General features: G+C 37.2%; 1 protein-coding gene across 6 annotated transcripts; it reads left to right on the top strand.

The window, feature by feature from the left end:
* The first annotated feature begins 68,267 nt into the window (after positions 1 to 68,267).
* On the top strand, positions 68,268 to 128,945 carry FGF10 (fibroblast growth factor 10). 6 transcript variants are annotated; one of them, XM_064404244.1, is made up of 5 exons: positions 68,268 to 68,466; positions 68,966 to 69,040; positions 69,171 to 69,734; positions 121,528 to 121,631; positions 125,351 to 128,945. In XM_064404244.1, the coding sequence occupies exons 3-5, from the start codon at positions 69,398 to 69,400 to the stop codon at positions 125,546 to 125,548; spliced, it is 639 nt and encodes a 212-aa protein (XP_064260314.1). In that variant the 5' UTR covers positions 68,268 to 68,466; positions 68,966 to 69,040; positions 69,171 to 69,397; the 3' UTR covers positions 125,549 to 128,945. The 6 variants fall into 6 exon arrangements, 5 of the variants coding, with proteins under 5 accessions (XP_064260314.1, XP_064260316.1, XP_064260315.1 ...); XM_064404246.1 differs by lacking the exon at positions 68,268 to 68,466 and adding an exon at positions 68,518 to 68,542; XM_064404245.1 differs by lacking the exon at positions 68,268 to 68,466 and adding an exon at positions 68,566 to 68,795.
* Positions 128,946 to 141,773: the final 12,828 nt, after the last annotated feature.

Genomic DNA, 141,773 nt, shown 5'->3' with positions numbered 1-141,773 from the left:
AAGGATCCCAGGAGATCCCTAATTTAATCATTACATCGTATTCACAAATAATGGATCTCAGTGATTTTATTCCTGAACAAATTTAAGAAATCCTGGCACTAATGTGACTTCTCTTTTATCACAGTTCCTATAGATTTTTATTCATATGGCTGGTGTATATTCATATGTGTTTGTGTTGAGGTTAAGGGACTCCAAATAAATCAAGTTAACAGAAAGAAAACAAGATAATACACAGGCTTCACAGGCTTACTCTGCATTAAAGAGCCAGCCCCTGCTGAACAAGAATAATCATAAACATGATAGTCATTACTGTGATTGTCAACAAAGACAGTAAATAGTAGAAATTTTACTAAATAAGACATAATTTGAAATCTTTGCTTAGGGTTGGGTGGTGGTTTTTTTTGTTGGTGTTTTTTTTTTGTTTTGGTTTGGTTTGGTTTGGTTTGGTTTGGTTTGGTTTGGTTTGGTTTTTTTTTGCTTGTTTGTTTTTGGGGTTTCTTTCCGGAATTATCTTCCTCTTACCTCTACCTTGATTTGGGTGAATATGTAGTGGGCCAAAAATATATGGGTCATATTTCAAAAGAAACAGGATTAATGTTGACCTCTATTATGCAGATACAGATATGTGCTATTGTTTTGATTTTGACCTATGCTTCCCCTATCATCCTCAAGCTCACAATCATCTATAAATTTCATATTGAAGACCAGTAATATGAAAGTAAGAATTCACTCCACTTTTCACTACATTCCACTTAAGCCAGTATCCATCTTCCCATTCGTAGTGGTACCATAAAGGGTAATAAAAGGGATTTATGAGAGACCAAACAGTTACAAATTCACATGTGAGAATCCACAAATGAATCACAAATATGATTTGAAATTAATTGGGGTTTGAGACTGGTTATAAATGCAGCAGTTTCGCCTTGGTTCTTTATTCATAACAAATATATGTGATCACTAAATGGAAAATATTTCTTTTAGAAAATAAACAACATCTTTGTGAAAGGGAAATAATAACAAAATATGTAAGTCTGGAACTCATGAGCTTGTTCTTAAGTTACTTCTGTTCTTTCTAATATGCCATTTGTCTTCTGATTTTCAGTAGTTTTTTCCCTTTTCTGCCAGCTGAAATTTTATGCCACATGCCTGTTCTCCCCCTAGTCAGCCATTATGGAATCATAGAATCATTAAGGTTGCAAAAGACCTCTAATATAATCAAGCCCAATGATTAACTTAACACTGTCAACTCCATCACTAAATCATGACCCTTAAGTGCCACATCTACCCCTACTTCTAAGGACAGGTATGCCCCACATCGAGTCCTGGGTGCAGCTTGAGATGTGACACCAACACAGAATATAGTGGGACGATCACTTCCCTCCAGGTACAAGGGCTTGACCCAGGTAGTGTGGATGTTGATGTATTTCAAGTTCTCCTACAGCAGCTCTTTGTTTTTGTTGCCCCAGGGGACAGTGGTTAGTCACTGCTTTCTTCCCTTTGTGCCTCCTTGGTCTCTGTTATCTTCCCACTGTTTCTCCCTCTTGGCCAGAGCCCCTGCTTTGGTGTCCAGTGCTGCCAGGACCACCCCTGCTGCCAGTTCTGCCCACTGCCTGCTGAGTGCATGGGTGTCCAGCTGGCTTGCAGTGGGGCTGGAGGCAGCAGGGGAGTGTGGGGCAGCTGCCTCTCTCTGCCCTTGTGCTGTGGATGTTGCTGCCATTGCCACATCTGTGCTTTAAGCCATGTCCCACTGTTCTGTGGGCAGCAGGTTGTGTCCAACGAACAAAAACAGAGCCCAGGTCAGGGTCTTTCCCACACTGTAGTGGGTTCTTGTGTGTAGGGCTGGGCCCTGGACTGTGGTTGTGCACAGTTGAAGGTCCCAGCATTCTGCCCATGTCTCACATATGAGGAACATAGGGAGCATCTCTTCTCTAGTACTCCAGCTTTTGTCTCTGGCATGTTACCTTTGAATCAGGTCATGGAAGCTACAGACTTGCTAGTCTTCCCGCTCCTTGGACAAGGCCCTCTTCTCGGTCTCTGGTGCTGCCAGGACTGCTGCCCCTCTTATCCACTGCCTGCTGAGGGTATGGACATCCAGCCAGCCTGACGAGGGGTTGGGGCGCAGCAGAGGCAGTGCAGGGCAGCTGCCTCACTCTGTCTCTGCTGCTGTTTCCTGCTCACAGAAGGCAGGAGAAGCTGCTTGTCTTTGTTGTCTGCTGCCTTTTTTTGTCTCTTGTGCCTTGGCAGTGAGAGGCACAAGGTTCTCCTCTTCCTGTGGCACAGCTGCCTGTGGTCTACTTGCAGGCAAGAGGAGGAGGAGGGAGGAGAAAATGTTGGCAGCATGGGATGGAGAAAACTGCCATGGCACACAGCAGTCTGCTTTGTCCTGGCAAGCCCAGCTGTGTCTTTTGGTAAAAAAATCAAATGTTAATCACTCTGCTTATCTTGGAGGAAAAAGGCACACCAAATATCATTCATGTCAAGTCTATTGTTTGATGCATGCTTCCTTTCCTTTACATCTTTGCATATTCATATCATTTAGGTTTTATCTACATGAACATGACATCCATGTATTGAACTCACAGTCAGTTTTCCAAAACTTCTAATTTGCTTCCCGAACATGTAGCTAATTATCCTCTAATCCTATTCATACGGTAAATAGTTACAATGCTTTCCATATCTTCAGGTCATGTGTTTAGTCAATGTTGTCTCCATAACCAACAGGAAAAAAAGTCATCCATAAATGAAGCATTCCATAGCTTTCAGAAATGTTATTTCTGAAGATTTGTTGTTTAGATTTTCTTTCAACAATTTGGATGCTCCTTGTTCCTGCACAGTACATTAATCTATTTTTAAAATGTAATCTCAGGGACTCAGGTGCCTCAGCAGGGACATATCTGTGCTTTGTTTGGTGTCTAGTGGTCACAGGCTAGTGTAATAAGATTTTGCTTGCCATAAAATATAAAAGTATTTGGAGAGGTTTTTAAATTAAATATAAACTTAGCCTCCTGAAGGTTCTTCTTTGCCGAGAAAGACGAACGGAAAATAATTGTTACGAGATGTAAAGTTAATAAAAAAACATACCAAAAGGTGTCAGCATTTTCTTAGAGAGTGAAGTTGGGAGTTCAGGTTCTTTTAATAGTTTGTGAGGAAGGCAAAGCAAAAATGCTTGCATTATAAGTTTGTTTATATAAATTTGGCTAACAGGAGTAATTTTCATGCAACTATTTATTGAGACTTTCATGCTTAGAACTTGAACTCAGATTGACTTTTATACCTCCCAGAGTATAGGAATGATGCAGGGCTGAAGAGAGACACAGTACATAGTCCATATACATAGGTATCTATTTCACAGAAGTAGGAGTATGCCATTGAAGAAAAGAGGTATATTAAAGCAATCAAAAAATTGTCCTGTAAGCCAAGTTCTATTTTTTCTTTACATACACTGAAAAGAAAATGACACTTCCTTTTTTGTCTTTTTTTCTCTGTGTTCTGTCTCCTAGTACTCATTCGGAAACTGGGACTTGGAACACAAGATAGAAATTGTTACTTTCACTCCTGTGAATGAGTCCACCTATGACTGGATTTTGTGAATGTGAATGAACAAAGCCCAAAACTTCCTTGTCTTCTCTTTCCAGCAATGAGTGTTAGCAGTACTGCCTCTTACCTTACTTCCTTGACTCTTAGATCACTGCACACTCAACTGCAGAGTACTTTGTGGTGAATATAGTCTCATTCCAACAGCATATGCAGGTTACACTGGAGGCAGGGAGTATCAGGAAAAAAAGCCTCCTCAGATCCAGACCTCTGAGACACAGTCAGGAGACAGCCCTGTGTGGTTCAGCTTATTGAGGTAATCATTCATTATTATAGCAAACACTTGTACAGCTGAATCAAATTTACATTTGCTTTCTCAAGAAGCTACTCAGGTTTAGTTTATGGGCTTATCCAAATATTGTTGTAGGAAATGTTCTTCACTTAAAAATCCTCTCCATGACCAGAAGGGTGCATTGTCTGCACAGGATGAATTACTGCCAGATTTGAGACTGTGAAGACACATACCATGTACCATGGGTGGAGCCTGCCTAAGTATTTCAGTGTTGAAATAATGGCATAAGAAAGGCATCTTTTGACTGTCTATTGTAACAGTGCATATCCTCATGTGGAAAGCATTTTTACACCCTATTCATCAAACAGAAAAGCCTCCACTGACACTGTAAACAGAAAGATTTTAAGAATCTCACACAAGAAATCTGACTGTAAAAGTTTATGGTACTGCTCAAACTCCTGTTGATATCATGTTGGCAACTGTGGAAGTCATGTTGACTTCCTCAGCATCTGGTGCTACCACACTTGATCAGGTCAGTGGTGTCTGAATACACTAAGAAAGGGAAGGCACTTCTATCTTGCTCTAGAGATGAAAGTTAAGAAGCTTTAGAGCAATGGGTCTTAGAACAAGCGGTGCAGAATTGAAAAAAAATCAACAAAACAAACCAAACTGACTGCAGGCAATGTTCAGCTGTTAACTCTGCTCTGGAAATTAAGAAAATAGGAACATTTCATGTAGAAAGCTTGTAACTGCAAAGATAAGACAGGAGAAGTTTTATGACACAGAGTCTGAAGATCAATATCCCTGTGAATGTAGAAGGAACTCATTATTATTTGTTTTTATGTTGTTGGAGACATACATGGAGTTCATATTCTGTAACTATACCAACTAAAAGTTTTGTGGAAATCAAATAAACAACAGATAGATTGCTTCAAAGACAAACCAAACTGTGGTCCAATGCAATTTTCAGTCCAACTATTATTTTTATTTAACTCATATGTTACACCCAACTGATATGCCCTGCAAGATCACTATCAATGTTCCATCAAAAATTCTTTCCCAGTATTTTAGCACAGCTGTTCAAACTATAATTTCTTCTCAGAGAACAAATATAAAGAGGAAATTAATCTAGAAATACTGAAACTTTACCATATGCTATGGTTATTTTGACATAACTTCGTTTGCCACCGCAGAGATCTATTTTTCAAAGATTCATGAACACGTCATGAATATCTACAGGTCAGAAAACAGCCAGCTATTATTGTGGGAAATTACATGGTTTGTTGATTGTTCCAATAATATTCAGCTGAACTATTGGTTAAAATGGTTTCCAGAAGTACAGTTATATTTGAGTCTTTTTTGCAGGCAGAAAATATAGTCCTACAAAAATAAAACCGTTCTTCGTCATAAGGCTAAAGAAGGTATTTTGTCTTGTGGTCATACAACTTGCTTTTATAATACTTGACCAGCTGTTTATAAGATAGCTTCTTCCCTGCAAGCTGGCATAAATCTGTGCTCTGTCTACTCGGTAGCAAGAATTATATACAGAGCCATATCTGAGGTACTAAAACATGGGAAAAATCATTTATGTATATGAGAATGCATATCAGTGGTAGTTAGCAGTGCTTTTATGATTTAAATTTTTATTAAATTTGCTGTTATGATATTGCTGTAGAATGAAGGATGAATTAATGTTTTGCTGATTTGGCACAAAACGCTAATGTCTGGACAGTATTAGGAAAAGTACTAGGAAGGCCAGCTGAGGAGAGGATTCATCATTCAGACCTGAATGTGTTTGGTGCCTAAACGTGTCTGTATTTCATAGAGTTCTTGGCAAAACATGTGTCCTGGCTCTGCCAAGGCTTATTTGCTGTTTCTGAATCATAGTTGCAAGATAGTTAAGTGTAGAATATTAGCCTGATGGGTCATCAGGTGGCTGTGGAAGATAGGTTGGTGTAGTTTGATTCCTCACGCATTAGTGCCACCCTACACAGGATGTCATTCTGGCCCCTCCTTGCTTGCATATACCTAACCCAGATGCATTCAAAAGGCAATTTTCATAAATTAGAAACATTGCACATCCCCATGAAAGCTAAGATTTGAAACACGAGATAATGTGGCTGTTGTTTGCGGTAAATCCAGTATGAAAAAGTAGTTAATGCATTTCTGCTTATGCATCTCTTTCTTAAGCCTTCTAAAAGAAAGAAACTTCTGTTCCATCAGAAGTCCAGCAAACATGTATGAAATTACCTTTGTCATCTCTATGCAGCAGATAATTTTTATGGATGCTGCATCAGCCCTTTAACATGTGAAAGAGTAAAAGATATTCAGATTTTAAACATTTGAGTGTAACTTAGGTTAAATTAAGCAGCAGATCAGATATCCCACAAAAGCAATCTAGAATTTCTAATTATTTTCCAATTACATTTATCATTACCTTCTGGAATGTGAAATGGAATTAATTGGAGTAGATCAGTCAAACTACTAGTTCTTGCAAAAAACCATATCTTTCTCATCTAACCCAAGCATTAAAGAGGGTCATTGAGTGCACTTTTGAAAAATATTTCAATACCCTTCAATTTAAATTTATTTTACTATTAATCACTTCGTTTATGAAACTGAGTTTCATAAATGAACGTTGTTTCCCACTTAGAACCTTGTTTTCCACTTATGTCTCTCATGTAAGTCTCCATATGTTTCCAGAGTAACGCATATGTCTGGTATAAACCGATGTAGCTATAGCTTCCTGCAAACAAGACTGCAGAGTACAGCTTGTTACAGAAAGCCAGCTTTTGCAGATTTTTCAATTAAGCACAAAACACTCCAGAGACAATACCTAAATTATTACTGTAATACTTGCATTATTCATTATTAAATTTATACACAAGATCTTTGTTCATATCACTTCTGCGTGTTGTGCTACACAAAAATAAAATAATCCAGTGTCAAGGAATTTAGATTTTCATTAAATTTTCTGTATTGCCAAAGATGCAATGTTATTATGTTGCTAAAAAAAGAAAAGAAAAGAAAAAAAAAAAAGACGTGAATAATTTTTTCTTTTAGTTTAATCCAGACTGATCTGGAGCAAAACAAAAGAAAGCCAAACCAGACCAAACCAGAAATACAAACAAACAAACAAACAACCCCCACTGCAATAAGACATTCTTAAGCCAAGCCATTCACAGAGTTAATATTTATATAGATTTCAGAGTAGAGAGGAAATTCTGAGGCAATCAGCACAAGTTTTCACAGAACATAATCTCTAAGAAACTCTGATTTATTTTGGTTAGAGCACAAGGTACATAATTGCTCATTGTTTAGATTATAGGGAGGAGGTAACTTCTTGTGTTGCAAACTTTGAGTAAGGAGACAATTAAGCAAGTGTTGAAACCTACTCAAATAAAGGCAAGAGTTCAGAGAATACAACTCCTCTCATGTTCTCTGTTACTTTTAATTTCACCATAAGTGATCTAGTGTCATCAGTATTTTAAATAAAAAGTTAAAGGCAATTCTCATTCATATAGCCTAAATAAAAGTGATCAACAAATATTTAGCAAACAGACTCTGTGCAACTTCTAACATATGTTTTACGTGTGTATGTGTGTGTACACATACACCTGTACCCACATTTATACAGCTTTAAGGGAAATTATTAATTTCTGTGTCTAATAGAATCCTGATACATTATCACAAAAGTATTTTAGATCTGACATGGACTTAGCCATCTAAATTTACTAGATTTGAGATATTAGAATCTGGTCAAGTTTTAAGAGGCTTTTATTGCTTGCCATGACTACTGCATAAACTTGAATAAGTTCAGAATCTCCAAAATAGGAACAGAAGAGAACACTGCCAGCAGCCTTGCTAGCTGAGGCCTTTAGGCAAGTTTGTTTGGGAACATGAACGCTGTTAACTGAGCAATACCTGTTCGATACTAATAAAATACATTGTCAGCTTGCTATGACTCAGGCTGGGTATAAGACAGTGGCCAGAAGAATCTTAGATTATAAAATATTCATTTATTTCCTCATTTTCCTACACAGTTTTACAAGCTGGCACAAAGAATCAAGACATCATATTCCAGTGATTCCTATGCAACACTAATTATAGGTTAGTTAATAATTCAGAAGTCATGCTAATTTGAGAATTATTTGGATTAGTAATATGTGCACTAAGCATCACAAAGATTTCGTCTAGAGAAACATTCTTAATAAATATAGGGCAAATCAATTAAAGTTAATAATTTAATGTACAGGTGCATTCAGATTTTTTTCCATTTGACTCACATTCAGGAGCACAGTGGTTTTATTTCAGTTTAAGCTAATCCTATACAAAATAAATAAAAGCATCTTTATTTATGTAAGACTTCACAAATAATGGACAAATCCATTAATATTTTGTGCATTAGCTGTGGGTAATTCCTCCTAACTTTTTCTTTCCTGTTTTGACTAGACTGATCATAATTTTTTGCCACGTAATCCAGTACATGATTTAGGTACTTGATCACTGCATTGATTTCCAGGTGTGCCTGTAAGGTATGTAAATTAGAAAAGTCTCAGAAAAAAAAAAATCTAGCAAAGCATACAATGGAGCTCTCCTCCAAAAGATCTTTTTTTCTATTTCTGCAGCACTGGTATAAAATGTAACTCTGTGAGCAGTGAGTACAAGTCCTAGGCCTGCTTGAAATAACAGCAGAAGAGGTCATTTTCAGCAATATGTTTTGCATTACATTGAACATATGTAATTTTAATATCATTTAGCAATTATCCTAGAGAGAAAAATGACAGTTAGATGCAAAAGAGAGACACCAAGGGGCAGAAACAAGGTGAGCCAGGGAATAAAAAAAAGATAATAGATACAGACAATGGACAATCTCTTGGTTTTTCCCCAAGCAAAGAAAAAAAAGCAAGGAGAGGGATGAGGAAAGAAACAGTCATGGAGAGGCAGAACAACTAATGTAGTTAACTCTGTATGTTGGAACTGTACCCATAATCCAAGAATGTCAACCTGGGTTACCAAGACTGAAGCATAAACAGACGTACTACCAAAACTCAACCTAATTTAGAAGAACAAATATTTTTTTCAGGGATATTTTTTCTTGCAGTTGCTATCCCACTTATTTTAGGGTTTTCTGTTTCCACTCACATTATATAAGTGCTTGAAAAGAGGAACACAGTACAACAGCAAAATCGGAGATGTTCTCTGATAAATTATATGGTTTGAAGTTACAACAGGAATTAATAAATTAAATTACTTGATATCTAAAGCACACATTTCATTTGCAGTTTGGTCACACAAAAGTCAACTCCAGTAAAGGACACTGAAGATACTGTTCTGTTCTACCACTCTCCAGTATATACCTCATATCTATATTTGAATTACTGCTAGTGATTCTGTTAGTAACTGGAAATTAGCATTTTCCTACACATTGTTATTTTCTTTCTGACACGTAACTTTTCACCCTTTTTATAAGTTTAACATGCAGCTAAAGTTAAACTGTCCTGTTCTTATCTAAGGCTGTAGCTTGATGTTACAACTAAATTTATCTAACCATAAACTGCTGTCAGAAAAAGCAATCTTGCTTCCTCTTTTCTCCCACCAGCTTTTTATTTCCACCCTCCACCTCACTTTGCACTAGCAAGGCTTTCTCTCTCTTTTTATTTTCTCTCTTTTTTTTCCTTTCTCCTTTTTTTTTTGTAATTTTATTTCCTTCCTTTCTTTATTTTTTCTTTCTCCCTTCTTCTGTCCTTCCCTGACTCTCCTTCTCTTGCCCTTCCTTCCTTCCTTCCTTCCTTCCTTCCTTCCTTCCTTCCTTCCTTCCTTCCTTCCTTCCTTCCTTCCTTCCTTCCTTCCTTCCTTCCTTCCTTCCTTCCTTCCTTCCTTCCTTCCTTCCTTCCTTCCTTCCTTCCTTCCTTCCTTCCTTCCTTCCTTCCTTCCTTCCTTCCTTCCGCCACTTCCTTCCTTCCTTCCTTCCTTCCTTCCTTCCTTCCTTCCTTCCTTCCTTCCTTCCTTCCTTCCTTCCTTCCTTCCTTCCTTCCTTCCTTCCTTCCTTCCTTCCTTCCTTCCTTCCTTCCTTCCTTCCTTCCTTCCTTCCTTCCTTCCTTCCTTCCTTCCTTCCTTCCTTCCTTCCTTCCTTCCTTCCGCCACTTCCTTCCTTCCTTCCTTCCTTCCTTCCTTCCTTCCTTCCTTCCTTCCTTCCTTCCTTCCTTCCTTCCTTCCTTCCTTCCTTCCTTCCTTCCTTCCGCCACTTCCTTCCGCCACTTCCTTCCGCCACTTCCTTCCTTCCTTCCGCCACTTCCTTCCTTCCTTCCGCCACTTCCTTCCGCCACTTCCTTCCTTCCTTCCTTCCTTCCTTCCTTCCTTCCTTCCTTCCTTCCTTCCTTCCTTCCTTCCTTCCTTCCTTCCTTCCTTCCTTCCTTCCTTCCTTCCTTCCTTCCTTCCTTCCTTCCTTCCTTCCTTCCTTCCTTCCTTCCTTCCTTCCGCCACTTCCTTCCGCCACTTCCTTCCGCCACTTCCTTCCTTCCGCCACTTCCTTCCTTCCGCCACTTCCTTCCGCCACTTCCTTCCGCCACTTCCTTCCGCCACTTCCTTCCGCCACTTCCTTCCGCCACTTCCGCCACTTCCTTCCGCCACTTCCTTCCGCCACTTCCCTCCTTCCTTCCTTCCTTCCTTCCTTCCTTCCTTCCTTCCTTCCTTCCTTCCTTCCTTCCTTCCTTCCTTCCTTCCTTCCTTCCTTCCTTCCTTCCTTCCTTCCTTCCTTCCTTCCTTCCTTCCTTCCTTCCTTCCTTCCTTCCTTCCTTCCTTCCTTCCGCCACTTCCTTCCGCCACTTCCTTCCTTCCGCCACTTCCTTCCTTCCTTCCTTCCGCCACTTCCTTCCTTCCTTCCTTCCGCCACTTCCTTCCGCCACTTCCTTCCGCCACTTCCTTCCGCCACTTCCTTCCGCCACTTCCTTCCTTCCTTCCTTCCTTCCTTCCTTCCTTCCTTCCTTCCTTCCGCCACTTCCTTCCGCCACTTCCTTCCGCCACTTCCTTCCGCCACTTCCGCCACTTCCGCCACTTCCGCCACTTCCTTCCGCCACTTCCTTCCTTCCGCCACTTCCTTCCTTCCTTCCGCCACTTCCTTCCTTCCTTCCGCCACTTCCTTCCTTCCGCCACTTCCTTCCTTCCTTCCACCACTTCCTTCCGCCACTTCCGCCACTTCCTTCCTTCTGCCACTTCACCATTTCTGCCACTTCCTTCCTTCCACCACTTCCTTCCCTTCATCTTTCTCTCTCTTTCCCTCTTTTCTTTCCGAATGATGGCAGCAGAGCTGAGGTGCAGGCCAGGCCTGGAGTCCACAGAGAGGTGTAGGCGGGTGGGATGCAGGAGGGGTGCCCGTGCCGCCAGTTTCCCCCCCGGAGCAGCAGGAGGAGCCGGTCCTGGATGCCGGCAGAGGGAGCGGCCAGCTCTCCTTCTCCAGGGCCACGCCCTGGTGCTGCCCAGTGCACTTTGGGGACTGAAAAATACATGCAGAACAGGTTTGCACAGAAAAGTCCTGTCCCATCTATTACAACATCAAAATGGAGATTTAAGACAGCCAGTTGTTTAAACTGAATAATTGCTTTCCCCTTGCCCTCATAGTAGATTTCATACTAGCCAAATAGAATAATCACTGTTTGTTTAACCATTTGGTCAGAATTCACATCTGGGATGTGCCGTAAACAGACATGAAATCATTTCTAAAGAGCAAAGAGGTAACAGACTAACAGCTTTGAGGGAGCCAAAAGTGGCCATGCAACTCTTACAATTTCCATAAAGCAAGTAAATTTATGTAAGAAAATACATGTGACCTAACACAAATAAAGCAACATTCACGCAAAGTCAGGAAAGCCAAATGCTAAGCTTTCACTTCCTTAGTTTTAACTCTTCACGTTGTATATCCTGTAGTTTTTATGGTAGACCATAAATAACAAAATGATACATTAAGGTTTCCATTTAATAAGGAAACCAGGAATAGAAAATAACACATGTACAACTTGGCCAAGTAAACACTGTGGAAGCAGTCTTAAATTTTAGTGTTTCCTGAGTCTGGATTGAGGATGTTTTAGACCCACATCTGGATCAAATGATGTGACTTGAGCTCTTCTCAGACTGTGGCATAAAACTCTGAAACTGTGGCATAAGAATCATTCTTACACTAGTATAACTCCACTGCACTGGTTTGGCTTGATTTTTTTTTTTTTTAATTTGGGGAAATTTACTGTCTTTAGATTGAAAAGAAAGAACTGTAAATTTTACCTGCAGAATAAGTAATTTTTAAATATTGTATCACACTGGAGAAACAGGTGAGAAGGTTAAGGTAAGAAAAAAAATCACATCCTCAATAAAATTAATGTTTTTGAGATCACCATGTTTAAAGAATGTGCAGTTGATTGCAACTGATAATGATCTGTCTTGCATGAAATTATACCAGGACTCCTTGTAAGTTGTATGTGAATTGTTCCATATTTACACAAGAGCAAGTGTGATTCAATACCTTTGCTCACATTTAAAATATATTATTGCATTTTCCAGATCCTACTTTTTTGATAAAAACATCTGTTTTGCCTTTTTGGTACTCACAGCAGAAAACTTCAGTTTGCTTATTATTTGTATGAAATACCATTATCTTTTTGAGAGTCTCTGGAATATGCACCTCTCACTTGGCCTAGAACTCTGAGCTTTGAAAATATCTACAGTCACATATAAAGAGAGGAAATATAGGTGCACACAAGCATTCTGTGTAGATTAAAAATTGGAGCTTATATTTGAGACCCATGGTTACAAAAGAAAAACCAAGCTGCATCTGTTGTACTGCGAGTACATTCTAAGGCATCCTGTGCAGGTAACAGTCTTCAACAGCTGCAGAGCGCCTGAAAAAGAGTCAGAATCAGTTTTAAAATATGCAGTATTCAGAGTAGGCCTAGTTATGGTGATGCCTCAGACATGTTATCACACCCACCCTGGCACATCAGACTTTCCTCAGAGAGACAGACTGAAGTGGATTAGATGAAAACTTATCTTTTATCTTCCTAGTCCTTTCCCACCTGGACTCCAGATGCACTGCAGGGGGGAGGGTTATTTGTTCTGAAGACTCTGAAGGTTTATCCCTTGGGCCTTGTAGGTGATGTCCAAAAGATGGGTCTGGTAGGAGGGGCTGAGACTGCACCAGGAACCCTAAGAGGTGTTTCCATAGCTGCACATGGGACAGCCACCTGAAATACCTAGATTTCACCACAGCTTCCACAGCCCATTAAAAAAAAAAAAAGAAAAAAAAAAATTAACTGCCAGCTTCACTATGAACCATTTCAAACCAATTTAGGTGACTGGTCAATATTCAAGTAACTTCCGAGTTCCATTGCAGGGTTTACTTGCTGCCACTAAATAATAGTTCTAGCTGCAGTTAAAAATCAATGAGTAGGCTAATGTATAGTAACATAAGAGTTACTTAAAGTGTGATTGAGAAGGAAAATGCAGTTTCTGGTAGCCAAAACAAGCAACAGAGTAAAACTATACAACATAATTTCAGGTTATGTGCTGGTAAGCTCATTATCAGAGTGCAGACACTAACAGAATGAGTTTCCTGGAGACTCCAGACCAGACTGCAAGAGCAGATGTGACAGACTCCTCTAGGAAGGACACACATCCAACCTGGAGTGGGGAGCCAATACTTTCTGCTTCTGCCAGCACAGTTTTCTCTGGCAGGAAGAGAGCTTCTATGAAGGGCCCTCACCACCTATTGCTACATGATCTTGACAGGTTATCAACTGTGTTACAAATTCTATTTTCATAGTATTTTTCCCTTTTAGTGTATTTTTGATATATACTTCAAATAGTCTCTGCAGTACTATGAGAGCAGAGATCACTAAAACAGGGATCCCCAACTTTACCAATTCAACTAGTAAGCTATGATATGAGTCATTGCCTAGCTTCCCAGCACAGCCTGATATAAGTTGCTTGTGTCAAGTCTATCCAGAACAGATAAAATGGAAGAAGCTGTACTTTATTACCCTTTGAAAACTGATTTGGAGCCATAATCACTTATTTATGGCTTTCTGATGAGGTTGCAGCTAATGAAGTTACATTCTTTGTAATGCTTTCTGAAAAGTCTCGAAAAATTGAAACAGACTTGTTCAGCAAAAGAGCAAGTGGAAGACAGAAGGAAAAGGAGTATTTTAAATACATAATTGTTTCAGGACTTCATACTGCCAGTGTTTTGGAAACATATTCTGCATTAGTCTCTTTCTCCAAAGAAGAAATTGGTAGGAGTGCAAAACTACAAACTTTTATTTTGAAAAATATGCCTTTGTTAGACCACTTTATATAAAAAGTTTAAACAGTTATTAATAAAGAAGTGTCTCCTTTTTTTCCCCTCACAGGCACAGAGGATTCAGTAGCCTCAGCTTCACACTCAGTATTCCATCAGTGGATTTTTGCATCTGCCATAAAAAACATGCCCATAGTAAAAGAAAAATATTACAAGAATGGGGTCTTGCAGAGAAACTGTTAATTGTAATGACCAATTTTTAGTGATCTCCAGATAGGAAACAAATAACATACATAGCATAAGTATAATATCAACCATGAAATTCAGGACAGCGGAAAATTATGAAATTAATATTATGCTTCCTGTAATAAAAAGATCTGTGCTGCCAAAAGAGATTTTTGGTGGTTTGGAGTTGGTTCATATGTGAGGTTTAGCACTAAGAAGTGTTAAAACGTTTCAGACACAGTGTTAGACCAAGGGTCTGAATTTCAGGTGCCAAGAAAAAGTGCAGGGTCTCGAAGATCATGAAGTACTTTCTCTGGAGGCAGTCTGACAGATCATCACTGGAACTGTCATAGACATCGTTCACAATTAGAAAAAGATGGGTTATTAAGGGCCCATTTCTGTGGCTAGTAAGAACACTGTTTTTCGTTATCAGGTTTTTTACCTTTCTTGGATGCCCATGACATCCAGAGAGGATTTCTCAACTTTGTTTCAGTCGCTATTACAGTAGCAGAAAATTCAGACATCAGATGGTGTCAGACAGGGTGTGACAAAGCACAAATTTTTCACTCCAGTAATCACAAAGGAACTGGGATCAAATACTCAAGCAGGTTTATAATTTTTAGGAATTTCATATCTTATTTTATATAGTAAAGGGTTGGTAACTTCACTAAAAGTAAAATTTATTAATGGGAGGATTTTGGGGAAAAAGAAGTTTTAAAACTCCTTTAGGTTTCCGTTGGCTGAGATGCTAACATGGGACATTTCAACACATTTAACCAATCAACATGTGAGAACTAAGGATTAGGACAGTTCTCAGTTTGCATTCCAACAGGAATACAGCTTTTATCACTAACCAAAATGTATATTATAAAATAATTCAATTGGATATCCTAGATGTACAGTGAATATTTGTAATATAACTGCCTCTTCGATAAGTCCTTCTCAAATTATTGTTTTTCCAAAAACCCCATAATTTTTCTTTGCTTTAAAGCTCCTGCTATACCAAGTTTTCTTAGAATCATACCACAATCCATTTTTACAACAGAAATCCCTAGGGAAAGCAAGAGGAAATTTCAAAAGCTCTTTATTTCAACAGAGTTGGCTCATCATAAGCAATTGTCTGAAGTGCAATTATTTGAGTTATCTTAAGGCCAGAACCTTAGTAAACAGGAAAAAGGCATATAACTAAGTTTATATTAAAGTATCTTGTTTGCAGAATTAGGTCCTGTTGCCAAACCTGGCATATCTTGTAACTGCTGGATGATTACCCAAGAGAACTCAGTCATTAAACTGAATTTTCCTCTGCACAATTTTTCATTTATTTGTGCCAAAACCCTTAATCTGAATCTACCTAAACACATAGGAATGCCTGTCGAGGAACAGATTAATGCTTTTTAATTCCCCCTTAATATATTGTCCAAACCTGTTTTGACCGTGAAGGCAAATACAGCTGCCCAAATCAATATCAGATTCACCACCAGGTTCATCACTCCTGGCTGGTGACCCAGAGTGGCTTTCAGCAAAAGAATCCCTCATTTGTTGAAACTTTTAAAAATTTGGAGCCTTAAATCCATATCCTAACCTGTTTAAATGACAAAGACACACGTTGCTGTGTTGACTGGCCTTGGTAGTTGAGCAACATGAAGTTAGATCAGGAGTCCCTAAGGAGTGGAAGTAGGACCAAGAACAAATAGAAAGCTATAATTTAGGTTTTTTCAGAGTAGATTTTAGCAAATTAATTTTAAATGTTGTTGCAGGAACATGCATTCATTTCTGGAAGGGCTGTTTCCTGTAATTTGTGAGCTCCTCGGCGGTTGAATGCAGCCCGTGGTGGATGGGCTGTACTTGCAGCATCAGCTGTCCCTGAGAGAAGACCTCAGCATGCCTCTACCCACTCAGGAAGCGGGGAGAAGGACATCAACTCCACCTCCTCAACTTCCTTTCTGAGCTACAGATCATTGCCAGTCATCAACTTCAGTGGTCACCCTGCTAAAGTGTCACCCTACCTGTTTCTCCCACGAGCAGGCACGAGGTGAGCAATTGCAGCCCTTCATTTCTACTCTGCCTTGCTAAATCTGAAATGCCCCAGCCTGGTGTGATCACTGCAGTGGCTGACACTATCTGCCCAGTCTCAAGGACCCCAAAGACCATCTACTAAAACTCTAGTAGGTGCAGGTGAGAGCATAGTGATTTTCTTAAAAAGGCGGCCCTTATTTGCTGACTGATAGGAGAGGGAGGGTCTACCAGCCATAGATCATCCATAAGAAAGTTTTGAAATTTTTTTTAAACATATATTTTATATATTTTTATATAAAATATATATATTTTTATATATAATGGTGTTGGCAAACTTTTTGCATCTGGTCAGTTGTTTATGGTTTGTATCTTTTCTGTTTGTGTCTAACAGGATTAAAGGAAATTAGCATAATTTAATGTCAGAGTTTCATAATCTTATATTAGAAAATAATATTTTTAGAAAATACAATCATGTTCATAAATACCTCACTGATTTGTGTTGTAAATAAATTATTTTATGCATTTAAAAATTCTATGATAAATTATATAATACATGCTAAAAATAACATTACAAGAATTATATATATATAACATAAAAATTTTCTTTTGACAATTATTTATTTAGTAGGGGAACAAATGTGTGCTGTTTCATAGGTAGGTATTTATGGGATTTTCTTCCAGCTTCTCTGGGACTTTCTAGTTATACTCTGATCCTTGCTAAAAGTTTGCACTAGTTATAACAATAATTTTAGTCTTTGCCACCCTTATATAATATCATTAAAAACATAGATGTTATTAATATACTATAATTAGCGCTGCTAAAATTCAATTATACTAAAACATGAATTAATTATTTTCATTGTTATGAAGGGCAGAACTGCTTTTCCGTCTCTTCTAATCAAAAACCTATTCAACATTTTAAAACCCAATTGAAAATATTTTGTGGATTGTTTTGCACCACACATAACCAAAGAATGAATAGTATTTAGATAAATATCATTATAACATTGTGGTTATATCAGTAAAATGACTATTTAAATAATTGATATGAATTTAGCTATGAAACTGCAACTGGAAAACCCGTGGCCTTTAAATTTATTAGAGACGTATTGCCAATAGTCAGAATTTCACAATCACTTTGCTAACTACTAATTTCTTGCACAGACAGATAATGCCAATTCAGGATATAGCTTTTGCCTTTGGGCACTGTACCAAGAGTTTAGAGCCAGACTTTCATACAAGCAACCAAATTATGATTAACTCCTTCCTGTGCTGAGAACTCTGCTAACGTTCAGATATATTCCTTTTCCTATGGACCTAGAAATCTATTCAGAAATCATTTTTCAGAAATCATTAGAATAAATAAAGTCTAGTTGTATTCTAATGTATAGCATAGATGAACTGAGCAAGCTGTATTTACACCTGCTGCAGGTGATTGTCTCTGAAATTTAATGGCAAAGGGAGAGATGTTTCAGGAAGGGGAAATTATTTCAGGCCTTATCAAAATTAAAGCCTTCAATTAACGCATGTTGAATAGTCCTTCTTTCCCAAGATGTGGGTCAAAGTGATAGATCTGAAGTACTCCCAAATAAAATACAGATTAAAGACTTCCAAAGAAGAGGAACATTTCTGAATACAATTTGTATTAGGGCTATTTTGGAATTTTCTTTCAGGTGTTTTTTTGTTTTTGTTTTTGGTTTGTTTGTTTTGTTGTTGTTGTTGTTTTTGTTGTTGTTTTAAAGAAGCAGTTTATATTTTGATTTTAGAAAATTGATGTTCTTAAGAGGCAAACGGTAATTTCCAGCTTTGCAAATTGTTCTGGGGAGGATATGGAAAGAGGCAGGAAAGAAAGGCTTCCAGCAATTGAGAGTCTGGAAAGTCTTGGAGGCTGGCAGCCTCCAAACAAGGCAAAGCCCTTGCTCAAGGCCCCATTTTCAGCCCCCTTTTGGCTGAGCTTCCTGGACTTGCCTGCTATCAGTGAGTGGACTTCAGATTCAGCCTTCCAGATTCTGCTGTAGGGCAGGAAGACAGCAAGTATAGAGCAGTTCTTGTATTTAAGTTTGCAAAAAACAAAAAAAAAAAAAAAAAATTAACAATTTAAAAGATAAGAATTTTGTGGGGGTTTTATGACTTGGAATAAAAACTTCACTGCTTCTCAATCCAGGTTTAATTTTAATTGAACCCAAACTGAAAAATCCTGTCTTTCAATAAATAGGTTGAGTAACACTTGAATTTTATTCCTACTGCAATTTTCATAAGCCTGTCTATACTCCTAGAATGTTATTCAATTTTGTGCTATGCTTGCTGAACAAAAAGTAGCTTATAGTCTGATGACATTTACAGAAAGGAACAAAGACCTATTTGTGTTAAAATTTAACTAGAAACCAAGTCTGCATATGACAAATGTGTATGGGAAACCTGCTCTCCAGAAATTTTAGTCATGTTTAATAAAACACACCTGAAACCTTTATTGTATGAACGCAAGGAACCTGGAAGAAAAAATAGGTGAAGAGCTGCTAGTCCAGGATATGAAACCAGAGATGGTAGAAGTTACAAACTACTGTAACTGAAGCATAGGTGTAGGATTTAGGGGAACAGAGAAACATGAGAATGAAGGTTACAAACTGAACACTGGTGATGACACTGTGAAAAAAAAAACCCTAATATAAGTAAAAGCAAATTGAACTGAGTCAAAAAATCAGTCTCTGATAAAGAATGATGGTGCATTCTGGATTAATGTTGTAAATCTCTGTGAAATCTTTGGATTAGATATGTATATAAACAAAAATCTTGGTATTTTAGTAGAGACAAAAACTACTGCAAATTTACATCATTATGGGAGACTATAGCATTGGATATCCAACAGGTGAAAAACAAGGCTGTGCTAGTCAGCCCTGGGTGGGATGGCTCTGAGCTTACAATCAGCTGAACTCATGGGAGGTGAGGGTGTGTTGGACTTTGTTTACAAAAGTAGTAAAAGTTTTCAGTAGTAAAATCTGAAACACTTGGCCATGAACAAAAGAAGATATGGACCCAGAATCATAGAACAATTTACACTGGAGAAGCACTCCAAAATCATTGTGTCCAACCTCTAACCCAGAGCTACTGTGTCACCACTAAAACATATCACCAAATGCCATATTCCTAACATCTAGAACATATCCAGGGATGGTGATTCTATCACTTCCTGGGCAGCCTGTTCCAATGCCTCGCTACATTTTCACTGATGAAATTTTTCCTAGTACTGAGTGTAAACCTTTCCTGTCACCACTCAAGGCCACATCCTCCTCTCCTGTCACCTGTTACCTAGGAGAAGAGTTGCTTTACTTTAATAGAGGGACAAACAAAAGCTGACCTGCAGTGCAGGGTATCAGTTTCAGATGGGCAAACTCAGAAATCCACTGAGTTATGTAGTATTTTGGCTTGCTGATAAAGAATACTCACACTCCCTGATTTCCTTCTTTTTAGTTACTAAGTAGCTTTGGTATGAATTTAGTTTCCATTTTGGGGACACTTAGTGGAATTTGTTGAGTGACAAATATTTTTAACAATAAGTGTTGTTAAGTGCTAAGAAAGCCTCATTCTGAAATGCTTTCCGCTGTCACTTGAGAACATCTTTGCATTTGTGATCATATTTTGATGTTTATATTGTATTTACAAACTTGGGATACATGATGTAATCTTTTGTGAATATTTTAGACTAGAAAAGGTATACTTAAAAAGTTCACAGGTAAATCTACAAATATATAATCTTTACATGGTAATGCGCATTACAAAACACAGTTTTGACTGCTGTTGAATGATGCAATGCAATTCAATATTGAAGGCTTCTAGCTCTAGTTCAAAGATCATGCAGCCATTAGTCACTAAGTGTTCTTGCATTAATTTTATAATGGTATTTCAGGCTCATTCCAAAAACATTGCTCAACTAAACTGTTAACTTGTTTGGATTTATGCCAAATTATTTGTCTTTTCAGAATCAGCATGCATTTTGGCTTTGTGCTTTGGCTGATCTGTGCCTGATCACTACCCTATATATATTTCTCAGAACTGGACTGTAAAATCTATAGTATAGCAGACAGACACATACACAACAATCAAAAGATACAATGCAAGACAGGAGAAATAATAGTAATAATAGTAGTAGTAGTCGTAATAATAATAATAATAATAATAATAATAATAATAATAATAATAATAATAATAGTAGTAGTAGAAGAAAACCAAATTAAACCAAAAACAAAACAACAAAAAACCCCAAACAAAACAAAGAACTTGGGAAAATTTTTATATCTATGACTGTCAAATCTAAGATAGTACAGTCAAGTCATTTTTTCTAATTCAAAAACCCTTTCTCTCTATTAAGCCTACAGAAGTATCCCAGAAATTGTTTTGATTCTCTTTAGCTCTTTGCAGCTCTTCTTCTTCTAAGAAACACAAGAAGGGGCCAGAAGCATACATCACAGAATATACAGAAAAATTAGTGACATTGGATAATAAAGTTGGCATAGTTATTAGTTTTGAGTATTTCATCTGCAATTTAACTGGAAAAACAGGTCAGTGTTGTCCTTCCCTGGAAGGGTGACAGGCAATTAAACCAGAAAATTGTATAAATCAGTAATTTTTGGAAAACAAGTGAAATCGGAATTGACATAATGAAATCTGTTTTGGTATTTCAATTTAAAGTCAACGTTTATTTTTGTCAGATTTAAAAATATATCTGGCTCTTCAAGTAGATCAAATAACACTCATTGTAGAAAATAAAATGCCTTTCTACCTCAATTAAAAAAAATTGTTTAGTTTTTATATTTCAGTTTGTGCTATGTCTGGAACTCAGAGAGATTAATCAATAGTATCAAATCTTCTTTCTGTTGAAACCCAGATGGAGCATACTGTACCAAGCATTATCAGGAACCAGTTACAGAAGAAGAGAAAGTGCCCAGTTTGTCAATATTCACTGCAGCAGAATTGTTCAGCAGCATAATTAGAACTTAGCAGGATTTATCAAGGCATGCTCCAGCAAGAGTTGCTTATGAGAGTACAAGTTGTTAATTTTAGTATTCTTCATCCAAGTTAGTATTAACATCCATCTGATTATTTGATTTGGGGAAGCCCTCTTACCATCAGATAAGATGACTTCCCAAATATCTCAGTGGCAATATCTCGGTGGCAAAAAAATATAAATATGTATACACTTTTAGGCCCTAAGATCATCCTCATTCTCTCCATCAAAAAGTAAAATGGTTTTAATCCTAGAGCTTTTTCTATTAGTTGGACTCCTGACCCCCTGAACTAGGTAGGAACTTCTGCTTTACATCAGAGAATAAGCCAAGATTTGAATTCTCTTCTGAAAGTAGTCCATCGATGATAAAGCAGGTGCAAGGAGACTAAAGGAAAGTATCTGCTGTAACAAGTCTGTAAAGTCACATCACTTGAAGTAGAGATCTCCTCAGCAGAAGCCAGCAAATCCCCACCTCTTGTCTACCAATCAAATGCTGTGGTGCTTGGTATGAGAAATTTTCTTAGGAAGACAGTTCAGAAGTAAGATTAGATTTGTTGCTGCTCCTTAAGGTATTTAAAATGGGAACTGGAAATCTTGAGCTGTAAAAAGTTGAAATGGCTACTGCTTAGAGACTGTTTGTTCTGTTCTGCTTATTATCCATGATGGCAGCAAACAAATTCCTCTCTGCATTAATTCTGATGATGACTTCTCCTATGATTATGAAATCCAAGGAATGTTTTCACCACACAATTGCCAGACTTAATTTAGTGTGGCTGACTCTTTAAAAAGCTCTCTTTTCTTCAACTCTCTGGACATTAGTTGTTGAAATTAGTACATTTCAAATGTACTTACACCCCTGTAAATCATCTCCTGCCATTTGCTGTTGTTGTTAGGAATATCATGAGCTCATAAATCAGTGGACTTTTCACATTTTTAGGATTATCTCTAGAAAATCTTAATAACCCTTAAGCTGACTCCAGCAAGAGTGTTTACCACATTCAAATGTCTTATGGGATAGTCTGCCTCCAAACATTTAGATCACATGGCCAACCACTTCAAATGTACATTAGAAAAATCCCTGATGCATTTGCTCTTAGTAAGACTTCAGTGTCTGGTACCTCCTGCCATCAGACAATTTCCATGGTCTTTGAGGCAACTTAAGAAGTGAGAGTTTCTTAATGTGGCTGTGTGACAGCACACTGGAGATGTTACAACACTGTCTTGCAGGACTTAAGTTTTGTTCTCAGTTTGATGCCTTGTCTCTTCACAGTCTCATCCAAAGTCTTCTAAAACTCCCAAAGCCTTTGATAATCTGTGGTTTATTTCATCACGTGGGTGTGCATCTTATAAATGGTGCTTCCTAGTGAATGGCTTCCAGTGCAGACAGCAAATGCCTAGTAAGGCTGTTAGCTAGCATTAACAGGACCTGGTTGATAAGTGATTTTTATCCTTTTTATTAAACAAAGAGTAGAAAAAAAAATTATCACAAATCCTGTGGTCCTTACTACTAGCCATAATACTTTTTTTTTCAAGAGCAAGTTAAGATCACCTGATCTATTATTATATGTAACCAATGGATCAGCAAATTAGGAACCTAAAACTAATCTCATGACAGAGCATTGTCAGTAAAACAAGAAAGGTCTTCAGAGAGACAGAAGGATTTTATTAAGAATCCTGGGCTGAAAATCTTGCTGGAAAATCTTGCTGGAAAAGCTGGCTGGAAATGAAGCCTAGGTGAAGAAAAAGTGCATTTATTTCCCCTTTTTGGAGAAGCATTAGGATAAATGACAGGCAATTCGTAGCATAAGAAAGGTAAGACAAATATTAAATCAAAATGAAAAATTGTCCTCCTTAAATATTTATGACTTCAATTGATGAGATTCTTATTCCTGATGGACAGCTTGCAGACTAATGAGTTTTTAATTGTTGTTATGCAATTAAGGGTGATGGTCTTTTGCTAAGTCTTGAATTTCAGCCATAGTTTATGTAAGTCGTTCACATTACTCAACCTATAATGATGTACTTGGCTTCATTGTTTGTGGTCTGGTTCTCATTTGTCTGGCATTACATTCTAAGATTGCAATGACTCAGATTTCCTTTAGTTTTACAGCAAAAAGCAATAGTATGTATTGCATGAGGCATCTCAAATTTATTCACTTGTTTGTGGTCATTTTAGTGCAGGTTTCTCAAGCAGGTGTACACAGACACATATCTCTGCATTCAGAAGACAAATAGGAACTCCTCAGTGTAGTGTTACTGTAGTGATGTCTTCACCATATAATGAATGACTTACATTGAAAATTGGGTGGTTTTTTTTGTTATTTGAAATTTTTCAGTTGAGGAGAAAGAAGCTGAGCATCATCTATTTGGCAGTACTTCCAGCGAAACTTGCTTAACCTTTATTAAGAGAAAGCACTGATAAAAGTGGTTAGTCTTTTAACTGGAGCAGGAAGGCAGAAGTTGTCCACTATGGTGTTATAGTATCTTTTTCCTTGAAAAAAAAAGAACTGCTATACATTTTAATGAGCTTTAAGTCAATTAGATTTTTTTTGTGTAAGCAAAAAAAGGGTTATCCAAAAGTTCATACTGATAAAGTGAAATGGATTCCAGAATTTTAATAGACGTTGGGATTTAGCTTGTATGTCTATTCACACAGCAGAAATAATGGTGTAAAGTTCAGCATATGCTAACCAAAGCATGCATTTAGATTCCCTTGGCTGTATATGCTTCAACTCTTTCTGCATGTATGTGACTTCATTCTCACTAGATCCAGCTAGGATTATTAAAATTAAAGCTACTATAGCTGAACCACAGTCAGGTGTATGCTATTGTCTTACCTCTGCTTTGTCATCCCTGTACACAATCAGAATAAAACGTGACCTAGAAGAAAAAAAATACCTTAAAGAAAAAAAGATTGAGATAGATTTTTAAAAACAGATTTTGGAAAAATAGCTTTATTAGTTGTTCTGGTGGGCCTGTAAGTAAGACAGAGTTCTATTATATCTTCAATTTAATTTTTAGACTAAAGATTCCTATTTCTTTGTGCCTATCACTCCAAAATGGTAGGTGGTAGGGAAAGTGGTGGAAGAGGACTTTGGAAAGACAGAGACATAAGATTTTTGTAGTCTGACTTCACAGACACTGTATATATAATGATTACACCAAGCTCTGGAAATTATTGATGCTGTAAGAAGCAACAGAGTGAAGCCTGAGAAGCCACATTTTTACAACAGATCAAACATAATTAAGACTGAGTATTCAATAATCTATATTATGTGCAACTATAGCCTCTACTTTAAAAGAAGTAAGAAAAATCAACTACAAAAACCCCTCTAAGAGATGATCTCAAAATCTGAAACTACAGATTGTAGCAACTGGATATGGAGAGCCTTGGTTTCGTGATCAGGAGCTGTAACACTCACCCTGCAGATAAATAGAGGGACAAACCTGCACAAAATACTCAGCATGAGATTTTCAATGAAGTTTGTGTTGAAGTAACTTTATCTTAGTTTTGACAGATTTATCATTAACAACAGGATTTTTTTTAAACTGTATTACAGTCTGATGATAATTTTGTCAATCAATTGCATCCATTTTGAGTTCTCTGACTATTGCAATAGTTTTAATATAGTTTGTGCACTTCTTCAAATATCAAAACATGTTCTCTCTTCTGGCCAAAAAATCATAAAAGGAACTCATGAGTCCTCCTGACCATGGAGAAATCTTGTGTGTATGCCTGCAATCTATTGTTGGCTTACTCTGCTCTTTTTCATTTTCTTTTTCTGTAGTAGCTTCATCACTGACTCCTAAAAAACAGGAAAAAAGCCCATTCTTTTTTCTTTTCTATAAAAAGGCCAATAAAAATGGCAAATATAGAAGACTGAATGGCCATTGTAGTGATTAATTTTGGCAGCTCACAACTAACTTATGTAAAGTTCAGTTGGTTCCTGGAATTTGACTCTCTGCCATTATTGATGCACTTCCTGGGGTACTAACTCAAATTCACTCAATCAACTCCCTAAGCAACTCCAAGGATTCCAGATCTTCTTTCTCCAGGACAGACTGTTCCAAAATCAGAATGTGTTTCAGAAATTACTTTAGTGACATACTACAAGAAACTTTACATTCCCAGATGTGACCTGAGATTTCAACAAACATTTTGAACTGATGTTGATGAAAGCAATCAGCTTTAAACTGTTCAGGTATAGAACAATAGATCTGTAGCCGGTGGAAAGCCTTCCCCTTCCATATCCAAAGTCACTTCAGTTGGCTCCAGGTTAGGTATCATGATTATTGTCTTCCCATGAGCACAATAAGGAAGCTCTTCATTCCTCATTCTATTATGCAATTCACCTTGACATGCTTTTTAAATTTGAGGCTGTCCCAAAAAATGTAAAATATGATAGCCTTGTTACATAGATGTTTTATTTGCAGAATAGCAATAACAAGAACTTTAGAGTTTCAGGAAGAGCAATAAAAGTAAAAACACACATTACATAATATAGTTTAAAGAATCTGCAAATAATTAGTTGGAACTGTAAATACACTCAGATGGGCTGTAATAATTTTGAATCAGAAGATCACTCCTAAGACTCAAATTCCATATGGGCAAAAAGTCTACTTTCCTAAATCAAATGAGTAGCCCCACAGGAGCCAGTGAACCAGGAGAGGAATAACTTTATTTATGCAGGGCTTAGAATTAAGAAAAACATCTCCTACCTGTATATGCCATGCTCTTTCTTAGTGCAGACAAGAAAGTTATCCTTTCAACATCAATTATTTAGAACCTCATCTTAACCTGCTTCCTTCTTTAATTGAGTGATTTGCAGGAGCAGGGCCAAGAATGGTAAAATTGACTGGGTAGGACCATCAGTCATGCCAAGCGAGGATTTGGAAGTTCAAGTAAAGTGTAGGATTTGGAAAACAAGGCAGCTTGATCCTGGTGGATACAGGACCTTCAGAGCAGAGGAGTGTGTGCACAGACCAGTCCCAATGGCAATGTCATAAAATCCTTTTGGTTCTCTGCAACTCTGTACAGTAAAGTCAAGACTCAAATACAAACAGTACCTTCCAGGGTCACACATACCATTTTACAGTCAGGAGAGGATCGGGGTTCCAAAGGATCTTGCTGTGTCTAAACTTCACTAAATGGGATGTGCCTAGTGTGGCCCACTGTAGAAGAAGACATTTTAAGATTCAGATGTGAACACTATGGGATTTGAAAAAAAAAACCAAAAAGAAAACAAATTTAGTAACTAGGAACACTTTATGTTCCACTCCCGCAACTTTAAGGAGCTTACCTATTATACAAAATTTTAAATTGTAGAAGCTTGTGGATTTTTTTTCAAATTGCACCATTATTCAAACTTTCTTTTCATCTATAACCAGATAAAATCATGCCATCTTAAATACATAATATAAATCTATGGTGTTTTTTTAAGCTAGGTCCACACTGAACAATTTGTAAGATTAAAAAATACTATAAAGTCTGAGTCTACCAAGATGACTTAAAAGAAATTATCCTGTTTACCTTATGCTTTATTAAATGATCAGTGTTTATTGAAATTAAATCCTCAGTAAAATTTATCATTTTAATTATGCAAGGCACAATAAAAACCAAAATTATAGAATGCCTCTAAAGCAAAATAAAACACTTAATGCCAAAACTTCTTTACAGAATAACAAAGATTAGAAGAACTATCAAAATACCTCTGCTGTTATATTCATTAATATAACCAGCCAGCTCTTCACAGAGAAGGAAGCACTGGGGTACTCTGAGAGGGTACATTTGCATGTGCTTCTTTTCATGGTGAGATATCAAAATTGACCTCTCACATCTCAAAGACTTTGAAGCATTAGTGGAAGGATGAAAACCTCCCTTTTAACCCCTGCTCTCTGGCTGCAGGTCTTGACCACTATCCACAGCACACTCATTCTTGAAAGCCCCCCTTTTAACAAGAGCATGCTACACTGGGGAAGTATGAGATTATATTATCAATTTGTCTAGTCCAGGATGCTGGCAAAAATGGCATACTTTGTCCCCTTTGGGTGAAACTTCAGCACATATAAAAAACTTCAGGAGAGTCTAGGCAAAAAAGAACAAAAAGATAAAGAACACTGATATGAAGAAAAGTCTCATCACGTATCACAGGTTCTCCACACATAAAACCATGAGAGTCAACAATAAAGATGAAAAAAGATAATCTTTGGAAGCAACATTCCCGTGTCAGAAAGGCAATACAGAAGTAGAAAAAAAACAAGCTTTCCTAAAGAAATATAAATCAAAAGTAAATAAAAATCTTTCTAACAATGTCAAGTTTACAGCAGAAATGCTAATACCAAAATATTCTAAGGCTTATAATCTTTCAGAATGCATGCCGGTCTTCTATTTCCCCTATATTTTTCTCAAAAGACGAGATTCTTACCAATATGAAGTGGTGCATCATGAAAAACAACACTAAATATTGGGCTGCCAATATAAAGTAGCAACATGAAGCTGAGCGATCATACCCATGAATACTAATAAAGCAGGTCAACCTTTCCAGGGCTAAGAGAGGAAAGCCTTACTTTAAATAAATATTTTTTATAAGTAGCATCAAAAGCAGACTTGATTAAATTTGTTCACAAAGTTCTTGGAATGATTCTAGCTGGAACACAAATCTCTATTAATTTTGGTCCAGAAGAGAGAACACTAGTAAACACATCCCAGCTTTTGCAGCATTTTACTTGTAACGTCTGATCAGAGTTTAGCTTGTAGGATCCAAACACAATTGAGCAACATTTGATTATGATTATTTTATTTGATTTTCTGAAGTATTTGCACAATTTTCTTGTTACTTTGAAGATAGCTCACTTCAAGCTGTTCAGCTTTTATTCAACAAAGCCAAACACAATTTCTTTTTATGAAACACTGTAAATATAGAAAGCTGTAAATTAAGTTGCTCTGGAACAGAGAAAGAAATTTTAAGAAATGTTAAGTGATATATCTAGCTTTGAAATCGCTCTCCATGGGAAGGAACAGGACTTTCCTTATTTTCTTGCCAAAAATGGGAAGCAAAAAGGCTTAATTCAATTTCAGGCCAGAAAAAAAGAAAATAAGTATGTTTATATATTATCACACATACCAGTAGGTAGAAGAGACACTTAAGAAAAGGAGAACTGTTATTATAACAACAAAATATAAGTGTTAGTGAAAGTATTAGAAATATACTCCCAATTTAAAAAGTTATGAAGCAATTACTGTAGTACCTGTTAGAATATATGCTTTAGCTACTCCTTTACCTAAAATAATCACTTACAGGCTTGTACTATTATTTTCACATCACAGTGGTTTTGGGACTATCATAATAAAATTAAATAAATAATTATTAAGGAAGGCATGTAAACTACACTACTGATGTGAATGGATCTATTAATTATAAAAACTGTTCTTGCTTCTAATATTTCTTTTATACACTGAACCGTCCATCCAGAAACTGAATTGAAAGGTATTCTTCTGTATGGGCTGGAGATGACTGAAGCCTTACCACAGGAAAAGGTTCGGGAGCAGATGTTTCAAAACTGGTTTGCTGAGCTTAAGGAGTTTCCTAAATAATGAGTTACCTGAGTTGGAGCACTCCTACACCAGCAGTTCCAGCTGATCCCTGCCACGTCACTGCTGTGTGCCTCAGAGGTCACCCCTTGGCAGCCTGTATATTTGCAGCCTTTGCTGCAAGAATACAACCAGTGCTGGAACCTGCTCTTCAGGTTCAGCACATGGGATCAGGGCCAAGGAAAGGCAGCTGGCTTGGAGGAGGGAGGGAGTCCAGAGGCTTTATATAGGCTTAAGAGCATAATAGCATTGGCCAGGCAGCTGTGTCTGAATGGAAGTGCACAAAAAGAAGGCAGGGCCTTTGTGGCAGTGTTCTGGCTTTAGGGACTGTCAGGAGAAAGGTGACAAGAACAGGAGAGATATGTTAGGCTGCCATTTCACACAGCCTGCATAAAACTGAAACAATCAGATTTAAAAATAAAAGCCACCTGTAAAAGGAAAAATGCATGGCCAATATAGTGTTAGGTGAAAGGTTATTTGTTCACAACAAATCATAAACCAGTCCCATATTGAGCTGGTCAAGCAGGTAAGTGAAAGGAAAGAGTCCTAGAATCTGCTAATCTTATTTCCACGGAAGAAATTTTTATTCTAAATTTGTCATTACAGGCTATGTAAGTGCAAGGAAATTTTATAGCTAATTGAGTGTCTAAAAAATTCAGGAAGAAATTTTACCCAGAAGTTGAGAGTGATTTCTGAAAATGCAGTCCTGTGTGCCCTAATGTGTATGATTCCATCATCCACTTAATGTAAAATTTTCAGTGTGTTTACACTGCCTTCCAATTATCACTTAGGACTTGATCACTGTGATTTCAATTCTTTTAGATGCATTTTTTGGGGGAGCAATATAAAACAGCCAGTCATGATTTTTAAATTAACAGTCTATCTGAAAAGCATATGGATAGAGCTCTAGTGAAGCAGTGCTCAGAACAGTGTTGGTGTTCAATTTAAACAGCTGTTGAGTGCAAATCAATGATGACAGCACTAGCACGTTGTACTGCTCTAGCAGAACCTAAGAAGTTGCCTCTTGCTACATTTATGAGTCCTGATAATCAATACATTTACAAAAAAAAAAAAAAAAAAGAAAAAGACCCTAGGATTAGCTTAGTTGTTTAGAGCATGGTGCTAATAACACCAAGATCAAGTGTTTGAGTATCCCATATGGGCCAATCACTTAAATGTTGGACTTGATGATCTCTGTGAGTCCCGTCCAACTCAGAATATTCTAACTGTGAAAATCACACCTGAAACCTCCATCTCCCTTACACCTCCATAATACAGTTTACAATTACATATTACAATTGCTTATTGAAATTAAATTATTCATTAAGACGCTGGAAGTAAAGAATCCAAGTAGCACAAGCAGATTTTTTTTTCTTCTCAATTTGAAAAGAAAAAATACATAAGAAAGACAGTGGTGTAGGAACTGGTAGATTTCATTACCCAGACTTCTGATTACAGCCCATTCTCTACCGCCATCCCCTTTAATTTAAAGAAAACTATCAACAGAAGTTTTATCTTTTTCCAAACTCCTAAAATCCGAATAGCATGTCTCCTTACTAGGTTTTGTTCATCTTCTGCTAAATTTCTGCCAGAGAGCATTGTTTTTTCTTTGTTTGAAATTATCAGCAACTTTAACCAAGATCTATCAGCTGCAAGGAAATCACTCAAGTTCTGAGCAATTTCTCCTCCACAAGCCATCTTCTATTAGGCAAAAAAGTTACTGGGAAAATTCCAAATTCCCTCTTCATCCCTCTGGGATGTTTCTTAAATTTCTGCACCAGGTCCTCAACAAAGAAGTTAGCTCTTTCTTTTGGAATCAACAAGAAGAAAGTGTTTAGTTTCTTAATTACCGGGCTAGGCTCTCTCCAAAAGTGTCTAAGTTTGGAATTCTTTTTCTGGCTACTTTTTCTAATCAAGAGCCAAGCATTTTCTGCTCCCTGGTTGGGAATATAATTATTTTCATTTCTTTTGGGTTTCTACTGTCTTTACTTGCAGCTCAGAACTGTCTTATAGTCAGGAATACAGAACTGCAGACAGATATGTAACAACACTGCCACAACAGCTACCTAGAGAGGACTCCAATAATTCCCAATGCTTTTTACATTAGGAAAAAAAAAAAAAAGCAGAAGTACAAAAAATAAGTTCTGTGAAAGCAATGGATAATAGAACACTAGAAAAGTAAAAAAAAAATTGTTATTTTTATGTTCTAGCATTTATAGTCTTCACCAAGACTTTAAGCATTTAATTTGCAGCCTCCAAACTCCACACCAATCAAGCTCAATTTATTCAAGTGCAAATCCCACAGCAACTTTCAGCATTGCATAAAAGTAATTTCCCATACAGAAGCCGCAAGTGACTAGGATCAACTTGGAAATTTAAATACAATCTAGTTCATAAAAATCCTTTCTTCACCAATTCAAATCCTTTTTGCTGTTCCTCTGTCAAAAGTCACTCAATTACTTGGTACTACAATGGCATTGCCCAGGCATGCAGACTGTACAAAAGTCTTTTCTCTCAAAATGGTGAATTTCCTCCCCTCTTGAAGAAATTTCTGGGTCCTTTTTAACAGTCAGTTCTGGGATTGGAGATCCAGTAGCACAGATGACATTACTTTAAACTTGCTTCAACTTCCTGTGTGTTAAAGGGTGAACTCTAAATTGAAAGCACTCATTTGGATACCTTTACAATGTTTCCAGTTCCTACCAAATAACTATAGTCTATTCCATATAAAGAGTTGAAATAATTTAAGTACTTGAGAACATCTTCTATTCCCAAAGACTTAGGATATATGACTTACTGCTCTCTGGAGAATCCAGAGCATTCCACAGTGGGTTTTTCCTCACTTTAATTATGGTCAGAACAATTTATTTTATATATTTTGTTCCCAATGTGTTACATTGTCTGCTACAGGAGAAAGCTATGAGCAGTCTTGAGTTATCCGTGGGATCAGAATTAACACGTACCCCAGTTTTGGTCATACTTTTAAAAAATTATTCCTGTAAAGGATATCTAATCAGCATATTATTTAGTTTCTTGTATCTTTAGGTGATACACCATAAAATCCTACAGGCTGACTTTCTGTCCATAACATGCTGTAGCTTGTCCTAATGCTGCACCAGATCAAATCTCTCAAGTTTTCAATTAGTTACAATTGCTGCTTCCTGCCCTTTTAGCTTGCAAAACATCCCCTAGATCTTTGACTCACATGAGTTTCACAGCTCTTGTTCTGTGATTTCCTCTGGAGGATGAGCTACAATGAACCCAGGATCCTTTCTCTGTGTTCTGACTGGCTACATCTTGGTCAGCCTCTGTATTCTCAATCGTACATTGCTCAGGAGTACAGCTCTCCATACAGAGTGCAGATTTTCCTTTCACTGCCTCAATTAAACTCTCTTTCTGTGCACTTGTAATTTTATTTCATTTAACTTGCTTTTAGAAAGCTCATGTAGAGATGGCCTTTTTTCATATGTAGTCCCACTGACTTTGAGGATAGTTTTTTCCATAATTAATCAGTATTCTGTATGTGTAAATGCTGCAGAATTCACCTCTGACATGTTCACCATGTCCTTCCTACCTCAGTCCAGATTTTCCTTTATGCCTCACACAGCCTTTAAGGAACTGATTTTCCAGACATGACGAAGAAAGGCTCAGCACAAATATTTCACATATACTTAGAGCTAATGAAAGGCTTCAAGATCATGAAACAGTACCCCAAATCATAAGAATGATGAATTTAGAAATAGGCAGGACAGACTAATTATGTCTACATAAAAGCAACCAGTAGACAAATACACAACTAAGCACCTTAGCTAGGCAATTTCACATCATTGCTTTTATTTCATTTAATGAGATCTGAAACAATATCAGCCAATAGTGGAAGGACAGTATGAAATTTAGATTCTTTTCTCCAAAGCAAAATTTTCTGCTAATTTCCCTTCTAGAAAGCTTTTATGCTTTCAGTAACCAGATTATCCTTCTAAGACTTCATCAGTGTACTGTTTTTATAAAGATCTTAAAGGAAGACATGTCAAGCACTTGGTTTAGGTGAATTAAAGCCAATAAGAGTGTCGTCTTTCAAAGGAAGACATTCTGAGCATCAAAAACAAAAACATTTTTGGAATTTTCATTTGGGATTTTTAGGAAATTTGTTATTGAAAAATGAAATGCATTTGAAAAACTCTATTTTGTATGAAAGACAAATATGACCAAAACTACTTGATCACTTTTGGCTCAACAGATGGTGAAAAGTAATGAATCTGTTCCCAAAGACTTCTGACTTGATGTGCTGCTGCCTTGATCATCAAAACTGCAGATATCCAGTAACTAATAAATCTAGGCAAAATTTTAAAGTACATTAATTTTATACAGTAATTTAAGTTCTAGTGTGCTTGGTGCTGAACACACTTTAACAAAAATAAGTTGCCTTCAGAGTCCTACAGCCTCATAATTTGGATAAGAGCCTAAGAATACAATTCCCATTTAATTCAATGGTAAGCACATAACTAAAACCCTGTGCAAGGCATTGAACATTTAGCACAGTATTCACTAAGTAGATCCAGATGATGGGCCAAATCCAGCTCTGATGTAGGTGGGCAAAATGCCATTTAAATCATTTGAGTTGCAACACTGGAGCCGAATTTGACCTTATATTTTTTGAACATGATGCCAAATGACTGCAAAAACAATGTAGTTTTTACTCAAGTGCAAATGAATGCGGTGGTTTCATCCTAGACGCTGGAGGACATGTATTCAGAGCACAAAAGCATCACAGAGTTTGGCACAGCTTGTGACTGCTTTTCCACAAAGATCCAGGACTCGAGTGTTTAGGGCGTTGCAGGTCATGAGCAGAAGAGGCAAAGCAGCATAGCTGCATGGACATGGCTGCACACTGTTTGCCTCTTGCTAACCTCTGGCCAGCACTTCCTTCCTCATTTTCATCATTCACTTTAATGTTTCAAGAACAACAACATCAATTTGACTAATTCTGAAAGTCTCAGAGGATGTGCGTTGCCTACTGAAAGACAACTCCATAACGTTGTATTTTTGCTAATAAAACTACAAGCTGAATTTGTCTTAGTGTGGTTATTAACACCTGGTCAGGGTAATGTTTTACTTCTGAAGATGTGAAGGGTCTTTCCAAAGAAAAAATTATAGAAGACAGTGATAAATGGGACTAGAATTTATCATACGTGTACTTGCTAGCTATTCATATTTTCATATTTAAATTTTAGCTTCCAGAATTAGCAAGAATAAAAGAAGGTCCTTTAGAACTATATGCATCTTGATTTTGAAAAAATAATTACACAATTGATTACCAAAAAAAAAAAAATCTAGATGGCCCACAAAAAGGCTACCTGAATCATGAGATTCAGCAACTCATCTCACTACTTTTTGAGGCTATTGAGTCCACTTAGCATCAAACATGCCCTTACTACTCATTTTGTTACTTACCTTTTCTGTCTTAGAGTAACAAGAAAAAAGATAAATCCTTCCATAGGAAAAGGGGGAAAAGGTACAAAAACATAGTCTGGTAAAAAATTCTTCATTTTGAATGTCTGTACATGTAAGAAACTGGTGTCCAACAAGCTGAATATATAACAGAGAAAAAAGCAAGTCTTCTAATTTTTCTGGTATTTCACAAGAACAACTTTTGTTCTGCTCTTTGTTCATCTCATTTGTACTCTTTCAACAAAGACACTTTCCTGAAAGAAATCAGAAGGATAATACCCTAGGACCACAGAATAGCCAAAGAAATAATGTGCAGTAGTACTTGTTCTCTTCTCACATAGAAAATGAGAAGGATAATTTGTTTCTGGCAGCCTTCTCCTTCACTTTCTTAGCAATTTTTATCACCAGTTTAATTCTTCCTTCCAACATTCTCTGATCTGCTCAAATCAGAGTCCATAGAAGTGTTTGTTTTGCAGCTATGTGGATCCCATACCCCCCAACTCTGCAGACCAAAGCCAGCAAACAGAGGCAAACCAAAAGCAGGCCCTGCCACTGTAAGCTGAGCAGAAGAAACACTTGGGACACGTATCCAGACTGTAAAGTGATTATGGCAATCTCAATGGAGACTGTGAATTTATCAGAAACTTTCTTAAAAACAACATAAAAGTCTAAATTCATTAACCTGGTTTTGTCAATTTTGAATTACTGTTATTCAGGCTTTTGATTTGGGATTTTTAAATCTAATTAGGAGTAGATGTCATTCAGTGTTTTCCATACTCTAGATAACAAGGGTTCGAATCTCACAATTCATTTATACATCTTTCAAAGATTCCACTCAATCAACAGCATGTAACGTTGTCATATTTACAAAAACTTGTTTCATCTGGTTACAGTGATGTCAGACTTAAATTCTTTAGAAAAAATTTTAAACTGATGCTGAGAAAATATTTTAAATTTATGTAGGTGGCAGATATAGTTTTTCTTGCCCCTTCCCTCCAACCAGTAGAAGGAATATTTCCTACAACTCAAAACCAAGACTTTTCAAATAAAATGATGGGCAACATAGTTCTTTTAAAAGCTTGGTTTACAACCTTGGGTTTTTTCCTCTCTCACTTTTTTTTCAGATGTGATGTCTGGAAAACTGTAGTAAACTGACTTGCAATTCCAGTAAGCCCCCCTAGGAAAGCAGCTTTCAGTTCCAGGAGAAAATTTTTTTGCTTAGTGGCTAAAAGACTTCCAAGTTCATGATCCAGAACAGGCCAAGAGCACTTGTAAGTCAAAAACATCATAAATTAACTGAGTAAAACTAAAATACTGGAATATCTGAAGTTGATTTCAGGGATATCAAACCAGAATTTAGCTCAGACTTCCAAATCTTGTTTAATTTTCATAGAGAATTTCTTCCTCAAAAACCCAATCTTTACCAAAATACTACATCCCACAAAGCCCACCACTGAAACCTTGAACAAGCTTTTGCATTACAAGACTTATTTTTTCCCCTTGACCACCCTTTTGCTCAATCAGACTTTAAATAGAGAGGTTTTCTGGGAGAAATTAAAAGACACTCACAAACTACCCCCATCTTAGATTGACTTTGACATTTTACAAGGATGTTAGAGCTAAGTCTAGCCAAATTTGGGTGGAAGGCTTCCAACCCAGGATTCTGTGGCGAGCAGGGCTGGTGAATAGGTCACATTCTTTCTTTCAGCCATAAAAATTGATGTCCTAATATGGTGCTAGGTGGCAGTATTCTGTGAACAGATTCTTTTCCTAATAAAACAACTCTTCATCACCAAATACCACTGTACTGTTTGACAAAATTGTGGCATTAACCCATTCTTTAGCAAATACAGGACGTGAGCTACCTTAGTGCCAAAGTAGTTTTAACCACTCTGATTCAGTTCATACATCAAGCTTCTTGTAGTGGTGCTGTTGGAGAGGATATAGGTCTTCATGTATATGAAGATTCTTTTTCTTTCAACTTAGGATCACATTAAAGTTAATGCAAACTTTGAAAACATTCAATAGAGGATTCATTTAGAAAAGCCCCATTGGTTCTTTAGAAGAAAGGCTCCAGATCAATATGAAGAATTGTTTAATGAGACAAAATTTAAAATCTTTACTCTTTCGTCAGTCTGTCATCAAACTCATGCTGCCCTACTCCCTAATATGCTGATTGCTTCAAAATATATGGATGATTCTTTCTTTGCAGGGTACCCTTACCTTCTCCCCCGTTCTTTCCAGGCATCACAGCTTTGCTAGCATCCAAGAACAGGAATTCACTGAGACAGGATGCCTCTTTCCTTACAGGGCTGAAAGCCAGAAACTTGGACTATGGTCATACACTTTTACATTTTTTTATCTGTGTACCTCAGTTTCATCTAAAAGAAATTACATATCTTGACATAATTAAACTCTGGAATCCAACTGTCTCTTACTAACAGTTTCACAAATAAACAGAGTTTTTATAGGCAAGTATCTACTTTCCAAAATATGTAAAGCAGCAATGGGAGGGAGAAAGATTCTACCCCTTTTCATGGGAAATTTCTTTTAGCATCTTAGTGTTGCTCTTGCTTAATGTAGAGTAACTTTCAAATGACACTTCCATCTGTAGTAACATGTAACTCCCTCATCAGCACAGAATACACTGGGGTTGCTAATCTCTTGTATTTATTTATTGTACTTTGTACTTGTTAACTATAGTCCAATTTTTTTTTTTTTAAATAGCAGCACTCAGGACCTCTAATAAAAGAGAGTCTGTTTTACATTTATTTCTTGCCATCCATTCTTACCAGCAATTTGATGACATTCTGAAAAAAAATTGGTATTAGGCATGGGATGTGATTATTCTTATTAACCATGACGTTCATAACTACTGCATGTTATTGAAAAAAATCTCGTAGTAACAGACAGGCAGCTTTCATGACACAAAGGCCATGGAAATCTGTTGATATTAAAGCTGTATTTTCCCAAGCTTTTCACATTCAGCTTATTATAATAGGATATCTGTTTAAGCTGCGTTCACAGGTTTACATTGTCTTCATAGGAAGTATAAGACACTAGAAAAGGGAACTGACAGATCTATCATTAATGCATTTCATAAAAATGAGCTCCCTCTTTATTAAACACCAAATGAAACAAAGAAACAAAATCAGGAAAGCAGGAGGAAGGGGTGAGGTCAGATGATTTTGTTTTGTCCTTTTTCCACAACCTCCTGATTTCTAGGCTGGCTGTTTACTTATATATTCTGCTGCTGAATAAAGGCGTTTTGCATTCCTCTTCCCTGGTCCCCAGTTTGACCATCTCACATGAAAGAATGGGACAGGTAGCAAAGGCAGAACTTGCCCTGGCTTAGACAGCAGAAAAACTATCCATGCCTTCCCTCCATAGGAGTGCAGCCTGAGCAACTTTGCCTCCCTTCTGGAGGGGAAGATTACAGGCAGGAGGAGGGGTAGCCCCCAAGAGATTCACACTCACACTGCAGTCAGTTTGCAGACATCAAATAGCTCCATGGGGCTGTTGTACCAACAAATATCCTGTTTGCTGTTGTCTTAGGCTCTGTAGAAAACTTCTGAGTAGTGCTGAGTTTGCTTAGCTGCAGAAGGTTTGGTGAACTTGAATTCATTCTGAGGCCTGTTAACCTGGAAGGAAAAGTCCAGCCTAGAGTTCCAGAGGATTCACTGCTTGATGACACACTAATAAGATCCAGATCCAAGAGGTCATATGCTCTGCCCTGCAGGGTGAGTATGCTAAATAAAGCATTTCATCCTCATAATGTTCCCCCTGCCCACTCAAACACCCAGGGTAAGGGTAAGGGGAAAACTGGAGAAATTAGTGCCTTATTTTTGCATTAATAAGAATTTTTAAGCCTCTGCCAAGCAGATAAGGCTTAGACAGAAAAAAGATATAAAGATGCTCCAGACTCAACAACTTTTCAAATAGATATGCTCATTATGACCAGAAGATTAGAAGCTATTTACAAGTAATACAACCTAGAGAAGAAAAACATATGCATAAGGAGGCTGACATAGGAAGGGTTCCTTTGAAAAAGTCAAGATAAAGGAAGTGCAAAACACAGAAAATAAATAAATAAATAAATAAATAAATAAATAAATAAATAAATAAATAAATAAAAAGCTGAATATCAAACTCCAAACATGATTCATGAAAACATGGGGGTTTGTATTAAAATAAAAACAGGTATTTCATGAACTAATGCAGATATTACCACAATTTTTAATAAAATGTCTTGGTATTTGTACAAAATACCAGTATCACAACTGAAAGATATAACAAAAGTACCTGATGATGAAAAAGAAATTGCTTCTTTAGCTTTTTTACCTTTATCTTTACATAAAATCCTTCCATTTCTAATATGAGTAATTACATTAAGGGCAGAAGTTTGCTTATTGTAAAATGTCATTCACACATGATAGGAGTTATATAGGAAGTAACTGCATGCCAGAAGCTTAATAATTTACATTCACTATTCAAAAAGCAGAGATGTTTATATTATGAAAATCATGGCTTGTGGGTAAGCACCTTTCACTGATGGCATTTTTTTGAGCAGGATCAAGTCCTATTCTGTGCACCTGACATCACACCATTAACAAAACTCTGCAGATGTTTATCTTAAAACCTAACTGTGACACAAACTCCATCAAAGAAAACACAAAACCCTTTTGAACTGTATTTATTGTTATCAGGAAATACATACCTTTCATCTCATGTAATGGGATATTTTGGTTTATTAAATCTAATTTGAAACTGTACAGAAATAGTTCTGTTAATAGCTTATCTTTTAAATTCAGATGGCATTGCTATAGTTAAAGGGAATATCAGTAGACGGCACAAAAGATAAAATGAACAGAAGTCATAAGAGACTGAAAGACATATTTGTTACTGCATAAAACCTGTGGCTTCCAGGAAAATATTTATTTGCTTATTAGCAGATAAAAAATTATTATCACTAGTACCCTTTTATCACGGGTTGCTTTACTATCCTTTTAGAAAAGATTAATTATCAAGTTTCAAAATATAATGGAGATTTTTGTGTATTACAGAGATTTATCTGTATAAAACATCAGTTGAGGAACCATTATCTCTAAATCAGTATATTGTCTATGTGATTTTTTTGACTCCCTTCTACAGTTTTCTCATTTTCAAATTCTGCATGGTCTACAGGAAGTTTCAGCAATTGTCTGCTCCAGAGCTGCTATCCATGCTTGGCCTTGACTTTAGTCTCAGTTGTATCATGCCATAGAGGAGGGATCTTATTTAGTTGCTGCGTTGTCAGCACTGGTAAAAAAAACCCCAAATTTCCTTCAGAATTAAAGAATAAAAAAAATATTTTAACATGCAGAAAGTTCAAATATTGCAGATGGTTCCTATCAAATGACTGTTATCTGCATATAGCTTTATTGGAAAGCCAAATATTTATAAAATAATTTGGGCTTGAATTTAAAGGTCATCTAATTAAGCAAATAAGTAACATTAAATTAATCACAAATGTTCTTAAAATATGGGGTTTGCCATTTACAATTAGCCAGTAGAAAGTTGACTCATACTTCTCACATCTGACAAAGTGTTACTTTTGATTTTTAAAATAATAAGAGGTTTTAAGCTGTATCAGGGTACTAATATTTAAATACAAATAAAAAATTGGCTTTGAGTCATATTTGGCATGATCTCCTACTTTTATTCCAATGGCAAAAATTATTACTGAATTTCTCAGTATTTCTCAGTGTTTGGACAGATCTGGAGAAATTTGACAATTTATACTCTGGAATCCCAAGCACAGTAGAGATGCAAATTATGGCCCAGAAGCTATCTGCCAAAAGGTGACATGCTGTGATGTGTCTGCTTGCCATCAGGATGCTGCTGTGGTAAATTACAGAAATAACTATAATAATGCAGTTATCCCAAACACCTTTTCAAATCCACTGCTCCTCCTTTGAACATTTAGGTGGTATTTACTTCAGAGAAACATTAATCTGAATGTATGGAAGGTTTTCGATCCCTGTAATTGAGTACTTTTGTAGTAGAGCATGTGTGAAGGAACAGATAAATATGTGGTTTCAGAGGAAGGTTTTTAATGAGACAAGGAGAACCTTTTTTTTTTTTTTTTTTAATATAATGGACCCAGTTGTATCTCATCACTGTACTATCCACTATCCTTCTGTTGTTGACAGTGGCTGTTTCAGCTTTATTTAATATCTGTTTGATTTCTGTCTACAGGAAGAGTGGTTACATATAGTCCTGCACTAAAATGGTTACCCATTTGCCAAATGATGGGAAATTAATTAACAAATATGTATTAACAAAAGCGTTTCCCTAACTCTAACAATCCAATAAACAAACAGAAATTCTTAGGGTGATACAGCAGCATTTTAGAAAGCCCTAGTACCATGGTCCTAGAAGGACTACACATACCTTTTTCAATTGCTGTAGAATTATTTTCCCTTCAAAATAGCTTATATTTAGACTACTTTCAGCTTTAGTTTGCAATGCTCAAATCCATGATCTACAAGAAATTTTGTTTTGATCAAAACTTCCTTCAGTTTGAAGATTTTTTTTTTAGCACAATAGAGAATTAATGAATTCTTAATTTTACATGATTCATCTTCTCCATTTTGGGCATAGCTCTGCTCCTGAAAAAAACTAGATCACAAGGTTGTGCAACCTATGCCCAAGTCTTATTCTGTAGCATATGCCAAGCAGTGATGCATGGGTTCAAGCTCCTGCTCCAGTGATAGTCTGCAGCATAATTCTCCTGGGTAGAAAACCACATTGTGTTGTGTCCTCTTGACACAATGTATAACAATATCCAGCAAGCTTAATACTCTTGAATATATTTCAGCAGCAGAGCCACAATTATTTTTAGACATCTAATTCTTTAAGCCTTTCTGTGTTATTGTAGGGAATTTTGGCCATCCTCTGCACCGCCAAAGCAAGCTTGAATAATTTCTGTCAAGAGTTCAGAACTCACAACAGAGCAGGCTGGGAGATTGCCATTAGCCCCCAAGAGTCTACAGAATTCTGCCCACTACTGACACAGTAAAAGAGGCTGAGGTTTTCAATTTCATGCAAACTTAATAGCCTTAAAATATTTGCAAAGGCTGTAATTCACCTTTTAATAGAAATTTAAATTCATGTGAGAGAGCAAAATATGCCTTCCTTTTAAGGCTGTGTCTTTTTTTCAGGGATTTCAGTCCTTCACTAATTAAAGGAAATTGCAAAACTCCTGCCCATTTCCCTAGGAGCAGAATCAGATCCTTTCATATCTTTACTGGGAACTACACCCTGCGATGTGTGTTTTAACATGAGAATCATCCATATCCAAATGTATTTTTGTAATGGAATGAACACAAAAATGAGGCCTGTATCACAGACTCCAGAGCAGAGTCAGTACTGCTTGCTCAACCCCTAGCATTTGGCCGTCTTATTAAGTCCCAACAGGCTAGTTATAATCCATCTCACAGGCCTCAGGGTGTAGGAGAGATCCAACAGCAACAAGAGCTAGCTGAATAAATAACAAATGTGCAAGTGCAGCAGGGCATCCCACTTGTTTCATTAAAAGCCTTAAGCATACATGTGCTTGACTGTCATGCATGATCACACCCCAGGACATCGCAGTACACAAAGCAGCTCTCACTGCAGTCGCTTCATCTCTTTTCAGACTGTGCTGTCTCTTCTAACCAGCAAAAATAGTCAAACCCTCTGCTTGGATACACTTTACAAACACTAAAATCTTGGTATACAACCTTGTCTAACACTTCCATTATTAGGTTGAGCTGTGTCTTGGAGGGTGTTGAGGAAGAAGCAGGAGGAAAGAAAAAGCTGTGTGTTAAATATTGTTAAGACTTCCGCTGTTTTATATGTAAGATCAGAAAGAGAGAACTTCTGCATAAGGTCGTTCTCATGGTTTTCATTATCACATATAGTTAATTAAAAACACTTCAACCCCAGGCAACCAACACACTGCAAAGAGAATATTAAGAGGGTATAAAAGCATCCTACTCACTTGGAAACTAATTAACTTGGTTAAAAATGAAACAGTTTTTTAAAAAGTACTGTAGTGTCAGGAAGGGCTTGTTGATACCTCAGATTTACTATGTGTGGACAGAAATGAAAGCCAGTTTTGCTTCTCTTGAATGTAATGGCAAAAGTCCAGGGCAGGCAGATCAGGCCTTTAGCATTAGACTTAAATCTTGAAATCAATAGAACATCTATATGGTGTTCAAAATAGGCTTTAGGTGCCTGATGCTAGTTTGAGAACAATTTAGTAATTTAATTCCAAAATAATAGCCCTGAAAAATCTCTCTTCATTTCATTCCTAAATTTTACAGCACCTCTACTCTTACGAAAATCTATCAAAAATAGACAGATAATTTACTAAATAACCTATGTATTAAATATAACTAATTGCTTCTTAATAAAGACTAAATAGCTTCTTTCTTAAATGTTATATATTGAGCCTTACTTAACTTACCCCTTTCCTGTGGCCAGATAGAGACTGGAGCCAAGATCCTTCCACTGAGCTGTGGGGGTGTACAATACAGATGCCCCATTCTGGCATTGCCATCAGAAATATTTCTATGGTCAAAGGAGATCATATCACTATAGGTAAAAGAGTTCAGGCGAAGCTGAACTCCTCGCAAAGTTTGCTCAGAACTATGGAACAGATTGTACCCACCTTTTTGTCAACAAGACATTTACCTCAGACATTGATACTTAGAGATAGGTAAAAGAACTCTAGATTTGGGGTCATGCTTCCTATCTCTGTTAGCAAGCATTAATTCTCTGAGCATGTCTACTGAACACCAGTGCAAGTAGGACCTTCATAAAATGCAGTAGAACTCCTTTCATTTGAAAGATGTGTGGTATAACTTCTTTCCCTTTTACAATAATAGATCAGAGCACACATGCAGAGTATGAAAAAATAGCTTTTGTTCTGTGCCAAAATCCTCCAGGTATTGGCTAGTATGATGATCATGTCAGATAAGGAATTGACAGTTTAAGACCCTCTTAATGAAGCTTCTCCACTGAGCAAACAAAACAAAACTGGAATTTTATTAAGCTGAATGAAGACAGCAAGAAGCAACAAGGCAACTTGGTGTGCAAATCCCGTTTCCTGAGCAGATACCAGAAGCAAACAAGTGCATCCTTTGTTTTCTGCAGAAAATTCACCTCTCAACATAAGCCCACATCCCCACCTCTCATGAGGTCGCCATGCTTGAGTGTCCCACCCCCCTGACATTCCACAAGCTTTTTAAATTGAGATCTCTTTCTGAAATCCTGACTGAAATGCATAAAACATCCAAGCCCAATGGAGGGACCCATCCATGGAACCAATACTAATTCTGGATTATTTTCCAGGCACTCATTTGACAAGAAGAATGCAGTTTCCATAATATGTGATTAGCCTTTGCCAGTTTTAGACCTAACCTTGCACTGACAGTCTGCTGCTTATATCCCGTAGCTATATGGTAAGCCCATGAAATTCTCAGCAAGTGTTTTGCTATGTTATAGGAGTTTCTGAAGAATGGAGGCCAGAATTTGAAATTCTCCCTTGCTGACACAGATTAAAATAAGAACAGCCAGCTGAATAAATATTTATTTTTTTTAAGAATGTATCAAATATTACATTACAGGATTATTATAAGTAGCATCACAATTATTTAAACAAGGATCACTAACAGTACCTAATAAGTCACAAGTCTAAAATTGTTACTGATGCTTATTGCACACTAAGATATTTTACATGTTATTCTGTTGCACTGATTAATAATAGATAGAGCACATTACAGTGGTTTTCTTTACTCAGCTTTCTCTCACATGAAACTAATCCACACATACATTATTGATAAATAATGCACACCTCTCCTGTTCACAGTATCTAAATTATGCAGAATTAGGAACAGCTGACAAACTAATACACATAATTGTTTATCCTAATAGACATCACTGTATTTGTAGCCAGCATACCTGGTGAACTTCACTTTTTTGTAAAACACAAAGTTTAGTATATAAATGGAGTTTTTCCATAAATGTCAGAACATTTGGCTTTCAGATTGATACCTGTCTCCTTACTCTTTTTTTTCAGATAAATATATTAGAGTTAACTTAAATATATATTCAAAACAATCACTTGAAATAATGCAGTCTGATAAAAATAAAGTTTTTTGCAGTATTTTAGAGTAACTTGCAAATATATCAGTACTATTTTGCACTATAGCTGTCCCACCAACAATAAATCTACCAGTCTTCATTTTGCCTTCCTTTCACAAAGCAGTGTTTATTTTCATCTAGGAACTAAATGCATCATTATCAAGCAGCATCTCTCAACAGTCATGAAATATTTAGCACCTGAGAGCATCACCTAGTACAGATTTTCAAAGCAATAATCTAAGGTTACATTTGCATTGGGTTTCCAAGAGGAAATATGAGTTTTCCTAAGCAGATACACAGGGCTAAATTCACCTCATCAGTTCATTTAATTTACGACTGGACTATTTTCAATCCACCTGAAAACGCTGACATAGGCATTGGGGTTTCTAACCCCAAAAATGTAGCAGGATCATTAGCCCAACAGAAATGCAAATACACAAGCGCACATTGCATGGAAAAGAAGCAGGTCCTATTGTGCAGAAGGAAAAAATATTAGACAGTTGCAATAATGAAAAGTGACGGGAAGAATTGCACAACTGGGGTACTCTATTAGAGGGCAGTCATTCAAATGTGTTGAGTTACACTTGCATCTCCAGCTTTTTCTAGTTCAAAATAATTGCCTGAGAAAAGCCTCACAGAATATTCATTATTTAATAATACAGTTTTACAGAGAAATAAGCAAAATTTGGCATAAAGTTCATTATTTGCTATATGTTCTGCCAGTTCTGACTGGACAGCTCAGGTGAACAATTCATAGGGCTGATGACGTACGTTGTGGGGTCTGAGGTTTTTTTGATCACTGGGGCAATACAAGTACAAGACAAAAGCATAAAACCCTAAAAGCGGGCCATTCTTCAAATACTGAAATCTAAATCCCATTTTATTATGCTGTCAATGAACTGCCGAGATTCTCTTTTGCTTGTTAACATGATAGCAGACAGATGAGAAGAAATAAAAAGTACTGGCGTGTGAAAGGCAAATCAAAAGGGGAGATTGAAGGGATTTCTCGAGTTACTCAGGTGAGTCTTTAAGCCCCAGCCAGTGACCCAGCCAGTGGTCAGAACGGTGCAGGTTCCGTTTGGTTGCTTCAAACACTTAGACACGGTATCCAACTGTCTGCCCAAAAGGCTGAGAATTTGCAGTTTCTTTGTAAGCTTACTGCACAATTAACAAAAGAAGGGAATTTGATACTAACTAAACAGAGAATGAATAGTCAATAACATTGTATAAACTTTTTCAAGTCGCAAATCTTTATGCAGCAGGAGCAACTTTGCATGTTACTGGAGTCTTTTACTGCAAAGATTGGGGGCGTTTTTGTTCTCTACACTCATGTTTTAGTTGTAAAATGTAATTTTCTAAAATGGAACCCTCACCTGTTGGCCGATAATGACAACAAATTCCTAACATAAAGAGAAAGATAAATCACAGACTAAACAGAAGTTACAGTAAATTAATAAAATGAAGAACACTATGGTTAGAAAGATCCTTAAATATGCAGAACTGAAAAATAATTATTTTATGACTTTCAACATGAGTAGCATAATATTTATAAAATAAATTATTCCAGTAAAAATAATTTTTTTTTCACTGCTGGATTTCTAACTCTTAAATTTAAAAAAAGCATTCAAAGTCCCACAGCCAACATTTTGAATAAAAAAATAAAACATGAATCAAGTTCCATGCTATCATAACTCAACAACTACAAAATGAGGTGGCATGTGAAGAAGAAACACAGCAGAAAAAATGCAAACACAAGTATATTTGTAAAGCAAGTTTTAATGCAGTTAACTATAGTTTATAGACGTCAACCTGAATACCCTTACAGTGGAAACATTATTGTTTGCATGATGGTGTATATTTCTCAGAATGCGCTAGCTGTCAAGCTTAAGTAATACTTTACATACCCTTTTCATAACTGCACAATTAGCTTTATGAAACCCAGCTGTTCAAAATAAAGACTGGACTAGCAGTGCCATCTAGCATCTTTTAAAAAAAAAACCCAACAACAGCAAAATCTCTGTGCAATTGGTAGATTAGCATTTATTAAGACTATCAATCTTTGTAATAGATCTATGCATCAAGTCATAATGCTCAAGTGAGTAACAAGACATGTTTTGATAATCAGTGTATTACCAAATATAATATCTGTACAGGTCACAAACTATCTGGACAATAAAAGTGTCAGACAAAATTTTTTAGCCTTTGAAAGAGCTCAACTGAGACTGGGAGAAGGGAACTGCATTTACTCATTCAGTGTTGGGTTATAATACATGGATGCGTAACATAGTGTGAAAGTGTGATAATATGGTAAGAAAGAACAGTAAGGTTTTCTCTTGGGAACAGAGGCTAAATACAGAAACTGTACCCATTTCTTAGAGAAGACTACTGACTGGTTGGGGCCCAGGTTAACGATGTGAAATAAATCTTCCCACTCTGGTACTGCTCTCTGAGTACTATCCATTTTTCTGGCTGAAAGCAATGAAGTGGCAACAAGAAATCTGAGGCCAATCAGAAGAGATTTCAGGGCCGTGGAATGACTGATTGAGGGATCAGAAGCAAGTGGTTTCTCCTCTATCCTTGCATTTTCAGGGACTGATAAGAGAAGGGTCAGAGACATAGCAGATTAATACCAGGGTACAAGCGTGATGTAATCAGCAGAATTTTTGGGGTTTTGATCCCAGGTCTGTCCATGTGGCACCATGATCGCAACAGGAGGGGCACCTGTCTCAAAGGGAAAAAGGATCTTTGTGCAGGAGTTAGTAGGGTCACTAAAGAGCTTTAAAGTAGATTTGAACAGCAAAAGGGATAAAATCAGACTCCCTAGAGTGGCCTGAGGGTGGCATGCTAATGTCAGAGGACAGTGTGGTAGCAAAGTCCTGTGGTCTTGCTGTTTCAGGGGAGAGAGGGAGGAATGGAAATCCATGCAACAGCAAAGATGCAAGGGTTATTGATCTGTTAAAAACCATGGAACCACCTGAAAATGGTGACATAGGAATTAGGGCTTTTAAACCCAAAAAGGTGTTGGGATCAACAGCCCAACAGAGGTGCAGCTACACCAGTGCCCATAGCACAGGCAACAACAGGGGCCATAGAGCAGCAGGAAAACTATCACACAGCTGACACCTTGAAAAGGTGGTGTGAAGACTTGCTCAGCTGGGGTGCTGTAAGAGAAATCTAAATTCGATAGGCAATGATGGAGGGACAGTGGGGTAACCCTATATGTTAGGGAGCATTTTGATTGCCTAGAGCTTAATGATGGTGACAATAGGGTTGAGTGTTTATGGGTAAGGGTCAGAGGAAGGCCAACAAGGCAGATATCCTGGTGGGAATCTGTTATGGAGCACCCTGCCAGGACAGAGAAAAAGATGAAGTATTCTAAAAACTGCTCAGAGGAGTCTTAACGATCACTAGCCCTTGCTCTCATGAGAGACTTCAACTTATCAGGTTCTGCTAGAAATATAATACAAAGGAGAGGTAACAGTCTAGAAGGTTCCTGAAGCATGTGGAAGAGAAATTCCTGTCATGGTTTAACCCAGTCAGGTGATTTAGATTGGGATATATAACTTTATCAATGATTTGAATAAAGAGAGCAAGTGTACCCTTAGTACATTTTTCAATGACATCCAAGCTGACTGGGAGTATTGTTCTGCTGGAGGGCAGCAAGTCCCTGCGGAGTATCTGGACAGGCTGGATTAACGGGCTGAGGCCAGTGGGGTGAGGTTCAGCAGTGCCAGGTCCTGCCCTTGGGTCACAACAACCCCAGGCAGTGGCACAGGCTGGGACAGAGTGGCTGGAAAGCTGTCCAGTAGAAAAAGACCTTGGGCGCTGGTCAATAGTAGTGAACATGAGCCAGAGTGTGCCGAGGTGGCCATAAAGGCCAACAGCACCGTGGCTTGGGTAAGTAATACTGTGGCCAGCAGAACAGGACAGTGAATCCAGTATTCAGTTTTAGAAGAAAGACACTGAGGTGCTGGAGTGAGTTCAGAGTAGGGCAAATGACTAGATGTGACACTCAGAGACACAGTTTAGTGGTGGGCTCAGCAGTGTTGGGCTTACGGTCAGACTAAATGACACTAAAGTTCTTTTCTAATCTAAATAATTTTATTACTCTATGTTCTACCACTTCTTAAGCAACATAAATTACATAGAATGCTTCAGATGACCCAAAAAATATTTGCTCATGCCAGTTAAGAGAAACATGTGCTTTTCATGGTTTAATTAATTCCTCATTCTGAAATCTGATAGGTTTCTTCTTTGCACAGGTACATACTGACATGTAACAGTACATGTGAAGCATATTAATTTTCTCCTTTCTATATGGAGTTAAAAGACTTCAGATTTGCAAAAGTGTAAGAGTAAGCAAAATTTCACCCACTTTCATTGTTTGTTGAACAGAATGAATTGCTTGGCATTGCATAAGACAAAACATGAAAACAAATACTGCCTCTCAGAGCCTACAGTGTAGAAGACAGGCTCTGAAATGACAGGATGTACTGGGAAGCCTTGAAACACATTCATTAATTATTGTCATTGTTAGTAGCAAGCCTTTAGAAAGAACTTGAGTGCAAACAAGGATGGGAACACTGTAGCATATGAAGCTTAGGGAAAGAGAAGTGACATATTTGCAAGTTCAACCACATTAGGTCATTGGTACTATGGTATATAGATAGATATAGACACAGATAGATATAGATATAGATATAGATATAGATATAGATATAGATATAGATATAGATATAGATAGATATAGATATAGATATAGATATAGATATAGATATAGATATAGATATAGATATAGATAGATGATATAGATATAGATATAGATATAGATATAGATATAGATATAGATATAGATATAGATATAGATAGATATAGATATAGATATAGATATAGATATAGATATAGATATAGATAGATATAGATATAGATATAGATATAGATATAGATATAGATAGATATAGATATAGATATATAACCACACATTTTATCCCAATAGCTAAGGATAATTTCTAAATTGCATAAAACAGATTAACTGCATTACAGAAATGGTAGTGAGATTATGGATCTTTCAATTAAAACCTTTGAAGAATCATTACATGGTGAAAAAGAATGCCTTGGTGATTTTTAAATAGATTTCACCTGCCACTGTGTTCCCCTATTCTTGTACATTTTTTTGGTGATGCTCCCTGAGAAGGGTTTTGTTGATATAGAACTGTAAATTTAAGATGAAACTTAAATACCATCCTGCTCATGAAGGAAAATTCTCTCCCCACCCCAAAAAATTTTGTTGGGATACAAATAAAAAATACAATGCAAAGATTTAAACAAATATCTTTGGAACAAAAATAACCCCATCAAGTATAGAAGCCCAGTAACTGAATTCAGACAACCAGTGAGACCAGTCTATGAGACACCACCAGCAAAGTTTCTTTCTGAAGAAAAGCATACAAAAAAAAACCCAACCAAGACAGCTTAATATACATTCTGACTCACATTTCAGGAATAAAATTGTGTCATTGTAACAGTTCAGCAGTCATTCCCCTCCAAATATCTCAAAAGTTCTTTTAGAAGGACTAGTAGAATAATTCTGTGGCTACACACATATATTAAGATATATTAAGTTTATTTCTTTTCAAAGAAAAAGTACCTTTTTCAGCCACATGTTACTATTATCTACTTATTACAGCTGATATTATGTAAGGTTTTGTGAGCTTCAGCTACAGGTCAGCATTCTGCTGAGTAAAGACTCAAACACTAAATACATATATGTGATATTCTCATTTTCTGTGTTAGCACTGGGACTGTTTTTTTGATTTCCAAAAACCTTTTTTTCATTCCTAAAGGGCAATCTTCCCTGTAAGAAGAGTTATGTTTAAAATGTAATGTATTTTCAAAAAGACCAGCATGCCATGTGTAGAGAAGTGAAGCAACTGACTGTCAATATTATAATCTGAAAGGATGTTTTTACCTCTCTAAAGAAAAAAAATTACAAATGGTGGCAGCATGTTACGTGTTTTCCAGTATACTCACCCTAACCTTGGACCATTTTGGCCATTTTCTAAAAAACTTTATTTTCTCTTCTTTTTTTTCTGTTACGGCATACTGATGTGATTGGGAATTCATACCTACAGTGTAAGTCCCTGTTTCCAGACCTAGGGAGGCAAGGTCCCTAGAGTAGCTGTTTATGCAGCTCACATCAGTTCATTCACATCATACGCCTGCAGAGCTCAGGGCTTGATATACGTGTGCTCCCATTTGTCAAGCATCATCCCTTTAATGATTAAATAGTAAGAATGTTTACAAAGGAGAGATTAAAAGAGGTGGGGGGGAGGGCGCCATGATACATTCAAACTAGACTCTCACACACACCACTCACCCACTGGCGCAAAACTGATTAGCTGCCTAAGGCCACTGAGAGCGCAGGCACAGGATGTTTTCCTAAAGGGAGGAGGGGCGAGCTTGACCTTTTAATTTATAAAGGGAAACCACACACCCAGGTGTTGCAGCTCTGCTCACAAAGAACAATTAGGACATAATCTCGCCTGTTTATTTTGTTGGGTTCAGAGGTCCATGCTGAAAGATCAAAAAGGTCTTATAGTCATTCAGTAATCTCCATGCATGTGATGTTTTTCAACAGCCTTTTTTGTTGGTACTATTTAGTTATTTGTTTGTTTGGAAAGAAAAAACAGTCTCTTTAAGTAGGAAATCCCACTTGAGCTACAACAAGGCAAATTGCCCCACTCATGTTAAAGCTGGATTTTAAAGGAAAAGAACAGCTTCCTCAGAAGGGGAAGTGGAGGGGCAGCCACTGATCTCTCTGATTATCAGTGATGGGACCCAAGAGAATGGTGTGAATTGTGTATCAGGTGAGGTTTAAGTTGGATATCAGGAAAAGGATCCTCACTCAGAGAGTGGTTGGGCACTGGAACAGACTCCCCAGGGAAGTGGCCACAGAACCAGCTTAACAAAGTTCAAGAATTTTTTGGACTACACTCTCACACGCATGGTGGGATTCTGTGCAGAAACAGAATTTGGACTCAGTGATCCCAATGGGTCCCTTCCAACTCATCATATTCTAAGAGTTTCTATGAAAGTCTACAATAAAAGAAAACATATAAGCACCAATTACAGCAGGTATTTTAAGGAGCTCTTCTAGGCAGCAATGACACCAATGTCACAGACAAAGTTACACAATTACCTCTGCAAATTTCTCATAAGGAAAGCTTGTATGACTCTTCTGACCCAAACTGTGCCAGCAAGGCAAAGAAATTTGGGCAGTGTTTGAAAAAAAATAAAAATAAATTTTAAAAAATCAGGCTCTCAGCACAAAACAAATAGTAGAGAAATAGAAAATACTGTGGCATACCCAACCTCGGCTATGTTAAATCTCTCCAAAGATTTATAGGTGCTGTCCTAAAATGACAGCCTATCAGCGGGCTCTGCGGTTTCTTTAAAACAGCCCTGCATCAAAGATGTGCACAGTAAATTCTTCAGCCACAGTATTGGTTCAGGGGTAAATCTGACTGCTACAGATTGTGTTACCAGTTTGGTTTTTTATAAATGGATGTGTAATAGGGTACTTTAAAGATAATTTCTTCTGTCAACCACCCAGGAAATCAAAGTCCTTCAGCAGAGCAAAACCTGTCATTTATTATAGCTGTATATGTTGTTGTATATGCCATTTATTATAGTTGCATATATATAGTTGTATCTATATACACAACTATATGTATAGTTGTGTATCTATATACACAACTTTTAACATAATGTAATGTGGTGGACAATCTTCTAGAATGAAAGTGATTATTTCCCTCTACTGAAGTGCTGGGTAATTGATCTGTCATCCACTACCCACAAGAGAGTAGGAGGGTAAAAATAGACATTCTTCACAACAAATTCCCTTCCAAATCTTTCTGATTGCCTGGCACTGCCTCGTCTGTGGATGCTGTTCTTGCAGCTACAGGGGACTTTGGCCAACTGGATGGCAGGGAAGCCATACACTGGAAACTCTGAAATCTTGTGACAGGCACAGAAGATGTCAAAACTTACCATCAGAGTTACTTGACTGCCACAAATAGCAGGTTGGGATACCAAAACCTGGTCACTATTCTTGCAAAGGCTTGTACAGAACCTCAAGTTAACACAGTTAGCCTGATTCAGAAAACACAGATAATAATGGAGACCTTTTTCTGGCTGATGTAACAGGTTCAGGAATTGAAAATAATCTTTTGTGTGGGTACCATCCCTTTCAGGGAGATTGTAAGTTAAACTGAGTAAGTGTGAACTTAATTCAAGAAGTTTATGATGACAGCACTTTCCTGGGACATGTTGGCATACATCATCCACAAGCATTAGGAAGGAAGTAATACAAGGTGTATTTTTTTCTTGAAATATTTGGTTTCTTTCTAATGTTTGCTGACATTTAAATTTACAAGAATCTTTAAAAAAAGACAAACTGCCTGTTTGGTCTTGTCTTCCCTATTTAGAAACTTTCTATGTAGAGGTTTCATAGGAGGAAAATAAAACCCAACTCTAACATCTCAAGCTTCCAGAGCAACAAATAAGCCTGGAAATGTCTATTTTCTTTCTTTCTTTCTTTCTTTCTTTCTTTCTTTCTTTCTTTCTTTCTTTCTTTCTTTCTTTCTTTCTTTCTTTCTTTCTTTCTTTCTTTCTTTCTTTCTTTCTTTCTTTCTTTCTTTCTTTCTTTCTTTCTTTCTTTCTTTCTTTCTTTCTTTCTTTCTTTCTTTCTTTCTTTCTTTCTTTCTTTCTTTCTTTCTTTCTTTCTTTCTTTCTTTCTTTCTTTCTTTCTTTCTTTCTTTCTTTCTTTCTTTCTTTCTTTCTTTCTTTCTTTCTTTCTTTCTTTCTTTCTTTCTTTCTTTCTTTCTTTCTTTCTTTCTTTCCTCTAAATTGGAGCAAGTAAGTTTTCCCGAAGAAAATGGCATATAAAAAAATTCATCATTTTAAGATATGATCCTCTGCAACAAATATGAAAAACAGTGATGTAGAGATGTGAGACCTCTCTTTATCTGACATTAATATTTTCCACAGATTTGATACTCTAAGAAAAAAATTACAATGGAATTAGTTCTGATATCTTTACCTTCACTGAAGAAAATCTACAGCATTCTGTACGATTAAAACTAATCTTTCTTTCATCAGAGATAAAAAGCCATTTTCCAGGGTACAAAGAGCAAAGAAAGATAAAATCTGTTTCTGAATGCATCAGTTGATTATGAACACAAGTTCAACTATGTTTTTGTTCTTTGTAACTGCTGGAGAAGATTAAAATGTCAAAAATACAGTAGAAAATAAAATTTAAAAGTTTCTACATTTCATAAAAAAAAAAATCTGAATTTAGATACCAATTTCTTCAATTTTAAGTAACTGGAACATATTTTCTGTGTATAAATGTTCATTTTTTTTTGGGGGGGGAGTATGGCTATTCCACAGATATATAAATTTCTAGTCCAGAATATAGTGGATGTCACATTCAAAGCATGTTCCTCCTTATGGTGTTGATTCTACTGTTGGAAGCTATTGCAATGCTCCTTTTATCCACAAGTTATTAGGTGCAGGGCTTATGTGGAAAGAGGAACTTTCTGCAATTTTAAGTTTTAACTTATGTTAAAACACAAGATTGACCCGATAGACATAATAGTTACTCTTGGCTTAGAATTTATGGAAAAAAAAAAATGAAGGTTTATCAATAATGGATGTAAATTTGTTACCATGTTTTAAAGAACGCCTAGCATGCACAAACCTGCAGAACTACAAATCTGGTAGTAATTTAAAAAGAAAGACATATTTGAGGAAGAGGGAAACAAAATCAATGTTTAATTTCTTAAAATTTTAAACTACATCAGTTAAACAAAAGAGCAAATTAATAAATAAACAGATGAGCAAGATTTTATTTAGTCAGATATTTTACAATTCCAAGTGGACACTATATGAGAAGAAAGAATGTGCTATACAGATGAAATAGCAGACTTAGAATCAGGAGGTTTTGCTCCTGTTTCTGTTACTGGTCTTCTGAGTTTCCTCAGCAAGCACAGCTTGTAGCTCAATTTCATAAATTTAATAGATTTCCTCTGAGAAGCATCACATTTAGTGATATCTTGCAAATCTGTCATAAATTGTATGTTTTATATCTTTTAATGTGATCTCACCCTTTGTAAAGACAAAATATAATTAGGGCAAGTAAGAGACAATTTATCCCCACCATGCTACACTTGGCAAATAATGTTAAACCGGGGTTATTTGCAGAATTCAAAATGGGATTTAAGGCAGACTTAGGCATCAATTGAAAGCCTTTGCTCAAAAACTGTTTCTTGTTCCTAGGAACATCAGGCTTCAACAAAGCTGCATTGGCACCAACAGATCAACTTCTACTGTGTTAAAATGCACCTGAGAACCTAAAACTGGACAGGACCAAGAACTCGGCATACTAGTACATACATGTCATACATACATATACATCATGGTGTCAGCATATGTCCTGCTGGAGTTCTGAAACTAAATCTCTTTATTTCCTTGAGGGATTCAATCCATTGAGTGTTACCAATCAAACAAATTGATTGAAAATTAAGACAGACCTGATTATCAATGCCTGTTTGAACTGCCGTTTATTCATTTTTCATTAGGCAGTCATAAAATGCCTAAACATATCATAAGCAATAACTAGAATCCAGATCTTCTAGAATAGAGGTTTAGGCTTAGGCCACAGCTGGAGTTTTTCTGGACACAGGCACATAAAGTAGGATAATTACATTAGAACTGATTAAGAAGATAAAGAGAGAATCCACCTAGCCCTTTTCTCACTGTAGATAAGACCAAAATCTGCTTCAGGAAGGATTCAAAACAAGAGGTCTTATCACATTAGGAAGAGCTGCTTCTGCTTTCAGATCTGTTTCAAATTATTGGTTCCTACTTCATTTGAGAAAAAATCTACCTGAAATGCCTATAAATTCAAATGAGAAGAAAGGATCTTGCTCCTGTACAGAAATAGCACCTCTGCTGGTATTTAGGTAGCTAGGTAGAAGTCATTCTCTTAGCTATAAAGACTACAAATTTAGAGGAACCAAGCATCATACTTAGGGACTGTGATGACGAACATTACAAGTGCTGAAATCCTTTACTGGGAACAGATTCTCGTAGTACCTGCGTTGCACAGAAACAGAGCTCTCTCTTGACATGAAGATACTCAGTAATTTTTGGCAGTTCTTGCAGTGTTTCAGCTCAGGTTCCACCTTAGTAGTTCATACATTTTCTCTTAAAATGAATGTTTAGGTATCTTACATGTACCAGTAAGAAATGACATTCTGAGAGTCAAGTTACAATCCACAACAAATCTGAGTCAAACCCTGTATGTGTCAGGCTCAGGTCCTTAGTATCTTAACCTGCTGTCACATTTATTACAGCTAATTCCTAGAAAGTTGCAAAAATAATCTGGTAGGAGGGGTCAGGAAATGAGGGTGTGTGTATGCATGAACACTTCTGAAGAGTTTGACTTGGTATAAATTACAGCTTCCTGAGTTTTTATTATTGCATTATTTGTTTAAATGCTGGATATCTGATGATCCGATTCTTGGTACAATTCCCTGTTTCTCATATCCATTACCTTTATAGAAAGTAGCACAAAATCTGTCTCAATACCATAAGCACAGTTAAGTTTTTGACACAATTCAAAACAGCAGAGGTTCTGTGAGTAAACAGGCTTCAGAACTGGTCTTGGACAGGACAGGACAGGACCCGGATTGGTAACATAGCCTTAAGTAAGAGTGGCAAATAAACAGCATCATGACAGAAGAAGCCCGCTCTGAGTAAGATACCATCTTATGACTAACTATCCCCTTTCTGTGAAGGCTGATAATATCACCAGCAAAAGATTCCTGCTCTAGCTCAGTACTAGAGGAGTAAAAGGAACTCAGATTGCCTGTTTTTATCTGCTATCACCATCCCCAGCTAAAAACCTTGGTCCATCACACACAGTTCCTACCTATGCTGTCATAGCAGACCCATGCCCAAGACAGCAGAACAAGGGTCTGATGAAGTCCTCTTTTTCTCAGCTCTAAGGATGCATTCTTCCTACTAATTGGTTACAAATGTTCACTTAACAAGCAAAGTTATTCACATGATGCCGTAATGCAATAGTGAGTCTTGAAGACTTCAAATGTTGTTGACTTGTCTTTCTAAATCAAAATCAGACAGAAATTATTATGGAAAAAAAATCAGTACTTAAAGAAAATGTCATTTTTAATCTAGGGAAAATTTATATCCCAGAATTTAATGGATTGTTATCATTCTTTTTTTTTTTTTTTTTACCAAAAAACAAACCCTTACTTAGCTAGGAAAAAAACCCAAGGATTAGAAATTAAAGTAGAAGCCTTTTCTTGTTACAGTATTGATCTTTTTCAATAAAATGTGATCAAACACTCATGCTGTCTTACAGGTATTCAGTGTACTGTGTAGAACAAAATGCTAAATCAAATTCTTAGTGGATGTGGACACGTGACAATTACAAACACTGGCAAAAATTTAAGTCCAATGAAAAAGAAATCATCATACATTGAATGAGCAATAATTACTGTCTTCCTTAGTTAACGCTGGGAATTTCCAGGGAATTTCTAGAATTGCCACACACTGGTGCATCTTCTGCAGCTTGGTCAGTGCAGGAAAACCACACAGAATCTGTTGAAGTCATCCACCCAGAATCAACTGAAATTTGAGTCCTGTTTATTCTCCAAGTTTAGCAGAATTAGAGTTTTAGAGAGGATCCTTATAAAAAGAAATGGAAAATAAATTACTGTGAAAGGATGAGAAAACTTGTTCTGTTCTTGCTTGTGCTGTAGTTCTGCAGAAGCTGTCACTTAGTAATGTAAGTATTTTGTTAAGCTTTTAGTTCAAATCTATTTGTTTTCTTCAAAATAAGAAAACCTATAGATAAAGAATCAAGCAACCATTTAAACAGGTCCTTGCATCAGATCAGGTCAACCTGGAACAAGCCAACAAATTCCTTTCTAACTGCCTTTTGAAACCTCCTATGAAAATGATCAAACAACCTACTGGTTCTTTGCAATGCTCAGCAAAAGAATTGAGCACTCAGCCCATAGTAAAGAATTTCTCCTGAGAGGACAGGAAACATAATGGCTACTTTGGCTCCATTCTTTCTAGTTATGAAAATGTTTATGTCTTTCAGAGTTGAAAAAGTGTCTTTTAAAAATAATTTTCTGAGTCTTACATTTTGGATATTTTTTATCTCATTCCTGATACTATTCTATAAAAAGAATTCAACATCTGATAAAGTTTTTACAGGCCAGCTGAAAGTATGACTAGGAAATGGTGAATTAATCTGCCCTAAGAGAACTTAACTGCACCTGCAGCTTTGAACATAGGTGCTGTCATGTTGAAATTTATTGGAATATGCAGCTGCTTAAGCACAGGTGTAAGAACCACAAAGAATCACAAAACGAGTAAGGTTGGAAGTGACTACAGTGGATCACCTGGTCCAACCTCCCTCCTGCACCTAGAACAAATTACTCATAATTTTGTCCAGAGGGTCTTGAATACCTCCACTGAGGGAGACTCCAGAACTTCTCCAGGCAACCTGTTCCAGTGTGCGGTCACCTGCACAGTAAAGAATTTCTTCCTCATGTTCAGGTGGAGCTTCCTATACATCAGTTCCTGACTGTTGTCCCTTGTACTCTCTGAGTTGGCCAAGCAGAGCCTGGTCCCTCTTCTGACCCCTCCCTGCAGACACTGGCAGACATCGATGAGGTCCCTTCCCAGTCACCTCAAGGCTGAACAGGACCAGCTCCCTCAGCCATGTAAGAGAGACGTTCCAGACTCTTAATAGTCTTTGCAGGTCTCCCCTGGACTCACTCCCAGAGTTCCATGTCCTCCAAGTCCCGAGGAGTCCAGAGCTGGACACAACAGCCCTGGCATGGCCTCACAAGGGCAGAACAGAGGACCAAGATCACCTTTATTGAACTGCTGGCACTGTTCCTCCTAATGCAGCTCAGGATACCACTGGCCTGCTTGGCCACAAGGGCACCCTCAGACACTGCTTGTTGTCCACCAGGACCCCCAAGCCCGTCTCTGCAGACCTTTCCAGCAGGACCCCATAGTCTGTACTGAGGCATGGGGTGCAAGACTCTGTATTTGCTGCTGTTGAACTTCAGAAAGCTCTCTGTCCCTGTTTCCAACTTGTTAAGGTCCCTCTGAAGGGCTTCACAGCTCTCCAGGGCATCAGCCACTCCTCCCCATTCTGTATTGTCTAAGAATTTTTCTAGAAGGCTGGCAAAGGGCTCAGAGTTCTGCAGGGCCATGCCCAGTTTTGTCTGAAGGTTTCTAACAGATTAGAGGAACTTATTTATGGATAGTGTTTTCTATGTCATTATTTCATTAATTGACTTGTATTTACTTCTCTGACATCAGTGTCAGTAGCAACCTCTTCATAGATACAACTTGTATATTTACTTCTCTTGTAGAGGATAATACATTTTATACATTAGTTGATGTTGATTGGTTTGCTTTCATCAGAAGTCCAGTCTGGATGTAGTCATTTTTGGTGGCAGGCCACTCCCTCCTCCCAATTCCATTCAGTTCAGAAATGACATCTCTATTTGTCACTGATCAATCAAAATGCTGGGAGCCAACATCCTAGCCTCCATTTCTCTGCCAATGTTTAATGTCAGGAATAGGATAGGCTGTTTTAAGGGTCCGCAGTAGTTTCTGAACAGATTTTCAAGGACAAGTTTATATTTTGGAGGATGTATGGCTACTCCCTAGCTCCCATCTGATGATACTAAACAATTACAAGACATTTTTTCTGAAGGCCACCTGGGAATAACTTGTCCACTGCAACTGTGCACAAGCTACCTGTCTTAGACTTCTGGAGGAGCACAATTTCTGCAAACCATAGAGAAACTAAGAGCTTTACTGCCCTCTTCTCCCTTTCCTCAGAAACCTGACTTATGGTGGTTTATCTGATGACATAATTTCCTGACAAATATATATGCATGACCATAGAAAGATTGTTTAGTAATCAAATTGTATGGTTTGAATCAATACATTGTCTGTAAATGCTATCATAAATTCTTTTAATTGCCATTCAGTAATGATGAATCTAGCTAGCTCTCTCTTATGCCCAGAGTTTTTGTAGGAAACATTAACCTGCTACTTTACTAGGTAACTAACTAACTAACTAAGTAAATAATAGAATTGCTAATTAGTTGAAGTGTTTTCTGCCTTTTGATGCATATCTGAAAAAAGCACCAACAAGCAAAGCCGACCTGTGGAAGCCTGAAGCAATGGTCACCAATGTTAAACTGTTTGTCCAACAGACTCACAGAAGTTCAGAAGACATTAAACACACTGGTCTTAGATGCCTCAGAATCTAAGTAAATATTCTTACCCATATTTAATCTGTAGATTTTATAGGTTAGCCTACCTATTCAGCCCTTCCATATATTCTCCCGGCTTAGACAGCATTTTGAATGTAAGTAGCGCTTTTTGCTGTCAACAGACAACACTTGCCACAACTAAATAACTTGCCCTTTCCTGTTTATATTTATTAGATAGACATAAATGGCTCCAAGATTACATTCTCTGCACAGTAATCACATGAATAGAAGAACTTGATGATTCAGAGCTGGAAGGAATATCAGAAGCAAGGCAGCATCACAAGCAGGGTCAATGAGAAAGAAAGGATATAAACCCTCCTACTTTGGCCTCTGGGTGCATTAAGTTCTTGCACAGTTTTGAAAGCTACTCAGAATGATCTTTTACCATATACACAAACTTCTATTTCTTGTTATGATCATTAATGTCTCCTAGTATCACAAATCCCAGTCTGCTTTAGGGAGCACATATGTCTGAGCTGCACCAAAAACAAACAAACAAACAAAAAGAAACCCCCAAAAATAAAAAAAAAAAGAAAAAAAAAGAAAAAAAAAAGGAAAAAAAAACCCAAACCCCACCCAAACCCCAAAAACTAAACCAAATTAAACCACCAAAACCAAACCAACTAAAAAAACAAACATCAACAGACAAAATAACCCCAACAAAAAACCCCAAAAATTAACCAGAGATATTAACCAGAAAACAAGACCTGCAGCAATATTGTTCATATTTAGAAATATTCAGGGAAGGTATTTTAGCAATTATTGGCATGTAAAAGAAAAAAAAAAAGTGTCATTTTCAAAGTTCCCTGCTTTGAACTGTATGTAGGATACATGAAAGGTGACGTAAATTTTAGCAAATCTGGCATTTTAGGAGCTAATCATTATCATCAGTAACTGGCAACATGGTAAGGTCTGCAATGATTTGGATCTGTGTGGCCAGTTGTTAGCCATATGCCATAAAGAAAAATAATCTCCTTAAGCCTTGCAGAATGGATGACTGCTCTTCAGAGGGTTGCTTAAATCTTTAACATGCTGCAAACATTTAAATAATGCTGGAAAGAAGATACCGTATTGTTGTCCTTTTTCTCTGTGTTTGATCTTAATAAAAAGTTAAACAATCTGCTAATAAATATAGAACTAATGAAGCTGCATTTTCAAAACCATAATCCACCGCTGGAGAGTACCGTACAACAGACGAAAATCATCCTTTAGAAGATCACAACTCAGCAATAAGATGACATTGGGGGACTCACTCTTTGATACAGAGACTAGAAAACAGCAGAGTTTGGCTATTTTTTGAAACCCAGCCCTAAATAATAAGAGTGTATCTAGCTGCGCAATTATATCTTACATATAGTATTAATTGTACTAATGAGCTGCAAAGCATTTAGGGAAAAAATCCCCTGTATTCAAACTGACTCTGCTTTTGGTTCTTGCCTTCATGGTACCTTTGGTGAGACGCGTTTGGCATATATAAGTGAAAAGGTACAGTCTTCAGAAGGGTGGTGTCCAACCCTGCGCAGCAGCTACGTGGAAACGCAGGTGGAATGTCCCCGTGACAGACACTCCGCTGCACATCTCCTGGGTGATGCCACACTGGAGAAGGCTGACACCTGCTCAGCCTGGCTTAGCAGCAGCTCCAGTCCTGCCTGCACAGCACGGGGCACCGGGAGCTCTCCCTTCCTTCTCGGCCATGCCTCAGGCTTCTCTGCCAGCCAAGGGCTCACTCCCATGGCCCTTCCTCACGCTGAGAGGTGCTTACTCACAGAAGTTATCCCAGTGACTGCTACAAATTAACTGACAAAGAAGAGGCAATGTGTGAGCTCCCCCTGCAATGTGTGAGCTATTAACCAACTCAGAGGGAGCCCAGCTGGCTACCCTGGTCGCCTGTGGTGAGGCAAGCGTGTTCAGCTGTTGGGCTGATGTTCCTAGCTGTCAGCTCTGTTTCAAATAGTTCCACGAGCAAAGCCTGGAAGTGACTTATTCACTCCCTTTCAGTAGCACTCAAGAAGAATGGAGCTGTGGAGTTTTAGTATGGCTTTGTTGCCTTTCCGAAAGGGATTGTGATTGGATCCAGGTAGAGTACTGGATAGTTAGTACCTTTTAGGGTACACACTTATGTGTGTGAAAAAGCACATATAACTTTATTATCTGTTATATCCATCCCCTCACCCCCAAAAAAACAAACAAACAAAAAAAACCTACTAATTTTTTCTAGAAACAGAAACCATTCAGAGACCCAAAGATGACATTTGGGTACCATATTATCTGTTTCTGGAAAGTTTCTTCCAGGGAATGGAAGCTTCAGTGTCACCAACGAGATGACACCTTGTTCCAGCTGAAGCTGGAACCATCTGTTTGGATCCTGGACAAGTGAATATATCTACAGTGTATCTTGAGAAAAAGTTAAAAAGTTGTATAAATAGATAAAACAGTAGTGGGGAAGAGAAGGAGGGGAATAATTACTGTTTGCCATTACACATTACATAGAATACTCACAGGTATATAGGTTCACATGGAATGTTTGTCAGAATGCACAAAATATTTCCTCAAAGCTTTAGTAGGATTCTCTATGGAAAATGTAGGCTTAGATGACACTGGGTGGGAGGAGACAATAATTTGCAAAGGTCTAATGGACATTTGCCTCTTCTTGGCTTTTTCTGGCTGGTTTGTTCTCAATTGCTCATATTTATAGGAGAATCTAAGTGGTCCTCATTCATGATAGTATGAAAAAAGAAAAACAAATCCTCTAAGATTAAAGTACCTCCTTGAAAATTCTGCATTTTTGATTATATTTATGCCACAGAGTAAGCAAAACTGGCTGCCAGCAGACCATTACTAAACATGGTCATTGTCCAACCCACACACGTAGCTACTTATGGCACTACAGCTCAGTGTCTGTGGGTATGTAATTTCCTCTCGCTGACCTTCACAGAATGCATTTTTTACTTACTTCTTAGTCTTAATAGCTGTATTTACCAAACAAAAGTCACACAGATATTTTCAAATGTCATACATCTCTTTGTAATTTTTTTTGTCAGTCACAATGTAACCATGAATGTATTTCAAGTGAACAAGTACAATTAGCATTTTAGAAAGAATAAACCACTTTCTTAATTGTTTGCTTGAAGCGCAGCAATCAGATAGTTTTGCCAATGCATCCATGAGAGAGACACACATATTATTAATCTAAGTAATGCAGCAAAATCCTCCTGGTCCCACAATTTATATGTTTATTCACAAGATGATGAACTGTGCAGTTCTAAGGGCTTTTAACTTTTCTTTGTGTTTCTCAAAAGAAAAACAAGAGACGGCATATTCCAGTTAATCATTACCTATCACCTGTGGTAGTGCCAGCCCAGCCAACACTTTGTTCTTCCACCAGATGTCAGAGGGTGAGTGGCACATCACTCATCTCTGGAGGACTCAGCCTGCCTCAAGGGCACTTGGCCATTCTCACACTGTTTCTAGGCTGGTGGAACTGAACTTCATTTTGGTTATCTCAGACACATTTTCTGTGTCTGACCTAGAAACACAAGCGGTTTTGAAATAAAAATGAAATGGTGAAACGTGTATTTTATTAACCTTTGCTAAACTCAGCTTCAGTTCTTCTGCATTTCTGGATACTTGGTTGGCAAAGAGTATGCTGTCACTACTGACTACAGGCAGCTAAAATAGATTTCTGGTTTTATATGTCTTATTCCAGTTACAAACATACTGATGAGTTACATCACCTGCAGACTTGATCTTTGATAACTTCAGGGTTTATATACCTAATTCTATACATAGTATTGAAATAATATTAGTATTCTGACACTTTTTCAGTGTCATGGAGGTATATGAAATGATAACAAATAGAGATTAAATTGTGATTTTGAAGATTTTTCCAAACAAAAAAAAATCTGAAATATTTTTTTTCTCAAGCTTTAAGACATATTTTATTAGATAAAATGCAATGGCCTTCAGTCCCTGTTGTTAAGGGGCATGAACTACACAGTGTAAATATTTCAGCCAGCAGTACTGTGTCTCAAATCAAGCAATCTGTCTCATTGATTGCTGCTGCTATGTGCCACTGCCTTTTCTTTGTAATTCAGAGATTCAGTGCCACAGGCTGGGACAGAGTGGAAAGTGTCCCAGCAGAAAGCACCTGTGGTGCACTTGTGGGGTGCTGGTGACAGCAGCTGAGCATGAGCCAGGCTGTGCCCAGGTGGCCAAGAAGGCCAGTGGCATCCTGGCCTGGATCAGCCATGGCGTGCCAGCAGGGCCAGGGCAGGGATTGTCCCCTGTACTGGGCACTGCTGAGGCCACAGCTCCAGTGCTGTGTCCAGTGCTGGGCCCTCAGTGCAAGAAAGACACTGAGGAGCTGGAGAGAGTGCAGAGAAGGGCAGTGGAGCTGGGGCAGGGTCTGGAGCACAAGTGCTGTGGGGAGCAGCTGAGGGAGCTGGGGGTGTTTATCCTGGAGAAAAGGAGGCTCAGGGGTGACCTTGTCACTCTCTACAGCTGCCTGAGAGGAGGCTGTGGCCAGGTGGGGTTGGGCTCTTCTCCCAGGCAACCAGCGACAGGAAGAGAATATAAGGCCTCCAGCTGCACCAGGGGAGGTTTAGCTTGGACTTTAGGAAGAATTTCTTCACAGAAAGGGTGATTAAACTTTGGAATGGGCTGCCCAGGGGTGTGGTGGAGTCACCAGGAGCTGTTTAAGGAAAGACCCAATGTCGCACTCAGTGCCATGGTCTGGTTGACAAGGTGGTGTTCGGTCACAGGTTGGACTTGATGATCTCAGAGTTCCTTTCCAACTTAATTGAATCAGTGATTATGTGATTCAGTGTTTTATAATAATACCATGTTCTGCAGTTTGGAATTGATGTACAGAGGGAGGCATCTGAGCCACTGATGGCATCTGGCATTCTACACCTTGTTTCTGGCAGAGCTGCCTCTCTGGCAGTGACAATCCTGGCTGAAATCCCTCTCAATGAAATCACTGGCAAATTTCCCAATACCTTGAATAAGAACAGAATTGGGTGCCATGACCAGAAGTTGCATGCAAATCTCTCATCATACTGTAAGCAGCAAATGTTCATGATGGCAATCTAGCAATCTAAACTGAGGGGCTAGTGACATCTGGGAGTAAGTTTATTGTATTAACACCCAAACACATAAACAGAACTTAGGCACATCACCAAAAGAGGTAAGACCTTGACTAAGCAAAATCATGCAAGGCAAAATTTATTCCTTAAAATAAATTTAAAATAATTAAATAAATAATTTTAAAATAATCCTTAAAATAATCCTTGTCTGATCCAAGTCACCTACTTATCTAGGGGAAAAAAAAACAACCAACAAAACCCGACCCCAAAACCCCCAAATATCCCTCCTTGCTTATCAAAAGACAAAGACATGACATAAACTATTGTTATAAGTATTTTTAAAAAATTAGTTTATTTTTCATTAAAATTCACCTGTACAACTCATTTCCCTAAATATTCTTTAGAGAGAAAACAGCTCAAAAAGAAAATTCTTAAAATATATTTTCTACTTTTTACAAATGTTTTTTGAAAGTGTTTTCTTTATTTCATTCTGGATGGATCCATGTAATTCATCATTTATAAAACTGCAGTTCAGGAGATATTTTGCAGAATTTTGCAGTGGTAAAAGGCAAAGCAGAATTACTGGTTTTGAGCAGCAGGTACCATTTCTAGTCTAGGACTTGTACTGAAGGTAGCTGCTTTTCAAGCTTAGCAATGGAACAATTAATAAAGAAACCCATTAAGGCCTGATTGTTGCTGCTAAAAAGGAAGGTTGAATTTCAGGCCTTTGAAGTAACTGAGAATGATTCAGGCCTCATTACAGAGATATAATCTACATTCATACATTTATGTTAGTGATTCAAATCTATTGGGACAGATTGAATTCCGTTAAATAGTGGATCTTTCCTGTGGAACTTTTCTCAGGCTTTCTCAGTCTAACCTAAGAGGTGACCTGACAATACAAAGTAGTGGGGTATTTAGGGATTCAACTGTGCTATAAAAGAAAGGCTATACAGAAGGTAGAAAAAAGAATGAGATATAATCTAAAAAGCTATGTCAGCTTTTCATTTGGACTCTGTTTTGTAAATGCCCTCCTTGTCATCACACAGGATAGAAAAGGACTCTATGCATTGCAGTAGTTTAAAGCATTACCCTGAATATTGCACCTGCCAGAAGCAGATCTTATGTGAAATTCTGTGTGTGTTGAATTTTCTGTTCTTAAGCACAAAATCTTACAACCAATATATGGTAGTCATGAGCTAGAAGTAGGTTTAAGCAGAACTCTTCTTGAGTGAATTCAAGACAGTACCTATTTTTTCAGGGTTAATTATAGCTGTTTAACTCCCCAATTTTTTCTGACTCCCACCAGAGATCCTAAAACACCAATTCACTTTGTTTTCCAATATTTGACAGGAAAAAGAGAAAAACAAAAAAGAAAGACATCCTCAAATAGAAAAGTTTAAGACATTATAGAAATTGTTTATAATTTAAGCTGTTGGAATCAAAATTACTTCAAATTTAGAAATAATGTCTTGTATCCTTTATGACTCAGGCAGCACTCAAACATTGACATAAGCTTTGTAGACACACATGTAAGCTGTCAGGCATCCACAGAAAGGAGTGGTTTGCTTTACATTTTTTCTTGTTTCTCTACTTTTTTAAAATTAATTACCGAAAGGAAAAGCCTTTGGCAAAAAGAAAGTCTAAATCAGATTTGCAAAAAGAAAGATTTCTGAAATGCTTTGCACTCAGTGCAAATACATGCAGAATAAATAATCTGAAGTACCATAAACAACATCGTAAAACATATTGATTCTAACATTAAATGGTTTCATTTTTAAGGCTGTTTAAATGTCACCCCCAGCAGCTGAACACATAAATTTAGGAACCAACTCTCTCCAGAATAAACACCACAATTGGAGAAAATAATTTCTAATTTCTGTTGTGAAGTTAACAATATATTTAACATCCTAATCTAATGAATCTGTCTAATTTTAGAACTGTTTGTTCTTCCTGCATTTTCTGTTGTTTAAACTAGGATTTACTCCAAATGCCAAATGAAATCACATAGGAGGTTTTCCATTGCATTCCACTGATCTGCATTATTTAACTGCCTATATTTCAAAAAAGTTTTGAGTTTACTTATTGAGCTACTCACTGTGTTGCTGCACCTATTTCTCTGATATTCCATTCTATTAGCAAATGCTCCACCCTCTCCTGTTCCAAAACAGGTATTTAACAACACTAAATACTGACTAAAATACAGTATCTTGCATGCCGCCCATACCCTGTCAGTTCTTGATGCTCTATTCTGGTGTTAAAAGATAGTACATCATATGGAAGATGCTTGTTGATTACAGGGAAAGCCAACAGTTCAGTGATGGGCTAGAAATATGAATCTGTCATAACATTCAGTATGTGAAATGATAAATCCACTAGAAGAGATGGAATCATAGGAAAAACCAACAACATATGTCCCTCCAGGAAAATAATAGCTTGAAAAAATTGCTTAAAATAGCCTTGAAAATGGAAAAATTGTTTCTTTCTGGCAAAGAAAACTGCATTAGTTTAAAAAATTAAAAAGACAGCAAAGTATTCAGACAGATTTTATGGGGAAACCTTTGCAATGCCAATAAAATCCCTTTTGCTTTGAAGTCAGACGCGTGATTCAGTAAACGACTCATGTTAGCAATTAGAAAATGGTCATTTAGGGCCCTGATTTCTTTTGAGACAAGGAGAGCGAGGGTGGAGAAAGAGACACAATAAATCTTGAGAGGCTTAAAAGGAAGAGCAAGCTAAAGTGTGAACTTTTTATTTCAGCAACGGAAGCGAGAAATCAGTGATTCATTGAAGGAGGGAGAAAGACCTCCATGCAAGCTGGCAGAGAAGAAGGAAAAGGAGCTAATTATGTCTCTTCCCTTTTTACTCTCTCTGACCAGCATATAATCTGCTTTTCCAGGGTCTGCCTGTAGTATATACTCCTTTCCAACCTCTCCACCCAACCCCTCCTCCAGCGGGGGGGAGGGGGAGATCTAGCAGGCAACAAGCTCCAGGTGGCTTTCTCAATCACTTCACTGCCAAAAAAAATAAAATAAAACCCTCCACTAGAAAACAAGTTGGGGTTTTGGGGGTTGGTTTTTGTTAGTTTGGGGAGGTTTTTTAGGGGAGGAGGTTGGTTAGTTGAGATTTATTTTTTTTCTGCTGGGGGGGGGGGGGCGGTGGGGAGACAGAGAGCGCGGGGGAAGAGTGAAGGGGGAGGGAAGCCTCCCTGGAGGGGATTGGTTCAACTTGGAAGACAGGGAAATTAGTAAAGCATGAGTCTCTAAGCCATGCTGGTGGCCGGCGCTCCGAGGAGAAGGACGCTTTAGCAGCAATTAGCAGCGAGCCGAAGGCGGCGGCTGCCGCAGCCCGGGAGGAAGCGAGGGCAGCTCCCGGGGCTGCCTCCGCAGCAGGCACTGCTCGCTCCAGCTGCAAAAAGGTTTCAGATGTCCCACCACTGCCTGACCCCCTGCAAATAAGGGCTGACCACCAGAGGCACATCCCACCTCTGACTTGTAATCGCTGACATTTAGGCTACAGCTTCCAACCTGTTTACAACCAAAGGGGGAGGGAAGGGAAAGGAAAGGAAAGGAAGGGCGGGGGGACAAGTTGGGATTTCTCCTTCTCTCTTTCTCTCGTTTTTTTTTTTTTTTTTTTTTTTTTTAATACTGTTCTGGAGAATTCAAAGCAAAACAAAGAAACTTCCTCCTCTGGGGTTGTCAGTGAGAAAAGGACGAGTTGTGCAACTGGTTTGGGATTTGCAAAAAGGCAAGAGGGTGGGGATCAGAAGAAGGTGCAAATCCACAAAGTGTGAGTGCGCGTGTGTGTAAAGGTGTATGTGTGAAAAATCCATTCCGGCACCCCTTTCCGCTGGTTATTATTTATCTTAGTCGTTGTTTTTGTTGTTGTCATTGACTTTGCTGTCATCTATTTTTCAGACCTTTCTACATCTAAGATGGTGAAGAAAGGAGTGAGGAAGAGAACAAAATAACTACTGGAAAGTCTCAAACCAGGTTGGGGAGTGCGTGTGCATGTGGGGGGGTGGGGAAGGGAAAAAGAAAAGAGGATTAACCACAGCAACCCCCCCACCAAAAAAAAAACAAAACCAAAACCACAAAAAAAACCCAAACCAACAACCAACAGCTCTTTTTTCTGAGGGAGGACTCGAAGGATTAAAAGGCAGCAACTTCTGAGGCGATTTGTCCCCTGAGTTATGGATGTTGGTGCACTTACTTCAGGCCAGATCAGAGCTCAGAGGAATCTAACCAGAAGCAGCAACCACCGTCTCTCCACTTGCCTTTTACCAGGTTTTACCCTTCCAGTATGTTTCATTTGATAAGACATTTTCCAGCGCCCAGAGTTTCAGTACAATGTGCAAATGGATACTGACAAATGGTGCCTCAGCCTTTTCCCACCTGCCTTGTTGCTGCTTGCTGCTGCTCTTCTTGGTGTCTTCTGTGCCTGTCACCTGCCATGACCTCGGCCAGGACATGCTGTCCCCGGAGGCCACCAACTCCTCTTCTTCATCATCCTCCTCCTTCCCCTCGTCCTTCTCCTCTCCTTCCAGTGCGGGGAGACACGTGCGGAGCTACAATCACCTCCAAGGAGACGTGCGCAAGAGGAAGCTCTATTCTTACAACAAGTACTTTCTCAAGATCGAGAAGAACGGCAAGGTCAGCGGCACCAAGAAGGAGAACTGCCCGTTCAGTAAGTACGGCTGTGCCGGGCAGGGCCGAGCGCCCGGCTGGGCAGGGAAGGGAGAGGGGGGCACGGCAGGGCTGGGTGGGCTCGTCTCGGCTCCTCAGGGACGCCGCTCCGGCCGGCCCGTATCTGCGGGTCGCTCCGGTTACATTTGTTTTGCAAATGGCCTCGCTGAGCACCGTTTGTTTCTTCGCCAGGCAGAAGAGCAAATTAGAAAGATTTGCAAGGAAGTGGCGGGGAGTGTGTGGGGGACATTGTCTCCTGAATCTGAAAATCATTATCCCCTGTCATTAGAGTGCCTTGACGAGAGCGCTGCATTGGAACAATTAATCGATTGCCCGCACGCTCCTCGCCCCGAGCCGCTCGCTGCTCCCCGCTGCCGGAGCCGGGGTGTTTATTCCCGCGGGCCGAGGTGTTGCGGGGTGCGCTCCGCGCAGCGGGGGCACGGGCGGCGCTGGGAGCCGGTGCGCGGCCGCGCTGCCGCCCGCGGTGCGCGGAGGCGGTGCCGCGCCGCGCCCCGCCGGTCCCGGGCTGCAGCGCCGCTATACCGCTACTCGCTCCATTGTAAACATCTGGGGCTGCCTTCCCACAGACCTCACACGCGTTTCATTGTCCTTTTCTTTCTTTTTCTTTTTTTTTTTTTTTTTTTAATAAATTATTTCAGAGCAAAAGTCATATGGCAGTCTCCATAGCTGAAGTTTCGAGCTTTTCTCTAGAACTAATTAGATGCTTAGTAATAGCATGCTTCTGGTAATGTATTTTTTGGCTGTTGGTGCTAGGAATGTACTCTTTGCTTGGTTTTTCTGCCTGTGCAGTCTCAAATTTAACTGTACTAAATCACAGTATATTACTTTCTCTTACAAATCTTAACTGACTATGTCCCACTATAGGAACATGCTGAGAAAGTAAGCTCTGTTACGCAACTGGAGGAAACTCTAAGGTTTCTTCACTGGTAAAAAACCACATTTTGGTTCTTGTGTTGTTTTACATAAATCCAGATAAACCCAGGAATAAATCTGCTGTTAAATTAAAACAACTGAAAGTGAATTAAGTAGATCCCTTGTTAGCTAATGTGTAAAATACAGAGTTCTTCAGCATGTTGCCATGCTATGTGATAGACACTGCTGTTAATTCAGTTGTACTTCTAGTAACTATCCATAATATAACCTTAGAAGTAGTGAGAAAAGGGCTGGAGTATCATGTGTCGCTGCTTCACTTGCTCCACCTTGCAACTTCGTGCTTTATCACGCACTCTAATGTTTGTCATTTAGCTGCTTTGGATGTCAAAGCAGCTGAATCTTACCACCTTCCTTTCTCTATTACATAGAAAAGCAAAGTCTTAAAAAACAGAGCTGCGAGGGAGGCTTAACTTTGATGAATTTGTGTGGAATGAGGTCCTAGAACAGTGTTTCTTAGATTACCTTTGGACTGGGAGAACAGCAGCCTTAAAATGGGATTTTGAAAGCTTTGCTTGCATCTCTGAGAACATCAAACTGTTCTGTGTAGCACACTGTTGCCAAAAAGGGCTGTAAGGTGTCCACTCTGACAGCAGTTTACTCAGGGAAGTAGCTACATATCTGAGCAGTCCCACTTAGCCAGCAGAATTGCTCAGTGTGTAAACTTATCTACATGCTTGAATTTTTGCAAAATCCTGCCAAGAAGAGGTAGAATACACTGAAACACACAAATACCTCTTCCTACCTTTTCAGACTATATGCAAGAACTCCCCCACAACTGTGGGAGGGGATGTGCATGGTGTGTCCTGGTTTTTCAGTCAGTGCATCAGAAAAAGAATTGCCTTCTCACTAATGTCATGGTTACTGCCACATCTGTAGAGTATCTGCTGAATAAGAGGAGAATGTAATTTTTTTCATATAAAAGCAGAAGAATGCCTTTATTATACATAACTGCATCCTATCACTGAAGGTTACATGCAGTGAAGAAAGGACTGCCATTATCTTAAAACTTGTCGCTTCCCTACTGAACTTACATCACAACAGCAGACCTAGTGCACATCCTTCAGCTCAAAACTGTTACCATCCTGCTGACAGAAGTTAGAGTTCTTGGTTGTTGATTAATAGTCATTATAATATGCAGTGTGAAATTGTCTTTTCTGTAAAAACATAGTCTGAAACCATTTAAAAATATATTTATTGTGCTTTTATTCAAGGCGGCTTGTGTAGCAAAATATTGCAAGTGGATTCACTAACTCTGTTTTTCACAGCATCATGTGTAGCAGTGCTATCATAATACTGCTTTAATCCCCAGCTGGACTGATTCCATGCAAAGATATGGTATCTCTCACATGGTCTGAAATAAGTAATTACATGTGAATAGATTTCTGCCATGCACACAGAGTTAGCCAGAGAGGCCACTAAATTGTAGCCTGTTTAACATTATAGGCTATTTAATCTCTAAAATTAGTTTCTCCCTCTGAAACCATGTTTTTCTAAACAAATAAGAGTGACTATTGATACACAAGACTGAAATATTCTAATTTGGAGGCTAATTTTCTCATATGCTAATGTTTAAAATCTGTTTATGCTGCAGTAAAGCCTTATCAGTAGGTCTGTAAGATCGTGATATGTTGTGTAATTAGACAACAGCTCTCATGGCTCTCTGCCAATTAAGCACTGTCAAGTAAGAAGAACAGTTGGAGAAATTCAGAATAAACATTCAGAAAAGAGAATTTAGTCTCCAGCCTTTAAACGGCTCAAGCAGCGCTCATGGATTTGCTCTATAAATATTGTGTAGAGTGCACCAAATTAAAGTTTACTCTGGCAGCTGTATTGTGACTTGATTGCTTGGAACTATTCCATCATCCTTTCTCTACCTGTGGAGTACCATGTGGTTCCTGACTGTTCTGTCAGAAGACTGGCAGAACTTGCAGCACTTGGCATGGCTGGACGTGTCTGTCACTAGATAGATGTAGGACACTTTCTTTTTTTTTTTTCCTTACATCTGGAAGTTGGTTCTCAAAATACAACTACTACCTTGTCCTGCAGCACCAGAGCTGTGAAGTCCCTTGCCCCTGTTCTTGATAGAGCCCTTCACAAGCACAAATAAAGAGAGCTGGAGGTTTACACACTAAATGAGGGACAAAAAAAATCCAAAAATCCTCCAAAGAGCAATTACAGAAGCTTTCACTGTAGCTTGAGCTCTGGGATCACCAAGAGAATCTTAAGACATATATTAAAATTGAGAGGGAACTGCATGTGTGCAGATTCTAGCTTTACTCCCACACTGACTGTTCTCTTTATTAAGATAGAAAAACTCTCTGGGATTAATGGCTGGCACGCATTAAAGCCACATGATATATGATAAGCAGATTCAAGAAAACTTGAATGTAGTCTCAGTGCTATGCAATTTTCAATTGTCTTCAAAGGCAACTGTTCACAGTACTACAAGGCACACAAACTTCAAATTTGCGGGACAGACCTTATTAGTTGAAGAACAATAACAAAATACACAATACTTCGTTAGCAGCAGCTGACCTGCAGTCTGTGGAGGGCGTTCTGCCTGAGCAAAGATTGCAGGATCAGGCTCTTACTTAAGTACACGTTCAGGGAGTGCAGTCTGCGTCACTGAGCCTGGAGATGAGGGGGAAGGATTGCTGGAGGGATTCCTGCGGGCTTTGGACCAAGCAGTGCTATGCAAAACCTACAGTAGATGGCGGCACAGCCACTGCCTAGTGTCACCTCTGCTCAAAGAGATGGACAAGAAGGGTCTGCATCCTCAACTGTGTAAGCTGATTTAGTTCAAACAAAGCCTTTCCAAGCAAAGGTATTCTATTAATTTGTCTTCTGACCAACCCAAGTGGACTATTTCAAAAAAAGGCACTATGTTGCAGAATGAAAGTGTATGTCAGGGGAGCTAGCAAGAAATAATTAGCTACTTCCCACAAGCTAACCTATTCTGGGCTTTTCTTCTGAGCATTCAATTATCTTTTATACTAAGCTTTAGGAACTCTTGAAGTCCCTTGATAGTCTTTGGTTTAGCTTTGGTTAGCGTGGGATAAGCTTAACAACATAGTGAGTGAAAGCAAGAAAGTTTTGACCCTCATTCTTTAGCCCAAAAGATTGTAAACAACCACTCAACTACTAGAACATTACTAATGAGGGTTTTAATTGTGTGCGTATATACATGACATATAAATAGGTATTTGTATTATAGATTGGGTTATATGCAGAAAAATAGCATTAAATGTGTTTTGATTAGGTATACTTCATTTGATACTCATTTTTTTCACTATACTTCTGGTGCAGAAAAATAATAAAGTGCCACAGGTACCATAACATCAGTTATGATGCTCCAAGTAGATTGCAATAATTGATAAAATACACTCGTTTGCTACTGAACATTTTGTAAACTAACTGTTTGGGATTATTGAATCCTTATCATACGTAAATATGTTTATCATTGTAAATTAATGTGAGAACTTTTCCCTGTTTTTCTAAAGACTGACTAGTGTTTTGCTTGCTTACCATCCAAAGAGTTCTGTTTTATGGCTTTACCAATCAAAATACTTAAAATAGGAAATAATAATGAGTGAAGTAATTTGAAAAGATGGTACCTTACTGTGGAATGCATATGTTCTTAAGGACATGATTTCTCACTTTCAGGTAGTTTTTGTGTTTTGGTTTTTGTTTTTTGGGGGTTTTTTCGGTTGGTTGGTTTTCTGTTTGTTTCTTTGTTGTTGTTGTTGTTTATTTTTTTTTGTTTTGTTTTGTTTTAGGTTTTTTTGGGGTTTTTTTGTTGTTGTTGTTTTGATTTGGTTTGGTTTTTTTGTTTGGTTTTTGGTTTTTTGTCTATAGAACTCAGTTATACAATTTATAACCAGCAGTATAAAACCGTAGGCACTTAGGATTTATGAATGTGGAAAGAATTGTACTATTTAATGTCTACATGACACTCTCCTGTTACCCTTACTGCATTCCTGCCTTGTGGACCCTCCATGCTGATACTGTAGCCCTGTCATAAATCTTTTCAAAATACACAGTTGTAAGTAGTCTTTTTGTCTTCATAAATCTAACTTATAGCCACTTGGGAAAAAAAAAATCCCAAGAGTTAGGAGCAACAGGAAGTTTTTTCCTAAAACCCCAGAAGAAAGAAAACAAGGGACATACAGGTTTATAGATGCCATGTTTCTGTTTTAATGGGAGGGTTCACAGGTAGTGGTTCAATCAAAACTTCCATTGAAGAAGGCATTAGCTGAGTGAGCAGTATAGAATGTGCTTACACTTCTGAAACATCTTGGATGCATTCACTCATAGGATAAGATCCTCTGTTTTGAAATCAGGCATTTTAAGATGACTTTCAGATGTCTTTGAACTGTGTGTGTGAATAGGGGCCTTTTCACTTCAAATGAGACTCAGATCAGATCCTGCAGTAGAGGAGTTTTCATTTATTGCAGAGCCTTTCATGTAGAAAAAAAGAAAAACCTTTCTTTGTGTAAATCTTGTTATACTGTGTCTTAAGTTAAAAATCGCAGGTACCTGTATGAACATAGGGTAACAACTCATGTGATGTGGATTGCTGATTTTTCCTATGAGAAAGTAAAGTAATTGCACAAGAAATATTCTAAATAGGACAAAAAATTGTAAATAATGTTGTATTTATATTTCTTGGCTTAGTATTGGGGCTGATAGTGTCAACAAAGCAGAGAAATTACTTGGTCGGTTTGGGATTTCTTATATACTTTCTTCTTGACATTGATATGCCATGGAAAAACATTGTTTTCTATTCAGTGGAGAGCTTTTAGAATCAATCTCTTACAGTCTCGTTTTTCTCCAAGTAGCACCAGGTCGAAATTTCAGTTTGCTCATTTAAACACTTGCTACCACTGCTTGCAGTTGTATATGTCACTGAACTACTTTATCCTCATATTCTAGGGTATATCATCTAATGACCTCTTTGTCACTTGGAACATCACAAATTTTTTGTTTATCAGCATTGCCAACAAGTGTCAGCTTGATGAGGCTGCATGAAAAAGTAACCCTTGATCGCCTTGGGTTATGTATACCAAACTACCAGATAAGAAATGGTTTGGTTAGTTTAAGCACATGTTTGTTTCTCAGTTGGTAGGTGTATTAGTGCCACTAGTCTAACTGTGTGTACCTGTCAAACAAGTTTTTTTTCTTGACAATTTATTTTTGTGTGATATTTTGCTATCTTGCATCCTTTCATTGCTCAGATGCTTTAACAGGGAAAAGTAGTTAATGGTGCTTCCAACATTAGCTTTGCTAACTAGAGGGATCCTTCACCAGCTCCCCTAATTGCTTCTGGTTCTTATGCCAATTTGTTGTAAAACATCTCTGTTGGTTACAACATAGTAAAAAGGAGACAGGAAACAGTGTTTCATGAAGTTTTGAAAAGTCAGCCTGGGAAAGCTCTCTGTGTTTATGAAGAGAATTAAAATCTTCAAGGGTAGGAGTCAGGAGGAAGTGGCTAAATCTTTAATCACTGAATGGATATTAAAACTGAATTCATTAATTGGGCAGATTATTAGAATTTATTTTGGGGCTTCATTAGTACAGTGCAACAAATAGAACTTGCAGGGGAAAGAAATGGTTACAAGTAAGCCAAGTTTCATACTAAATAGTGGCTTTAAAGGCACTGTTTTTAAATTAGGTCGCTTGTGTTCTTTCTTTGAACATTCAGTTCTAATTGCAACAGTAAATCAAAGAATATGCTCAAAGTAGATTCCCATGTAAGGTGGACAACTGGACAGTGCCTTTTTACTGCTACTAACACGTGCATCCAATTACTGGGTTGATATACTCACAATGTCAGCTGTAAAGCATTCCCCTATTTTATAGTTAGCCCAAAGAATTATTAGCCTGTCCCCTTTCACATTTACCTCTAAATAATCTGTCAGAGTGTATATCTTCTACAGTTAAAGAGGAATTTTCACACACATCGAAGCTGACTTTCAAGAAAAAAAGGAAATGTTGAAACTACACCAAATAGTTTTATTCTTTTTCTTTTTCCCCTCTTTCATAATTTTTGGTGTTGTCAAGGAGAGGAAAGGGTTATGGATAGTAGGAACATGAATGATTGTGAATGTTATATAAAAATAAAGAAGAAGATCAGATCTTTCATAAACCTTGATTTAGGAAAGCAATATAATGCCTGCTCCTTTCATGGTGGAAACCATATGTGAAGGACATAGTTGTTTTTTGCCGTTCCTGACTCGTCTTCCTATGTGGGGAGCAGAAGTGAAAATGAGGGGGGTTGTGGGGGGTGGGAGAATTGTGATGAGTCTCTTTGCTCTTCTTTCTTCTGCCACTGATACTAGAGGTTCAAACATTGCATAGAAATAAATGAAATGTAAGTTTTCTTTCAGGTTCCTGACACACAGCTGTGCAGCTGTAGTCAGCATGTGTGGGAGTTGGGGAGGGAATGCTGAAGTATTTTGGAATTGTTCAGGATGTTATTTAATTGGAATTAAGGCACAGTGCTAAGTGGAGACTGGGTATAAATCAATGATATTGTGCCCGCATTAGAGGAAGTGGGTGGGATGTGTGACAAGTACCAGATCAGTATGGAGAGGATGACAAGAAAGAAATAGGGGCAGCATGTGTCATGAGTGGGAGAGAAGTGGGGAGAGGGGGAGCATGGCTTATCCCTTTTGGCAGCTGTGAACTGCCAGTGATGTTGAGTTGACCTGTCTGATCTCACTGCAACATCTGTTTGTCACAGACTGAAACTATGAAGACATTAAGGTGCCTTTTGAATTTGTATAAAAGTGTGTGCTTGGTGTCAGGATACGAACATTCCACTCCCAATTTCACTGTGTCTTGGTGTTAGGATATGAACATTCCACTCCCAATTTCATTGTGTCTTCTCTGACCCTATTCTGTAGGTATTAAATACTATTTGGTAGCTGCTCTAGAATTTTTTTATTAATTTTGTCCTCTTCAGGAGGATTAATAACCTGCTTTATTCTTAATATCAAATTCAGTATTAACTGCTTGCAAGCAGAAGCGTAGGTGAAATTAATAAACCATTTGAAATTAATAAACCATTTGAAAGAGCTACAAGCTCTTCATTAAAGAAAAAAAAATTGATGTTTTATTTGGTTGGTTTTTCTTAATTTTTTCAGTATGCTAATACTCTTTGTTAAGAGAAACATATACCTGAAGGACATCAAGGTACCCTAGAATTCCAAGTGGTTTGATTTTTGGAGCAAGGAATAGGGTGGAATAGAGCATTTTGGTTGCTGGTATGTTATCAAATATGTCAGATTTTGCAAACTTATTATTAAGATTGGAAGCAGATACATAGTTACAAGCTTGTTGCTGCAGTGAGCAAGGGAAAATGTGTGCTCTAGAATGGAATAGGAGATGACTGCATTTAACACAATTAATATTTTATAAGACTGCTGTTTAGTGTCTTCTTTTCACAATTTTATTATGACATTTTAGGAGATGCTGAAGCTTCCAATGTTCTCTGAGGCGGTCTTTTAACTTCAACAGAACAAATTTTGTTCTCATTTATTTCCCAGATACTTATTTTTTTCTCTGTTTTTTCCTGAATGTAAACACCAAAAGTATAACCAGGTCACAAACCTGTAAAACTGTATAATACCCCAAGTCAGAAGGGTCTCACAACAACTGTTGTATCCAACTTCTGATCCTCCACAGGGCAATCTGGAAGTTGATCTGGAAGTACCTCTCTTATCCTCGTGAATTATCTCAGTACCTGTGGCACATTTCCCTTGGAGACAAGCTAATGAAAACCTTCCCCTGAACTGTAACCTGGGCTCATGACTCTGCCCCTCTGCCCTGTCTCAGAGGAAGCAGAGTGGTGCATGTGGTTCGCATTCTGATGACAGGACACCTTTCCCTTGTCAAAACACTAGTGCTAATAACTGCAACACAGAAATCCTGTGCTCACTGAGGATCTGTAACTACAAAACTAATGGTAACATGAAAAGATACGGAAGAGTCTAGAGCTAACCTCATCACCCAAGGTGAGGTTGCTTTCTGTTAGTCTGCTTCTGTGCCTAGGCCTGGTTACTCTGTTCTTCAGATGCTGAAAATATAACCTCCCACACAAGATACATGTGTAGTTTTGGTGCTACTGTTTTAGTAGCAGGGTCAACAGTTCATACTTTGGCTGAAGAGTGAGTTAAGGCACCACCATATGTAAACTGGAGCAGAAAATTATTGCAAACCTAATTTCACTGGGCATTCTGACCTACAAACCATTGCAAGTTCTTTAAATTTTTACTTTATGTGGTTCTGCTAGAAATAGCTTAGAAAGTGAGTAGAATGTAAGAAATGGGAGGAAATTATGATTGTTTCAGCTTCCTAGAAGTGAGAATGCTGATGAAAGCACATATGCAAGTCCAGTTCTTATGAACAGAGACATTTAAAGTTATGTATGATAGCTTTTATTCATAAAGCACTATGACCTCTGCTTCTAAACAGCCATGAGCACATATAAGCAATGACTCACTTCTTAGTCCAACAAGTTGTTTATATTATTTAAGCAGCTAATAGAAAATTCAGTAAGGCAAGCAGAAGTTATGCCCTTTCTGAGGCTTAAAGGTAGATTCAATATAAGAAGTTTTGCTGTTTTTCTTGGATTTTGCTTAGTCTGCAACCCTACTTCTGGACAAAGAATGACGGAGGGACATGCTGAGGTCATGCAGACTGGTGATTCCATCCAGCCTGGAGTGATGATGTTTCCTATTGATGACATAGGAAATACTGCTGGACAGGGAAAGGGGGCAAGACTAAAATGAAAATAGTGCTCCACGTGCTATGAACACACCATTTCATTCACAGCTTTCTGTGTCTGAATAACCTGCGGAGTGGCAACTGGAACCCAGCCTGTATCTGCCATGGCATTTAAACTATGTAGCAACTCTATATTTGATTTTCCTTGGTACTTCCTTTTCTAATATGACATAAACCAGTCAAGAACAGCAACTGCTGATTGCTTAAAAGCTGGTGATTATTGTATATTAAGAAACTATAAGACTGAATGCACTGACTTACTAAAAACATTTTCAGAACACTCTATGGACAGAAAGATTACTGTCAGTAAATGCAGGGTATTAAACACCTGAGAAAATATGAGAAAATACTTTTCATCTGAATGAAATACCTCACAAAGCAGCTATTCAGTTGAGTTTGTCTAGGAGAGAAAAGGTCCAATACCAGCTTTCTTTATAGAAGAGCATGCAGAGTATTTGAACTTTAGAAAGATTCTTAATTATTACAGTAGATTTTTGTCTCAAAACAAGACTGAAGCAGATACAGACTGGAGTAATGATGTGGGATTGCGGGAATGACTGTCCTTCACCATGTGCAGAGAAAATACTGAGGGGGTAAGGGAAGATGAGGGAATCCTAATGGTCCTCATGGTGATTGTCAAGTAGCACAGAGTAGGAATCTGCTTACAGAGAGAGGGTGGAAGACTGAAAAATTTGGCATGAGGATAGTCTGCAGGAATTAAAATTTGAGTACACAGAATTCCATTAAGTATTGGGAAATATTAGGTCTTATATGTTGGTTATCCATTGCACCTCAAAATTTCTGAGAATATTGAGTCTAATTTCTCCTTGACTCTTTGCTGCTTATAAAATGAAGTTAGCAATACTTCCTACACAAGCAAGAGTGTTATGAAAGGCAATTATTTCTGAAATACACCAGTAACACCAGGATGAGTGCCAGGAAAAAAAAATAAAAACACCCAGAGGGTAATCATCCTCTTCACTGAAAGGTTTGGATATAAAGGTTTGGATGTAAGGGCAGTTTTGCCTTCCAGTAGAGCAGGGAAGAATAGGCTACTGGTTAATTCTGTCAGAATAAGGTATTTTTGTCTTTCAAAGAAAGAACTCTGAAGTATAAAAAAAAAATTTACAATATTACCCCTTTTGCAAGCATTATGTCAAGATTACTCACAGATTTCTTGCACAGCATAAAACAAAAATTAATGTCAAAAATATCCCCTAACCAAATAGCATGAGTAGAGGCACATATTGGATCTGTCCTGTAAAACTGGATCTACTTCTGCTGTATGAACATTATAATCAAAAGCAATGTTAAAATTTCTTTTGCTTTGAAGGCATGAACCTTAGGGTCTTTCAGCTCAAGGATCTGTATAATTTCCATGTTAAAATATAATTGTTATTTCACTCTCTTTACTGTCAGACCTAGCAGTAAATGAAATTTGAGCATAACATCCTGCTAATATTTATTGTATTAATGCATTATGTAGTTTTGGAAGTGCCTTATTTTTCCTGCAATCAATCTATTGGAGTTAACCTACTGGAATTATTTGTTTGGGTTTTATTTATTTTATACCATTTTTAAAATTATTGATACTTCCCTGCTCATGTCAGACATTATTCTTTCAGTTTAATTTATTACAATTACTTCTACATGTCACAACTTTGCTTTGAAATGACAGCCATCCAAGTTAAAGTCTTTTCAACTTTAGTGAAAACACTTATAATGAGGCTGACACTTGGCTCATGTGGAATTAATCTGGTCTCTTGGTCATTTCTTCAGTTTCTCCTGCTGCAGTCAGCTCTCAAAAAGACATATCTGCAGCTGGGGAGTACATAAGATTAACTTCCGCCTCTCTGTGGCTTCTTGCCTCAGACCACACACCAAATAATTCCTCAAAGCATTATCCAGATTTGCTCAAAATTCACCATGCTTGCTTTATTCCTTTAGTTCTGCCACACATGTATTTGTGGACTCTGCTTACAGCTGATTCTCCTTATGAAACAGGAAACATTTTGCAAAGATGAGTGTTTAGAGACAAACATTCTTTTAAAATATCCGTATTAATTTTTCTGTAGAACTCATCCTTTTTCTGGTTTTGTTAATTTTATACATGTACACAGTAGACCATAAAGGTCAGCAAGACAACCTTTTTGTTTCCAACTATACTAACAACATAATAAAGACTGATACAGCTTTTCAATACCAACTAAATTACAGTAACTCTTTCACCCAAAGTGATATTTTTTTTAAAAAAAAGAAGACCACAATGATTATACTCATGAAGAACGTTAGTGCTGTCTGAACCATTAAGTTCAATAATGCTATTAAAAAAATTGGCACTGTAGGAAGTGGAGTCAGGTATCTTATCCAGGGACCTCAAATCTTAATCATGGTTCAAAATTTTTTAAACAGGAGTCAGAGATGTGAGGTATACACACATGTGCTCACACAGCAATGCAGATTCAAAAAGTATCTAATGATAAGACAGAAACACCAGTAGAGAAAAACATTCATTCTTTCTATTACCTTGTACTTTATACTAGAAGTTACAGATGAGTTTTCATTAAACTCCTAATGGGGAAGGGAATATAATCAACTGCAGTCTGGCATTTTCTAGTACTCTTAATATTGGGTTTTGAACAAAATATTTTTTCGTGAAGGTTTCAGAATTTTTCCACTTTCCAAAGAGCCAGTAGGTATATATAAGCTCTTCATTTATAGATGTGTTTTGTGTACTAAACTACAGAAGTTCTAGGTGCAAAATTCCCTTTTCAGATATACCGATAATGCAAGGGTACATTGCAGGACAGTGCTGCTAATGTAGCAAGTGAGATGAAGCTTCCAAGGAATCTGTAGAAGCCTAACTGAAGAGCACACTTATGTTTTGCCCCGGGTCGAGAAAGATATTTATCTCTTGGAATGAGTCCAGAGGAGAACCTCTAAGCTGATCCCAGGCCCAAAACACCTCTTGAGAATAAGTAGAAATATGTGCCATTGTTGCAATATTTGAACACATGAATACCTTCAGAAGGACTGTAACATATTTTTTACTTAGAAAATGTTGACAAATGTTAGAGATTTCTAGACATCCAAAAGCAATTTCAGAGTTTAGTCAGTTAAAGAACTTATCTGTTCTTCAGCTCAATTTTTCCACTGGTAATGAGTCCTAGTCAGCATGACCTTGTAGCAGAGTTTGTTGCTGTTGCTTTTTTTTGCCTTTCTTTTTTTTTTTTTGCATTCCTTATCCAAATGGTAGATTTGTTTTCTGATTCTGAAGGAGAGCTAATACTCACAAGTCATTTGTCACAAGCCACTAAAAGTGTCAAAGTCTTACAGCAGGTCCTTGGTGGCTTGTTAATCTCTCCTTTTTTACCCCCCTCCTTTTTTAAAGGAAACAGACTAATTCACTTAAGCATAATGAGAGCCATGCTTGCTATAGCCGACTATGTCCTACCAGCACAAGTAAAATCTGTCTTGTTTCTTCACCTCCTTTTCTTGGCTCCAACAATTAAACACAAAGCTGAAAAGCACAGGCTTTTATGGCAGAGCTATTTCATATGTCAAATGAAAAATGGAAGCTGCCGTTTTCATAACAGAAAAATATACAAATGTGCTTTTCCTTTGTGCCCCCCTCCCTTCTAAATTATCATCAGCAACATGCAAAAGATAAACCTCTATGTTAAATAGGGAGACCAGATGTATGTTTAACCTCTCACCCTCATTTTTCTAACTGGCTTCCATTAGGAACAAAAAGTTAATATATTCTAAACAAAAATAACTGATATGGTAAGGTGAACTTTTCAACTGGGTAAGAGTTCTTTAGAAAGAGACAGAGTCCTGTGTTGGGCTAACAGACTGTTTTACTGTAGTGGTATTCAGAACAATAACACCATGGTTACTTTTGGTAAGTAGTAGCCAAAAGTTTGTTGAGTTGCAGCAAAACCAATTGTAACAAGTACTTAAATTCTCGTGTGTTATAGAAGATCTAGTAATATGTTCTAGATCCGCTATCCACTGTTAGAATTTTTCATCTATACAGTCATTCCCTAATCCAAACATGAAATATGGCTGTGATATTTTCCTCTTCTTTGGAGACAAGGACTGAGAAAGAGAGTTTAAAGATCAGGACTTTCACTCTTTTATCTTTACTCAAGCTTATTCTGCTGTAAAGCCACAGACTGATGATTCTACTGTTCATTACTTTGTGTTCACAGTACAAGGATGATGTTCTCATTCTTAATAGACAGGGGAATAGGAGGATAAAGGGTATTACTATTCAATTTTTATAGCAGAAAATTTCTCCAACATAGATGTATATGTATGACAGATTAGATGACAAATTTAATGATAGTGTATCTGATTAAAGATATAGAAAACAGAGGAAAGTCTACAAAAGTGATTAACTAGAGACAATATACAAGTCTGTTGAAATACAGTGGTTTTGGAAAGTGTTGTCTCTTGGTAAAACTGCCCATCAGACAGTGGAGTAGAAAAAGTTGTCAGTGTTTGATAATGAGGTGTTCTTAATGAGCAAAGTCAGGAGCTGCCTGTAACCCATAAGGTATCCCTTGGAAGAGTTTGGGAGCTGAGTTTGTTTTATCAGGAAAGATAAATGTTTAAAGTGCTGTTAATGTATTCACTACAGATACCATCTGTAGAAAGTCTGTCTTTTTGAAATTACACAGCCTGAAAACCAGAAGATTTTGCATATGGAGTCTAAATTCATAGTTTTAATTGCCTCCTTTTCATACTCTTAAACTTGTATGGATAAGTTAATGTTTATGAGAGATTTCATAGAAGAAAAGATATTCACCCAGGAATCAAGGAGAATTGCTTACAGAAAGACAGGAGAAACAAGTCTGAAAAAAAAACTATTGCAATCAGGGAATCATTACCAGAAGTGAGCAGACGAGAAGCCCTCTAGCAACTTGTTCTGCTTCTCAGCTGGATGTTACTAAATCTCACCAGCTCATGTTAGCATTTCAAATCTTCCCACAAGCAAAATCACACATCTTATCTTTACTGGCAAAAATACAAGATTTCAGCCATTATACAATACAAGATTTCTGAATTATGTTACCTAAAGCAAGAATACATTGGAGTGTTTGGAAAACAGCTAAGCTCCATCTGGAGAAATAGCATAAAAGAGTGGCTGGTATAGATTTTTTTCCTTTAGGCATGATTCAAAAGGGGATGTGAGATGTTTTAAAAGGGGAAAAAAAGTAAAGGTAGTATTAAAAATTGGGTGACATTTGAAATAAAATTACTAAAATCATTTATTATCTGAAGAGAGAGCATGGTGTTTTGACCCAGTCCAGAATCTCAGAATTTCAGTTATGTATTTCTAGTATATCTTTGAAATTGGCAATGTAAAGTAGTCAATTTATTCCTACTATGATTTCAATTTCTATCAAGAGTATCCTTTCAACACCTTAAAATACCACCTTAGAATGTAGTCCAGGAGTAAACTAGTTGATTTCAAGAGCTGTGCCAGTCCTGGAAGAGGTTGCAGATGTCAGCTTTGCAGAAGGCTGAAATAGCCAAAGGAAAAGGTCAGCTGTAGGATAAAAAGGAAAAGGAAATTAAAAAATAATTTATTGTGCTGCAAGATGCAATGAGGAGGCAGGAGCACTCTGAATTCCTACAATAAACTCCTCATTTTTTTGTTCCTTCCAACTACTGTAGAAACTCTGTCTTCTCATTATCTCAGTAATTTCAAAGGCAAAACCATATTGGAACCATTCTTACAGGATAGTTCCAGCAGGCAGTTTCTGTGGAACAGCAGCCTCTGCCTGGCAGCAATGATATCTTTACCATATTTTCAGAACGTGTCATCCACAAAATGGGCACTCCCAGATGGCCTCTCCCACTGACAAATGTGTGCCTGTGGCAGTCTGGGAGCTGTGAGTAGGTGGGAAGTGGTTTGTGGCTCTTGGTCTGGAATAGGGAAATTCTGTAAAGCCAAGTAATAGGCAGCCAGTGAACTTACCACATGAAAAACCAGTGTTTTCTTACCTTTCCCTAACTTCTTGTAACATCAGCCTTTGGTGGATCGCTCCAAAGTAGCCAGGCAGGCCTTGTTTCCCAGGATCAGGAAGGAAGAGCATTGCTCTGTGATTTATGATGATTGGGGAGCTCTGTTGCAGGAACAGCCTTGGTACAGGCATTTGTTATACTAAATAAGTGTGTGTCTGTTAATTAAAAGTGTGTCAAATTATAGAAAAGGAGGACCAAAGAAAACCTCCTGGAAACTTTAACAACAGTTCCTGTTATCACCAGTGTTCATTATATAATGAACTTTATTCAGAAGTTTGACAAATTCAGTCAACTCCAGATAGGTTTGCTCACCATACTCTTTGGCTGTAGGCTGTTCCACAGTAGAAGGGCTACAAATAGTTCTAACATTCAACCAAAATACTGTCCACAGGACAAGAGGAAATGGCCTCAAGCTACACTGGGTGGGGGCAGGGGGGACGTTCAGGTCGGACATCAGGAATAATTTCTTCTCTGAAAAGTTGATTAAACATTGGAATGGGCTGCCCAAGGAGCTGGTGGATTCACCATTCCTGGAAGTGTTCAAGACAGGACCGGACAGTTTAGTTGACAAGGTGTTCAGTCAAATGGTGGACTCAGTGACCTTGGAGATCGTTCCAATCTTAATGATTATATGATATTATGATAATCAGAGCTGCTCTTTAAGTTATTTAGGCCAAGTAGTATCCTTAACCAACCCAAAAATTTTATTTTGTACAGTTTACTACTCCATGTACATGTAGGAGGCAGTTGTATTCTCTCCTTTTTGTTTTCTTCTGCTAAATTTGATGTGCTAATATCATTGTTAAACAGAAAACAATGTGCTAAGACACAGCCCACTATCTTGCCCCTGAGATTAACTCAGTGGATGGTGCTAATAACACTAGGTTATGGGTTCAATCCCTGTATGGGACATTCACTTAACAGTGAGACTTGATGATCCCTGTGGGTCACTTCCAACTCAGAATATTCTGTTATTTTGTGATCTTCTGTTAGTTCTGAATGCAAAGCCAGGTAGCTACGTTCACATAGGTTAATGATCTATGTGTCTTGTTGGAGATTTTAATTACTGTGTCACACCCTAAAAACATAGATTTCTTGTTTTCCAGTGCCAGGTTTGATACCTTTTCTGGGGCAGTTTAATTTGAAGTATTTCTTGGTGATCTTCTGCTTGGATCTGTTTGGACATGTCTTTTCTTGTGAGGTAATGCTTTCATTTCCTGTCTCTCAAGAACTGCTTCTAGGTGCCTTAAACTAGAACTGTGCACTATGTCCAAGACCTAAAAGAAGAATACCAAGACTACCAAAACTTGTAAGCCTTCAAACAGACCTTGTTTCTGCCACTTGGCAATGGCTGCTTTCTCCCCCATTAGTAAACAAAGTTCACAGTGAATTTGACAGTGCAAAGTGTTGAAAAGGTTGAAGCACCCTGTCAAGAGTGATGGTTGGAATGCAGTGATGCTGACAAATGAGTGAAGTAGACAAAAGTGAATTTAAAATATTGATTGTGTAAGGTCAAAAATGTAAATCGCATTGATTTGCATGTAAGGCCACATGAAATTTGAAAGGACAATGTTAGTTAATGGGTGTTTTGGGGAAAAAAAACTTATTTTCCGTACATTCTTAGATATGTTGAAATGCCAAAGCTTTTTCCAAATAGAGTGAATAGGAAATATTGAGAAAGATTTTCTTACAAAATCAAAGTACAAATTAATGTCAGTTTAGATGAAGCATGACATTTTCTGGGAATTAGTTAGAAATATATCATGAAAACTGTCCAATTTAATTTTCTTTTTCACTATCTTAAGTTTGACAAGATGTTTCTCTGTTTCGTTTAGAAGTATAAAAAACTGATTGTATCATAATATTTAGAAAGCTGAACTGCAAATTTGTTTGAAGCCCATTACTTCTATGGGGAAATGAAATTAATTTAGTGATATTTTCAAATGAAATAATGTTTGGTTATAAAAATTCCATGTACAGCCTAGTAATTCAAAAAAGGAAAAGAATTGAAGAAAAAAATAAATGCTCAGAAGACAGTTGTAGTATTCTTTGCCAAAATAATCAAGCTCTTTGCTGACATGATGCTAAAGGCAGAGAATGACTATGTTGTGTTTTGCACAGGCCTGTGTCCAAGTTTTTGGTCCAGGCAAGAAGTTTCACAATTTATAAAATGTCTAAGTCAGTACTTGAGGTTCTAGGCACTGATGCCTGTGTGGCTGAAGTAGGAGGCATTTCCAGCCAGTGCTTAGGTAGATTCTGTCACTGGGGCCTGTTGAATTAGAAATGCTAGAGATTTGCAGCACATACCCATTATGGCTTAACAGTGCACACAGAACTGTTGATTTTCTTGCAGAAACCTCCCCATGGGTCATTCTCTGTCCCACGTGTAGAAGGAAACAGGCAGAGCTCCACATTTATTTCATTCCTCCAGCTAAGTGAATGGATTTAATATAAACGTTAGGAAATGTACTCGTTTTCTCCTCCCCAAGCAAAGCATTGCTCTTCTCTGCATTCTTTTCAGGAGAAGAAAGACAACTACCTTTTATTCTGGATACAGTGCAAGCTGAGCAACCAGGATAATTTTTCATTAATTTGAATCTTTTTTATGGTAAAAACACATTTGTATTCATGAAAGCACTTTAGGAAACAATGTGCTTTGTGGGGTTGTGTGTTTGTATCTGACATAATACAGGTCTCTTGCTTGTGTGTTGATGAGGGGACAGAAGAAAACCTTGAGAATTGTGATTTTTTTCCATATTGTGACAAAAAAGTTGTATTACCTGAAGCCTTTAGGTATAATTTCACCTGTTCCTGCCATTCTGAGATGGATATCTCATCCAAAGCTATTCTTAGTCCTCCCCTGATGTGTCAGGATGTCACAGAAGAAGTGTGGACTGTTGCAGCTCATATATGGAGATAATGGGCACCACATGACTTTTTTTTTTTTCCTGTTTTCCTTTCTTTTGTTGTCTGTATGTCTGGCTTTAATCAGTCACTTCTCTGTGAAATGTTTCAATTGGGCCTGAACAAACTCTTTGCTCTTCTCTGATATGGACCTGTGGATTATAGGTGAAACTACATTAAGAGGCTGCAGAGGTTAATTATGCCTGAAAGTTTCCAGTACTCTCCACATCAGTTGACACTCTCAGCACACTACATAAACAATCTGGGAGAAGCTATCATTAGCAAAGCATGAGTGCTGCACTTGCCTAGCCCCTGCACTTGCATTTCAAAGCTTTCATACATGCTCGTGCATCTTGCATGACCCATTTATGCATAGAAATAAATTTGTAAGTCAGCTGCATAGCCTCTGTGTGATATTTTCTTCATATATATAAGCAAAAAGATCCCTACCTGTCCTACAAACATTTCACAGCCAAACAGTCCTTTTTAAATTCTTCATTTTTATTTTAAAGTACTTAATCTTTCTCTTTTTTTAACAAAACCTTGCAGTAAATTTGGTAGATCACCTGCATATATTGTACTTATCAAGAACTTTTGAGGTTCTGTAGGCATATTTTTCAAATTTGAGATTTTTTTTCTCTGTTGAGCTGAATGCTGTTTTTGGGGAAAATATTGAAACTGTTTAAACAGAAGTGTTATCAAGAGTGCAGTGCAAACATCCTGATAAATATTTCCTCTCTTTTTAATGGAATCCATGTAGGTGTTAGGTTAAAAATCAGAAAGCATAAGGTTTTAACACAAATGCAGTCCTCAGAACAATTGTGTCTCATTTAAGATTATTTCAGACCAAACTCCCGTTAGATCAGTTATCTCCAATGCAAAACAAAGAAATGAAAGGGCAAGTAGCTGCTTCCCTTTATCTCTTGTTATAATGTTTTCTTACATTCCAACACCATTTTCTTTACTGTTTTTGAAGAGAGAGGAGGCAGTTTTATGCTTTGGAGTGTGCAGGAACAAGTTGAGGAAGGGTTGGAAGGTCAGCCAGAGAGCTCAAAGTGTGGCAATTCACTTCTGTCTCACCTCATTCCTGCTTCTTCAGAGCAGCAGCACAATAATCTTTTAAATCTGTTTGATATGGCTCATATACTTGAAGCAACTTGGACACTGCTTACATAGGAGCTGTCTTGAATTTGCCTATATGAGATCACAGAAAAAAAAAATCCTAGGACACTCAAGGAATTCTCCAGGTTGCTAGATTTAATTACCAGAATTTCTAAGGAATTCTTTTGTACCAAAAATAATTGGATCATCATTTTTCTAAGTGGATTAGATACATAAATATAATGTAAAACAGCCATTATGGTGAGGTATGATGTGGGACATTTTTAGCTGTCAAAATGTGCTTAGAAATGTATAACAAATGCCAACATGATATTGTGAATTGTGAAAAGAAAAAGACATGAGTTCTGCTGTTTGCTGTTGCCAATAAATGTCTACTTTTGTTTGGACACTATTACTACAAAAGCCAAGATAAGACTGTGATTTGCCAATTGTTGCATTGTGCTGTCCAACTCTGGTTTTGAATTAAAATATGCATATGCCAAAAATTATGTTTATATAATTTAGTATGTTGTGTAATGAAAGAGTGTTAGGTAGTCCAGTTAATGAAATTATTAAATTTTGGCAGAGTGTTGTCAAATTAAGTTTATATTTCATTTTTTTAGGACATTGGGTGGAAGGAAAAGTGAAGTCTATTTCATATTAATTGAAATCAACTAAGCTGTTTATATAATAATGCCTGTAAATAGCAATTAACTGCATTGTGACAGTAGTTTTTTCTAAGAGGACAACTCAGAAAGTGCTTGCTTTGAAATAAAACAGTCTAAAGTGGAGTTTTTATTCCCCACAAGAGCACGTGTAGATAATATCCCTTTTGGACATGTTAGATGTTGATGTCCCACAACCACATACTGGAGGAAACATAATTCATAATGCAAGCCAAAAAATGAGAATTAAATATTCAGTTCTAGATCACCTGTGGGATATTGCACACATTATTATCTTATGTCAGATGAGGTCTTGATTCTCAAAGTGAGTACAGCCTTTTTCCATTTTTTGAGTATATGTACAATTTTAACTATCTCGTTCTTTATCTCAAAACCCTGTTGCAGTCACTTGGATAATTTTCTTTAGTTTAAATATCACGTGAATGAGGGAGTTTGCCTTGATCAGCTTTGGTTTCTTTGTGAGTTGCCCAAGCACTTTCAGTTGAACAAAATCTGCACACCCCAACTTTTATGAGTTGTTTGTTGTTTATTTTTCCATTATCAAGATGACCAGTTATATGTTTCATAAGTAGGTTTAAGAGTGTGACAAACAGGCTCCGGTCGTCCCTTGTTTGGTTTGACAGACTTCATGGACACTAACACTTAATTAGTCATTGTCTCATCCAAAGAATTTGAGTAGCTTGTTGGTTTTGTTTGTTTATTCCATTCCATCCCATCAGCAAGTAGAGAACTGTAAAACATATTTGGAAACAGAAAATTATGTGAAATGTTCATGTTGAAAAATTTCTTATCATAGGTAACAGAAGTTTGGCCATTGCACCATTCTTAAATTCGTGTTCATTGTGCAGTGAGAGGCAACACTCTTGTAAAATACACATCAGAAAATGCCAGAAAAAGATTGAAATTGTAGTTAGGGATATAACAAAAAACTGAAAGTGAATTTAGACACTTTCTGAGGCAAAAAGAAAGTCAGTCAAAATTTGAAAATGTAATCTACTTAAGGTAGATTGAAGTAAAGTTGTCTGGAAATCAACATTAGCGCTTTCAAAGGATTTGTGCTGTCAGTCAAGACATATACTATTCTTTATTCTGGGCATTTGTATTCTAGTTTGGGTTTTACTGAAAAAAATATTAAAAATATTTCCATGCAGACAAAAATTCCAACCCTGTTCATTTTTGAATGACTTATATAAACACTTGCAACAACTCAGTCCCAGGATGTTCATTAAATTCAACGTCTGCTAAGCCTCAAAATTTCTGGCTCTACTGTGAATATTTCCAGTTGTTACAAACTAGGTAATTAGGTTTTTCCCCTCTTTTACTACAGCAATAAGCAAAGAGGCTGGTGAAGAAGTTTTAAAATATAATTTTTTTGGTCAATCCCAGCCAAACCTTGACAGCTTATATTTGTATGAAACATTTTCCTTCATATTCATTTTAAATTGAATGAAATTTAAAATCTTTTAAGCTAGGAACAAATCCTTTGGGTATCTACTGATAATGGCATGTCCAACTGACATGACATTATCAGTGTCAGTGTCAATAATCAGTAACATTGTGATTATCAGTGTTAATGTTCATACCTTAATACTTTAAACAAAAATATCATCACTGCCATATAGATCATGAACATTTGCTTAGCAGAAGTATTCATATAGAGGACCAGGTCTTACTGCCCAGCTCTAGGAGGGCATTAAGTGCCTTGCAGTGTTACCACTACACAGAAACCAAGAGAATTGAAAAGGGTAGAGGGGGATGCAAGATACTTTACACAACGTGGTTTACTGAAAAATGAGGTGGGTTTTTTATTTTTATGGGTTGGGTGAGGGATTTTTTTGATTGGTTTGATTTTCATTTCAGTTTGGTTTTGTTTTGGTTTTCTTTTTTATGTAAGTCATTTATGTTATCTCACTGCCTGGTTTTGTTCTCCTGGCTGCAGTTGTTTTGCTCAGATACACACGCGCATGAACATATATTGCAGGGAATTTGGAGGAAGGATTTACAGTAATTCACAGAAGTTAGCCACATGAAACAAAAGCAGGGGCATTTCTGTTAGAAACCTGGCTTCAGCTAGTGTCTACCTAACCACTCTTGAGTCTAATGAATAGCAATGGAGCCTGGTATTACGAAGTGCAGGGAATCATCAAAGGTAATAAAAATGAGATCAGACCAAAGCAGCATCTGGGAGTGAGGTTTTAAGTAGCAGACAGGAATGTGTACTAATTATTGCATTGTTAATATGTTGCATGTGTTTGTTGAGTAGAGATGGTGTGAGTAAGGGCAGTCAGTAGCACAGCCAGTAGCCCTGGATTTTATCCATCACAGATTCTGTATTAAATCTCCAGCTGCTTTATAACTTTCCTAATGCGACATATTCCCATGCAAAACCTGTCTGTCCAACTGAGCACACCACTTCTTTCAGATGTCACCAAATTTATGTAGCAGCCTAGGACCACTTGGCTTCCTGCTAGACCAGATTGAAAGCTTAGAAGAGACAGCTGGACAATGTTTCACTGCTACTAAAATATTTGCATTGTATGCAACAGACACTCAAGTTCATCAAAGTGCTTTGATAGCTCTTTTCCTATATATATTGGAGGAATATTTAGTTGAGATGATACTGCAGCACTGGATCCAAACACAGCTTTCCAAAATGTCTTTTATCATTAGAGAAGACTGTTCTTTCTCTATATAAATCATAAGGCTTTGGAAAAAGTATTATTTTTCTCCTGGTATAAGGTGTGCCAAAAAAGCACAAACAGGCACACTACACCAGTTGAAAAACTCTCTTTATCCTGAATTTTACATGTCTATTACTTGAAATTAAAAAAAAAAAAAGTGAAATTAAATTTAATATTCATCAACCTGTTGAAGAGAGTAATATGTAGCAATGGTACTTCAAATTTTAAAAGCCATATCAGCATAAGATAATTAACGGTCTGGAAGAACAGGAAGCAATAAAAATCCTGCAGTGCTTTGAATATAATGCAGCAGGATTATATATAATTTGCATGAGAAATAGTCTTGAATACTAGCTGAAGTAATAGTGGTGAGTGTGGTCATAATTTACCACCATTTAGCCTTCCAAATTTCAGACTTTTACCATCTTTACTGTTTAAAATGCAGAAAATTCACCTGTTTATAGAAAATATTAAATGGAGTTTGTTTATAATTTGTAAAATGAGGTATTGAATACTCCACTGGCAGTCTACTGATGTAGTTGGTATCTATACTGAAAACTTTTCATTAGTGAAAAGTAGAGAGACACTGGAGGAGCTGACATCTCCATTCATTTGACTTGGGAATGGAATTTCTTCTGTGATTTGAGCAAGAGCATACATTAGAAGCCTTAGTTTTTCTTGTGGCTCCAGCCACAGAGTCATCAGAAAAGAAGGCAGCAGGCATAGGCTACCAGCTTGATTATGGTGGTCTGTATTTGTTCAGTGGTGTTCAGTTCCAAACAATCCAATGACCAGATCCTAAAAAACCATAAAGAACTTGTATTTGAAAAGAGAAAGGGGAAGTGTGTTGTAGTTCTTCTGGGCTTTGTTCATCCTCCTGTATGCTATTTTTGCCAGTCAGTCAGGACTGCAATAAGGTGTTCCCTATTCAAGTTTTGCTCCCTGACTCTAGGGATCAGAAAGTCTGATATTTAATTATTTTCTCCCCATCTCTCTAGATTTTAAAGTCTATCTTTTTACTATGTATTATTTTGCTCTGTAATGTATTTTACTTTGCATGCAAATGCCCACCTATCTGATTTCAGTGCTAGCAGTAGCTTAGTGAGCCTCCATGGTGCAGAATGGGAACATTTTCGAAATCTGGGAATGTTTCCTGGGCTAGAGAGATGGTTTCCCACCCAGCTCTAACTAGCAGTCACATATTTAGCCATGGAATCCCCATATGGCTTTGTGGGTGGTAATGTGTAGAGGGCAGATTTCCCACCACAGCAGTTTCCCTCAATACAGATTTATTTCTTTTTAGCTCTACAGAGTTTTCAGTCTTAATCACTGCTAAACTTAGGCCTGGTGTTTGTATTAACTGTATGATGAAATAGTCTATCTTGAACCTTACAGCTCTTTGGATACCCATTTGTTACTTTTGTCTTTAAAATTGGATAATTATTTTGAAAGTTTCCTCATCCTGACTAGAGGCAGAATAGAATGTACAAAATCCTGGCACCAAGACTTTAATTACAAGCTCCAGCCTGGAGGCAAATTGGTGACTCTGAGGGTTGAAAACCTCAGCCATGCAGAAAGCAAGGAACCAACAAAAACAGAGTCCTCTGGCTGACTCCTGCAGATGAGAGCTCTGCTCTACTCTGTGTACGTAGTGGGGGGCAGAGAGCAGTCAGATTTTGGCATCTTTGTCAGCTCTAAAGTCAGCACTCCTCAAAAATTCATGGCATGGAAGTAGTAGAGCAAAGGGGTCATCCTGAAATTGATAAATACCAGTTTGAAAATGTCTCACATTGTATAATGATTGGCCAGAGCCAGCCTGAGTGGGACATATTGTGCGGTGTTAACTTGTGAGCTGAATCCAGGAATTTTAGATGTGTACCTGACTTTTGCTTTTAATATGCTGCAAGGGGCTGAGAAGTTTTTTGGCTCCAGTCCAGTACAAACAGATCTTAGCTCAGTCAGATGATAACTTTCTGGCAAATGTTTTTCATTTGCTTATTTTGAGGAAATACTGTTTTTAAATCATGGTGGAAAAAGTAAAAGAATAAGGAAGGCATGGTTCAGCTGAGACCTGGGATGCAAGAAGCCTTTTAATGCACACTGTTTCTATTGTGTTTTGGTCCAAAGGCAGATGCCCTGGCTGGAGATAGAAGGTGACCACCTCCTCTTGCCTTGCAGGGTGCATGGACTACTATTATTCCACTCCTACCACACTCATGGTGGCTAATTATAAGTGTTGCTTTGCTAAGAGTTTTTCTTCATTTCATGAAGCTCATTGGAGGTTTCATACCCACAGGCCAAAATGTTTCTTAAACCAGTAGCTTTTGACAATATTGTATGATAATTTGATATGAAAATACCTGTTGGAGGTATTGTGTCCATGCAGAAACCTCATATGGTACACCAATGTTGATCATCTGGCTCAAGTCTGAATTTTTACTTTTAAGACTGCTTTCAAATAATTCTTCTCCTCTAGAAGCTTAAGATTGCATGAACATCATCATCATCTCACTGTGTTTGATTACTTCACAAGTGCTACTGAAAAGCAAAAATCTTGTTGAGTAGCTCATCCATTCTTACTAGTTGCCAGCACTGTTCACCAGAGGAGGTTGCACCTTCTTTCACCTCCCTTTTGTGAGTCACATACTTGTAGAAGTATGTACCTGTTATTCCTTGCATCTTTTGCTGTGTTCAGTTCCAGCTTGTCCTTGGCTCTCCTCACCCCATCGCTATGTAATCAGTCTTTGTGTCCATTTTCTCCCTGCATCATCTGTCCTGGCTTCACCTGTCTATGCATTTGCTTCTATCTCTAGTCTGACCACCAGTTCCCTACTCAGCCATGTCAATCTCCTGCCTTCCTTGCCTGATTCCTTGTTCCTGGGGCTGTTAATTCTTGTGCTGTGTAGAAGGTTCTTTCATTTGAGACATGGCAGAAGAGACCTACCCTCCTCTGGCCACAACCACTTTTCAGGCAGTTGTAGAGTGAGATGAGGTCCCCTCAGAGCCTCCTCTTCTCCAAACTAAATTCAATTCCTCCTCAAATCCACCAGCTGCTTCTTATAGGACATGTTTTCTAAACTCTTCACCAAGTCTATTGCCGTCTTTGGACATTCTGCAGCACTTGAGTGCCCTTCCCTCTAATGAAGACCCCAAAATAGGACCCAGGATTCGAGGTGTGACCAGTGCCCAGTACAGGGGACAATCCCTGCCCTGGCCCTGCTGGCCACACCACGGCTGATCCAGGCCGGGATGTCATTGGCCTTCTTGGCCACCTGGATTCACCTCAAGTCCCTTTCTGCTGTGTAAATGGACTGAGCCACTCTTTCCCAAGCCTGCGGCACTGCCTAGGGCTGTGACATAAGTACAGGACTCAGCACCTCACCTTGTAGAACCTCACCCCACTGGCCTTTGTCCATCAATGCAGCCTGTCTAAATCCCTCTGCAGAACCTTCCTGCCCTCCCACCTAATCTGTAATTAAGCAGCTAGGCAAGCAACTTCTTCTTCCTATGAAAAATAACTTACAAAAGAATCTGATTTTCTGCTTCTGCAATTAACTGAATTTTGTAAGGTTTTTAATTCAAAGACATGAGGTATGTTCTACTTTATAGTAGCAGTACCCTGATTCAGTCTTCTCATTAAAATAAATAGTGAATATTTTTGAAAGTATATTTAAAAGAGGTCAGGCTGCTTTTTTATGGTTTTTAGTTGTTTAGTGATTCGAGACAATTTTCTTTGTATGAAGAACCTGGATTCTGGGACCACAAGAGCTGGTTTTTGTGGTGCTGTACCAGCACTAAGAAAGCAAATTTTCAGTACAAGTGGAGTCTTTCACCTGTGTCTTTAGAAACAGCAATAAGAAAAGCTGGAAGAGGACTTGTCATGAACTTTTATCAGACTGGGAATTTCAGAATTTTTGTCATAATTGTAGGACTTTAATCTTACAAAATGAAGCATTTGCTTCTGCTTTAGGAACAAAAGGTTTCTTTCACTAGTTGTAAGCTTAGTGTAAGAGAAGATTGAGTAGAACAACTGCAACCTGCTCTTGAGTAAGCTGAGCCTCAAACACATTTACAAAATTGGTTGAAAGGTGAACCAGAGGAGGCTGGTTCTTGATGGATACTCAGAGAATTAAATTGAATGAAAGGAGCTGAGCACTGAAAAGCCATAAAAAGGGCCCTTGACCCTCTGCTTGCTTGAGTAACTTAGTGGCAGTATATTAAACATTGCAACTGACTGCAAGGGAAGCAGAAAGTTCAGCAGTTCATTCATTTTAGTGCCCTTTATTCAGAATAAACCTTAAAAGAGAAAGCAATGGATGTAATTCTGAGTGTTTCTTTGGTGGAAAGCACTAGAGAACTCTTTCTTAAACCAAAGACAAATGTTTTCTTTGTAATGTAAATCAAAGGTGTCTTTCCCTAACAATTGATGCAATGTCTTATCTTTGATAGAGTAACAAAATATCCTCTTTTCATTTTCTTTCCAAAATTGGCAGAAGTTAGTTTTTTTGACAGAGGTAAAGTCAATATCATGTCCTCAGTGAATTTTATGAATCTGTTTGCTGCATTATACCACAGTAAGAAAGTAGCAGCTGGAATTGCAGGATGTGATAACATTCTCCTTCAAAGATTGACTTCATTGGGATTGAGGCCAGTTTACATTTCACTAGCGTAAACCACTGATTTCTGAAGAAGAATGGTGCTTCTAAAGCAGCACTTGAACTACCTTTCACAACCATCAAGTCTTAAGAGTGTCATGCAGATTTTATCTCATACAAAATAATCAGTTGAGAAGGTAGCACTCTTGGTAGTCACTGACAGAGGCATTCCAAGGGTGGTCTTTGTGCATAGCAGATCTCAGTAGCGATTACTTCATCAGCAACAAGGAAAACCTTCACACTTTCGTCTTACAGTGACATTTTATTTTAGGCAGCTAGTGCAATAATGTAGCAATGTGCAGATTGACAAATCTGAGACTGGTTTGTGTATGCATTGGTTTCAGGCTTATTTATCTCTGTTGAAATTGCTGAGGCTATTTGGGTGCATGTGTTTTTAAGTAGCCTCTACATATGATCATGTCACAGAAATAAAAAAGAAAAATGTTTTCTGGACATTAGTTTTTGTGGATTACTAACAATATTCAAAAAGTGACAGAAGCTCTGAGCATCCCCATTTGAAAGTCACTAAACCACTGAAATGCTAGAAATCAAATACTTCATTAGGCTGTTATATACCACCAATGCATTTACACATCATCACAATCCCAAGCAACTTCATATTCAAGAAAATTTTTGCACTACCCGTAGAACATTAATAAATGGTGAAGTACCTCATAGTGATATAAAAGACGATGTCCACTGATTCCAAGGGAGCAGCTTTAATATCAAGTAGATGAGAATTTGGTGCCTTTATTTTACTGAGTTCAGTTTTTGCTTGTCTTTGTGAGTGGGAAGTATTTTGCTGTTTTGTTTTTGGTATTCAAATATTTCCCTTTTAGAGGTCAAATAGGAAATGTTCCCTCATATGTTTGCTAAGAGCAGTTGATAGAGTGATTATAGTTTTTTCCTTTGAAGAAAAATATGTCCTTCACCATAGATTGATTAAAAACAACTGTTGGTTGTATTTGGCAGAGACGTAGTTGATCATCAATGTACGTTAATACATAATTTTGCTATGTTTTATCTTTTCTGTGTTGTGTGTATGTTTTCAGATTGTGATAAAGTAATATATATCTAATAGAGAGTTGAGTTTGACTTGCAAGGAAATGGACTTCACTGAGATATGTGCCACTAAAGCATCCAAACTGAAGATCATGGAAACTTTTCCACTGACTCCCATGAACTTTAAGTCTGATTCCTAATGAATTTCTAATTAAAGTTGTCATATTTTTTGAGATTTCTCAGAAATACTGCCCTGTAATTTTGGTTCACAATTGAACAATAACAACATTTAGCTTAGACACTTGAGTTCCAATTCTCCTGAGTAAAACAAAATTTTACATGAGAGAAATTTGTTCCTACTTTAATAACATGATATTAAAAAGCAGGTACTTCTTTGTGAGGTGAGGACATGGAAAAATATTTCATAGAGCTGACTTTTATTTTGTTTGATATTAGAGCCTTTTTTCTGCAAGAGCAACTCTTTACCTTAACTTTTAAATGGGATCTTTAAAATTCTGTTTAAATGCAGCTCCAGAAAAATCAACTTCTAGCACGGTTGTCTTGGCAGAATACCTGTTTTAAGTACAGTTTCTTAGACACCCCAGATGTGTAAATGTGTATCCTCTTTAAATGATCAAATTACATCCCACCTCTCCACTCACCAGTCTCATAAAATACTTCTTATAGACTACAGCTGCTTTATATGTCTGAGACTTTGCAATGTCTCACAACCAATTTAATTGGCATTTTTGTCCAAGTTACTAGTGAAAACGCAGAAAATGCATCAACTTTCCTGAAGTCCAGGCAAATGGATCGCATCCCATTTATCTTCCTTCTCCCAAAAACCCCAGACAACCAGTCATCAAAGAAAGTTAGCAGATTACCTTGACATTAAAGTCTTTGGAAAAAGTATATTAAATTTTATGCTATTTTCCATTTATTTCCATGCATTTTAAGTGAATGCAGAAGAAGGAAAAACTTTATACTATGATTTTGATATAATTTCAGAATTACTAAGAGTAGTCTTCTTTCTCCTGAATCAGAAGTAAAACCCAACATTGCTGGGGTGGTTTTTCTCCTTGATAATATCCAGTGGTAAAACATTCAATTAATTTTTTTATTCCACTTTGTAAAGTATGTGTAATGGACAGATGTGGCCAGCTACCACAGGACAGAAGTCTCAGGATGCCACTTTTTTTGCCAAAATCTGCCTCTAAGTCCCTGTGCCCTTGGAGCACCTTAGCAAGTGATGCTTTTCTGAAAAAAAATATGCTCAAATTCATCTTGCGGGGGGGAAAACAATATGTCCCACACAAGCACATGGACACTGTAAAGGGTCACAGTGTGTCTGTGTCAATCAGCAGATGGAAGTCAAATTACAACCCTGCTGTCTTCATGCAATCCAAAGGGTGAATGTAAACGCATGAGTAGGAGATGAATATATAAACAGGGAAAAAAAGAGACAAAATTATTCCTCTTATCTTGTAATTATGCGTCAGCTGAACTTAATATACACAAGGATTTCTGCAATCCCTCCAGATGTCAGAGACCAAAATCTTTGAGGACAGCCATTTGTCCAGCATGGGCCCTTTGAGATAAAACTGTGTTCAGATTAAGATGCTGGCAAGGAAGAGTTCAAAGTCATGTCGGAATTGCTATCTAAGATCATTTTTCAGGAGGATCCATGCTTGTCTCCAAGGCAAAGCAAGAAATTCAATGCTTGGTCATCTATCCCAAGCATACAATAGTTTTTATGGTTCATTATAACTTGGAAGCATAGAATGGCTCGCACAACAAGTAACTTAACTCAGCTTTACTGCCATTAGTTCTTTATACTAATATGATTTAAAGCATCCAACATGAACGTGTAATTTAAAAATAATAATTTTGCTTTTGTTGGTTTTAGTCATTTTGTTGTTTCTCAGTGTTTGGTACTGTTTAACACTCTTTTTACGAACCACAAAGTATCTGCAGATTTTTATATGCATAGTTATATGACTTCATGAACAGCTACTCAGATTCATAATTTTTCATTTCTAGTTTTGCTAGAAAATGGTGGATGATAAGTTAGTTATTTGCAATATAATGATTTACATATGGGTTTTGTCAAGTTACATTTGGAAAGAAATCAACATGAAGCTAAAAATTTCAAACCCAACAATTTAACATTGTTTTGTTAGTTAAATTACATTAAATGACATTATGTTGGAGGCACAAGAAGTGCATTCTGTTTGAAGCATAAAAATTTGTCAAAATTGCTTTTCATTTAACTGATTTATTAAGCAAAATAGAAGTAAGCAGTTAGTTGCTAAACTAGCTGATTCTGGTTACTGTTCCAATTTTTTTTCCTTAAGTAGCAGAACTCAGCTTCTGACAATTTTTTTTTTCTTATTGTTAGTCATTGATTTCTTTCCTGTAACAAATTCCTGTATTTTTCAAAATCCAAATCACTCCTTAATTTTGAATGGATGACTTAATGACACAAATAAATTGACTAAATCATAATGAATAAATTGACTAAATCATAAATCAATATAAAACTCTAACACAAGGTTTCATGCACATCCTTTACTACTTAAGTATTTGACACCTATCTTTATTAGCAAATGCACTGCTCTATTTAATATCATAATTTTAGTTTCAGTCTTAATATGTTGTCATACAACTAAACACGTTAAGTAATAGAATCATAGGACCACTTGAGCAACTTCTGTGAATTACTTCATAGAATTACTTAAGCAACTTCGGTGATTCCAAAGCTCCACACAGCTGGTCAATCACTCCCTCCTCCAGTGAGACTGGGGAGAAAATCAGAAGGGTAAAACTGAGTAACTTATGGCCAGCCAGTCCCTGAGCAATGGCAGCCCTGGCCAAACACCCTCCCCAGCACAGTTTTATTGTTGTGCATGGCACTGTATGGAGTGGAATATCCCTGTCGTCAGTTGGAGTCTGCTGCCCCAGCTGTGTCACCTCCAAATTTCCTGTGCTCCCATTTCCTCACTGGCAGGCAGTGTGAGGGCTAGAAAAGGCCTTTGCTTTGTAAGCCCTGGTCAGCAGTAGCTAAAACATCTCTGCGTTATCAGCGCTGTTTTCACTGCTTACCCAAAACTCAGCACCATTTGTGCTACTATGAAGAAATGTAACTGTATGTCAGCCAAAAAACAGTACAAAAAAGGCCAGTGTTGCATTTAGACTTGCACACCCTGCTACAATCATAGTATCTCTTGATGGACCTATGAGACAAATGCTCAATCACTAGACAACCGGGAGGCAAAATATTCTAAAGGTACAGAGGGATGCAGGGTTGAAATGAATACCACTGTGATTTTAGTGGAGCAGACTTATCAATTAATGTTTTTAGATTTAGGCCAATCTTGAAATTCACTGTGCCTTTATCTTATATGCCCACCCTAGTGACACAAATAAAATATTCCTGCAATAAACAAGGCAAAATAATGTTGCCTTGGAAATTGTACGATGAACTGTGGTTTTGTGTACTATGTTATGTAATAATTCTGCAATGTTCACTAAACTTTTAATTATTCATGATGTTTTCAGGGGCCTCAGGCTTTTTTCAAGTGGTTTTCCAGGGTTAACAAGACTTCCAGGCAAGTGAAAATATTTTATGTGGAGAAGTCAGAGAACAAAGAGATTTGACTATAGCTGACACATCTCTACTAAAACTGCTGTCATCACTGTATTTGTCAGCTGTGTTGACAGCTCACAGGAAGAAAATCAATAAATCCAGCCATTTGGTGCACCTATTGTCAGATACTCCACTTCATAATTATGTAACAATTCCCTTATAGCAAAGCCAAAGGTTTTTTGTCACCTCTTTATTAACCAAGAGTGCCTTGTCCAGACATATTTTTTGATGGTGCTTTGTTAATGTAATTGCAGTTAGTCTGTGAGCATCCTGTGTGAATACTCTTTGGCCCTGTGCTGTAGTGCACACTGGAATACAGTCCATCACTCAGTTTTCATCATCTATTTGCTTTGATGTCACTTAATGAGGTTCCTGATTATTTATGACATACAGAAAAATCATACATTGGGACATCTGGCAGACAATTTCTGTGGTATGGGAAAAGATGCAAACACCTACATTAATGAGCTTAATATTCATAAACATTATCAGTAATGGATATTATTATCTTAGGGTTATGTCTGTGTAATCACATGTATTATCTAATGTCACAAAAACAAAGCCATGGTCTTCATTGATGCTTGGTAAAAGCTAAACACAACTAAGCTGAAAATATGATCATAATTAGTGAAAAGCTTGGAATACTTTCTGAAATATATCATTCTCTCATTCTAGCTGTTATTACTTTTGTTTGGCCTGCTTCCAGATGGGAAATAGCTTAGACAAGATCTATTCATTAGACAACATTGACATCTGTCTTGTGGGTAGAAATATGAGAAGGGAAGATAAATGATGTCTCATGCCTGTGCTGAAATAGATCAAATTTTAAGGGAAACAAATTCACCCTGTGCCCTAGGATTACATGTAATATTTGCAGTATGTCACCATCATTTTGCCTGAATGTAGAATCCCTTAACTGTTTATTTTCTACATCATTTTTTGTATCAAAAATATTAATATCACTGGCTAGTTCATTTTATACAGGTTCAATCCAATTTGAGAGTATAAACAATTTGACAGCTATGTAGCAGTTTGGCCTCTAATGGGAAATATACCAGGGATTTTGCATCCAGGTAAAATAAACTTCAGAGCTCAGGAGTATATTTAAATTAAATGTGAAATTCTCAATATGTGTGTCTAAATATATGTGTGTATATATATGTCTTCATAAACAGTACGTCAGTAGCTAGCATTCATATTGTTGATCTATATTTTAACATCAGCAAAGTAATAAAGTACATCTATGTACGATGTTTAGTATGTTTAGTACATGTGCAAAACCACATACATTAAAAGAACTCCTTTTCCTGTATGCAGTCTAATTCTGTGACAAGTGAATTGTCACAGCTATGCACTTGCAGATGCATAGCTGAAGATATCATGTCTGTCAGTTCAGTTTTATTGCTGAACTTATTTTTTTTTTCTGGTGTCTTTTAGGTAAAGAGTAATGTAAAACTTTTTGTGGCAACTTAGTCTTTGCAGACAGATGCCAGTCTGAAATGCTACCATTTAAGACAAACAGCGTAGGAACAGAAGTAGAAGCATCATTGCTCAACTGGACCAATGGCCCAGAAGCACAGAGAATCAGAATTACTGAGACAGAAAGGGTGAGCCTTGGTCTAGAGAAGAGAAAATTTGTTCACTACAGTATTACAAAGCTTTTAAAATTATCTTTAAACAAGCTAACCTGAGAATTAATAGCAATCAAGCCACGGGGCTGAATCCCTCTGCAGATCTAACACAGTGGCATGGTGAGCACTTAGAAATAATTGAACGGTCAGGGTTGGAAGGGTCCTTAAACATCACCCTAGTTCCAATACCCCATGTGCTAATTCCTAAATGCTAAACAGTACTAGTACTAAATAGGAAACTATTGCTCTGATAGAAATGTCCTGCATATATACCAAATAGATATAAAATTATGTAATAAATACATTTAACATAGGTAAAAAAGCATGGACATATTTAACATGTAAAATTAATCACACTATTTGCTTCATTGGGGGAAGGGGTATTTATCAGGTGTTGTGTCATGCCCCTAAAGACATTACATTCAAATTTAACTATATAAATTAAGTACTGCAAGCTCCTAGCCTGTATGGGAGTTTGTCACACAAGTAGGCTTGCTCTCTCAGATACTGAGATGTCTTAACAAGCAGAAAAAGTATCTTTTAAAATATTCTTCTCTTTAATGCCTCAACTGTTGCAAAATCTTTGTAGTTCTAATTGTTCTGGTAAGTAATGTTACCCAAGTTTCTCTAGTCACAACCACTGATTAATTCCAAGAGTTTCAGAAGATCTGCATTCAGTTTACACTGTGGTATTTTAAATTCTCTCTTAGGTGAACTCCTGTCTCAAGTTTTTGTATATATTTCTACCCTTTCTAGAGTGTTATATATTTTGTAGTTCCCTCATATTTGTGCCTTGTGCACCACTTTCATGAGAGGCAATGATATCCAAATTTGGTTACAGATAAAATAGATATTTTTATGTTGAAATAAATTTTGCATACTTAGGGTTTTCTACTTTCTTCTGCCTGAAGTTTTTATTATATTTGCTTTCTAGAACTGGATTTTTCACAATTAATCCTATGGCCAGTGTACAGCCTGTATATTCCTGGTGTTCCCAAGCATCTATATTTTCTTTCTATCACAATGTGGAAATAAATTAACACCAATTAATAAAACAACTGTTTAATAAACTTATCTCATATATTATGGCATTTCTTATATTGCTAAACTGTATCTGGCAGTTCAAAGCTGCTAGAAAGCATTTGTTACAATTCAGTTTTTTCGTTATATGTTTTCTTTGAACTTACACTGCAATGGGGAAGCTGAGGAAAAGGCTCTACTGATATTTGAAACACATCAAAGGCTCAAGAAACTAAACATGGAAGACAGATGCTTTTGTTAATGTCTGCCGTATCTCATTTCACAATCTTTAGCAGCACGTACAGTTTCATGATTTCACATGATCACTGTTTTCCTGCTTATTAATGTGAAAATTTGATAAGAGTAAAAACCACTTCTTTCAGTATAAAATTCTAATTTTTTACAAGAATTATAGTTTTAACATGCGAAGTTGGAAAAAAATTTAAAAAGCAATAAGTAGGTAAAAAATTATTAGTATAAATCAAATCTTAGGGTTCTTTATTGTATGGAAAGATAAATAGCATCTAGTCTGGTAGTTCATATATTGCGACCCATTGCATTTAACACTAAAAAGACAATAGTAAGTTCCACATTTAGCATCTGTGCATATGATTATGGCTAATCATATAACCAGATAAGCATTAATCTTGGATTAGACATCAATTTTTAGAAAAACTTTTTTGTTTGTTAGGTGGTACCAAATCCCAATCCAAATTTTTCAATTAACTGGTTTCTTTCTTAATGAGTTACCCTGACTTCAGTTTCTACAATTTGATCTCTGTTGAGCCTCTAAGTATTTTACATTAGGCAGTCATCTTTTTTTCTTTTTTTTTTTTTTAATTAGCAGAAACCTCAGCACAGAAATAATCATAGAAGTAGGCAGAGTTAACCACTATGATTGTTTAGAGCAAATCCTGCCTAACACAGACCCCACCCTAGGTTCCAGTTCTGTTGAATTGGAAACTGTAGAGGAAAGGGAGTTTGAGACTCCCCATTCCTACATGTGGAAGGATGCCCCAGGTATGCTTCCCCTGGTACTCCTATATTGTTATCTTCTGATTGCTGATATCTTTTCTTGAAATATAGTGATAGTTATGGTCAGCATATTCTAATAAATCAACTAATTAATACAAAACAAATTGGGTAATGAATGTTGCCCTCTACTGCAATAATTCTAAGGATGTGCATAGGTCCTGTTTACAATTATAAGTTCAAGTGGTAGAGAGGACTCTTACAGCAGGAAGAGCTGGGTACTGTCCTCACTTCTGCTTTGTAACCACAAATTTGTTACAGTGTTTCACACATACTTCTTTCCATTTGTAGACTCATTGAAAATACTCATCTGTAAATATTCCCAGCTTTCCTCCTTGCTCTGAATATGATATACCACTGGGATTTTCTTATCTTGTTTAAATTGAAAATGGGCATTGACTAAGACTGTCAGTTTTGGTTTATTCCATTATAGTTAAAGTAGCAGCCTTTAATCATTACCAGCAATATTAGTGCCACAACAGTGTTTACATCTCAAATATGCTTCTAATTTTCCCAGTCAAAGGCAAATTGTTGGTGATATCTTAATGTTTTTTTAGGTAGCTAATGCCAAAATGCAAGGTTATGATCTTGATCTGAATATTTCCCAGATGTGTGGTAAGGTGAAAGGTGGAGCAGCTAACAGAACTTGACTTCCTATCTGTGTTAGTCTAAGTTAAGTGAATTCTAAGTCAGGCATAATTAGAGAATGAGACCCCTAGAAACCTTCACCTTCACAACTGCTTGAGATGAAAGCTTAGTGCTTGGGTGAGTGTAACATAATCCACATGTTGGAAGAGAAATCAGAATCAGCTGTCACTATCTTCTGCATATGTTTTACAGTGCCCCATTAGCCACCTTCTTGTCAAAAGTCAGTGATCTTCTCTGAGCTTAATGCTTCTAATTCATTTACAGTGGAATCAGGACCAGATTCTAAATCTGATGCCAGTTTCAACACAGTGCCATCCACCGAGGTTTCAGTTTGCATATGACAGATCCAGTTTGGAAAGGTGTAGTTGGTAGAGATGGATTCCAGTGATCCTCAGTCACAGAAGTCAAGTCTTTTTCAAGACAGCCACATCAGATGTAACATAGATAATAAAAAACAAGAAACACCAAATGAAAATTTTGGATTTGGCCCCTGAGGTTTTGACCAACAGACCTTCAAAGGCTTTTACAACCTGTAGTATTGTCTAAATTGAAAAGACATCTAGAAACCTCTGGTATGTCCAAGGACACTGAAATTGTTATGCTGGGACTCAGACACTGACATTCAAATCATTTACGATAATTAGGAAAATTCTGGTTTTTAAGTATTGTAGTGTCACCAGATAAAACACTAACATAGATCTCAGATAGCAGAGTCCTCTTTCAAGTTTTGCTGTTATTCTGCAAGGTCACTGCAGCAAATCAATCAACCCTCTGAATCAACTGTTTGCTGGCTTCCCAAACTGATCTTACAGGCTCTGATTGCTAATGATCCTGCAATGAGGGTCACACGCTTTCCAGGTGTGGTAATATGTATGCTAATATGTAAAAAATAAGTGGAATGGCATTCAGGGGCATGTCTGTTAACACTTACAGAGGTAATGGCCTGTTTTTAATGTACATGATAAAAATCTTTTTATGAGTGTAGAGTGGGAAGACATTTTAGAGTGGTCCCATAACAAATCCATCAGTGATTTGCCTTAGCCCCTTGTTACTGAGACATAAGCCAGGTTTCTTGAAGAAGTGAAGTTTTAGTTGGCTCTCCTAATAACTTTCACTTATGTTGGAAATTTTCATTCACTTTTGTTAATGAACAACTCAGAGTCTTCATGTAAATGAGGATATAGCTCCAATGAGAAACTAGGCAAGAAATATGAGAAGTTACAAATTTTTAGTTCTGCACTAAGAAAAATGGTAGATTTTAATCCACCACAGGCTACAGATTTGCAAGAATGTGTTTCCAAGCTGTGTATGTTTCATTAGAAGTAGCACAGAAATCACAGGAAGTAGAACAGGAATTGCTGAAGTTTCAACTGCAAATTATATTGCTGTATAATTTGTGATAGTACTGATTGCTGGTTATATGTGTTACACCTTTAAGAAGAGAGAAGGCTTCTCTGAAGTTTCTCTAAAACAGAGCATACTTCTAATTAAAATCTTAATCTTTCTATTTCTGAGCATTGGACTTAAAATGTTTTCGAGCAAACAATGGTGAAATAAGTGAGAATAGTGGCTGCCTGGTCACTTACCTCTTTGTCTGACATGTCCTTCTTGATTGGGTGTAGCTTGCCTTTCTTTGGGAATGTGGCCACACTTCTCCCTTTTATGTGCCCCATTAGCAGTGGAATGGTTGCTTTTGACATCAGAGATTGGTATATAAAGTCATCAGATCAATTAGAAGGGATTTCTGAGGTCAGTGGGCACTGGATCTTGTTGGCTGATAATTTAGCAATGGCACTGGAAGCTTTGAAGTAAGGCAACATGCTAGATCCCTTTGCACCAGAACTGTTCAATTTTGATACCAGAGAGCTGGAAAGGTGGTTTGCCGACAAGGATTTCATCATCTCTGTCCTGTTAAAAATTTTACAGAGCCTTTGCTGTTGCACACTATATAAGTGAAATGTATGAGACTCGGAAATTAAAAATCACCACAAGTAATTTCAAATTATGTTACTATATTGTTATAAGAAAATATTTTTTTACCCTGATACAAAAATTTCTTCTATCTTTCCCTCCAGATTTTTATCTTCTGCTCTCTCTGAAGGCTTTTGTGTTTTCATAGGCAGCTGAGAATTTAAGTGGTGGAACTGAATGGGTCGGGCAGTTCAACTGCTCTGTAGTTGCATGGAAGTGAATTATGATTTAGCAGATCCATGACAATAGATTCTGCAGTATTGTATTTGTTGTTTATTGTGCAAGTTTACAACCAGCAAGGAGCTCCCAAGCATGATCTTGGCACAAAATTTTTCAAACAGCAAAATATGTAAAATAAATAAATAGACTGAGAGATTAAAGGAAGCCACTGTGATCCTTAGTGGCACAACTTACTCTTTTTCTATCAAGTTCTTTTGTTAGTGTCTACAAGGAAAGGGGAGGAGATTACAGTGTGGGCTTGAGGATAAAAAGAGGCACTGGAAAGTGAAGAATAGAAAAAAAGAAGTAATTCTATAGAGGTGGGCAGAAAAAAATGGCCATTAAGAATCAAATTTTCATAGGTGGTATCTTCATGCTTTGCCTTGTAGGATACTTGCTGTCTGTGAGCCTGATTTGTGAAAGGGAACACACAAATTAGTAATTCTTGTGGGAACTGCTGCTGAAGTCCTTTTTCATGTACTGAATCACAGGTTCTCTAGGATTTACCAGTATTCAAACACATTTTTTATTTTGTTTTTAAGTAGAATTCTCTTCACATTTCAGTCTAACAGGACTAGTACAGTCATCAATTTTTGCTTATTTACAAAAAATCAATGCCTCTTGTATAAATAACACTGTTTGCAGTGTTTGAGTCTATTGTTTGCTTTGTTTGTCTAATAAAGCAAAAAAGTAAATATGGTTAATGTTGAATTCGATCAGATCATAAGCACAAAATAAACAAATTAAGAACATGGTGATGAGGGACGTAAATCTCACAATTTAGAGGCAAGCATCCAAAGTATATGTAATCTATAAAGACAACGCAATGTGAAAAAATTATGGTCTCGAATTTTTTGAGAGCATGTGAATGATCACACTTCTGCTATTGCCCAGGACTACCACTATATCTGAACCACCTTCTGCTGTCAAGGTCTTTTAGAGTTTCTTTACACTTCTGGAATTCCAGTGAACTAGCCAGACATATCATAGAGTAGTTATGACTGGTTCCTTTGTAGCAAAAAATCAGCAGCAAACCATGCACACGGTAAGTACATTGAAGTGCAAATACCATAAAAATACTGCTCTTTAGTGTAGTGAGTCCAGCATATTCAGAAATAATTGATTGGCTTCCTGTGTGTGAAAACAGGGTTTTATGGGCTTGGAAGCATTCTCAAGAGATCATGTGGTACATCCCCTTGTCCCACAACCAATCTATCATTAACTCAGCTGGACACTTTTATCACCTGCTCTTAAAGTCTGCACATACTCCAAAGTATCTTTAATGAATAAAGAGAGTTTTTATCACCCTTATTAAAATCTTACTATTCTTAACATCCTCTCTTACTCTTCTGTGTACTTGACCCCATTATTTGTTTTGTCTCTTTCATGGAATATTCCTCTTCTTCCCAGAAATTTTGAAGTACTTGAAAGTTACTGTTACACTTTTTCCTCCCAACTCTCCTCTTCCTAAGAAAAACTTTATTTAACTTTCAATTAATTACAAGTCTTGTTTTTCTATGCCTATCACTATGCTGGTTGCCCTCCATAGGCTACCTTGAAATGAGCAAAGAACTCAGAATCCTTTCAAATGCTGGATTATATGGAAAGATTTTCTTTTGCATTTCCAACATGTTTTGATGTGTCAGGAAGCTATTCACTTTTCATGCTCTTCCCTCAAGGCCACATTGTACACCAGTAGCCACTCACAAACTTTTCTGCAAAATAGTTATCTTCTTCTTCTTCCTGCATTTGTGTCTCCTCAACACTTCATTCCATTTTTGCTGTGAATCATTGGCAACAATTGCCTAAATACAGTTTTCTAGCCTATATTTCATCCTGCTTAAAATAAATTTATATTAAACTAGGGTATTTATGATAATGTAATGTGGTTGTGTCAAAAGCTTAACTACACAGCCCTTTTCATGACGTGATCCATTACGCTGTTATAAAAACAGATTAGATTTAATGGAATTTGCTCTTGACTGGTCTTTACTGGCTGCTTCTCTGTTTTTTTTCATTTCTCTGTATGGGGGAATGTATATGTAAGAATTAAAGGGTGACTCCACTGCTAAAGACTAAAGGTCAATCTGGTTTCCTGTCTCTGCCAGTAGCAGTAGGAGAAGCCCCAAGAGGAGAAGAACAAGCAGACAGTGCTAACTGCCTGCTGTACTTCCCTAGCGTGAATCAATATGCAACTCGGAGACTAATGATGGTATTGATTTACTTGTCTTAGGAACATATTTTTGGAATTAATTGCTCTGATTGATTCTCAGTTCAGTAAACTGACATCCTAACAATGACTGCTGTAATCTGACAAGCGTGAAAAAATCACTTATTTTGTTTTAAACATTAAAGTGTTGTTTTCTGGCCAGTAATTTAATTTAATATCAGTGTATAATACATGCTCCTTTTTCATTTTCTCAAAGTTGCATACAATTTTATAGATTTTTGCTATTGAAGCCATTTCTGTTCCACCCTGCAAAGTCCAGTGGTTTCTGATCGTGGATGTTGCTCTTTCCTGTAGCCTTTCCAGTTCTGTTCTTTTATGAAACAAGAGACAATGGTAGCATTTGCATTTAAAATGCAGTCAGGGGTGGATTTAAACTTTGTGGCTGTATTTTTCATTTCCTAAACATTCCCTACTCTTCTCCAGTAAATTCCAAATTATTTTAGTACCTAGTATAAGACCTAGAGCTAGAAGCTGGGCCATAAGCCATTCTGTAACACATCCCATGTTATTTTACCTATTTTTCCTGTGGGCATCACTTTTTACAACATTCACCTACACTGAATTTTTTGTGGAATTTTATTGCCTTATCAGCTTGGGTTCTGAGAGTCTTTTGCAATTATTCCAGTTCCTCCAGATTTAGTACTCTGAATAATTTAGTATAATCAGCAGGGTTTTTCATGGCATTACTGTAAACCATTAATGAATACACTGAGGACAGAAAATACTAGGACTTTGTTGATTACTTTCCCATGAAAAAATACTTTTTCCCCAATTTTAACCCATAATTTGTTTATTTATTGTCTTCTATACACCAGCTACACAACATGTAGAAAAATAGAAAAATGGATTAAACCTGGAATACAATTATTGAGTTGGTCATGCACAAGCAGTTGTAGATAGTTTTACATTTAATGTCTGTGCACAGGCTGTACAAGGAGCATGCTCACCATTGATCTGACATTCTCAGGTGTTTCTGCATTCACATGCAAAATCCCATTATATGGCTGCTCTGTTCTTCACCTGCTCATCTCCAAAGCTGTCTGCAGGTCTACACTGTCAAATAACTTATTTCCCAAGGTGGCTGTTGGATCCAGCACTCCTGTTTTACACTGCACATGTTAGCTCACACCTAGCTTTATTTGGCATGAACTATGTTCTACTGGGATCAACTTCCATAAAATTTTCAATGTAATTCACTGCAGGGATCATATAAGCAAGGCCAAGATAGTCTTAGTTCCTTTGGTTTTTGACAGTTTGATGCCAGTCCTTGCCATCAGACTACACAAAGACCAAAGTGGTGGGGTGCCACACAGTCTTCACAGCATGTCAGACACTCAGAACAGAAAATCCACAGATGTGTCTGACAGTCTGAAAGCCTCTAGGAGGTAATATTCTGAGGAATATTGAACCAAGCCCTCTCAGGGACACACCAGACCAACCCCATAAGGTGTGAATATGATTGTTGGACAGTTTTCTTCAAATGGCCTAGGGACAGATTCTCTTTGCAGTGTTAGGCAGTGGTGTAAGCAAAAATATCTCTGAACCTGACACAGAAATATGCAGAGAGGATGGAACATTCTTTGGCTCCTCTCTACACATTTCCTGACACAGCTTCTGCTGATATGACAGCACAAATCACACTCACTGTCAGCTGAGTGGTTGATTTGGGTTGGTTGGCTGAGTGTGCTTTGTGCTGCTAAATTACAGAATGTGAGCAGAAAAACTGGAAATAATGTATCAAACCTTGTGGATTGTCTTTTAAGTGTCCTAAACATAGTTTAGTGAGCATTGGTGCACACACTTACATAGTCCAAGGAGAAGGAGCCCCAAAAAAATTCAGCAATCCAGGCTAGGGAACCTTATAAAAGGACAAGATGTGAGTTGCAAGCACATGCAATTAGACCACATAATCCTGTGTGCAAAACATGTTTGTTAGCTGTTATCTGAAGATGTCAACAGGGAAGATGGAAACAATATAGAAGAAGACTTGAAGATAATAAAAGCAGAAGGGTGTGAAGTGATTGTGCTCTTCAGATCAGCCTTTTAAGTTTCTGTGCAAGATTGACGATTTTGTAATCCTGCTTTTTTATGAGGTGTTGAATGAATGCTTAAGAAGACAGCACTTATCAGTGCTCATCAAAGTTTAAAAAGAACTGTTTGTACTAGCAGTCTGAAGATACCAGGTCTAACCAGGTTAGAGACAGTCAAGTATTAAAGATGAAAACACTGTGAAAGACATATATCAGGTTGCACTGTAGCAGGCCATAGTTTACATATATGTGCTAGAATACAGACTTTGTTACATGCTTTCACTGCACACCTTTGATGAAGGAAATGTACGCAATAGATAAAACAGAGAAAAAATCTAGCATTAAATATTGAGAAGTGGTGGGTCACATAACATTGTAACAAGAATAATACAGCTATTCAATTGTGTCTTTTTGAGCGGTTGTCATTTAGGATGCATTAAGTACATAAAATTATTTATGTCAGAGAAAGAAAAGCAATTAATGGATAACAGTAAACGGGTGATCAGAGGTCAAAATGGATTTTTTTCAGCTGCTAAACTGCGAGTTTTAATATCTTCTCATATAGTAACAACATGCAATAAATTTCTCTTTCTTTACTCCAAGACTGTTGAACAACAAGTTTTATAACAATTGCGTCTTTCAATAAATGCTTTGTCTGAAAAAGTTTAGACAGTAGCTTGTTTGCAAAGTACCAACCAGCTTATGAGTTACTCAAAATCACCCATCAAATCATATACTTTCCCAAACTCTATAAATATAAGTATTAAGGTCAGAGGCCTGCCTTTTATTTGATCATATCCAGACTAGCTAAGAAAAAAAATTCTGGAGAAAAAAAATGCCAGGAGGGACAAAAAACAGATGTGAATTTTAAGGAATTTTTAGATACAGTAAATACTGTTTGCATTGATTTTCTAAATACTGATTACCCATACCATACCACTGCCCTAGTCTACACTTCCCAGATATTCATTCTGTTCCCATAGTCCTCATGAAGTTTTTCTTGCAAAAGTGATTGTTATGATCAAGTAACATTAGGAATATTTGTGGCATTGCAGAAGAAAACTGCTGAAAGTGTTGATGAGTAACTACCACCAAATATAATTATGTGAAAAATAATGATCATTATAGCTGTCCAGGGGTAATCTTTCATTATGAACATGTGGATCCCATATTTTAAAATACCATGGATTCCTTTTTCCCGTGTGAGGCAAAGACAGACATAAACCATTAGAACCAACAACTAATTGATGTTGTGGATTAGTGTGTTTGGCAACTTTCTGATTTGCGGGAAAAACACTAAAACATTGGGTTTTTCCCAGAGAAACATAGCAGTAGCAGAATACTGCTAGAAATTGTTCTTAGTCATGGTATTTTAAAGAGCAGCCTGTAGAATTGTATGATTTGTTTCTATTTTCCCCCATTAGTAAGTTATTATGCCCATAGAAATTCTGGAGAAGACCCTACCTGCCACAGACAGTGCAGTGCACACTGCCAAGCTTTGTGATAGCTATGCAGGTAGTTATGCTTCTGTCTCCTACCTTTCACAATAAGATAAGTGTTTGAGATGGGGAAATAACAGGCCTTATTTTTCCAGTCCTGTTTTCTTGTGCAAAGGGGAGTCAAGATCCACCATAAGGACAAATGAGGTCCAAAATGAAACAAAACTGATGAAAGAGAACTATTGTCCCATTTAGCTGTTGTTCTAGCAGCCTTAGCTAGAGCAACAGCCACAATGTGTGTAGACAGTCTTAACAGCAGACAACAAACTTGTCATTTGGATAAAGATTGTTGGTAGAAAAATTGCAGAGGACATCTGTAGCACACTGGGTTTCCTGTCCCACAATGCCTATACAATGCCTCATAAGAATTTTTTCATATGTTTGTACATACTCTGACTGCTTTAACACCCTGGCTCACTTCCATCTGCTCGTATTTGTCAGTGTTTGGCTCCATTTAATCTACTTTTGCGCCTCATTTGTAAATACAGGTATTGTATCTGATAGCTGATTTCCACACATTAGTTCTCTTGCCAATACATTCCACCCAGCTGGAAGATCCTCCCTTGCCCAGAAGGAAAGTGACAGGTTGCAGGTGATGTTCAGATGCTTCTGTCAGTCACTATGCATTTGGACTGCTTCTTCTCCAGCGCAGCTGTCTGTTATCCCTCACTAGTCTGTTGGGATGGACATTAAATGGAATAGACTTACCTCTATCCAGTTAAATAAATTAATTATTCAAGTTAAAGTTATTCAATTTGAATCTTATATAAGTGATAAAATGCAGGCCGTGAATGAAGTAAACATGAATGTCAAAGATAACCTGGGATTTCACCCAGGCTGAAACAGGCAGATCCATACAGCCCTCAGAAAATGTACTGCTCTGTACTACTCACTTACAAGCTTTCCATTCTCCTGCCTGTTTCTGTGGAGACATGGAAATTTAAGATTTGGCAGAAATCCTGAGTGCCTGGTCCTGTCTACAAAATGGAAACATACATGGACTGCCAAGTTTCGATTAGGATTTGGATTAGGATCCAAGTTTCCTTATAAACACATGAAGTAGTCATTCGGCTCAAGTCAGTACCCATCAGGCCTTAGTTAGAACATTGGTCCAGTTTTGGGCACCTCAGATCAAAAAAATTAGTCATCTGGAAAGAGACCAAAAAGAGAGCACTAGAAGATCCAGAAAATATATACTACTAAAACTGACTGCAAAAATTTGGATTGTTTAGTCCTTAGGGTTTAAAGCTGATTTGTTTTCTATTGAGAGGTTTTTTTCCCAAGCCAGATCATTCCAATGATTTTGTTTATAGTGCTGCTCCACAAACAGTTACGTTTGAAGGGTTGGTGAACTTCAGCACAGAGGCAGAAAAAGAAGCCAGGGAGGGCTGAAACTCCTTAAGGCATCTTTGTCAAGAGATCTAATCAGATAACTGCAACCCTGCATCTAATCATATGTACTATACTGTTGTGGTTTTGTTTTCCATTTTTTCTCTTGGCATATGAATCAGTGCTCTTCCTTGGTTAGTATGAGTCGTCACTTATATCTTCTCTGTCCCAAAACCAGATCAGATAATGTATTCCTACACTGTCTGTGTCTAATCTAAAAGTTACCAAATCTTGCAGTGCTGGAGTCAAGAAGGCTGAGATGCTCAGCCATCAACATTTTCTGTCAACATTCATGCAGCTGTTTATATGTCTTCCCATCTTAGCTCAAAAAAACACAGAGCTCAAGAAATCTGAGTTCTGATTAACAGAACCAGGTACTGTTGGCTCTATGTGTAGCCATTCCATCTGAACAGTGTGAATTAAATCCACATGAAGGAAGAAAACATGTTTATATTCCCTAGCACTTCGGCTAAATCTGATTACATGCTTGTGTGTTAGTGATGAAAGTGACAGACATGGTGTCCTTGAGGGAACATCTGAACTTGTCATAACTGACAAGATAGATGTGCCCTCAAAGTCACTTTCAGCATTTCCTTTGCTTCCTTTAACCCATCTAGCTTTGGAAACTTAATAGAGGGAGTGGTGGTGTTTAGGACTGTCCTTTGAAGTTTCCTGTCTTCACTGACCAGAGGAAAAAATGTAAGCTAACTGTGATCCTGAATTAATTGTTTCTGTTACATGTCAGGATGTATAGCAAAATTGATTCCTGCCAGTTTTGTAGCTAAACCTAAACTCCTTCTGTGCTAGCCAACAGCTGTCATTATTTACCACTAAGAGGTTATCTCCTCCCAGGTGCCACCCTTCCATTTGCTTGGTCTACAGAGAACCACTGATTCAGTCATTCATGCTCTGCTCTCAAACTAAAGCCATAAAAGCAGGAAAAGATGAAAAGGAAGTTGGTACAGACTGTGTGGATCTGAGTACAGGCTCTAATAATTAGCCTTTAATGTGATTTTCATGCACTGTGGAGATGTCATGTCTTATGCTGATACTATGGTGATGTAGGAAGGCTCAGAGGTTTTGTTACCATAATCTTCCATAAGTTTAGATACGTATCTCAGGCTTATGCAAACCTATTAGATGTGGGCATTGGACAGAAAAGTTAATGGACCATTAATATTTTGGCTGTGGTTGATCTAAATATGACACATTAGTAGATTGCTTTGTTGTCCTTCAGTACATTAACTTCTGATTTAGGAACGATGGTAGTCTCAAAAAAAATCAAATGTTAATAAAATCCAGAATCAAGTGTTAATAAAAAAAGAACTGATTTAACTTCAGATAAACTTTAATTTTTAAGTCAGATTTTTAAGTCAAAGCTTAGGTTATCATTCAGGTTGGTTATTATTTGAAGTTTCTGCCCATAACTGTGGCACTGTGGGTTGTGTGATTTGTATCTTAAGCTATCTTTCAAAGTCAAGCACAAAGTCTATAAGATTGCCTTTCAGTGGAACTACGTTCGTTAATTGATAAAGCTTTCAAAGGCAAGACTTGCTTGCCATCTTCAGTTTTCAATTTTTTTTTAATCTGTTAATCCATCATATTCTTTTTACTGTTATCACAAAATACAGGTAAATATAGGAATATCAGTATAATTTGTCATTTGGGGATATTTTCAACTTGCTTTGCACAGATGTAATTGGTGAAACAGAGTGGAAACACAGGCAGTGGCCTCATATACCTTAGCACTTCACTCTTCCATGACTACATCCAACAAATCTGTTTGCTTCAAACCACTTTTTTCAAGCCACCTACTAAGAACAGCTTTTTGAACTACCACGTCTTCAGCATTATGCTTGAACACCAACGTGTTTTGACTTAAGCCAGTGGGCGACAAAGTTTCTTCAGAGAAACTCCCTGTTGGGCACAAAAGCCAAAGTTCTGAAAAGTCAGTTTAGTCTCACCTGCAGTCACACCAAGCCCTGTCTTCTCCAGCTACCTACCAAGAGCCTCAGCTTCCTTCATGGGCCCAACAGCTTTCCCAAATGGGAAACCAAAAGATTTCACAAGCTCTCAGTCATCATCACATTCTATCCAGCTGAACTCACTCTTCACCCACAATATTTTTGCAGACAGAAGAAAACTCAAAGAGGGGAGGGATTGTTTGTGGATTGCTGCATATCCGGGATAATTTTTGAAAGGTGTAGGAAGATGAAGGGTGGTTCCATTGTTCTGTATAGATAGGACTGCAACTAGTGCTGGAAATGTGCTAAATGTGTTTATAAGAACTTCTTACACAAATTATACAACTACAGGAAAATTACCACTGTCTCACACTGCAAAGTTGAATTTGGTCCCAGAATCAAGCATTTCTGGGGTCAGACCACATCTACATTCACTGCACTTCTGCCTTGACAACAGATCTGATATTCTGTCAACTGCCTTTCCTAAGAATTGCTTGATTAATTTCATTCAGTTCCTAGGATATTTTGTCAGGTTTTTTTGCTTCATAGTATCAGCATTTTTATAAAACATAGGACATTTTTAATTAACATATAAACCAAGAAAGTGCAATTTTCACTTGTAGTTTTTACAGACCCTCTCTACAAAGCAAGAAGACAAACAGGTTTCTGTTGCCTTGTAATAAGTATAATGATCACTTTTATAAACTATAAAAATACAGTTTATTTAAGGTAAATACATTTGGGTTCTATTGGGAATATGTTTAAAACCTTCAGGACCTGTAAAGAGAGCACATGCATAGCTACAGGCCACATCTCATCTTGATATTTGAAATCTTTCTAATTAAAATGAGTTGGAAATGGTTTGCATATTGAAAGCTGTGCTTTGACACTGGATGTGGTCAATGGGGATTAGTTGTAATTGTTGGGTTTTACAGAGTTATTGCTGTAAAATAATAGTGTGCTATCTGGTTTAAAGCAATAATAGAGGTGAGAGCATTTTGGTTTTTTTAAAATTAATTCATTTTCATTTCCAAGTTCCTAAGAATCATTAAACCAGATTAAATAACTCCTAAGACTTTTACACCTACATTATTTTTTTTTGTACTGCTTATTATCAAGAATAATTATAAGTCACATTATATCATGGAAATTATTTACCTTAGAGATCTTCTTGACCTATGTCTTAACGCATGGAAATACCTAAGCCCAAGCAATAGTATAAAATCAAATACAAGAAGCATGCAAGGAAGGATATTGAAACACCTTTTTTGTTTCAGTCTTACAGAAGAGAAAAAAGAGTTTTAATGAAAAGTTAATATTGTTGGGAATAGAACAACAAATTTTAAAAAAAGAAAGGGATGGAGAAAGGGGAAAACGTAGTTTTAAGCTTCATACTGTATATCTCAATTTCCTTTTTTAATATATCCTTCTGAATTTAATAACACTTTAAGAATAATCAAATGCATATTTTCACACTTACATCAAATGCATTTTACTTATTTTTATTCAAATTAATTTATTTCAAAGTTCTCAAAGGTTCTTAGGTTTTCTTGCAGATTCGTGTCAGATGAGTAGGTGACTGCTGATCTTTGAAATTTGTCTACATCACTGAAACCAATATAAGATTCCTATTGCCTTCAAAAGAGTTCTGTCAAATTAGAGATTCTTCTCCTGGGAAGATCTGTAAATACAGTGAATAATTTGCAATCTGGACAAAATGTAGTTTGTAGCTGTGCTTATAAATAGCAGGTATCTCTTGGGGGACTACAGAGTAGCAAAGTATTAAATTAAGTCCCTATTGCCCAAGGCTTAACAGATCAAGAATAAATTGATCTGAAAGAAAAACATCCATTAAAATATCTTCTTCTCTCAAATTAAATACTGTAGAGGATAGAATATGCAATATTGTCAACAAAAATTATACCTTTTTGAACTTTCGAGTACACAGAACACAGTGAGAATAAATACAGGATGACTAGTGATGATATTATCAAGCTGACAATAATTTGGAAAAATTCTTCTATATTTGGCTGCAACTAAATAGCTTAACTAGCTAAAAGCAAGCTAGTTGTTGTGGATATAATAAATGTTGTATCATTTCTCCTCATGACCTCCTTACAGTTGTTCCATCAGGAATATAATAGAGTACGAAATTGCAACCAAACTTTACCAGAAAAACCAGTCTATATTTTCATTAATTATACTTGTGTTGTTTTTATTTAAGCATTTTACTGAAAAGCAGTGATGTCCATCATTCAAGTGCAAAACACTTAAAATGGGTTAAATCTGTACAAGTTTCTTATTTAGGCACTGCTCTCCTTCAGCTCTTAGTGAAATAGATAATTGAAATAGCCTAATATGATGTTATTGTTACAAGGATAGTATGGCAAAATCTAAATCTGTTTAATTCCCTTCAACATAAAAATTTATAATGGCACATGTTATGCCAGTATTTTTCTTGCACGTTTGTGTTTTGGTTTGGTTTGGTTGTCTTGTTACTGGTGTTAGAAATAGACCCAGTCACAGTTCAGAACACAATTCTTTAGAAAGAATTAACTGAATTCTTCTCATCACTTTTTGGCATGGAAAATACAAAAAAAAAAAAAAGTGCATCACTCATGGTGTTGCAGTAGTGTTTGCATCACTTTCTTGCTCTCTATTAGTTTGCTATCCACAAGTTAGTCCACTTTACTCTGATTTTAAGCACAATTACTTTAGCAAATATCCTGTGGGAGAGCAGCTTAGTCCTCTATAACAATGCTGTTTCAGAAGATCAAGAAAGCAATTTTGACTTTTCTTTGCTGTGAAAATGAGTAACATTTTAAGAATAATACAGATTGGAACCCTGCAAATATGGATTCACTGGTCTGCCTCTGTCAACAGCAGGGCCCTGGTATATGTAAGCTATCACAACCTAATTAAGGAGGAAGTTTTGCCCCTCCTGTCATTTTCTATTGGTACACCCTTAGTGTACCACACTGAGTTGGCCAGGATATTGATCTAACTCTCACTACATAAATATCAGGAGAACAGCAGAAATATTGGAGCCAAGCATGCAGTCTCCTACTCCCAAATCAGTATGGTCCTGGGCAGAAAACAGAGATGAAAATGTGTATCTCCCACTACAAGTCCCTTGAACCATCCAGTGACCCAGAAAGAGACCATTTTAAAGCAGGAGAGGATAATATTTATTACAAACAGACCTAATGTTTCTGATATCTGGAAGACAAAGACAGCGTGGCCATTAGTGTTGGTCTTACTCTTTCCCACATTGTCAACACACTTGCCAAAAGTGAATTTATCAGCTCAGTGCAACCAAGAGATTTAGTTTATCTAAATGAATAAATTGTTTACCACGGGTTTTAAAGATTGGGGAAAATCTATATTCTATTGACATATGCTATATATTTAATTTGATATTGTGGTTTCAATATCTCTTCTGATAAATTGTAGTAAAATCTATGCTAGGAAGAATGAAGTTGTTTCAGTCTCTCTGGGGTGTAAAATGTGGGGTTAGACTTTAATTGAATGCTAATTGAAAAAACTATTTGTGCATATTCTTGAAGTGGTTTAAAGAGTACTTCTGCTGAATTTTTTGGTCAGTTGGTCCTAAATATTACAAGTTTTGTATTTTTCAGGTTTATTGTCTTTTCTATAGTGAGAAAATCCTGTAACAAAGTGATTAAATAGCTCAATTTATATTTTTTAGGCATATTGGAGATAACATCTGTAGAAATTGGAGTTGTGGCGGTTAAGTCTATTAAGAGCAACTACTATTTAGCCATGAACAAAAAAGGAAAAGTCTACGGCTCTGTAAGTACCTTTTCACATTCCAAATGAATTTCAGGAGTCAGCACAGTTCCCTGTCTTGCTTATTGAAACACTGCTTGTCTGTGTGTTGTTACTAATTAGAGCTGAAATGAGCTGTTCATCAAAATTTCATCCTCTGATAAACCAGGATCACCCCTCTCCACAAGCTTCCTGCTGTTTGCTAAGCTCATGTCTTACCAACATAGCTGCTGGGATTTATCATGCTTACTGCCTCAGCCACACTGCTTATTAAGGAATGTTCAGTAGTGAGGGTCTCACAAAATGTAATATTTAAGGCTTGTTTTCCCTGTTTTTTTCCTACAGTGCAAACACACTTAGCAGAAATTTGAGGGTGGGGGGGGGAGGAATAAAGGTGCCTGAAATCATGGAAACTTGAGCTGATGGAGCAAATGACCAAATCATTAAATTAAAACTGTGAATATTCCTAGAGTAGCTTTAAATTGACTATACTGACTAATGATTAAGATTATGGACACTACAGAGAGACATGAACTGAAATATCAGCAGCTAAGATTTATCAGAGCAGAATTCAGGTAACACTTGAAAGTTGTCTATATATACTTAATTTGTATTTGTGTAAGTTTGGGGTTACAGATACTTGCAGGGGAAAAAATCCAAACACCAAACCCCAAAAATAATCAACCAAACCAACCCAAAACTCAAAAAATATCCAAATATTTTTAATAGAAAGCAATATGATCTATAAATCTAACAACTAAACTCAAATATATCCTCACATATCCCCATGATTCCACAAACACCAGATTGTTCTGGTATTACATCTGGTTTAGGTTGCAGTTTTGCAATGTTGTTCCAGTTCCTGGAAAGGTTATGAGCCATTCTGCAGGTTGCTTAATGTTCAGATCATCCATATGCTTTATAGAAAGGATGTTGCATATAGGGACTGAGTTTATGGTTGAGCAATGTAGCTAGGCCTCCTATTTCTGCTGAGAACAATGAACTAATGGCAAACTCAAATGAGACTTGAGGGGCCTCTAGTCATTTGACCCTCTTTCTTAAGGAAACATTTCTATATAGTGTGTGTAGTTCATACAAACTATATGAACTGCCCTCCCTCACCTGCACTGTGGCTAGTCACTGGTTCAACATGCTTCTGGTTCTCTAAACTCTGTGACAGTGTCAAAGAATCACATTAAGGAGAGACAAGAACAAAGACATCTTTTTTATGCTCCTGTAAATGTAAATTTAATTTCTAGATTTATAATGGTCAGAAATATGGGATGATCAGTGCTTACTGAGAGAGAAAACTGTGTACTGAGTTACTCAGTACAGTCATTGATCATGGGTATGCTTCTATACGTAGGTGAAGGTATTAGCATAAATCACCACCTTCAGTTCACACACCTCAGTTGTGCACTTCAGTCATTTGTGATGGTCCATCCCAGAGCCCAAGAGAGACTCTCTTACCCCATTTGCCAGCCTTGCCTGGTGTGGTGAGAGTCTGTTCAGAGTCTATCCCAACACTATATATGTACAAAAGACATTGAAGCAGCTTTCATGTACCATAGATGGAAATTGCTGCCATGAGATTCGGTAATTCATAGTGTATTAGAAATAGTGTTGACAGGAAGATACGAATGTGGGAAGCCTTTTTTTAAATTCCAGCTGAGATAATGTTTCAATATTCACATCATAAAATCACAACATAATGATTTATCAAAACCTATTCCATAATACTTTAACAATTTCAAGAATGCTTCTGTTATTATTTTTCCTGTAATCCCAGAATTTGCAGTTAGCCTCATATTACTATAGTGTGGCAGCTTGCAGATGGATACAAGTACCAAAAACAGAACCAATAAAAATTGTAAAAACACCCTTGAGCACATGCACAATAGACATTGGTGCAGACTTATGCTGAAATTTGTTTGAAATGAGCAAAGCAGTCCTGTGTAGCACTCAGACCCCTACCAGTAAGACTTCTTAAGCACATCAAGAAATAATCTGTTCTGTTATCTAGGAATAGAAGTACAAGTTGGATTTGAGTACAATTCTGCATCTAGGAAAACAAACAAAAGCTCTTTTTACATTAATCAAGTACTTTTCCATTTGATTAATTTTGGTTAAAATGAGGGGAATAAGACTCACTCTTAGGTTTCTTTAACAAAACTATCCTCTTTAAGCTTCTTTAACAAACTGGCAGATAGGAGAAGTTACTTTGGTTTAGAACTGTGATTGCTGAGCACCTCCCTTTTTAATACCTTGGTGCCAGAGGCAACATATTACAGAAAATAACTGGTAAATTATCTATATGGTGGCTTTGTGGTGAAGGCAGTGCCAATAGTGGTCTTGTAAAGAGTCTTGCCTTGATAGTGTCTTTCCCACTGATTATTGTTCAAACAACTACTAATCCTGAAATTAAAGAGCACTTTGGGAGCCAAATTTAATTTGACTGTGTGCAATTCCATCAAACAGGTCTTCAATGGTTCTTGAAGCAACTAAGGGAAACATAAACTGTTCACACAAAATTGCCACTGCATCAAAGTCCTTAACATTAGTATAAAAATTCTAATTTAAATTAATAGGTATGGAAAATATATTTAACTTCATTTCATTAACATGAAACTTGATTTATTATTCAGATATATTTCTTCTCTTGTTCGTGATGACATTAAAAATAGTGCATGCAGTTAGTATATCATACTCTGAGATTCCAACCTCCTTCTCCCTGAGCTGCGCAATGGCATCTTATTTTCTGAAATGCAGGAACAACAAAATGCTGATTTTTCATTTTAATTTAATTATGTTTCATATACCCCACTTTAAAAAGTCTTCTAAATGCAATATAAGCAGTTTGTGAAAATTGGATGCCTTAATATATACAAATTACTTGTTCATGAAAAGAACTATTCTTGGCTTCTATATAGAAAAGTTCATCTACATAAAATTACATTTAACAGTATAAAAATAATTAGGCTCCCCTACATGATTTTACAGGCTTGTATTGTTGATTCATTCTAACAGCCTGACAGCTGTTTCTCCATTAAAAATAGAAAATCTTAATCCCTGGTCCCATAAATAAAATTACTTCCAACCTTGTTTAGTCAATAAGATATGGGATCATACATGATTTCTTTTTAGGCTAAGCTTCTTTTCAGGTCAGCCAAGTGAACAGGCTTCACATCAATTGTGATAGCGGCATAACAATGATTTGCACCTATCCATAAAAAGCCCTTTTTCTTTACCAGTGTGGTCGAAAGATTCTTACTTTAAATAAAAAATAGTCCTATTCCATCAATATTTGTTTAATGTATGGTATCAATAATTTCAAGATATTTAAGTTATATTTGTTAGAAATGAAATGTGATTCATGATCCCAAGATTGCTTCCTTATGCTTTTGAGTTTATGACTGAGAACTTGATTTCATATTCTTGCCATATTCCAACACAGAGAAGCTGATTTTCAGTTCTTAATGAATTATATAATTTAACTGCTATGTCTATGCATTGAATTATTAATTATATATTTTTTTAATTTCACGTTTTGCAGTCTAACCTATGATGGTTTTATATGCTGTGAACACAGTGAAAACTTTTGTTTAAATACACTGTGGAATCCTGAAAGTGTGTCACATATGAATGACTACAAGCTTTTGAAATATTTTTTAAAAGTATTTGTTTTCAGTATGCTGAAATATTATGTTTGTTCTGAATCTGTGGGTTTTTTCTTCTTTTAACAGAAGGAGTTTAATAGCGATTGCAAATTGAAGGAAAGAATAGAAGAAAATGGATATAACACATACGCGTCCTTAAATTGGAAGCACAATGGAAGGCAAATGTTTGTGGCCCTGAATGGGAGGGGAACCACAAAGAGAGGACAGAAAACAAGAAGGAAAAACACTTCAGCTCACTTTCTTCCTATGGTAGTCATGTCGTAGATGAACAAACTTTTTTTGATGCAGTTGAACCAAAGGCTGTTATGTCAAGAATATTTGGTAGTTCTCTTAAAAGTTAGATGCGGAGAAGTAGCACAGACATCTGCATGTTTGAAATGAGAGCGGGGAAGCCTTTGAAAGTTTTGTACTTATTACTGGCACATGAAATACCTTTATTTAGTTTGTTGTCTTATCTTATAATCAAAATGAAGCTGGATCAAAGGGGATGGAATTTATTGCCAGTGTGAACTTTTTTTTTTTAATCACTGCAACAGACCTTGATGGACATAAGACAATCTGTTGCGTGATCTTCATGGGGAATGCTATTTATGGAATACTAACTCTTATCAAAGTCCTTAATTGCTCATTCAAGCCTAATGATTCAATGAACAGTTAGACACACAAGCATTTACTGGAAGCACTTGGGTCATATGCACAAATAATGACATTTCTGGAGAAGCCTTGTGGACGAATGGATAGGATAAGCAAAGTAGTGTATAACTGTTCTAACAAAATGAATAGTATGGTTTGCTTGTATGTCCTAAATTCATTTCTCTTTATTTCTCTCTAAGTTATTTATTTAATAGGATGTTAAATATCTTTTTTATTTTAAATGTTTCCTCATTTGCTTCTTTCTTATTTTCCCTTTTTCTTAGTACTTCACAGAGCGGTTGATAGATTAAAATGTCAGAACCTCAGAAGTACTCAGAGAATTAGACAAGGCTTTAAAGGCAGAATTTAGAGTGTATACTCCATTTTTTCCTAAACTGTCTTGCACTTAAGCATAAGACCAAACAAGCAGTGCTTGGATTTATGGTATTGAGTGTCTTTATATTGAAGAAATTTTTGTACTTATCAGCACTCAAGAAAAACCTTCAGGAAATACTTTGTTCAAAGGGTCTTTCTGCTATTTTGAAATTGAGAGAAAGAGCCACATCTGTATTTGGGTGTCAATGCATCTGTGTGTATATTCACCTGACTTTGATTTCAGCTTGGAGCTAGGATCTAACACATTGCTATCAGTGTGATATTCTGCAGCACACATTGGGCTGGAGCCCTGATGTGGTCAGCCCTGTTAAAATCACTGAGACTGCGAGTGTTAAAATAAAACAGTAGTGTGTAATTCCTAAGTGTAACGTTTGGCTGCTGAAAGGTAAGCAAGAAGGCAACACAGTCCTGCACACCTTATTCAATTGATACTCTCATTCAGTTGATACTCTCATTCAATTGATACTCTCATTCAAACCATTTGCCTTTGGTAAAAATTTGAAGAACCACAGGCTTATAGTGGGATTGGTATGTAGCTAAGGGCTGCAAGACCAAAATCATCCTCGTGTGATCCAAAATCCTGCTCATGCATTTTTCGGAGATTATTACTCACGTGTATACTACATACGAGAGCCAACTGAAAAGCTGTGCTGGTTTCCAGTTTTAGCATGCCTTTCACAACCATCACAGTAACTGAAGGCTCAAAATACATAATATCCAGCACATTTTTATGAAGTGTTACTCGTCCCGTGGCTTAACTTGAGCAACTGCAATATAACAAAGTTAAGCATAATATGAAGTCTGTTCAATTAAAGGTACATAAGGTTTGTTTTATATTTTGCTTTACTCAGTAATTTTAGAGAGCTCTGGATAGCTCACCAGTGTAACCATATTGAGATTCATTTTGTTAGAGCAGATAAATAGAAAACAGTGCATCAAACAATTTGTACCACTGTCTTCACATTGTATTCCACTAAATAAATAAATAAGCCTTTGCAGTGTCTTTAGTAAGAAACAAAAGTAGTATAATATTATTTTGTTTTAAATACTTTAACTGATAACTATAAGATTATATTGATGCTGCAGTTTATCTTCAATATTTCTCGTTGTGAAAAAGTTGGTTTTATTTTTATTGTTTGGAGACTGTATTTTGGTACAAAGGAGAGCCTTGCTTAATGTGTCTTTTTGAGAATGTTTAACCTCTATAAAGGCTGGTGTTGTTGGAATCTTCTATAACTTATTTAAGTCAATGTTTAACCAGCACTTCAATCTTAATCTGTTATTTAAGTATTAGCTGTTTTTTAAAAAAAAAAGCAAAAAAAAAAGCTTTCCCTTAAAATACAAAATGGTCAGATTATATTTCCTGTCCTTAAATAAAGTCAGCTGTTTTAAAACTAGGAATTCATTGAGAAACAATATATTTTTAGTTGATAGCTGATGTTGCATTTCATGGTACTTTATCTCCAGTTGTCTTCTTCACAAATGACATTTTTCTAGAAAGAGAAATATGAATTTCAGATTTTAAATGTAATTGCAGCTCACAGCAAAATTTAACTACCATGATAAAAACGAGTCTCTATTGTTTAAATTTGTAATCACTAATTAAAACTGACAAGACATAATGGACCACCCATACTGAACCTTCAGTATGAGTTGGATGAATGCAGTATTGAATGACGACTTAAGGAACATTTAGGGTACAAATGAAATTCTCTTCTTACAGACTTACCTAGATTACTTGGTCAGGGGAGGATTATGCATAAATATTGTCATAGTACTCAAAACACCATGCTGCTCAAATGACAAGATCAGGAAATATCACTTTCCCAAAGTGAGCCAGGAGCCATTTGTGACATGAAGAGTGGTTTCTGAAAGTTAACCAAAATAAAAAACCCTTGAAGGAATCAATGATTCCTGTGTGTTTGGTATACTGTAACACCCACTATAGTGGGAGCAAACTGCAGATATTAGAGTATCCCGGGTCCTCAGCCATAAGCTCTGTTTTCTGTCACCCTGAGCATAACAGTCTCCTGAGTAAAAGGAAAACAGGGGGAGGGGTTTAGAAAATAAAAGGGATACCAAAATCACTGAGCAACAATGCATAGTATGTTATATTTAAATAAAAATAATAAAATGTGGGGATTAGAGAATAAAAGTATTGTCTTTGTTTTATTAACCTAAAATTGTACTGCACAATAAAAATAAAAAAGAAAAATATCTGTTGTATTACGGGCTGTGATTTCATGCTGTATACTCGCCAAACAAAAATAATTTTAACATTTCTCAGTATTTTTAATATTTTGTATGTGTGAGACCACTATCTCCACACTAATAACAACCAAATGCTCCAGATTCTTCCTGTATTTGAATCCACCCAGTTTTATACAGTGGAAAAAAAAGCAATGGATTTAGAGGAAGCATGAATGATGAAAGCTAGAAGGGGTTTAGGAAAAAGAGTATGTACTAATAATTTTGGAAAAATGGTTACATTTTTTATAAGACTTTATTCAAGACATTTCAGTTTATGAAGTTCACCAAACATTGGCAAGCTTTAGAAGTAGGAGCACAACTTTGTAGTTCATGTTCCTCCTGTAACTGGCTGTCTCTATTCAGACAAACAGTAACTGTTTCAAGGAGTGATCTTGAAACTAATGTATGAAAACAACCCTTCTTTTGAAGTATCAAGTATCATTAAGTCAAACTCTGGGTCCAAATTCATCTTCCTAATTTCCTATTAAATTGGAGAAAGAAAAGCGCAATATGCAACAAACCCTTTTTGCTCCAGCTAGTCAATATCTTGATACTTATGGTATTTTTCAGAAAAAGATCCTTGACTGAAACAATTCCAATGCAACTTCAAGTAAGAGAAGCACAGAAAAGTTGTTTCCCATGGCATTGTTAGCAAAAAATAGAATATTAAAAATTAATAGGCTTTCAACCTATAAATTATGATTCATAGTTATCCTTACCTCCCGAACTTTTTGAATCTCATGTTTAACCATATGGAAGATTTCTCAGAATAAGTTTAGGATTTTTTTAATGAAGCATAGTGCATGTCACACCTGATTTATGTATTTTCACTTCTTAATCCCAGAAAACGAAAGTTATATGTCCTTTGTTTACTGCAACTGTTTATAAAAACACGCTCCTGTGAACGGGAAAATAAACTAACCGTGACTAAACCTCAAGTAATTGATAAGGGAGTAGTGATTTCTGAGTTACTGCAATACAAACGAAAAAAATTTTCAGTCCTGAAATTTCTCAGCAGGACCTTTAGTGATGTCACTGTATGCTATTTCATTAATGCAGAATAGAATCATAGAATGTTAAAGGCTGGAATGGACTGTAAAGATCATCTAGTCCCAAGCACCTCTGCCATGGGCAGGGACACGTCCCACTAGACCAAGCTGCTCAAGGCTTTACCCAGCCTGGCTTTGAACTCTTCCACTACTGGGGCAGTCCACAGCCTCCCTGGGCAACTTGTTCCACCACACTCATGGTAAAGAATTTCTTCCATACATCTAACCTAAATTTACCATCTTTCAGTTTGTACCCATTGTTCCTTGAGCTATCACTGTAGTTCATGTCAGACTCCCTCTCCAGCTTCCCTGTATTCCACCTTCAGATGTTGGCAGGTTGCTGTGAGGTCTCCACATAACCTTGTCTTCTCCAGGCTGAACAGCCTCAACTTTCTCAACCTGTGTTTGTAGGGGAGGTGCTCCAGTCCTCTTATCAGCTTTGTGGCTGCCTCTAGACTTGCCCCAACAATTCCGTGTCCTTCTTATGTTGGGATCCCTACAGCTGGACACAGTGCTCCAGGTGAGGTTTCAACCCCAGAGCGCCTCACAGCAGCGCAGAGGGGCAGAATCCATGCCTTCAACCTGCTGGCCACTCTGCCCTGGATGCAGCCCAGGATTCCATTGGTTTTGTGGGCTGTGAGTGCACATTGCTGGGTGATTCAGTGAGTGCAATGAAAATTTGATATATTTTTTTTCCACTGCTTACATGATGCCCAGATAATTTTTATGTTTTCCTGCATTACAAATACTCTTGAAGTTTCTCATGTTCACATGTTTTCAAAAATGTGCATCCCTCTTCTACTGCTATATGTAGTATATGTCTTGCCCAGTTATGGAAATTTCCTATGTTTTTTTTTCCTTCTTTTACATGTAAGAGCAAGATTCCTAAATAGTTCACTGAGGGAAATTACATCTACAGCACATTGCTATCAAAATCACAAACAGACTACTCTAATTTCTGGTTCTGTGTAGGACATGACACAGAGGGCCTGTGATCCTGTAGTATTATGATAACCCTTGTCTCCCCTGAAACTGCACAAACACTTATCACAAAAGATGTGTTGAGTATAACTTGGTAACTTTAACAACAACTATGCACAAGATATGTTGCAAATGGAAACATATTTGCCACTTTCCTTCCTTTCCCATGGCACACTCAAGGAAAGGATATTAGTACTATTGTTGTTGTTGTTGTTGTTAATTTTATTACTACTATTACTACTACTACTACTACTACTGCTACAATCTTCATTGATCCTATTAATTAGTAGCCAATACATGACCTATCCTGGTCTGCAAGTCAGTCTTGCTTCAGTGGTGAAATAGGATAGAGATATCAGCAATCTTGTAAAAAAAAGATCAGCCTCTTTCTCTTCCTTATGCTCAGGCAATTCAACTTACTGAGTGCTACTGATTTAGCATGTAGTTTGTGCTCACTTAAGTATAACTCAAGCTATAAGATTCCAGCTTTGGAAGAAGAGATATGGCTCTGTTTATCATGTTAAATGAGTACTGTATCCTTTGCCTGACAGAGACAGATAAGATTTAATCCATTTATTTAGTTAACTGATTGCTTCTTAAATGCTATTAAGTGAACGATATAGTGTGAGAGAAAAGTCTTGCTGATAGCCATAATTATTACATTTCTATGGTAATTCAGAGATGCAGAAGGAAGGTACAGTGTCAGAACTGTTAAAGTGCTTTAATACAAAATCCTGCAGAAAGGTTCAGCATATATTCACACTGAAAGCCACTATCAAGTTGAAGAAGAATGCCTGGGCCTCAAGATTGAGGAAGTCATTTATACAGAAGCTCTGGATGGCCCTTTACTCCCCGACTGATGTAGTTTCTCAACCATTCTTCACATCAAAGTCATAACAAACTTGAATCTGATTACATGTACAGGTGTAGAATGTGAAGCCAATTCCATTGACAGTCAGAAAGTGACAGTGACTGAGTTTAAGTCACCTGCAGCAATCTTTTGTTTCTTCCTCTCCACTCTGTAACATTCAACATTTTCCTTGGACTTTTGTCAGAGGCATGACACAGTTTTCCTCATTGCAGATGAAATGCAATACAGCATGAGGTTTCTAACAACACATCCTACCTATACCAACTATAAATGAAAATTCATTTGTGAAGAAAATCCAATTAAAACCCTCAGGCAGAACCTTGCAAACACAGCCATTTCTAAAACCTGCCTGTGACATGGAGGACTGGATATAAGAGCAGACTAGTCCTCAGCACTAATGCAATGGGCATTGTGCTTAGTTTTAAGACTTACTTGTATTAGATTTTCCTCAAACTTGTCATCTATTTTGTTATAGAGAATGTCAGTAAGATTCAGACAGTCAACTGAGCTTGTTCACTGAGGGTGTTTAATACTAGACACACAGTCTTGGCCCGAGAAACACTTGCTGGACTTTGGAAGTGTACTTTAAGGAAATACTATAAAATTTCTCCATTTTGCTGATAATCCCTCTGGCTATAATTCTGTGTTCACTGTTGGAGACAAAACATTTTAGAAGAAAATTTTTTGTCTGTAAAGTGATGAAACATGGATTTGAGAGATGGCCTCCTCAGCATAAAAAAAAAAATTGTGGCATGGTTGCACTAATAGTGTTGTGGAGAGAAGTTGTCCATATCAGGACCACCACATTTTAACACGTTTGTCAGTGACATGGACAGTGGGACCGAGGGCAGTCTTAGCAGTTTGCTGATGACACTGAGCTGGGTGAGGCAGTGGGCACAGGGGAGGGAAGGGATGGCATCCACAGGGACCTGGACAGGCTCGAGAGGTGGGACCATGCAAACCTCAGGGAGTTCAGCAAGGCCAAGTGCAAGGTCATTCACATGGGCCAGGGCAATTCCAAGCACAAGTACAGACAGGGCAGAGAATGTATCAAGACTCATCCAGGAGAAAAATACTTGGGCATGTTTGTGGTCAAAAAGCTTAACATGACAGGACACCTGCTTGCAACCCAGAAAGCCAGCCACATCTTGGGTTTCATAAAGAAGCCTGACCAGCAGATCAAAGGCAGTGATTCTCCCCATTTACGTTGATCTCATGAGTTCCCACCTGGAGTACTCTGTCCAGATCTGGAGTATACAGCACAAGAAATATGTGGTCATGTCGGAACAAATCCAGAGGACAGCCATGAAACTGATCACAAAGATGAAAGACATCTTCTGTGGTGACAGGATGAGACAGCTGGAGTTGTTCAGCCTGGAGAAAAGGAAGTTCCAGGGAGACCTCATTGCTGCCTTCCAGACCCTGAAGGGGGCTTGCAAAAAGGCTAGACAGAAATTTTTCCCAACGGGGAATGGTGAAAAGTTGAATTAAGTTGAAGGAGGATAAGTTTAGATAAGACATTAGAAAGAAATGTGTAATCCTAAAGAATAAGATCATCTCAAAAATCACAAATCTTATGATCATCATATGAGAGCATTTCCATATCACCGTGCACATAAAGCATCATCTGATTTTGAAGCAGAACCTCAAAATTACTGAAGAAACAACATTAGATTAAATTACTTCTCCAAATACGTTGAAAGCAGTCAAAGATGGTTGCATTCATTTTTGATACAAGCTGAGCTGGTAGTTTTGGTAGGTTGATAAGTAAAATATCTCTATTTTAACCACAGGTAATTTAAGAATAAAATTATGAAACAGAATTAAGGGAAATTCAAGTTAAGTTATTTGGAAAAACCTTCTTAATCCTAAGAGCTCTGAAGTAAGCTGATTTGGATAATTGTACAACTCACTGAGTTTTAGGCATGTAAGAGCTATCAGGAATGGTTTACATTGCTGATTCTGCTGTAGACAAGAGCATGAAGCAGAACTCTTCCAAAGTAACTTATAGCAATATTTTGTATGATCCAACTAAGCATCTACTGAATCTATATAAAACACAAGAAAATTAGCTGCAGGCATAACTTTCAGTTGCTACTAACAAGTTCAAACTCAAGCCAGTAACATGTAGAAATCCTCTTAAAATTATCCAGAGCCATACAGTTACCCAATTACTTCATGCAAGTGTGTTGCAACAGGAGAGAATCATTACTATTTAAAATCTTTCTAAGTAGAAGAAATCAGGGTGACTAAAAGCAGCCAAAGAACAAGGTTTTCAACAGAGCATACACTTACAGGAAATATCGGCAAACTTTGAGGTCCCATCTTACTTACTTACTTAGGAGAGAGATGCAATCTGGGTCTGACTCAAACTTCCATTGCACACTGATTGCAGGAGGAAATATTGACACGAGCAGTTACAAAATTAAAAGATCAGTACCCACCTCCTTTCAGCACTCAGTAACTTGCATGAAAAGCAAAAGATTATTTACTTTTTTATAGTAGATAATTACTGTATTTTTCAGTGGTTCTTGCAAGAATGATGTCACAATGAATAAAATCATTCATTAACCCACTCATCAAAATGCATGTCCTCCTAGTCTGAATTGACTTAAACATATTATTCAAGAAAATTGACTTATTTCAGCTTTAACTAACAGCACTATAAATTAACCTGTAAATAGAATCACAGAATCATAAATGGTTTGAGTTGGAAGGGATGTTAAAGATCAGCTAGTACCCATCCTCCCTGTAATGAGGAATGAAAGTGAGTACCTCCCACTAAACCAGATTGCCCAATGCCCTGTTCAACTTGACCTCATCACTTCCAGAGATGGGTCATCCACAACTTCTCTGGGTAACCTGTCTGTGCCTCACCACACTCACAATGAGGAATTTCTTCCACAAATTTTTCATATTTAATGTAAGTTTTTGATCTGATTGTAGCTTCATAATTTGTAGTGTTTATTTCATGTTTTTCTTCTTCTGTTAATTTTAAACAAAGTGTGGTAGTTGGTCAAATAGCAGACTGACCCTTCATTACATAGAGCCTTCTATTAATACTGGAGATAGCTCAGCAACTTACAGTTTCTTCTTTTGACAGTCTGTATCACAATTTTGATATACACAGTGAAAAAGGGAAAATACACAATGTTCATGACTATTGTACTAGTACTTGGACTCTGCAAGCATGGCAAAGATTCACCATAACTAAAATACAGAGAGAAGAAGGAAAAATTATTCTTCCAGTTAATTGTAACACTAACAGGTATGGATATATCATGAAATGTACAGTACAGTGCACATTCTAAATGTCATATTCTTAAATTAATTCTATGTTTATGTATATAACATGTAATAGTATTTGCATCCAACAGCTATAAATAACACACACAAGCTCAGTGGCTTGCACCATTGGTAGTTTCCTGCTAATGTCATTCTATTGTTTTTGTTTCTTTAGCACTGGAGGAGCACCCATGTTATTCCCTGGTATTGCTTCTACAACTCAGGTAGAAAGTTTGCTTAATCAGCAACCTTCAAAGATAATATCCAGCTCTAAACTCCACAAATCTTACAATCCATCTGACAAAGTCTTGGACCTCAAAACCATTAAAGCACATCTTATCATTTCTCTGTATATTTGGCAACTAGCAGTTTGCTGTTCATAGTGAAAGTACACATTAGCTACAGCTACTCCTGTTTTCAAAACTCCATTGTTTTAGATGCCAAAAAACAAAAGTTAATACACAATAATGATCCATCTCTGTTTTGATATGGTGGAATATGAAAATGAACAACAAATAAATGAGTGTCATCATTGAAGTATTATTATGCATACTTCTAAGATGTATCTTAAGGAGGTTAGGCTATTTTTTTACTGAAGAAATAGAATTCCAGGAGTGATTTATGAAAAAACAAAAATTATACAGTTTTCCTTTCAAAGGACTTTATTTTCTTCAGTCCAAAAGGAAGGAACATGAACAAAACCCCTGCAGACACACTGAAGCAGAAGCAACAATCACAGTTAATATGTCAAGACCTGTAAGTCTTGGTAGAATCTTCTTCTTTATGGGTGGGCGAAAATAGAAAGACAATTATTGAGTGCCAAGCCCTGTGACAGAAGAAAGATTTGAGCAGCTGTGTTCTTAATACTCATAATAAAGGGACTCAGTGCAGCTGGTATCTGAGCCAAATAGCAATAAGGCATAATCCTTGAAGTATGTCAACATGATGGTATTTCAGAACACTGTACTTTTTACTCAAAAGGTTAAGGAAAGAATTAGAAGTAAATTGATATTTACCCATTTGGAATACAGTATCCAAACAAGACTTCATTTTTTTAATTTAGTAAACAAAGTTAGTGAGAAAAACATAATAATTGTCTATTGTGCTTTGGAAGGAAATACTACATGTATTCCAGAGAAGCATAACATGAACATTGGCAATGCACTGTAATGACCAACATAAATGCTCAGTGTTGTTGAGAAGTGGCAGGACCACCTATGTCAACAAAGAGCTGCAGAAAGGGGGAGTGGATGCATCTAGAGACACACAAAACTTTGAAAATATTTTACTTCAAGTTACTTCTTATTTAAGCAAATTTTTACCCAGAACTATAATATATGAGAATAAAAGGGATTGTAACAACACTGTAGAGCAGTGTTTCTTAACTTAGAAGGTATGCCCTGAGTGCAGCAAGATGATATATAGGGTTTTATGAATGGAAGATCACTGCAAAAAAACCAGCTAGACCAGGACATGCATCAAATCAGGAAAGCAACATAAAAATTCAAATGTGAGTAGATGAACACAACAGGAAGAGAGGAGTATTGGAAAGAATGAGTTAAATTAACATGCAGAATCTCGCAACAAAGTTTCAATTTAAGTTTTGGGCAATGTCTGAGCCTTAGGGAGAGGTTGAAATTTTCTTCAAAATCAATCCTAGAAGTAAGCTGCTATTGGCTTCTAAATACTACATCGAATGTGATTTTGTTTGTTTCAAGCCCTCACAGATTGTCCACATTGTAAACATTTTACTGGTAACATTATTGTGTTTTATGTAAATATGGTGAATTTTCTTAACTTGAGCCAGATTACATTTTAAACAAGGACCATGTAACAAGGATGGCCCTAATTAAACAGAAGACTGCTGGGAGTACTATTGCAATACATAGAAATCTTGGGCCATTTCCTGTCTTTTTTTTATTGAGCATGAAATCCACAACAGATTTCCTGCCACCTAGGTAGAACTGAACAGGACACACTCTCACTCTTACTCTGCCCTGCAAATGCATAAGCCAGTACTGTGCGAAGTCACAGCATTGGGTCTCTGCAGCAATCTGAGCTTACCTGGGTACGTGACAGAACATATCACCACAACCCAGGAGCTCCTACAGGGAGCAATCAGACAGTTTAGCATGCAACGTGAACAAGAGCTCTGCCACTGAACGTGGTTAGAAAATTCAGGGACTTTCTGAGGGAAGGGGTACTTCACTTCGGCAGCTGTCACCACACAACATCAGACTTCAGTTTTTGGAAGAACAGCAGCTATAACCAATAGTGGAAGTAATTAATGAGGTGCAAACAGACCAAACAGATCTGATGTAGTCAGTGTTTTGTATGACATGTTCAGGTAAGGCCCTTGATCTGCTCTAAATATTGCTTCCTAGAAAAACCAATAGCAGCAAAAGCACAAAAATCAGAAACAAGTAGTGAAGTCAAGACAAAAGAGAAGAGTTGAAGCAGAAAGTACAAGAAGCTGGCTGCACAGTGGGCTGGCAGACCTGGTCTTGGGCAATTATCTGTACTTTAACTTACTGTCTGCAGCAATCATCACTCCCTTGGACACACTTCATGCTGCTTCCATTGCTTGAATGAACCACTGCTTCCACACCACTACAACTGCCTTTGATCATGGGTATTTGAACAATAGCTTTTTATACATATTCAGTTATAGAACTTTTCAGTAATTACACTTGCAAACAAGAAAATTATCTTCTTACCTTTCTTCACACATCCAAAAAACATGAAACTAGAATGGAATATTGCTTCGTCTTCACAAATTTCTCTATCATGGTTGTATTTTCTCAACCAGATTGTAAGAGACTGTGGCCTAATTTGTGCTTGACTGAAGTATATCCACTTGAAAAAATGGTCTTATCTTGACAAGAGTATTTAAAGAGAGACAAAGGCCAGTTTTGTCCCAGTCACATGCTTTATTGAAATTGTGTTTTTCTGGTATATTGCAAATCTTGGCTTCAGCTTTCCTTTTTTTTCACTGTAGCTAAAAAGCAGAGATAGCTAGTGTTTTACTCTGTGAAGGACCAAAATCAAGTCACTTCTTATGTTTCTAAATAGTAAAAATTCCTTCAGCTCATAAGGCAAGTGGTTCCTCCTCTGATCAAGTTTAATACTCTTAATTCTCTCTCTCTTTCTTATTTTTTTTTTCTTCTTACAGCATCTCTAGTGTCTACAGTATCCTACCAGAAAGATAAAAATAAAAAATGTTTGGGTTTTTTACCCCTACTTATAAACAGAACATGACATTAATTCAGCTTTTTCCACAGAATATTTTTCATTAAGTTAGTTTGTACAGATAAGTAAGAAACTGATATTTATGTCCAGGGCCATGATTAAAACCCTGAATAACATCAGGCCTAATATGGAACTCCTGTATTTTCAATTGGGTTTTTTTTCCTGGATACTACTTTTTGCCAATGTGTTTTACTGCTACTTCATAATTTGGATTTTTTTTTAAACTGAAATAAGATACAATGACTAATGGAAAGTTTATAAAATGTAGTATATCTGCACATTACTTTTATCTGTCAAACTTGTTATCTTATTAAAGAAAATCTAATTTACTTCATAAGGTCTAAATTTCCTTTGAGGTCTATTAGCTATTACAATAATTTCATTCTCTGGTTCACAAATCTTGTTGCAGAAATTGTATAATACTGGCTGGTTTATATACAATGGAGTTGTCCCACATGTCTTTCAGATGATAACTGCAATTTTGTATGCTTTTTATTAGGAATAATATTTAAATCAATAATTTTGAATATACTGTTTGTGGATAGTTCCCAAGGAGTCCAAAGGAATAAGAAAAACAAACCTAGCATCGATATGCCTGATTTACTAAATATTAGTTCACATCCTTATTTCTATTTAATCTATTTTATTTCTATTTAATTTAATTTAAGCAAATTAATTTAAAATTATTCATCTAACCATTAAGACAATTGTTTGCTACAGAAAGTTAGCAAACAAGAAAATTTATGCTAGTTTTGTTTCTTATGAATCCCTTACTAATGAGTCACACACAAAATCAGGCAATATCCAGTAAAATAGACAAGAAATTAATTACTGAATCTCTTTGGAAATTTACAGTTAGTCTTCTATTTGCCTAGTACTTATTACTACCACTGTTATTTTATCACCAAGCTGGAGATATAAACCTGATAATTTTCTATTCCAGAAATGTTGTCCAAGGTATAATCTATACCTAATGTCTGACAGAAGTTCATCCAACAGTTTAACATATCTACTTATGGAAATTCTGCTGCTTTTTCAAGTAGCTTGCTTGTGTGTTGAACTGGTCTTTTGATGCAAAAGTTTTTCTTAAAATCCAATATAGATGGTCCTTTTTACCAATTAATCTAACTAGTTCACATTATGTCTGTTACAGAGATGAAAACACTTGATCATCATCCTCTTTGCAATAACCTTTTATGCATTTGAAGCTTGTTATCATAGCCCGCCTTCATTTTTCTCTTTGCCAGACTAAACAAATGAAATTCTTTCTTACCTGCTTTGGAAGTCATGTTTTCTAAACTGCTTATCATCTGTATTATTTATGACAAGTTATCTCCAGTTTCTGTGTCTTTCAGCAAAAGTGTCTCCTCCCCTAAAAGTGCTCACGGTATAAGGTAGCACAAAATAAACACATCTCAACTGTAATGAGAGACATGCTTTTGATAACTTTCTGAAATGGCATTTGCCTCTTTTGTAAATGACATCCAGTTGTATATGTGTCCCCAGCTTCTTTCCCACATTTTGCAAGCCAGTCCTTGCACATTTCCTATTCATGTAGTCAGTGAACAATAGGTCAGAGAATTTTCAACCACAAGTGACCTCGCTCATTTTCACTGACAGCCATAAGTCCTTAACTTGCTTGACCATGGATCAGAGGACTTCATGGAAAGCATATAACCAGAACAGATAAATATTAACCCAGATGCAGTGCCAAAATTTGTATGAACTAAGGATTTCCTCTCTCTGCCCTCCAACATTACTCACTACAGACTTGTAGCTACGTCCTATCCTTTTCCTGCTCTCACAATTTAGTTAATACATTTGTTTCTTGAGAGCCAGAAAGTAAGTCAAGCTAAATTGGCTCACTTTTCAAATAAACCTCATATAGACAACTGTTTAATTTAGTTAGTTTACTCTAACATGTAACACATGTAACATGTTTATGTTACTCTAACACTTGCCAAGCCTCAGTGTCTAACAGACAGCTAACTGCATCTATAATAATCTAGAGCTATCTTAAAAACCCCAGATATTGTTTTCAATATCTCTAAATAAGTAGCTAGCCTGTCTGCTGTAACAGGCCATTTTCTGAACATTACATCTAAGACTATACAATAAAAAAACACAGGAATATTGTTTATAATTTTGAGCAAATAATTAATTACATTCAGCTTTAGAGAGACTTTAAGATTTTTATTTCTCTTCCTTATGACAGAAGTGATGGACTACACCTCTGAAATGCTCCCTATCCAATTGGATAATAGGGACAAATCCTTCACTGAAAGGGTTTTCAACATTGGAACAGGATGTGCAGGGGACTGGTTGAGTCCCCACCTTGCACAAGGTTGAAAGATGTGCAGCTGTGGCACTAAAGGACATGGTTTAGTGATAGATACGGCAGTGTTTGGCTTCTGGTTGGACTGCATGACCTAAAAGGTACTTTCCAAGCTAAACGATTATACAAGTCTGGAATATTTTAAGGAAAATTAGTGTCACATTTTAGGATACTTATCTTGAACTAAACAAAGGAGAAAAATTGAAAGAATTTTTCATAATTGTATGCCACCCAGAAGTTTTCTGCTAATTATTTTTCAAATTGCAGATTAAGTTTTACTGGACTTAGTAAACAAAAGAGCCAAATTTCAGAAGTGAAAATAATATTGTTCAAACAACAGTCATCATTAAAAATATGCTATTGTTAAATTATATGATAGCGGCTTACTCTGAACAACACTAAATCAATATGCTTTGAAAAAGGGATGTGAAGGTTGACAAGAAGTTTGAATTTCATTCTTTTATTCTCGTTGTGACAATATGTCCAACTTCAGACATATAATGCGATTCTAAAGGTTACATGAAGCTGCTTTTTAATGTAGAGAATGCCTGAATCCAATGCACAGAGCCTAGAACTCTGTCCCTGACTACAACTCCCTCACACTGATGCAGACCATCAAGAATACCAGCATGCTTCAATTCTTCCCCCTAATTTTGAAGGAACTCATATTCTTTAACCAGGTTTTTAACTGTACTTGCAAGACTAAGTACCAAGATATTGCTTTAATTGCCTGTCACTTTCTTAACTGTCACTATGTATTTAGTAGGTAGGTTTTATAAATAATGTTTTATTTGGCTTTCTTTTCTTTAAGATCACATACCATGCACTTCTACACCTACACTCTGCAGGGTTAATTTTCTTCATTTTTTTCTGTTTAGTGATAGACTATTCTTTTTAACTCTAAAAAAATACTCAGGATATTCCATTACCTATTGGAAAAAAAAGCAGCAAGTCTTCAGCTGCAAGGTCTGCAAAATTCAATTTTGCTACACATGTTTCAGAAAACGTTGTAAATACACCTGCTAACACTTCTGCTACGTGCAGTCAGGGATGTTGTCTATGCCACTGGTCCAGTGAAACAAAAGATAAAAATATTCATCATACAGGTCAGAAGAGAATGAAAGTGGGAAAGAGCTATAAAACACATTGTGTTGTGTTTAGTTGATAAATGAGGAGTATGAAGGTTAGCTTATCTTTAGACCAAAAATCTGCAGAGGAACTGATGTTATGGTATGTGCTGAGAGTAAGCTGCTGAATATAAACAGTGTCTTACTGAAACCTGCTTGATGCTGAAACTCAGAGGTCAAGACTGGTGCCCTGATGTGATTTAAATCTATGCCTTTAATTACGAAATTACCTGTTCTGAACTTAGACCCTCAAAAAAGATTGCTTTTATAAACTGCATTTCAGCATTGTCTTTGAGAGATATAAGCACTGAAA

Source organism: Passer domesticus, chromosome Z, assembly GCF_036417665.1.
Source record: "Passer domesticus isolate bPasDom1 chromosome Z, bPasDom1.hap1, whole genome shotgun sequence".
In the NCBI taxonomy this organism is placed as follows: Eukaryota; Metazoa; Chordata; class Aves; order Passeriformes; family Passeridae; genus Passer; species Passer domesticus.
This window is presented reverse-complemented; position numbering and strand designations above follow the sequence as displayed.

Bases quoted from the DNA above. Each gene is read 5' to 3' on its own strand.
- FGF10 (XM_064404244.1), top strand. From the start codon at position 69,398: ATGTGCAAATGGATACTGACAAATGGTGCCTCAGCCTTTTCCCACCTG. The intron at 69,735-121,527 runs GTAAGTACGGCT...TATATTTTTTAG, and splicing joins GAAGGAGAACTGCCCGTTCA to GCATATTGGAGATAACATCT. The intron at 121,632-125,350 runs GTAAGTACCTTT...TTCTTTTAACAG, and splicing joins AAGGAAAAGTCTACGGCTCT to AAGGAGTTTAATAGCGATTG.